Source organism: Phyllobates terribilis, unplaced genomic scaffold (genome assembly GCF_046119375.1).
Source record: "Phyllobates terribilis strain yellow unplaced genomic scaffold, ASM4611937v1 Scaffold_1__5_contigs__length_1240528914, whole genome shotgun sequence".
In the NCBI taxonomy this organism is placed as follows: domain Eukaryota; kingdom Metazoa; phylum Chordata; class Amphibia; order Anura; family Dendrobatidae; genus Phyllobates; species Phyllobates terribilis.
In genome coordinates this window covers 759,725,141-759,849,748 of record NW_027362761.1, presented here as the reverse complement: position 1 = coordinate 759,849,748, position 124,608 = coordinate 759,725,141, and the positions used below count along the sequence as shown (strand labels likewise).

Here is a 124,608-nt window from a genome sequence, read left to right as displayed (position 1 = left end):
CTTCCCTTCTTTCCCATTGCCCCCCACCCCACCCTCCCCTCCATTATTTCAGTTGTATCATGCATCTAGTTGCACATACATTATGTTGTGGTTTTTGACAAGGTCAAAATGTGACAACCATTGACTTATCTAAAATATGAACAAGGATGAACTGTGGTGTTGAAATGAGTAAGCAGTATTGCAAAGTGTCACCAAACCAGGTTCAGAAGAGTTTTTCTGCCACTTTAAATTAGAAAGTGCCTACAATTCTGCAGTGAAAGCTTGTTTGTACCCAGTAAGTAGATGCATTAATCTATGTAGCACACATGTTTAAACAAACTTTTATAGATAACAAGGTCTTTTTCAAAGGAAAACATGTTTTGCTTTAGAGGTTGTCCACTACTTTTACATTGATGTCCTATTCTTTAGGATAGGTCATCAATGTCTGACCAACTGGGGCATGCTATCCCCCGCCACATTGTATCTTGCTCACGTTCTGATTTCGAACCAGTCACGGAAGATGAAGTGATCAGGCTCCTTGCATCTTTTTGCCCTACCACCTTCACCAGTGACCCTATTCCCTCACATCTCCTTCAGTCCCTTGCTCCAGCTGTCACCACTCGCCTAACTAGAATTTTCAACCTCTCCCTCTCATCTGGTATCTTTCCCTCTTCTTTTAAACATGCCAGCATACATCCATTACTTAAAAAAACATCCCTTGACCAGAACTGCCCTGCCAACTACAGACCTGTTTCCAATCTTCCCTTTATCTCTAAACTCCTGGAACGCCTGGTCCATTCCCGTCTAATCCGCTACCTCTCTATTCTTCTTGTCCCTTTACAATCTGGTTTCCGCATTCTACTGAAACTGCCCTCACTAAAGTCTCTAATGATCGACTAACAGCTAAATCTAATGGTCACTATTCCCTGCTGATTCTCCTGGATCTCTCTGCAGCATTAGACACTGTGGATCACCAGCTCCTCCTCACTATGCTCCGCACTATTGGCCTCAAGGACACTGTTCTCTCCTGGTTTTCCTCCTATCTCTCTGACCCCTCCTTCTCTGTGTCTTTCGCCGACTCCTCCTCCTCCTCTCTCCTTCCCCTTACTGTTGGGGTTCCTCAAGGATAAGTCCTAGGTCCCCTTCTTTTCTCCTTATATACCGCTCCCATTGGACAAACAATCAGCAGATTCGGTTTTCAGTACCATCTCTATGCTGATGACACCCAATTATACACCTCTGCTCCAGACATCACCCCTGCATTACTACAGAAGACCAGTGATTGTCTTTCTGCTGTTTCTAATATTATGTCCTCCCTCTGTCTAAAACTGAACTACTCATATTTCCTCCCTTCACTAACCTACCTGTGCCCGATATTGCCATTTCCGTTTGTGGCTCAACCATTACTCCCCAGCAACAAGCCTGCTGTCTTGGGGTAATTTTTGACTCTGATCTTTCCTTCACTCCTCACATCAAATCACTCGCTCGTTCATGTCATCTACACCTCAAAAACATCTCAAGGATCAGGGCTCTTCTCACCTTTGACTCGGCAAAAACTCTTACTGTAGCTCTTATTCATTCCCGTCTGGACTACTGCAACTCTCTATCGGTCTTCCTCTTACTAAACTCTCCCCTCTCCAATCCGTCCTTAATGCAGCAGCCAGGATCAGATTCCTTGCCAACCGCTACACCGGTGCCTCTTCCCTGTGCCAGTCATTGCATTGGTTACCCATCCAATATAGAGTTCAATTTAAACTTATCACGCTTACCCACAAAGCGCTCCATGCTTCAGTACCCCCAGCTATTGATTTGAATACAAGACAGATGTGTAATAACAAACCCTGGCCACTACAAGTAGACGGCCAGCTGAGCAAGTAACTACTTTCGGCCGCCAATAACAGCTAATCGGAAGGGCGGGTGCCAGGCATCAGACCCTGGCCGGTCAGACGTTCATGGACTATTCTTAGTCTATTCTAATTTTTTTGTATCCACTTATGAGAGGCTGCGAGAACCACATCACTTGTAGCGCTTAACAATAATCTAGCTACTGGAGTAGGTAAACTTCAGAAAAGTGTGGGTGTGGGTGTGGGTGTGTTGTGCTGCTGGTGAGAGTCCAGGGTGCTGATGTAAGGCTATGTGCCCATGCTTAAGCAATGGCAGCGCTTTGGATGCAGCATATTTTCGCTGCGTCCCATCATGCAGGTACATCAGCATGTGTTTTGCACATAGCGCAGGTGAGCTGCGTCCAAAACGCTGCTATTACGGATCATGGGCACGTACCCTAAGAGAATCAGTTGCAGTTTAATTTCAATGCGTTTCCAGGTCCAACTGACCTCTTGTAGATATTGGCACCCACAAATTTAAACTTTTTTTAATGGCATGGCTTAGATAATGGAGTGTTGATGGGGAAACACTGAGGCTAAGTTCACATGCCCTGTAACCGCTTGTTTTGAAATGAATCCCACAGCAATCCGTTATCTTAACAGGGCAAAAAGTTGTGCAGACAGAACTTTATTTTTCTTACATTTTTCTTTAGCCAGGTTAAAAAAAAAAATCAATTGCATGTTTGTGTTTTTCTTAAACATTGAAGTCTATGGAAAATGAATATATTAAATGGCTGCCTTGTTTCTCTTCCATTTGAAACTGATATATATATATATATTTTTTTTTTGATTACTGGACATGTGAACGTGGCCTAAGGTGAGCCCTAATATATTTTCGGTCTATATAAGGCTGGATTCACACATCTGTTTCGTGATTTGAGAACAGACTGCAATGCATGGACTGGCCAGGTGTCATTACCCAAATGGGACGACCTCATATATGCCTAATTGGCTGGACTGTGGCCCACGGATGGGTGAATGCAACCTAATACTGACTCCCCTAAATCAAAACAAAAATGTAACAATTATTTCCATTAAATAAAAAATAATTGCAGAATTCATGATTCTATCCATTCCTTAAATTATTCCACCCAAAAAAAAGAACTATACCTAAATAGCGCCAATAAAAATCACTAGCACTAAAAGTAAAGATTATGGTTCCCATTCATCAAGACTGGCATAAAAAAATGCCAGGAAACTTGCCTCTTAGAGAGTAGTTCACACAGGCAAAGTCTGCTTCTGTGTGGGAATGGAAAATCCTGCTGCAATTAAAACCGCCTGTTGCCTAAAGGGGGAGTGCTCAGTCAAAGCCTATACTTATAAATAGAAAAAACTGACCTGACACTTCCAAAACAAGAAATAGGTGCTTACTAGGAGCAGCTACCTCCATATACAACTAACAAACAAAGTATCACTCTGCAATGCTAAGTATGCAAACATGAGGCTTTGACTGAGCACTTCGCCTCCAGGCCACAGGCAGTTTTAATTGCAGCAGAATCTTGCATTCCCACACACAAGCAGACAGATGTCTCTTAAAGAGTTCACACAGGCATGTTACTGGTAGGGAGAGATGCTGCTGAGCTAGAGATAGATTGGCGGTGTAAGGCTGTGTGCCCACGATGCGTTTTTTTTAGGGTTTTTTTTTAAAGCGTTTCCGCAGCGGCAATTCCACTGCAGAAATGCTTAAATGCTTGTTAGTAGGTCTGCTATGTTCCCCAATGATAATCCACATGTGCTGTGCTCATGCTGCGGAAATTTCCGCTGCGGATTATCATTGCGAAAAAATCCACAGCACTACCAATTATTTTGCGGACACACAGGTTAATTGCCGCCATTGACTTGCATTGAATCGCTTAATATCCGCATGACTACATGTGCACATGCGGATATTAAGCGTTTCAATGTGCGGATGGTACCCGGGTCTGGAGAAGAGGAGACTCTCCTCCAGACCCGGGTACCATAGTACCTGTTAATTTTTTTTTAAATAAAAACACATTATACTCACCTTCTGATGGCCCGCGGTCTTCTATCCAGTATGTCTTGGCTCGCGATGGAGTAAAAGGACCTTCCATGATGTCATTCAGTCATGTGACAGGTCACATGACTGCTGACGTTGGCGGTCGCATGACCTGTCACATGACTAAATGACGTCATGGAAGGTCCTTCTTTTACACCACTGGGGAGACCGGACACATCGGAGAAGGAGACCGGGGGCCATCGGAAGGTTAGGTATGTTTTCATTTTTTAGCCCTTTATTTTTTTTTTTTTTTTTATAACTAACTTGGTCACACAATATAAAATTCCATGCCGGGTGCATGGATTTATATAGTGTGTCCAAGTTGTCAAGCACTTTCCAAGTGATGCTAAAATCGCTTGGAAAGCGCTTGACAACCCGCATGCGAAATCGCATGTGACAAACGCTTGTCCCTGGCTGAAAAAACGCATGTAAAATCCGCATGCGTTTTTTCTGCCAGGGAGATGCAGAAACGCTCAGAAAATATACGGAGCTTTTCTGCATTGTGGGCAAATAGCCTTTTAGTTATACAGGTTCTTCTCACAAAATTAGAATATCATCATAAAATTAATTTATTTTAGTTCTTCAATACAAAAAGTGAAACTCTTACATCACTCTGTTTGTAATGACTCTATATAATATATTTCAAGTGTTTATTTCTGTTAATGTTGATGATTATGGCTTACAGCCACTGAAAACACAAAAGTCATTATCTCAGTAAATTAGAATAATTAAAAAACACCTTCAAAAGCTTCCTAAGCGTTTAAAAAGGTCCCTTAGTCTGTTTCAGTAAGCTCCACAATCATGGCTAAGAATTCTGACTTGACAGATGTCCAGTAGGCAGTCATTGACACACTCCACAAGGAGGGTAAGCCACAAAAGGTCATTGCTAAAGAAGCTGGCTGTTCACACAGTGCTGTATCTAAGCATATTAATGGAAAGTTGAGTGGAAGGAAAAAGTGTGGTAGAAAAAGGTGCACAAGCCACCGGGATAACCGCAGCCTTGAAAGGATTGTTAAGAAAAGGCCATTCAAAAATTTGGGGAAGATTCACAAGGAGTGGAACTGCTGCTGGAGTCATTGCTTTAAGAGCCACCACACACAGACCTATCCAGGACATGGGCTACAAGTGTCGCATTCCTTGTGTCAAGCCACTCATGACCAATAGCCAATGCTAGAAGCGTCTTACCTGGGCCAAGGAGAAAAAGACCTGGACTGTTGCTCAGTGCTCCAACGTGCTGTTTTCAGCTGAAAGTAGATTTTGCATTTCATTTGGAAATCAAGGTCCCAGAGTCTGGAGGAAGAGTGGAGAGGCACACAATCCAAGCTGCTTGAGGTCTAGTGTGAAGTTTCCACAATCAGTGATGGTTTGGGGAGCCATGTCATCTGCTGGTGTAGGTCCACTGTGTTTTATCAAGACCAAAGTCAGCGTAGCCGTCTACCAGGACATTTTAGAGCACTTCATGCTTCCCTCTGCCGACAAGCTTTTTGGAGAAGGAAATCTCATTCTCCAGCAGGATTTGGCACCTGTCCACACTGCCAAAAGTACCAATACCTGGTTTAAAAACAACAGTATCACTATGTTTGATTGACCAGCAAACTCGCCTGACCTTAACCCCATAGAGAATCTATGGGGTATTGTCAGGAGGAAGATGAGAGACACCAGACCCAACAATGCAGACGAGCTGAAGGCTGCTATCAAAGCAACCTGGGCTTCCATAACACCTCAGCAGTGCCACAGGCTGATCTCCTCCATGCTACAACGCATTGATGCAGTAGTTGATGCAAAAGGAGCCCCGACCAAGTATTGAGTGCATTTACTCAACATACATTTCAGTAGGCCAACATTTCAGATTTTAAAATCATTTTTTAAGCTGCTGTTCTAAAGTATTCTAATTTACTGAGATAATGACTTTTGTGTTTTCATTGGCTGTAAGCCATAATCCTCCACATTAACAGAAATAAACACTTGAAATAGATCACTCTGTTTGTAATGACTCTATATAATATCTGAGTTTCACTTTTTGTATTGAAGAACTGAAATAAATTAACTTTGTGATGATATTCTAATTTTGTGAGAAGCACCTATATATACACACTATATATACACTGCTCAAAAAAAATAAAGGGAACACTTAAACAACAGAATATAACTCCAAGTAAATCAAACTTCTGTGAAATCAAACTGTCCACTTAGGAAGCAACACTGACAATCAATTTCTCCTGCTGTTGTGCAAATTGAATAGACAATAGATGAAAATTATTGGCAATTAGCAAGATACCCCCTATAAAGGAGTGGTTCTGCAGGTGGGGACCACAGACCACATCTCAGTACCAATGCTTTCTGGCTGATGTTTTGGTCACTTTTTCATTTTGCCATTGCTCTCACCCCTAGAGGTACAGTAGCATGAGATGGTGTCTGCAGTACAACCCACAGAAGTTGCTCAGGTAGTGCAGTTCATCCAGGATGGCACATCAGTGCGAGCTGTGGCAAGAAGGGTAGCTGTGTCTGTCAGCACAGTGTCCAGAGCATGGAGCAGATACCAGGAGATGTGGAGGGAGCCATAGGAGGGCAACAACCCAGCAGCAGGACCGTTACCTCCTCCTTTGTGCAAGGAGGAGCACTGCCAGAGCCCTGCAAAATGACCTCCAGCAGGCCACAAATGTGCATGTGTCTGCACAAACGGTTAGAAACTGACTCCATGAGGGTGGTATGAGGGCCCGACGTCCACAGATGGGGGTTGTGCTCACAGCCCAACACCGTGCAGGATGCTTGGCATTTGCCACAGAACACCAGGATTGGCGAAGTCGCCACTGGCGCCCTGTGCTCTTTACAGATGAAAGCAGGTTCACACTGAGCACATGTGACAGACGTGACAGAGTTTGGAGATGCCGTGGAGAGCGATCTGCTGCCTGCAACATCCTTCAGCATGACCGGTTTGGCAGTGGGTCAGTAATGGTGTGGGGTGGCATTTCTTTGGAGGGCCGCACAGCCCTCCATGTGCTCTCCAGAGGTAGCCTGACTGCCATTAGGTACCCAGATGAGATCCTCAGACCCCTTGTGAGACCATATGCTGGTGCGGTTGGCCCTGGGTTCCTCCTAATGCAGGACAATGCCAGACCTCATGTGGCTGGAGTGTGTCAGCAGTTCCTGCAAGATGAAGGCATTGAAGCTATGGACTGGCCCTCCCGTTCCCCAGACCTGAATCCGATTGAGCACATCTGGGACATCATGTCTCGCTCCATCCACCAACGTCACGTTGCATCACAGACTGTCCAGGAGTTGGCGGATGCTTTAGTCCAGGTCTGGGAGGAGATCCCACAGGAGACCATCCGCAACCTCATCAGGAGCATGCCCAGGCATTGTAGGGTCATACAGGCACGTGGAGGCCATACACAATACTGAGCCTCATTTTGACTTGTTTTAAGGACATTACATCAAAGTTGGATCAGCCTGTAGTGTGTTTTTCCACTTTAATTTTGGGGGTGACTCCAAATCCAGGCCTCCATTGGTTAATACATTTGATTTCCATTGATGATTTTTGTGTGATTTTGTTGTCAGCACATTCAACTTTGTACAGAACAAAGTATTCAATGAGAATATTTCATTCATTCAGATCTAGGATGTGTTATTTGAGTGTTCCCTTTATTTTTTTGAGCAGTATATATATACAGTGCTGGCCAAAAGTATTGGCACCCCTGCAATTCTGTCAGATAATACTCAGTTTCTTCCTGAAAATGATTGCAATCACAAAATCTTTGGTATTATTCTCTTCATTTAATTTGTCTTCAATGAAAAAAACACAAAAAGAATTGTCCTAAAGCCAAATTGGATATAATTCCACACCAAACCTAAAAAAAGTATTGGCACCCTTTGAAAAATCCTGTGATGCTTCTCTAATTCGTGTAATTAACAGCACCTGTAACTTACCTGTGGCACATAACAGGTGTTGGCAATAACTAAATCACACTTGCAGCCTGTTAACATGGATTAAAGTTGACTCAACCTCTGTCCTGTGTCCTTGTGTGTACCACATTGAGCATGGAGAAAAGAAAGAAGACCAAAGAACTGTCTGAGGACTTGAGAAACCAAATTGTGAGGAAGCATGAGCAATCTCAAGGCTACAAGTCCATCTCCAAAGACCTGAATGTTCCTGTGTCTTCCGTGTGCAGTGTCATCAAGAAGTTTAAAGCCCATGGCACTGTGGCTAACCTCCCTAGATGTGGACGGAAAAGAAAAATTGACGAGAGATTTCAACGCAAGATTGTGCGGATGGTGGATAAAGAACCTCGACTAACATCCAAACAAGTTCAAGCTGTCCTGCAGTCCGAGGGTACAACAGTGTCAACCCGTACTATCCGTCAGCGTCTGAATGAAAAGGACTGTATGGTAGGATACCCAGGAAGACCCCACTTCTTACCCCGAGACATAAAAAAGCCAGGCTGGAGTTTGCCAAAACTTACCTGAGAAAGCCTAAAACGTTTTGGAAGAATGTTCTCTGGTCAGATGAGACAAAAATAGAGCTTTTTGGGAAAAAGCATCAACATAGAGTGTACAGGAAAATAAAAGAGGCATTCAAAGAAAAGAACACTGTCCCTACAGTCAAACATGGCGGAGGTTCCCTGATGTTTTGTGGTTGCTTTGCTGCCTCTGGCACTGGACTGCTTGACCGTGTGCATGGCATTATGAAGTCTGAAGACTACCAACAAATTTTGCAGCATAATGTAGGGCCCAGTGTGAGAAAGCTGGGACTCCCTCAGAGGTCATGGGTCTTCCAGCAGGACAATGACCCAAAACACACTTCCAAAAGCACTATAAAACGGTTTGAGAGAAAGCACTGGAGACTTCTAAGGTGGCCAGCAATGAGTCCAGACCTGAATCCCATAGAACACTTGTGGAGAGATCTCAAAATGGCAGTTTGGAGAAGGCACCCATCAAATATCAGGGACCTGGAGCAGTTTGCCAAAGAAAAATGGTCTACAATTCCAGCAGAGCATTGTAAGAAACTCATTGATGGTTACCGGAAGCGGTTGTTCGCAGTTATTTTGGCTAAAGGTTGTGCAACCAAGTATTAGGCTGAGGGTGCCAATACTTTTGTCCGGCCCTTCTTTGGAGTTTTGTGTGAAATGATCAATGATTTGATTTTTGCTTCATTCTCTTTTGTGTTTTTTCCTTGCAAGCAAATTAAATGAAGAGAATAATGCCAAAGAATTGGTGATTGCAATCATTTTCAGGAAGAAACTGAGTATTATCTGACAGAATTGCAGGGGTGCCAATACTTTTGGCCAGCACTGTATATATATATATATATATACATGTATATATATATATATATATACATGTATATATATATATATCCATCTGAACTAACAGTCCTTCTGAAGACTAATCCAGTTAAGCAGACTGGCTTTGTGGCAGTGTATACAGCACAAGAGGGTCCATTGCACGTACTGTCTGCTCCTGCTGTTACAGATATCTGTATACATAGCATGGTTGTGTGTGACAATGGCCGTTCCGGTGGTGGAGAAATGACAGCCGAAGTAGATACGGTTTCCCTGTATGCCAGTCCTTTCATCCGACCTAAAGAATATGGCTGTGGTGAAATAAAACTTTCTCCGAGCAGCAGCCCTGGCCAAGGAAAGTGTGTGTAAAGGTTCCTGGATTCTCTATAGCTGCTTTTTTTTTCACTGTGGCTGGCTCCAGCAATCTATAAGATCCCTTCACTGGCTCCCAATTGCCCAGCGTATACAGTTCAAACTACTAACACTGACCTACAAAGAAATCCATAACCTTTCTCCTACTTACATCTCTGAACTAATCTCTCCCAATATATTCCCTTCCGTAATCTCCGGTCTAACATGCTGGAGAAACTTGCACCTACTCCCACTCAGTATCTTCAGCTCCTTTGGGAGAAACTAATGTATTTGGCCAGCCACTCAGTCTACCAAATAAAATTCCTGAGAAGGAAATTGTGGATGGATTTGCTACTGGTACTGGGTGCACTGCTAATACCATGGTGTGCCAAAATTCACTGAAAGTATTCTAGGCTGGTTAGAGCCAAGCTGATTCCCACAGCAAAGAACCAGCAGCAAGCTAAGGAGATGGTGTCCTCTATCATCATGAATAATTTGCTCATTGACTAGGAGACCAACTACTGTTGCTGTCTACCTTGTGAATATTGTGTTGAAGCTTGATTGACCCATCGGGAAGATGTGTTGCGAAAAGCTTCCGCCTCCACGAGCCTAAAAGGCAAAGTTTCTAGTGCAAGCAGTCGAGAAATATGGCAGTTTAGTGGTGTGGCCTGTGGGTGATTGGGTGCGTATTTGTGCTTGCGTTCAAAGGACTGGGGTAGGGACAACTGAACGCGCTGGGACTAGGATGTGGACGTGCTTACTGATGATGATGGCTGCAAGTGTGCATCGACAGGTGCAGGGTGGGAGGCATTTTCGCCTGCATCATGAACAGAGGCTTGGTGTGCATGTACAACAGGGGAAGAGGCAGTGGTGTCACCCGCAGACACTGTTTCTGGACCCTGGTGTTCGGCCCCTCAACTTGATCGCCCACCCCCTTGTCTTACACTTCCGCACCCTGGTCCTCCTCCTGACTTTCTGTCCATTGTGTCTCATCATAATCCACCTCTTGCGACAGTAATTGCACTTTCCCGCCGTCACCTTTGGGTGACCATGGCTGCTGAAATATTTGGGCATCGCTACATGCGATCTTCTGTTGCCCTGCTTGAATCAGGCCAGGCAAGAGGCCCGAATCTATAAATGGAAAAGTGAACAGCTCTTGGGGTAACCCTGGACTCTAATCTCTCCTTCAAACCACATATCCAAGCTCTTTCAACTTCCGAGCGGACCGAGCGAGAGGCCAGAATCTATAAATGGAAAGATGAACAAAACAGCTCTTTGTAGTGTCCCAAGTGTGGGATCCGTTGTCTCAGGGCACTCGGAATAGTGGGAGGAAGGAGGATTAAGGTGAGGAATATGCCGACTCCAAGTAAAAAATATCTCCCGGATCCGCACATTCCTCAACCACAAATCTGCAAAAACACTAGTGCACGCCCTCATCATCTCCCGCCTCGATGACTGCAACCTCCTGCTCTGTGGCCTCCCTTCCAACACTCTCGCACCTTCCAACACTCTCGCACCCCTCCAATCTATCCTAAACGCTGCTGCCCGACTAAAACACCTGTCCCCCTGCTATTCCCTCGCCTCTCCTCTGTGAATCCCTTCACTGGCTCCCCATTTCCCAGAGACCCTAACCATGGCACACAAAGCCATCCACAACCTGTCTCCTCCATATATCTGTGACCTTGTCTCCTGGTAGATACCTGCACGCAACCTCCGATCCTCACAAGATCTCCTTCTCTACTCCCCTCTTCTCTTCCCACAATCGCATACAAGATTTCTCCTCCTCACTCTGAAACTCTCTACCCCAACATATCAGACTCTCGCCTACTGTTGAAACCTTTAAAAGAAAGCTGGAGACCCACCTCTTTCGGCAAGCCTACAACCTGCAGCAACCCTTGCTCCACCATACTGTTGCACAACCAGCTCTACCCTCACCTACTGTATACTCACACATCCCTTATAGACTGCTTGTGCGCCATGGAATAAATGGCCCTATAATAATAATTATAGTACTTGTACTATGGGTCAATTGATGGCAATTTCCTGGTGTCTGCCCCTAAATTGATGTGTTTTGGCAGCTTTTGGTCCCATTTGAAGGTGTGTATGCGTTTGGTTTTGGCTTCCATTGAATCCAATGGCGTTCGGCAATGTTCGGCGAATATTCGACAAATACATCGGCGAATATTGCAAAAGCAGCAATCATAATCCGAAACGAATATTGAAATATTCGCTCATCTCTAATCAGAAACACCCTGAACATCCTTAAAAAAATTATGTGGGCATGGCATGATGGTCAACCTGGTGATATGGTGGTGGAGGATGAGGAGAAGGAGAAGGGTGACATAAAATAAAAGAAATCCTGAGGCGTATATATCACCCGTGTCTGGGTGTGAAGGGGTGCATGGGAATAGACCCCCAAAAAAATAACCACTGGATTTGCGTTTATGTTAGATGCTATCATCTAGTGGTTTTGAGAAGTCTGCCCAATCCAGCCCTTGTTCATTTTGATAAGTCAGCCTGTCAGCATTTTCAGTTGACAGACGGATGCGCCTATCAGTTATAATTCCTCCAGCGGCACTAAAAACCATCTCTGACAAAACGCTAGCGGCCATGACCTCCAAGGCGTGGAGAGACAGTTCATACCTCAAGTTCAGCTTGGATACCCAACAGTTGTAAGGCACAAAGAGGAATCATGGAGGACGCTGGTACGGTTGCCAAGGTAGTCATTCAGAATCTTCCAAAACTGTTCCCTCCTTGTCAGAGTACCCCGTGTATCAGGGCCTGGGCGATGGGAGGGTCTGAGAAAAAAACTGTCCCAGACCTTTGACAGCGTTCCCCTGCCTCTGCCGCATCTGGTTTGTGTCTCCCTCGCCTGTACTCCTTGTCCAATGAATTGCCTCTAACGCCAGTGTTGTCAGATGGGATTTTTTATTTATTTATTTATTTATTTTTTTTATATAATTCTTCAACAAGGGCCTGAACTGAATATCTCCAAAAATTAACTTCTTCGATTTCCTCCCTCTACTAACCTATCTATATCTGACTGTTACTAACCTACCTTTACCTGACTTTTACTAACCTACCTATATCTGACTTTTACTAACCTACCTATACCTGACTTTGCAATTTCCTTTAGGTGTTACCACCATAACTCCCACTCAGCACGCCTGCTGTCTTGGAGTCATATTTGACACACAACTTTCCTTTATTCAACGTGGAAAATCACTCGCTTATGTCGCCTGCACCATAAAAACATCTCCAGAATTCAACCTTTTCTCATCTTTGATACTGCAAAAACTCTTACTGTCGCTCTTATTCACTACTGCAACTTTCTTCTAATTGGTCTCCCTCTAAACAAACTGTCTCCTCTCCAATCCTGTCTGAGTGCAGCAGCCAGGGTCGTATTTGTATCAAGCCGCTTCATTGACGCCTCTACCCTGCGCCAGTCATTGCACTGGTTAGGTTAAATAATCACTACAGAATACAATACAAACTAATCTTTCTCATCCACCAAGCTCTCCACAGTTCTGCACTGCCCTATATCTCATCCCTCATTTCTGTCTATCACCCCTCCCCTGCCCGCCGTTCCACAAATGGTCTAAGACTAACATCCTCCTTAATCAGAACCTCACACCTCCGTCTCCAAGAATTCTATTGTGCCGCGCCAGTTTTCTGTAATGCCCAGAATGCATACAACGCGAGGGTCACGGTAAAGGAAGCGGAACATAAAGTCGGCCATGTGTGCCAGATGTCCAACAACCAAGACTTCCCTGTTCTCATCAAGAGGATGACTGTCCATGTTCTCTTCCTCCTCATTATCACCCAATCTGCGTTGAGATGAGATGAGGCTGGGCTGAGTAGCATCACTCTGTATAGTTCCTTGCTCCGCATGCAATTCCTCCTCTTTAATTGTGAGCAGCGAGCATTTCAGTAGACAGAGAAGCGGGATGGTAACTCTAATTATGACATCATTGCCGCTCACCATCTTGGTGGAGTCCTCAAGTTTTGGAGGATGGCACAGATGTCAGACATCCATGCCAACTTATCAGCTCTTATGTGCGGAGCCTGACCTGAATGCCGACGGGCGTGTTGAAGCTGGTACTCAACAACTGCTCTCTGCTGCTCAAAATCATTCCAAACATCTGCAACATTGATTTCCAATGCGTGGTCACACCGCACACCAGTCGGTGAGCTGGAAGCTGCAAACGCTGCTGAAGCCATGCCAGGGCTGCGAAAGCTGTAGCTGACTTTCTGAAATAGGCACTCATTCACAAGCTGCTCTGGCAGATCTAGGTAGGTTTTGAGAAACCGCTGAACCACTAAGTTGAGCACATGGGCCAGGCATGGTACGTGTGCGAGTTTGCCTAGTTTCAGAGCCACCACCAGGTTCCGGCCATTGACACACACGACCAAGACTGGCTGTATGTTCAGCGGTGAGAGCCACAGATCTGCCTTCTCTGATACAGCTTTCAACAACTCTGCAACGGTGTGTGGTTTGTCACTTAAGCATACAGTCCTGCTTATTGTTATTGGTACCCATGAAGTTTAAGTACATCATCTGGAATATCTCCCGAAAAAAATGAATCAAGTGACGGAGATGGAGGCTAAAGAAGAGGAGGAGCAGGAGCTGTAGAATGTAGGGGAAACCCTGATTGACCCAGGACCCACAATCCTATGCGTTGGGAAGAAGTGTTCCGTCCTAGGGTCCCACGGGGTCCCGGCTTCCAGAATATTAACCCAGTGAATACGTCAGTGAGATGTACCGTCCCTGGCCACATTCACTTGTCCACGTGTTTGTGGTTAGGCAGTCATTCCCACTAACTGTGCTGGTGAGGGTACGGATAATGTTCTGGGACCCATGCTTGCATAAGGTGGGGACGACAATGGGAGAAATAGTGGCGGCTAGGGACTGAGTACCAGGGCCAGCTGCCTCCATGAAGTTGTGGAAAGCTTCCACCTCCACGAGCCTAAAAGGCAAAATTTCTAGTGCAAGCAGTCCAGAAATGAGGCAGTTTAGTATTGCGGCCTGTGGGTGGGTCAGGCATGGTAGGTGTGTGAGTTTGCCTAGCTTCAGAGCCACCACCAGGTTCCGGCCATTGACACACATGACCAAGACTGGCTGTATGTTCAGCGGTAAGAGCCACAGATCTGCCTTCTCTGATACAGCTTTCAACAACTCTGCAACGGTGTGTGGTTTGTCACTTAAGCATACAGTCCTGCTTATTGTTATTGGTACCCATGAAGTTTAAGTACATCATCTGGAATATCTCCCGAAAAAAATAAATCAAGTGACGGAGATGGAGGCTAAAGAAGAGGAGGAGCAGGAGCTGTAGAATGTAGGGGAAACCCTGATTGACCCAGGACCCACAATCCTATGTGTTGGGAAGAAGTGTTCCGTCCTAGGGTCCCACTGGGTCCTGGCTTCCAGAATATTAACCCAGTGAATACGTCAGTGAGATGTACCGTCCCTGGCCACATTCACTTGTCCACGTGTGTGTGGTTAGGCAGTCATTCCCACTAACTGTGCTGGTGAGGGTACGGATAATGTTCTGGGACCCGTGCTTGCATAAGGTGGGGACGACAATGGGAGAAATAGTGGCGGCTAGGGACTGAGTACCAAGGGCCAGCTGCCGCCATGAAGTTGTGGAAAGCTTCCGCCTCCACGAGCCTAAAAGGCAAAATTTCTAGTGCAAGCAGTCCAGAAATGTGGCAGTTTAGTATTGCAGCCTGTGGGTGGGTGGCTGCCTGCATATTTGCACTTGCATTCCAAGGACTGGGGTAGGGGCAGCTGAACACTGCACTAGGACAAGGATGTGGACGGTGATGGTTGCAAGTCTTCAATGACAGGTGCAGGGCGGGAGGCATTTCACATGCGCCTTGGTCAGGGGATTGGCATGCATGCACAACAGCGGAAGAGGCAGTGGTGTCATCCGCAGACATGGTTTCTGGACCTTGGCGTTAAGCCCAGCTAGTCAGGTGCTTTGCTGTCATGTGCCTGTGTGTTGGTCAGGCTGGTAGTTTTGGTGCTCTTCTGATGCTGGCCTGGCAGATGTTGCAAATGGCGTTTTTGGGGTTATCTAAACAGTCTTTAAAAAAGAACCAGACTCGGGAAGACCTAACCGTTGTACTGGCAACTTCTGTTGTGTTGTTGTTGTGTTGCCCGCCTTGTGTCTGTGGCCACCACACTGCTTGTTCCTGCCTGTTGTGGTGCTATGCCTCCCTAACCCTGTGTGCTGCTGTCCTCGCTCTGCATGTCCCTTTGCCAGGTTGGGTCAGTGACTTCATCGTCCACCACTTATCTTCCACTTCCGCACCCTGGTCCTCCTCCTGACTTTCTGTCCATTGTGTCTCATCATCATCCACCTCTTGCGACAGTAATTGCACTTTCCCACTGTCACCTTCGGGTGACCATGGCTGCTGAAATATTTGGGCATCGCTACATGCGATCTTCTGTTGCCCTGCTTGAAGCAGGCTGGGCGAGAGGCCCGAATCTATAAATGGAAAAGTGAACAGCTCTTGAATAACCCTGAACTCTAATCTCTCCTTCAAACCACATATCCAAGCTCTTTCCACTTCCGAGCGGACCAAGCGAAAGATGAAGAATGAAATGGAAAGATGAACAAAACAGCTCATGGTAGTGTCCAAGTGTGGGATCCGTTGTCTCAGGGCACTGAGAATGGTGGGAGGAAGGAGGATCAGGGTGAGGAATATGGCGACTCCAAGTAAAAAAAATCTCACGAATCTACACATTCCTCAACCACGAATCTACAAAACTAGTACACGCCCTCATGATCTCCCGCCTCGACGACTGCAACCTCCTGCTCTGTGGCCTCCCTTCTAACACTCTCGCACCCCTCGAATCTATCATAAACTCTGTTGCCCGACTAATCCACCTGTTACCCCACTATTTCCTGGCCTCTCCTCTCTGTCACTCCCTTCACTGGCTCCCCATTGCCCAGAGACACCAGTTCAAAACCCTAACCTTGGCATACAAAGCCATCCACAACCTGTCTTCTCCATACATCTGTGAGCTAGTCTCCCGATACTTACTTGCACGCAACCTCCGATCCTCACAAGATCTCCTTCTCTACTCCCCCCTTATCTCCTCTTCCCACAATCGCATACAAGATTTCTCCCGTGCATCCCCCCTACTCTGGAACTCTACCCCAACATTTCTGACTCTCACCTACTGTTGAAACCTTCAAAAGGCACCTGAAGACCCACCTCTTCTGACAAGCATACAACCTGCAGTAACCCTCGCTCCACCATACCACTGCACAACCAGCTCTATCCCCACCTACTGTATCCTCACCCATCCCTTGTAGACTGTGAGCCCTCACGGGCAGGGTCTCCTGTACCAGTCGCTGTCACATTTTTGTTCAAGATTATTGTAATTGTTTTTGCGATGTATTTGTATATCCCTTTTTCACATGTAAAGCGCCATGGAATAAATGGCGCTAAAGTAATAATAATAATGTGGTCCAGACTCACGGCTACTGAGACTAGACCATGTGGAAGATAGGGAGGTGGTGGTGGCAAACTGACTGGAAGCATTATCTGCTATCCAACCAGCAACCTTTGCACACCGCTCTGGCTTCAATAGCGGTTTTCCGCGGCTCCCTAAAAATTGGGACAGGAAGGTAGTTCGACATGATGTGGGTGTTTGTTGCACTCCCTCAGCAGGCACAATAAAAGAAGCAGAAGGAGGGCCCCATTAATCTAATAAGGCATTGCTCAACCCGTCACATACCCAAATCAGAACAAGTAACATACAAAACAGAAGGTGGTATGCATAGAAAGACAGGGAGCGCTAACTGTATATCACCATAATTTTATTCATACAAAAAGACCGGACAAACATGAAAAAAGTTAAAAACATTTAAAAAGCATTATGCTTCAATACATCAATAGTACCACATTTCAATATAACAGTGGTCAAAAATAACCCCCTATATGTATGAAAACATTACCAATAGGTGTATAACATCACTATTTACACCCAGCTTATTTGTACAGGCCCATGCGGGTCCCTACAACCAAACAAATAAATGGATAAATAGATAAATCCTTCTCCTATTTTAAGCACCAGACAATTTTGATATCAATAGCAGCACAACTATATTATATACAAAATAGAGACAATGTCGAAAAAATTCATAATGGTGAATAGTCCCAATTTTACCCAAAGAGAGGGAAAAAGTATGAGGGGGAACAAACGTCCCTATGTCAATATTCGGAGACTCCTAAGATACGACCTGTAAGCTGGGGATGGAGATATATCCATATAAATCAATCAAGGGGGTCAAAGAGACCGCAACCCCTCAGTAGGCACAGTTTCATCTTGCCCACGGCCTCGGCTCCTACGTGCACCATCAGCATCACCATTACGTCCACTTCCCCGTCCCTTGCCACACACCTTGCCCATTTTAAATGGAGTTTAATATTTGTCACATTGCCAAAAATGTCTGTATTATTACTGCAGCAATATAGGATCACGTCTGATGACCACAGTGTTAGGGTCGAGCACTCGAGTATTGCAATTTGTTCGATTCGAGCAACGAGTACCCGAGCATTTTAGTGCTCACTCATCACTAATACCACGTGCTGCATGATTTAACCTATTTTCCTCTTTTATCTGCAATTCTTTTTAAAGTTGATATAATATTTCAAAATTGCACCAATAAAAACTATAGCTTGTTCTGCAAAAAAAAGTTATTATACAATTTTGTTAATGGTAAACATGAAAAATGCAGCAATTTTTAAATAAAGTCTCATAATAGGGTCTGACTGACAATAGGAATAGTAAAAGGCACCGACAACATGCAATAACATTGATATATACACCGATGAGCCATAACCATAAAGCCAACTACCTAATCTTACATTAATCCCACTTGTGCCCCCAAAACATTTTTGACCAATTGATTTATGGACTCTATAAGACTTCTAAAGGTGTCCTATGGAATGTAGACCAAGAGGTTAGTAACTGACCCTTTAAATACCTGTAACTTGTGAGTGAAGTATTAAATAACCATCACATAAACACCAGACATGGATGAACATACCACATGTTCAGCTGCAAAAAGACCCATATGGGAGAGGGCACAGGCACTTAAATGGGAATGTTCACCAAATTTTTTGTGTTGAACTGGACACATGATGTAACAGTGGCTGCAGAGCAGAATACAACTTTTTTCTATTTTCATCTCAGTTGCAGAAATGGCAATCAAAGAATTTGGCATGAAAAAAAAAAAGTTATCAGACAGTTTTCACTGGGGGCCTGTACTTCTTCCTTCTGTATGATGCTAACTAATAATAAACAGACAGCAACACTACAAAAAAGAACACACCTCCACCATAGCTTACAGCACTTTTATCAGATGTAATGATACAGCGCTGATCTCCTGGTCTAACATCCTGCATGATTAGGAAGCACAGATGACTAAAAGTTTTCAAACCACGTCCCTGTGTGTGACATTAAAACCATGGTATCACTAACCTCCTCTCATAGCAGGGTCACCTCTGTTTTGTACAGTACCTGTCTGGAGTTGTGTCAGTAATCACACTCGTATCTGTTGTGCTCAATTTGTAATTGATCTGCAGTGAGATCAAAGCAATGGTCTTTTTCTTCTGTCATGTTACTTAGTTGAAAATTGACCCTCCAACTGTTTTTCATTAATACCACTTACTTTTCCAGCATTTTGTTAATCCTGTCTCAACGTTTCTGAGATGTTTTGCCATCAATTTCTAAATTGGCTAATATTTTTTTCAGATGAAATAGAAAAATGTCTAATTTTCTTTTTCTGATCTGTGTTCTATATTCTGTTGTGAATAAAATATGGCTAAAAGAGATTTCAAATTTTTTTAAACCTTGTTTTTATTGAAAATAAAGTTTTCATACATTAATTAATGCGAATATGACATTTAGCTAGTGGATTCTAGGTTGTTGAGGTATAGATTGATGTTAGCTTTATACAATTTAGCTGGATGTCTCGTCACTTGCACTCCAAGGTATTTTAGTGAGTTAGTAGTCCATTGACAGGGAAACCCCGATGTCCACGATGGCTTGGAGGGACCGCGTAGCATCATCACTTCTGTTTTGTCCCAGTTAACATTATAGCCCAACAGGCCTCCCACGTCCTCTAACTTGTTTGGGGTTAGTTATTACCAGGAGGATATCATCGAATGCGGCGACCTTAAGTTCCCCAGAACCCACCACAAGTCCCCTAAAGGTAGGGGTCTGCAATAAATGACGCAGTAAGGGGTCAATAGGAAGATTAAATAGAAGGGGTGATAGAGGGCATCCCTGTTTGATTCCTCAGAAGAGGTCTATTGTTGGTGCACTGCATCCATTGATCGCCACTAGTGATGAACGAGTATGTTCTGTTAACCCTTTTGTCGAGTATGCTCGGGCCGAGCACCGAGTAGTTACAGCTGCTCGGCGTTATGTTTGAACCACTCCCATGTGCATGATTTGCGACTGTTTGACAGCTTTAGTACATGTAAGGAATGTCTATTTCTTACACATTCCTCACATGTAATAAAGTTGTCAAACAGTCGCAAATCATGCACATGGGAGTGATTCAAACATAACACCGAGCAGCTGTAACTACTCGGTGCTCGACCCGAGCATACTCGCTGAAAGGGTTAACAGAACATACTCGCTCATCACTAATCGCCACACAGGTATTAGCATTCATATGAAGGTATTGGGTATATTGCAGAAACCTTGGGCCAAAATTCCCCCTGCCCAGAACTTCATACAAGAAAGGCCATGCCACTTTGACAAAGGCCTTTTCGGCATCTAGACTCATCAGCATTGAGGGTGGTGTCGATGTGTCTTGGGCCAAGACCGTAGCAGTGACCGCCAGGCTTATGTTTGCCACACTACTCCACCCCTGAGTAAAGCCCGTTTGAGCCTCACACAGAAGACCGGGAAATAGCAGTTGTCAGACGGCTTGCTAAGATCTTTGCCAAGAGTTTGTAGTCATGGTTGAGGAGTGAGATTGGGCAGTATGATTGTGGTAGTAATGGGTCTCTATTAGGTTTAGGGATAACTATGGTGCGTGAGTCAGTGAATCGATCGATGGGGACCCCCTGAAGGAAAGCTGAGTTGAAAAGGTTAGTCAGAATAGGTATCAAATCAGGGGATAAAATCTTATAATATTCAGCAGAGAAACCATCAGGGCCCGGGGTCTTACCACTGGATGCGCCTGCTATAGCTTGTCTCACTTCATCTTCTGTTATCCAGCGCAACTTGTTGTTCAGTGGTCAGGGATGGGAGATTAATTAGGTTTAAGAAGGAATTAATCGTTGGGAGGTTACTAAAAGTTAGAGATTTCAAATTTATTGTATTCTTTACACAGCGTCCCAACTATTTTGGAAATTAGGTTGTGAAGGACTCAAAACAGTATACAACATAAGCTTGTTTTATATCCCTATAATTGTAATATCCTGTTTTAATAAACTGAACACTTGTAGTATTTAGCATCATTTTTGCACCACATGCTACAAAATGGCACACATGATTCATGAATTTTGCGCAAGTTAAATTGCTCTTTTTATTGACTTTTTTACGTTTAGTGCAAAAAGTTGCATGTTCTGCTAAAAAAAAAAGTTGCAAAACTTTCAGATGTGCATCGAATCAGTCTATGGGGGTACTGGGGTACATTTGCGCAAAAATTTTGCAACTTCTTAAGTTGCAATTGCTGAATCAGTCAAAAAAAATCTGGGAGCCCCATTGTAGGCAGGTTACAATGATGTGTAAAACAGGAGAAAAATATCAAAAACTAGACAAAGTGCAAATGCAATACTGAATCGGACCCTTTAATCTTTGGTGATTGGCATAAATAAAAATGTCACAATTGTTTTGATCTGCATTTAACATGATTCATCTGGACAAGCCACCTTTTGTCATTGCTCAATCATCCAGTTCACATACTCACATGCCCATCCTAAGAACTTTCTTTGATGTAGAAGCGTCACTTAGTATTTTTGTTAATTACAACATGTACATAGCAAGTTGTTATGCACTCTGTTTCCTGACAGCCTTCAATCATAACCAGTAGAGATGAGCAGATCACACAACCCTGTTCCATGGTCCAGGTCAGTGCTGTCTGGCTGTGGACAGGAGCTGCGTGAATTACATTTGGTGACATAATTTGTGCGACGTGCAGCTAATCGTAAGTCATGCACAGTAACTAACCTGAACCATAGACCGGGGTTTCACTAAGTGATCCATTCATCTCTAATGACCAACATCACCTTTTTCAGCACGTAGTGCTACAGTAGCTCTTCTGCATAATCAAACCAGACAGGATAGCCTTAGTTCCAATAAACTGGTTTACCTATTGTCATTCTTTGCAATCACTTTTGATAGAAGTCCACTACAAGATCAGCTTTTTTTTTTCTTTTTTTTTTTTTTTACAGATGCTCTCACCCATTTTTCAAGCCATCACAATTTTGCTCAATCCCATACAAATTAGATCAATGTTATCTTAATCTACCAATGTTGCTAATTCTGGTTGGGTCAATCAACTAATAAGTATGGAGGTATCCCAATCCTCCCGCAGTGGCCGATGTTGGAGAGGAAATAGGGTTGGGGGGTTGAAAGAAATAGGTATCGCTGACAGCTATCTAGGATGTACAGTCACCTTTTATGCTTGCCAAACACCATAACCTCAACAATTAACTATTCACTTGCTGTCTAATAAATCCCACCCCATTGACTGGTATTGATTTTACCTGTCAGTCACGGTAATGTTATTAGAATATGTGGACATACCCCTATTTTTTTTTTTCTTGTTTTGTATTGCCTGGTCTAAATCTAACACTCAGAGTAGTGGTGTGTTATTTTATTTCATTTCCTAGTTAAATAGGGCCCAGTCTTCTTGTAGCCGTCATGGCTTCCTCAGTAACCTTATGCACACTGTGACACTAGTGTCTGAGATTTTCTTATCGACTCTCAGGGTCACAGCATACTTACAAAGTGCTGAGAATTTTCCCCTATCTTCCAGTATTCAGTGTTGGTTCCTCTTTCAGTGTTTTTCCTCTGGAACAAATGTGAACTTGGTCACAAATTTTAATAGATGCAATTAAAACCTAGAAGCCAATGGAGAGAACATATTACTATTCCATATGATCAGATTTTCTGAAGCGTTTAAAAGATCAAGAACAGACTATAATTTCATGCAGCTTGTAAGTAGTCTTATCAGTATTATAATGTACATTTTTCTGCTAACGTAATGGGTTCATGTGAGACTAATGCTTGAATAGAAAAGGGGAGTGAACTATGAGCTCTGGACTTTGTTCTAGCTGCTGATACTGGGAATCAGACGGACAGAAAGAGTGGTGTATAATCAAATGGGGAAAAGTATAAGTTTCAACAAATAAAAGGATACAGGTACAAGTAAGCATATGAAAATTTACAGCGAAGAATAGAAGCTCAAGAAGCAAGTAAAGAAGCCTCCATGGACACTCCACTAGAACCACTGGACAAGAATTTGCCGTCTGCTTCAGCTGAGTAAGTGGCTATGTATATTGTCCTGTCCATGCATTGCTAGTAATGTTTCTGACGTTAGATATGTTTTCATCGTGAAACAAAAATAACTAATTTCTGCCACTCAGTCCATTAAATCTTTTCTACGTTCTATAAACAAACAGAATGTATAAACAAACAGAATGTACTAATTAATAATTGAAAACTGCTAATAAGTGTAATGTGGAACTTGCACATGTAAAAAGAATAGTATTGCTAGCCGTTTTATGGCCTGAATGATGTTTAAGCAAAAAAAATTAACATGTAGTTCATATGAACATGTTACATTTCTACATAAGAAAAGTACTGTACTCTTTGCTAATGCCCAGCTTGAACAGGAAGAAAATGCCAATGAATTTCACCACACCAAATTCTTGCCAAGCTATGCGTATGTTGCATAAACTGCCACTGTACAATTCTTTTCGGTGAACAAAGTCCAAAACTGACCAGTGACTAAAGTGGGTGTTATTTAAAGGAACTTTACATCACACACTATAAACTAAAGTCACCTGTAAACATGAGTCTCACATAGGGGCGGATACAGTCAGAAGAGGCCCCTGTGCAAGAATAATATATGGGCCCTTTGCAGTACAATAAATTATCATAAGGCTGTGTGTCCACTATGCGTTTTTTAAGCGTTTCCGCAGCTGCAATTCCGCTGCAGAAATGCTTAAAAAACGCTTGGTAGAAGGTCTGCCATGTTCCCCAATGATAATCCACATGTGCTGTGCACATGCTGCGGAAAAATTCGCTGCGGATTATCATAGCGGAAAAAAACGCAGCACTACCAATTACTTTGCGTAATCGCGGCGTTTTCTCCGCCATTGACTTGCATTGAATCGCTTAATATCCGCATGACTACATGTGCACATGTGGATATTAAGCGATTCAATGTACGGATGGTACCCAGGTCTGGAGAAGAGGAGACTGTCCTCCAGACTCAGGTACCATGGTACCTGTAAAAAAAAAAGAAAAACCTTCTGATAGCCCCCGGTCTTTTCTCCGCTGCGTCCGGTCTCTTGTACAGCTCGTGATGGTCTAAAAGGACCTTCCATGACATCATTTAGTCATGTGAGGGGTCACGCGACCACTGACGTTGGCGGTCGCGTGACCTGTCACATGACTAAATGATGTCATGAAATGTCCTTTTACACCACCGCTAGCCGTACAAGAGACCGGACACAGCGGAGAAAAGACCGGGGGCCATCAGAAGGTAAGTATAATGTTTTTTTTTTATTTTTTACCATTTTTAATCTTTTTTTCAACTATTAACTTGGTCACACTATATAAATCCATGCCGGTTGCATGGATTATATATAGTGTGACCAAGTTGTCAAGCACTTTCCAAGTGATGCTAAAATCGCTTGACAACCCGCATGCGGAAATGCATGTGAAGAACGCTTCACTTATGCTTGTCTCTGGCAGGAAAAACGCATGTAAAATCCGCATGTGTTTTTTCTGCCAGGGAGATGCAGAAACGCACAGGAAAAATCCAGAGCATTTCTGCATCGTGGGCACTTAGCGATTTTAGCATCACTTGGAAAGTGCTTGACAACTTGGTCACAGTATATAAATCCATGCAAACGGCATGGATTTATATACTGTGACCGAAAGAATGGTAAAAAATAACAAATAAATATTATACTTACCTTCTGATGGTCCTTGTCTCGGCTTGCCGGCAGCTCGCGGTAGATTTAAGGACCTGCCGATGTCAGCGGTCGCGTGACCCGTCACATGACTAAATGACGTCACCGCAGGTCCTTTAATCTACCACGAGCTGCCGGCAAGCAGAGACAAGGACTCCAGGGGCGATCAGAAGGTGAGTATAATATTTATTTTTTATTTTATTCTTTTTTTTACAGCTTCTATGGTACCCGGGTCCGGAGGAGAGTCTCCTCTTTTCCAAACCCGGGTACCATCCGCACATTGAAACGCATGTAATCCGCATGTACAGATCCAGTAATGCGGAATCCATGCATTCCAATGCAAGTCAAAGGCGGCGAAAACGCCGTGTTTACGCAAAATAATTGGTAATGCTGTGGAAATTTCCGCAGCATGCGCATAGCACATGTGGATTATCATTTGGGAACATGGCAGACCTTCTACCAAGCGTTTTTTAAGCGTTTCTGCAGCGGAATTGCCACTGCGGAAGCGCTTAAAAAACGCATAGTGGGCACACAGCCTAATACACAATTCCAACCAGCTTTGGAGGTAGAACTGGGCTCCATTAACTCTTGGGCCCCTGTGCAGCTGCACAAGTTGCACCAATGGTATGTCAACCTCTGGACTCATAAATAGTAAAAAACTTCATCTTAAACTACTATGTTATTATTTTCTTCTTAAAACATTGTAAGCAATACTTTTTAAGTACCACTCCAGCTGTTTTTTATTGCAGAGCTGGAGTGGTACTACTAATCTAAGTGCTGCCACTAGTATTACACTTACCAGCCGTCGTCTACAGCTGTTCCCGTGCCGCCATCTTGTGACCCCAACTTCTGACTGACCCGGAAGTCAAAGGTAACGGTCTCAAACTCTCAATGTAAGTCTATGAGAGCGTCGTCCTGTCCTCGTTCTGGCTCTTAAAGACTTTTATATTGACTTTTATATTGAGTTGTGACTTCTGGATCACTCCAGCAAACACTGGAGTGAGTCGGAAGGACACAACCTGCAGAATATGACTGGAGCGACACCGATAAAAGATGAACAGAGCGGCTGGTAAGTATAAGACTAGGGGCAGAGAATTAAGATTAGTAGCGCCACTCCAGTGCTGCAATAAGAAATGCTGCAGTGGTGCTTTAAATAAAAAAAAATAAAAAAAAAGGCTAGAAGAATTTTATTAATATGACAATTCCATATGAAAGTTTGGTTTACAAAAATAGAGGATATCTCAGGTCCCACCTGCCTTCTGACCGTGGAAGAATGATCTGAGCCGATATGTTTTCAAAGTTCTGATCCCTGATGCTGGAGAGAAGTTAGGTGCAAGGCTGGCGATATATGGATATTACAGTATTGATTTTGTAATTTATGAAGATGTTGTTTATGTTAATTATGGTTTTCTATTGAATACAGATATCCTGTATATGTTGAATTTACAAGAATGTACACCATGTATCCATAATGTACCTTTCTGTTTTTCATTTGTTGTATAATTTTGCGCTAACAATTGAAAAAAACGAGTTTAAATAAAAAAGGCTACCTTAGAATTATAGTATAGTTTCAGCAAATTTCCTCAAGCCCAGATAGGTCATTCAATATCTCTGTTAAAGAGTTTTGGCAGATGGAAAGAAGTGAGAAAGATACCAACTTGGAAATAGGTTTTTGGTTGAAAGTGATACTGCTTTGATACTTGATGAAAAGCTTATAAAGGATCCAATAACTATCGAGTCTGGTCAGGGCCGGCTCCTGGTTTTCTGGGCCCCTGGCGAAAGAGTCTCAGTGGACCCCTTTAACACATACCACAATTCATGATGCACAGATACGGCAGAGAAATATATATATAGTACAATGCCAAAGATTTCACTTCTTACATTACATGAGTGAATCCTCGCAGCGCACAGTGAAGATCAGACAGTATAGTCCTCCATACAGTATTAAGGGCCACATATAATGCTCCATACAGAATACTGGCCCCCATATAATGCTCCATACATGATACTGGCCCCCATATAATGCTCCATGCAGAATACTGGCCCCCATATAATGATCCATGCTGTATGGGCCCCATATAATGCTGCATGCTGTATGGGCCCCCATATAATGCTGCAGTCTGTATGGGCCCCATATAATGCTGCATGCTGTATGGCTCCCATATATTGCTGTATGGCCTCCATATAATGCTGCGAGCTGTATGGGCCCCCATATAATGCTGCAGGCTTTATGGCCCCCATATGCTGTATGACCTCCATATAATGCTACAGGCTGCTCTGCTCCAAACTCCTCAGCGTTGCCGTCTTCCCACTGTCTGCGATGTGACTGCTCAGCAGGGGGCGCGCTGGAAAGACGTCACAGTCAGGAGACGCAAAAGAGGCCAGAGCTGCGGGGAATGGGGAGAGATAAGTATTGTGCAGGCCGGGGCCCAGAGCAAGTGGAGGGGGCCCACTCGTGGGCGCTGGCACCGACTTCTCTGCTCACAGGCCCCATAGCACGCCGGGGTACCCAACGGCGAGTGGGCCCCCAGCCTGCTCAGGGCCCCGGCACTTGCTTGGGTGCTGACAGCGGGCCTGAGTCTGGTGACAGATTTCCATTAGCAAATAGGCTATGGAGAGCTATTTGAGATATTAGCTTATAGCTTCTATTTAGGCTTCCTGCAGGGTCGCATCTCTCCTCAGACAGCTGGTAGAAGGATCAGAAGGCAAGCACAGGCATCAGTAAACCCTTACATTATTTTTCCCCTATCTTCAGTTCACACCATGTGGATTCACTTGTTTTTGTTTTTTTTATGCAATGTAGGAAAATTGCTGCATATTACTTTGATATTGGAAAAACACAGCAAAAATGCATTGTGATGGCATTTTGTGAATCCATATGGTGGCTGGGAAGTTGTACTTCAGACCACAACAGCAGGGGTGTCCCTCTCTGAGATTTGTAACTCAGGCAGCTAAAGCCCAAGCAAATTGTTGCTGCTACACATGGCATCTATAGCATTTGAGTAGTTGCCTCCACCAGCCTTCACCACAGCCCAAATCCCTGTTACAACCTGATAGTCATCACCAGTTTACTTCTCAAACTGAACTAGTGGTAGGTTCTTTTTCTTAAATCTTGCCCATTTACATGTCACTAAATATGTCAAAACTTAAAGAGTTATCCCCTTTCAGTACAGATCTGCCCTTAGGCTCAATTATATATAAAAAGCTAACTGAGCTTTACTTAATCTTTCCAGGTCCAGCGCTGTTTCTGGCACTGCTACCATCTCTGTTGTTTTGCTGCAGCGATGACGTCATATCGACATGGCTTCAGACAATCAATGAACTCAGCAGTTCTGTCAATGTAGACAAAAGGAACCACTGTGCTCAGTGATTGGCTGCAGCATGCAACACTGTTGATGTAAAATCACCTCTGCAGCCGATCAAGACCAATGTGAAGACAAAGCTCTGGGCTAAGGAGGTTAAATAAGCTCAGTTTGCTTTTTTCACACGCAACTGAGCCTGTAAGTACAAGTTTGTTGAAAGGGGACAGCCCCTTTAACTACTTGGCACAATGGATGTTAATGTATGTCTACTTTTGTTTACTGAACATGGAGAGTATATGATTATATTAGCAATCGGCCTCCAAGAGGTTCCTTTTGTGGGACTTAAAGAAAAAAAATATATATATTACAAATTGTTTTAAACTATAAAAAAAATGCACTCAAAACATTTTCCACCATATAAATGTTTTTCACTGCATCTGTAATGACCCATACTTAATGATAATATTATAACTCCCAAAATATAAAAATAAAAGAGGTGCAAAAAAAAATCTTACATATCGTTTCACAAGAAAACAGGCTCTCACAACAGAATACAATTACCGTATATACTCGAGTATAAGCCGAGTTTTTAAGCACATTTTTTGTGCTGAAAAAGCCCCCTCTCGAATTATACTCGGGTATATACTCGAGTATATAGAAATTCCCTTGGTGGATAGTGTGGGGGGGGGGGGGGTTGCGGCGGCGGAGGAGGCGGGCAGACGCAGTAGCCAGCTGCTGCAGCTACCACGTGTGCCAGCTGCTAAAGGGAAATTAATATTCCCTCTTCTCCACTCCCATGGGCGTGGAGAAGAATGAATATTCATTCTCTTTAGTAGTGTTATGATCTGCAACAAGTACTAAGGAAAGAAGGGGAAAGCTTTCCCTACAGTAAGACTAAGCTGAATGCCTACGATGTAGCGGGCTGCCTGTTCCTAGTGAACGGACCCGCCTTAGTCCTAGGCTAGTCTGAACGAAGCCCTATAGAATAAAGGGAAGGGGTCCCTAAAAGAACTAAGCACTGGAACAAAAATGGGACACCTCCTGAACAGAGAAAGTTGTTGCAGAACGCAAAAAGATAAACTGACAAAAAGGTACTAGAGGTCCCAGAAGGACCAAGCGAACTGACAGAGATAGGCACAGAAGCACCTGGCTAGCAAAACAGTCAAACAACACTGAAGTCCAGCACAGCCAAAAACGCGGAGCTGGAATATACACTGTGTTCCAAATTATTATGTAAATAATATTTTCTCAGATTTTCCCAAATTACCTATATGAATTGCAGTCATTGTAATTTTCCAGTCAAATAACGATTAGAGTACAATTGAAAGGTTTTTGTACAAACTGCCTATGATAACAGTATATTTTTTAAAAAATAAAAAACTCAAACTGCACTCAAAATGCATGTTCCAAATTATTATGCACAGCAGAGTTTTCAACCTTTTCATTTTAATAAAGAACAAAAAAATGGTCATTTTTGAAATTATAAGCATTAGCAGGTTATTACAAACTGAAATCAAACAGTTTTCAACTCAAAACTTTATTCTAGGTGATGTTACATTTGCACATAGGACTGCTTGTTCGAAAGGAGCTTCTGAACTCTCTCGTCCATTGAATTTGTCAGGTTTTGGATGGTTTCTGCTTTAATTGTTTTGCATGAGGACAGAATACCCTCCCAGAGCTGTTGCTTAGATGTGAACTGCCTCCCGCCATCATAGACACTCGTTTTGATGATGCTCCAGAGGTTCTCAATGGGGTTGAGGTCAGGGGAGCATGGGTGCCACTCCATAAGTTTGTCCCCTTTTATGCCCATAGCAGCCAGAGATGCAGGTGTGTTATGTGCAGCATGAGACGGGGCATTATCATGCATGAAATGATCTCGATGGTCCAGATGGATGGAGTGGAGGATGGCTGGTTGATGGACACCCCATGCAAACACGGCTATGGCGCCTAACAAGGAGGAGGTGGAGTAATGTTTTGGGCTGGAATCATGGGGAGAGAGATTGTCGGCCCTTTTAGGATCCCTGAAGGGGTAAAGATGAACTCCATAATGTATGTTGAGTTTCTCAAACAGCACTTCCTGCCATGGTTCAAGAAGAAGAACCGTGTATTCCGCAGCAAGATCATTTTCATGCATGATAATGCACCGTCTCATGCTGCACATAACACATCTGCATCTCTTGCTGCTATGGGCATAAAAGGGGACAAACTTATGGTGTGGCACCCATGCTCCCCTGACCTCAACCCCATTGAGAACCTCTGGAGCATCATCAAAAGGAGTGTCTATGATGGCTGGAGGCAGTTCACATCTAAGCAACAGCTCTGGGAGGGTATTCTGTCCTCATGCAAAACAATTGAAGCAGAAACCATCCAAAACCTGACAAATTCAATGGACGAGAGAGTTCAGAAGCTTCTTTCGAACAAGGGGTCCTATGTGCAAATGTAACATCACCTAGAATAAAGTTTTGAGTTGAAAACTGTTTGATTTCAGTTTGTAATAACCTGCTAATGCTCATAATTTCAAAAATGACCATTTTTTTGTTCTTTATTAAAATGAAAAGGTTGAAAACTCTGCTGTGCATAATAATTTGGAGCATGCATTTTGAGTGCAGTTTGAGTTTTTTATTTTTTTAAAAATATACTGTTATCATAGGCAGTTTGTACAAAAACCTTTCAATTGTACTCTAATATTTATTTGACTGGAAAATTACAATGACTGCAATTCATATAGGTAATTTGGGAAAATCTGAGAAAATATTATTTGCATAATAATTTGAAACACAGTGCAAAGGCAGATGGTCACGTGACCGCAAAACACAAGATGGAAAAAAACAAACAGGAGGGTTCTAACAAGTAGCGGGCACGGAGGAGCGCTGAGCCGCAACTCCTGCTAACAGTGACGACTACTAATGAGAATGCATATTCACTCTTCTCCACGCACATAGTCCCGGCGTGGTGAGGAGTGAATATGCTGGCAGCTCTCATCAGCGTCTGAGAGCGCTGCTCAGATGCTGACATGAGCTGCTGCAGCTGAACAGGATGCAGCGCTGGAGCAGAGGTGAGGAGGGAATGTGAGTATAAGTGTTTATTTTTATATGTGTGCAGTGATGGGGCCATACATACCAGGATTGGGGGATGAGAGGCCACACATACCAGGATTGGGGATGAGGGGGTCATGCATAGCAAGATTAGAGGATGAGGAGGTCATGCATACCAGGATTGGGGGATGAGGGGGCCATGCATACCAGGATTGGTGATGAGTGGGCAATACTTACCAGGATGGGAAAATGTACAAGTAGCTACTGCATTTCCCATCCTAGGCTTATACTCGAGTCAATAAATTTTCCCAGTTTTTCGTGGTAAAATTAGGTACCTCGGCTTATATTCGGGTGGGCTTATACTCGAGTATATAGGGTAACAAAAATGTAATGGGTCTTGAAAAGTAATGACAAGGGCCTCGCTTCATTAAAACTTGCATTTTGCATGTCAGTCTTAATGAAAGGTGAGCTGGAGTAAGATGCATCAAATTCATTAAGGGGCTGGCGTACATTTCTTGCATAATTTGTCACTTTTGTGGGGTGCACATTATAACGAATTTGCAGGCCATAAAAACACAAAGTTTCAAAAGTTTAGCTCAACTAACTTGATGAATTGGGGCCAAAATGTATCTTTTAAACTGTTTATATTCTGCAAAAGTAGCAAATCATAAAAAAATACTATATAAATTTGGTATCACCATAATAGTACTGGTCTCGGATAAATCTGCTAACAAGTTGGAGCTTAGCTTTTAGGACAGGTTGTGTGTGTGTGCAAATGGAGAAAAATGGTGTGTGACAGCAGGATTAGCCTGGCAGCAATGTACAGAGCCCATAGTTTAGTTCTGGTCAGGCGCAGGTATGGTTCAGAGCAGTGTTTTGGATGTGATGCTACCTGTAACGATTAGATTGTACAAGATGAGGACTTGCACCTGTGAGCAGCGAGCGTGGCAGATGTGTGGGGCTATGTGTGTGTAATGTATATGTGTAGATTGTAAGCTCCTAGGGAAAGCACTTATTGCTCAGCATTAGCCTAAACTAGGATATGTATCACTGCACATGAGACTTCTTCAGCACTCTGGGTTAGACTAGCCCAGGGGGTAGTTGCTACTTTTCCAGTACATCTCTAAAGCCATTGGGTTTGTTGGTTAAAAAAAAAATAATCTCCACACGTAGTAGCAATGTCAGCCTTTTTTGTTTCTTTAGATGTGAGCACCATTTAGATTTTTGTCTCAGGCAGCAGAAAAGCTAACATTGGCAGAACAAAGCCATGTGTTTGGCACCTAAAGCTGACTATATACATGAGATAGCTGTTGGCCAAGCATTTGATCCACAGACATCTGTCTATACCACCCTATGCATATGAGTGCTTTTCTCAGCCGAGACACCTGCCCGTGGCTTTTTCCCCCTGAAAATAAGGGTTTAGGAGTTGAAATTCCAACTGCTTGATCCTTCTCTCCCTTGACGTGATCTGTCAGGTGAGTCAGGAGGCCCCCCAAGCATATCACCTGGTTGGCCACTCCCACGAAAAAGGCAGGTTTAGACAACTTTCATGTAATGGGTAAGGGGGCCATAAAGGATAAATTCCAAAATCATAATGTGGTCTTAGTATTCCACACATATAATAAATAAATTACACTAGAAATGTACACCATCCTGTGGCTGGAGTAATATTGCTGGTGGAGTAGTTCACCTAATTCAATAAGATGCCTTCGCCTTTTATGGGGTTGCTCCACTACTTTTACTGTTAGGCCACGGCCCGACTATTAGTGTTTGGTCAGTGTTCAGCCAGTATTTTTTCTCAGGAGTGGGAGCCAAAACCAGGAGTGGGTGATAAATGCAGAATTGGTGACTTGTTTCTATTATACCTTTTCTCTGATTGTTCCTCACCTGGTTTTGGCTCCCACTCCTGAGATAAAATACTGACCGAATACTGACCAAATACTGATAGTGGGGCCATGGCCTTATCAGATTGCTGGCGTTCCGACCCCTAGCACACCCACCAATCAGCTGTTCTCAGTGCCGGCGGCCGGATGTTAGCAGTTGTGGAGCAGTACTGGATCTAAATGAGCAACTGGCAACACTGAGATCCATTGACAATATGGAAAGGAGTCTGCTGCTCACTGAGCAGCAGCTCACTGGGGTAGATGTGGGGGAGGGTGGTAGTGGGGAGCTGCAGGACAGTGAGGCCGTTAGTTGGGTGACAGTTAGAAGGGGGGGTAGAGGGAAGAGTGCCAGGGAGGCTAGTCCTGATCTGGCACACCCCAATAAGTTTGCAAAGTTGGCAGATGAGGGGAGTGATGGTACAGGGGTAGCACTGCTGCAGCAAGGCATATCCCCTGAAAGCTGGAGGAGTGTCAGCTCCAGTAAAGAGGGAAATAGGAGAGCAGGGCAGGCCAGGCAGGTGCTGGTAGTGGGGGACTCAATTATTAGGGGAACAGATAGGGCAATCTGTCACAAAGACAGGGATCGTCGAACAGTGTGCTGCCTACCTGGCGCTCGTGTCCGGCACATCGCTGATCGGGTTAACAAATTACTGGGAGGGGCTGGTGAGGACCCAGCGGTCATGGTGCACATTGGCACAAATGACAAAGTTAGAGGTAGGTGGAAGGTCCTTAAAGATGATTTCAGGGATTTAGGCTGCAAGCTGAAAGCAAGGACCTCCAAGGTGGTATTCTCTGAAATACTACCGGTACCATGTGCCACGCCAGAGAGGCAACGGGAGATTAGGGAGATAAATAAGTGGCTCAAGTACTGGTGTAGGAAGGAGGGATTTGGCTTCCTGGAGAACTGGGCCGACTTCTCAGTTGGCTACAGACTCTACGCTAGGGACCGGCTGCACCTCAATGGGGAGGGTGCAGCTGTGCTGGGGGAGAAAATGGCTAGAAGGTTGGAGGAGTGGTTAAACTAGGGATTGGGGGGGAGGGTATTCATTTTATAGGTGGGGAAGATAGTGCAGATAGTGACCTGGGCACAAATAAAGAAATTGGGGGTGGGGTTAGAACAGTCAATAAAGTAAGAAGGAATAGAGGTACAGAGAGATACATAAAATGCATGTACACTAATGCCAGAAGCCTCACCAACAAAATGGAGGAATTAGAATTAATTTTGATGGAAAATAATTATGACATGGTAGGGATATCTGAGACGTGGCTGGACGAGAGCCATGACTGGGCAGTTAATTTACAGGGCTATAGTCTGTTCAGAAATGACCGTACAAACAAGCGAGGGGGGGGTGTGTTTATATGTAAAATCATCCTTAAAACCCGTCTTGCGGGAGGATATAGGTGAATCTTATGAAAATGTAGAGTCCCTGTGGGTGGAGATAAGAGGAGGGGGGAAAAATAATAAATTACTGATAGGGGTTTGTTATAAGTCTCCAAAAATAATGGAAGTAGCGGAGAATATCCTCGTAAATAGATGAAGCAGCGACTCAAGGAGAAGTCATTATTATGGGAGACTTCAACTACCCTGAAATACATTGGGGGACAGAAACATGTAGTTCAAGCAAAGGTAATAGGTTTTTGACAACTATGTGTCACGCTGTCTCTGTGTACTGGAGGTAGGGGGCCTAAGCTGACCCTAAGCTGGGGCCCTGACTAATCCCTCAACCTGAAGGTACTGTTAAAGGTACAGAGGTCCAGGCCGCCAGCGTAACCCCTACCTCCTGAGGATCCCTGCACCTAAGTAATCTAGTCCTGAGAAGGACCCCGATCACAACAAAAGGGGACAAGTAATAATATGCCCACACACAGTACTTAGACGAACGAGACAGTACAAGGGAAAAACCAAAACCACCTTGCATACAAAAACTACACAACTACAACAGAGGGAACACCAACGGGAAAGGAGATAAATGATAAAGCGAGGAAGGGAAAAAACACTCCAAATACACTTATCTCTGAAACTCCAAATACCACGATCCGCTCTGTTAGTCTGCATGAAATGCTTTCACCGACACTTCCCTAACCGACCGGCAGGCATTTGAAGGAGTCTCACTACAGCAGCATTGATTGCAGCTGGGCGAGGCTGGACCTCGTCTAGCACAGAGAGAGAGAGAATTAACTCCCTCACTGCCGAAAAACACAAAGCACCAAAAACTCAGCTGCGAGAAGTCAGGCTGTGTAATCGTGACGATCTTCGTGGTGACACACCCGTGACACTATGAGAGACAATTACCTTTCACAACTGGTTCAGGACCCAACAAGAAGGGGTGCACTGCTAGACCTAATATTAACCAATAGGCCAGACCGAATATCAAATATACGAGTTGGGGGTCACTTGGGTAATAGTGATCACAAAATAATACGTTTTCATGTAACCTTTAATAAGATGTGTAGTAGAGGGGTTACAAGGACACTAAACTTCAGGAAGGCAAATTTCCAACAGTTGAGAGATGATCTTAGTGCAATAAACTGGGACGATATCCTGAGACATAAAGCTACACAAAGCAAATCGGAGACATTTATTAACATCCTGAATAGGACCTGTGCACAATATATACCCTTTGGGAATAAACATGCTAGAAATAGGAGGAAACCACTATGGCTAAATAGAGCTGTAAGGGGCGCAATAGGTGACAAAAAGAAAGCATTTAGAGAACTAAAGCAAGTAGGTAGTGATGAGGCATTAAATAAATATATAAAATTAAATAAATTCTGTAAAAACCAAATCAAGGCAGCAAAGATTGAGGCAGAGAGAATCATTGCCAGAGAAAGTAAAAATAATCCCAAAATATTCTTTAACTACATAAATAGTAAAAAACTAAAAAATGATAGTGTTGGTCCCCTTAAAAATAGTCTGGGTGAAATGGTGGATGAGGATGAGGAAAAAGCCAATATGGTAAATAATTTTTTTCAACCATATTTACACAAGAAAATCGCATGACAGAAAACATGATTAGTGATAACAAAAATTCTCCATTAAATGTCACTTGCTTAACCCAGCAGGAAGTACGGCGGCGTCTAAAAACCACTAAAGTTGACAAATCCCTGGGTCCGGATGGGATACACCCGCGAGTACTGCAGGAGTTAAGTAACATCATAGATAGACCATCATTTTTAATCTTTAAAGATTCCATAATAACAGGGTCTGTACCACACGACTGGCGTATAGCAAATGTGGTGCCAATATTCAAAAAGGGGACAAAAACTGAACTTGGAAATTATAGGCCAGTAAGCTTAACCTCTACTGTGGGTAAAATCCTGGAGGGTTTCCTAAGAGATGCTATAATATCTGAAGAAGAATAACCTCATGACCCAATATCAACATGGGTTTACGAGGGACCGTTCCTGTCAAACTAATCTGATCAGTTTTTATGAGGAGGCAAGTCCTGGACTGGACCAAGCAAATGCAGTGGATGTTGTGTATATGGACTTTTCAAAAGCTTTTGATACGGTTCCACACAAAAGGTTGATACATAAAATGAGAACAATGGGGATAGGGGAAAATATATGTATGTGGGTTAAGAATTGGCTCAGTGATAGGAAACAAAGGGTGGTTATTAATGGAAAACACTCAAACTGGGTCTCAGTTAACAGTAGGGCACCACAGGGGTCAGTATTGGGCCCCTTCTTTTTAACATATTTATTAATGACCTTGTAGGGGGCATACAGAGTAATATTTCAATATTTGCAGATGACACTAAACTCTGCAGGGTAATCAATACAGAGGAGGACAATTTTATATTACAGGAGGATCTATGTAAACTAGAAGCTTGGGCTGATAAATGGCAAATGAGCTTTAATGGGGATAAATGTAAGGTAATGCACTTGGGCAGAGGAAATTAAATGTATAATTATATGCTTAATTGTAAAACACTGGGCAAAACTGTAACTGAAAAAGACCTGGGTGTGTTGGTGGACGACAAGCTCCCGTTTAGTGGCCATTGTCAGGCAGCTGCTGCAAAGGCAAATAAAATAATGGGATGCATTAAAAGAGGCATAGATACTCATGAGGAGTACATAATTTTACCTCTATACAAGTCATTAGTGCGACCACACTTAGAATACTGTGTACAGTTTTGGTCTCCGGTGTATAAGAAAGACATAGCTGAACTAGAGAGGGTGCAGAGAAGAGCGACCAAGGTTATTAGAGGACTGGGGGATCTGCAATACCAAGACAGGTTATTACACTTGGGGTTATTTAGTGTCGAAAAAAGAAGGCTTAGGGGTGATCTTATTACTATGTACAAGTATATGAGGGGACAGTACAAAGACCTTTCTACTGATCTTTTTACTCTGAGGCCTGAGACAGGGACAAGGGGGCATCTTCTACGTCTGGAGGAAAGAAGGTTTAATCATAATCACAGATGGGGATTCTTTACTGTAAGAGCAGTGAGACTATGAAACTCTCTGCCGCATGATGTTGTAATGAGTGATTCACTATTAAAATTTAAGAAGAGCATGGATGCCTTTCTTGAAAAGTATAATATTACAGGTTATATATACTAGATTCCTTGATAGGGCGTTGATCCAGGGAACTAGTCTGATTGTCGTATGGAGTCGGGAAGGAATTTTTTTCCCCAATGTGGAGCTTAGTGTTTGCCACATGTTTTTTTTTTGCCTTCCTCTGGATCAACATGTTAGGATATGGGTTGAACTAGATGGACTTAGTCTTCCTTTAACCTTAAAAACTATGTTACTATGTTACTATGTTAGAACAGAACAGCCTCATCAACTCTGTACTTACTGCTGCCGGGTACTGCAGATCCACTCCTGTTCAAACAGATCGGAGTGAATCTGCAGTACTCGGTCATGGTTGCTATAAACTTGATGAAGTTGTGCTCAGTCTTACGCTCCAAAACTGTAAACATCTGGTCGCCGGCACTGAGAAAAGCTGATCAGTGGGGGTGCTAGAGGCCGGAACCCCAGCGATCTAATATTGATGACCTATCATTTGGATATATTATCAATGTAAAAGTTTTAAGCAACATTTTAATGAAATAGGGGCATCATACTCCAGTGTTTTCTTCATTAAGATTGGCATAACAAAATGTACAAAATGCACGTCTCAATGAATAGGGGTCTATAAATAAAAAATAGGAGCCTATATGTGAAGAAAGCTTCAATCAAATTAGGATATAAAACACACGCAGGTGTCTTGGGCATAATAATTAAAAAAACATTGGAGTAGGGGGCATCAAATTTTGCACATGGTCCCATTCTAAGGCCGGCCGTGCTAAAGGTTTCTTATTTTTGCTTATACTATTGATTTATGTAAAGTCTAATGAAACTACAGTGACCATTTGAAGTCGCTGTGAATGGCTGACCATCCACTGTGTATAGGGAACCCCTTACTCTCCACCAACAGATTATGTTGCAGAGAGAACGACATAGAGTTGATTAAATAGTATAACAACTCATAATGACTAGACAGAAGCTAAAAGTACATGGTGAATGAGAACCTATGAAAAAAGTGCACTTCGTCTTATTTTTTCTGCACATACTCGTAGGTTAACTGAGTTCTAATGCTGTGTTTATATGACGCTCAGAGAAGACATTTACAAGTTTAGTGCGTGCTGGTAGCACAAAGGTCACCTGCCCTACAACCTACTTTTTCATAGTCTTCCATGTGTGTTACCTCTCATGTTACTTAGAGTTACAGGAGGAGAGCAAAGTTGAATCAAGTTTACACTGTTCCAGGTGCATTGTGATTGTGCTCAACCCTTATACATGTAAGTCTCATTTGTCAAAGAAGACAATCACTAGAAGAAATTTGTTGTTACTGCAGACATTAAAGTCAGCATTACAGGCATGCTTTATATAAAGAAATATATATATAATATATATATATATTTAACAAAAAAAATTAACTGGAGTATAAGTTGGTATGCATGCAAAATAGGAGCATGTTCACACTGGCCATTAAACAGACAAAACCCAAGACAGAAACAGACTATACATATATCCTGCTGTAAGTAAATAAGTAAAAGCAAAAATGCATATAAATAATGTACGGTACTTAGTAAACACCGTTTCTGATTGAAAAAAAGAAAAACAGTGTAAAAGCCCTCCCACTAGCATCCAGGTGTACCACAACTGGGATGGTCATAACCTTATTAAAACCTTACCGTGTGTCAAAGTGACGTCATTGTGAATAAGGGCAGAGCAGGACCGGGTCCCGAATGGATAGCCAGCAAATGGGAAGCTACTGTATATACACTGCTCAAAAAAATAAAGGGAACCCTCAAATAACACATCCTAGATGTGAATGAATGAAATATTCTCATTGAATACTTTGGTCTGTGCAAAATTGAATGTGCTGACAACAAAATCACACAAAAATCATAGAATCATAGAATAGAATCATAGAATGGTAGAGTTGGAGGGGACCTCCTGGGTCATCTGGTCCAACCTCCAGCTCAAAGCAGGATTCACTAAATCATCTCAGACAGATGTCTGTCCAGCCTCTGTTTGAAGACGTCCATTGAAGGGGAACTCACCACCTCTCGTGGCAGCCTGTTCCACTCATTAATCACCCTGTCAAAAAGTTTTTTCTAATATCTAATCTGTGTTTCCTCCCATTTAGTTTCATCCCATTGCTTCTAGTCTTTCCTTGTGCAAATGAGAATAAAGATGATCCTTCTACAATGTGACAGCCCTTGACATATTTGTAGACAGCTATTAAGTCTCCTCTCAGTCTTCTTTTTTGCAAGCTAAACATTCCCAAATCCAGTAACGTTCCTCATAGCACATGGTTTGCAGACCGGTCACCATTCTGGTCGCTCTTCTCTGAACTTGCTCCAGTTTGTCGATGTCTTTTTTAAAATGTGGTGCCCAAAACTGGACGCAGTATTCCAGATGAGGTCTGACCAAAGAGGAGTAAAGACCGATAATGACTTCACGTGATCTAGACTGTATGCTTCTGTTAATACATCCCAGAATTGTATTTGCCTTTCCTGCTGCTGCATCACACTGTTGACTCATGTTCAGTCTATGATCTATTAGTATACCTAAGTCTTTTTCACATGTACTGTTGCTTAGCTCTATTCCTCCCATTTTGTATATGCTTTTTTCATTTTTATTGCCCAGATGTAGTACTTTGCATTTTTCCCTGTTAAAAACCATTCTGTTAGTTACTGCCCACTGCTCCAGTTTATTTAGGTCTTTTTGAATCCTCTCTCTCTCTTTTCTAGCATTAGCTATCCCTCCTAGCTTTGTGTCATCAGCAAATTTAATCAGTTTACCCTCAATTCCTTCATCTAAATCATTGATAAAGATGTTGAACAATACAGATCCCAGGACAGAGCCCTGTGGTACCCCACTTGAGACATTCATCCAACTGGATGTGAAGCCATTTACGACCACTCTTTGAGTCCGATTGTAACGGGTCTGGGAGGCGGAACCTCTGAGCTACTATACAAGGGGGCGGTCCTTGTAAGGGAGCGGGTGGCGACCAGGGAAGACGGGCAGGCAGTCACAGCAGGTGACCGGGACAGTCTCTGAGTGAACGGGCTGGAGGTCACGGCAAGTGACCGGGGCAGTCTCTGGATGAACGGGCAGGAGGTCACGGCAAGTGACCGGGGCAGTCTCTGGATGAACGGGCAGGAGGTCACGGCAAGTGACCGGGGCAGTCTCTGGATGAACGGGCAGGAGGTCACGGCAAGTGACCGGGGCAGTCTCTGGATGAACGGGCAGGAGGTCACGGCAAGTGACCGGGGCTGTCTCTGGGTAAAGGGTTGGTACGAACTGTGGCGGCTGATGGTAGACGTGAGCTCCCAGGTGAGCAGGCGAGAGTCTCTGGATAAACGGGTGGTCACAGCATGTGACGGCGGAGCCTCCAGGAAGACCAACAGACAGGCGGCAGATGAGCGCTCCCAGGTGAGCGGGCAGAAGTCACTGGACAGGCGGGTGGTCACAGCACGTGACGGCAGAGCCTCCAGGTAGGCTAGCAGACAGGCAGCAGATGAGCGCTCCCAGGTGAGCGGGCAGGAGTCACTGGACAGGCAGGTGGTCACTGCACGTGACGGCGGAGCCTCCAGGTAGGCTAGCAGGCAGGTAGCAGATGTGCGCTCCCAGGTGAGCGGGCAAGCTGGTCCATAGACAGACTGTCAGGAGTTGGAAGGCAGACCGTCGGACCTCAGGCAAGCAGGCAGGTAGCTGATGTGCGCTCCCAGGTGAGCGGGCAAGCTGGTCCTTAGACAGACTGACAGGAGTTGTAAGGCAGACCGTCGGACCTCAGGCTAGCAGGCAGGTAGCAGAATATCAGGCAGGAATAAGACAGCAAGCTGGCAGGAATCTGGCAGGTATCTGGCAGGTAACTGGCAACGGGACCTGAGGGCTGAAGCAGAGTAGTGAACAGTGCAACAACATTGCTCGGGCACCTCCATTTTGGAGGAGGTGCCTTATATATGGTGAAGTCCTCCGGCCATTGGCCGGGGACTCCTTAGGACGGCGCGCGCGGCCCCTTTAAGAGGGAGGGAGAGCGCGCGCGCCCTAAGCACAGTGGCCGGGAAGGAGCGCGCGCTGCCAGCAGAGCGGGAGGAGGACGCCGGGCACGGAGCAGAGAGGTGAGGGGAACAGCGTCCCTGCCTAGCAGAGGGCAGGGACGCTGGCGCTACACCGATCACTAAGCCAGTTATGAATCCACCTAACAGTTGCCTTATCCATTGCATACTTGGTAATTTTTTCAATAAGGATGGTGTGAGATACTTTGTCAAATGCTTTGCTGATGTCAAGATATACTATATCTACAGCATTTCCATGATCCACCCAGCCAGTGATTCCATCATCAATGGAAATCAAATTTATTAACCAATGGAGGCCTGGATTTGGAGTCACCCCCAAAATTAAAGTGGAAAAACACACCACAGGCTGATCCAACTTTGATGTAATGTTCTTAAAACAAGTCAAAATTAGTCTCAGTATTGTGTGTGGCCTCCACGTGCCTGTGTGACCTCCCTACAATGCCTTGGCATGCTCCTGATGAGGTTGTGGATGGTCTCCTAGGGGATCTCCTTCCAGACCAGGACTAAAGCATCCGCCAACTCCTGGACAGTCTGTGGTGCAACGTGACGTTGGTGGATAGAGAGAGACATGATGTCCCAGATGTGCTCAATCGGATTCAGGTCTGGGGAACAGGCAGGCCAATCCATAGCTTCAATGCCTTCATCTTGCAGGAACTGCTGACACACTCCAGCCACATGAGGTCTGTCATTGTCCTGCATTAGGAGGAACCCAGGGCCAACCGCACCAGCATATGGTCTCACAAGTGGTCTAAGGATCTCATCTCGGTACGTAATGGCGGTCAGGCTACCTCTGGCGAGCACATGGAGGGCTGTGCGGCCCTCCAAAGAAATGCCACCCCACACCATTACTGACCCACTGCCAAACCGGTCATGCTGAAGGACGTTGCACGCAGCAGATCGCTCTCCACGGCGTCTCCAGACTCTGTCACATCTGTCACATGTGCTCAGTGTGAACCTGCTTTCATCTGTGAAGAGCACAGGGCGCAAGTGGCGACTTTGCCAATCCTGGTGTTCTGTGGCAAATGCCAAGCATCCTGCACGGTGTTGGGCTGTGAGCACAACCCCCATCTGTGGACGTTGGGCCCTTATGCCACCCTCATGGAGTCGGTTTATAACCATTTGTGCAGACACATGCACATTTGTGGCCTGCTGGAAATCATTTTGCAGGGCTCTGGCAGTGCTCCTCCTGTTCCTCCTTGCACAAAGGCGGAGGTAGCAGTCCTGCTGCTGGGTTGTTGCCCTCCTACAGCCCCCTCCACGTCTCCTGGTGTACTGGCCTGTCTCCTGGTAGCGCCTCCAGCCTCTGGACACTACACTGACAGATACAGCAAACCTTCTTGCCACAGCTCGCATTGATGTGCCATCCTGGATGAGCTGCACTACCTGAGCAACTTCTGTGGGTTGTAGAGTCCGTCTCATGCTACCACGAGTGTGAAAGCACAACCAACATTCAAAAGTGACCAAAACATCAGCCAGAAAGCATTGGTACTGAGATGTGGTCTGTGGTCCCCACCTGCAGAACCACTCCTTTATTGAGGGTGTCTTGATAATTGCCAATAATTTCCATCTATTGTCTATTCCATTTGCACAACAGCATGTGAAATTGATTGTCAATCAGTGTTGCTTCCTAAGTGGACCGTTTGATTTCACAGAAGTTTGATTCACTTGGAGTTATATTCTGTTGTTTAAGTGTTCCCTTTATTTTTTTTGAGCAGTGTATATGTTATGCTCAGCAGTGGGTAGGACTATCCTGATTATGGTACACCTTTACGCTAGTGGGATGACTTTTACGCTTTTTTTTAATCAAAAACAGTGTTTACTAAGTACACTATGTTATTTATATGCATTATTGATTTTACTTATTTACTTACAGCAGAGTATATGTTTATTTTGTTTCTGTGTTGTTGTTTTTTTTAAATCTATATATATTGTTAAGTATATTGATTAATAATGTATTATGTGCATTTTGGCACTCATTCTTAGACTGGAAACTATTTGGTGCTTTCAAATATGTCACGTATAATACTGAGTAAAAAAAAAAAAAATCTCCCCCAATATGACTAAGGCCTTAGTGATTAAAGCCTATTACAAGATGAAGAAATGAGGCCATTTATCTGGATTACTACTAAGCATCTCCTTGACATGTACTTTACACAGAGATGTCATTTGAAATGTTACATTAATGATACATAAACTACTATATTGTGTGCACCAATTTATCTAGCTATCTCTTTATCTATCTATCTGCCTATCATAAAAATATTTTTAGAACAACTTTGAGTATTTTTAGAACAACTTTGAGTATTAAAGACTAAGTTTATTTTTGGACCCTATACATGAACAGTAATTCCATGATATATACAGGCAGTAATATCAGGATTTTTTACAGACCCAGTGTATCCATAAAAGCATAGACAAACAAACTTGAATTTTGCAAGAAAACATTTGCATTCCATTACAGCCCTTCAAACATTTTACATAATATACTATAGATGATATAAGGGTTGATAGATATACTTTATAGTATATAAGTTTTTTTTTCTGTAAAATGGGAGGCGGATCTGCAATACACCGCGGCGGCCACTACCACTTGACGGCAGAGCCCCGCAGGTGAGCACTTCCGGCCAGCGGCGGCCGCCGGCACATATAACAGCTGATCGGCGGGGGTGCCGCGTGCGGATAGGGCATCAATGTAAAAGCAGTGGACAACCCCTTTAAGGTTCGGCCCTTTCCCACCATTCCTGATCAGGCACACAGCTCTAAAAAATATTCTCATTTGGATATTCAAATTAGCTTTGCATCTTTTTTTCGTAATACAGGGGGCTTAATTCTTATGTCATCTTTACATATTTTTTTTATTTTTCTGATCTCATGGGAAATATAATCAAAAATAGAAAATGTGTCTTTTTTTTTCTATTTTTCATGTGTTTTTTTTTTTAGAAACAGTAATTTGACTGGTAGTGTCTCCTTTTTTCTAGTTTTTTTTTTCCATTTATTTCACACACTCTGCCCTCTCATAAGGTTTTAAAAGACATTTAGGAGACATTTTAAAATATGAATATGTTCTTTTCATTTCTGCTATGTTTCCTCTCCATCGGGAAGGGAAACATGGCATTAAACCATGTTTGTCTTCTCTATGAAGTGTCTGGCTGTGTCTAACAGATGGCTTCCTACCCCCACAGCTGGACAATCTCTTGCAATGACATTTTAGAACCTCAGTGCAGAGAAAAGTGTTGCCCACCCAGACGTTTGTAGTAGACTATGGATGTGGTGCACGGATTAGTGGCCAGTTTCTCGACTCTAATTTGACAGTCTTATATGCCTATGAGGCTCTTGAGTTTGGGTAGAGAAATCTGTGGCAAGTCTGAATCAAGGACCTTGACAGACAGATGTGTAAATGCAGCATTACTCTGACTGCAGCTGGTATTGCTTTCACATTGGGACTGAACACACATGTGTAATCCCTGATACCTGATTGAGAGCCATTAGTGAAAGCTTGACACATAAATACAGAATCAATTTACCACATAGATACAGTAACAGACCCAAGTTTACTGCATTTGTCATGTAACACAACCAATATTACTGCATAGATGGTACAAAACTAGGCTCACTCGATATTTGCATAAAACCAGGCTTACCACATAAATTTGACAACAAAACCAAGATTACTATATAAATACGGTAACAGAACAAAACTTATTATTTAGATACGATAACCAAGCCAAGCTTACTATGTAGATTTGGTAAGCTTACTATGTACATATGCCAACAAAACAAAACTAAGCTTACTACATAGATAAGGTAACAGAATAACGCTTACTACATACATCAGCATCTGTCATTTTGCTGTCATGGATCAATGACAACAAATACAGTACTGTATTCATCAAACAGCTAGAGTTTTGCATTGACAAAAACTATCAACATTACATAAAAGTTACATAGTAGAACCTCTTGCACACCAACACTTATTAACACACCTAAGGGTGCTTTCACACTGTGTTCTGGCACCTGTTCGGTGGCCTGGTCGGGGCTGACGTCCGAACCCCCCGCTAAACAGAATTCAGGCGTATGCACCGAGACCAAAGATTATAATGGTGCCAACAGAGCAAACATGCGCTCTGTCGTGCATCATTTTTTAGCATGTACGCTTACTGGAGGTGGACATGCAGAAGTAGTAGACTGTGTCTGGGTGTCTGTCTCCAGTAGGCGTATACGCCCGAAAATGATGCACGGCAGACAGCATGTTCACTCTGTCAGCACCATTATAGTCTATGGCCCCGTTGGCACTTATGCCCGAAACCTGTTTTGCAGTGGGTTCAGATGTAAGCCCCGATGGGGCCACCAAACGGGTGCCAGAACACAGTGTGAAAGCACCCTAACTTGATATATAGCTATATTAAAGGGAACCTGTCATGTCCTAGCTGTTACGCTCGCGCCCGGACTGACTGGCGTGAGCGTGGTTAGTGATCCCACTGGACCATGGACCGAGGAGTGCCTGGAGGGGCGTGACTAAGTATCAATCCAGTCCAACCAAGGTCGCACGGCAGCTCAGTCGACTCCGTGAACCAGGGAGGAACCGAGCAGAAGGACCAGGTGCTACTCCAGGTCAGACCCCGGTCACAGCTATTGACCCACACCAGGGAATGCAGGAACAAGCAGGTTAGACTGGCATATAGACAGGTGGGTACTGGCAGGCACGGCTGGTATGCAGACAGGTGGGTATTGACAGGCACGACTGGTATGCATACAGGTGGGCACTGGCAGGCACGGCTGGCATGCAGACAGGTGGGCACTGGCAGGCACGGCTGGCATGCAGACAGGCGGGTACTGGCAGGTAGGAACGCAGGCAGGATAGGGACCAGTACAGACTGGGATACAGGAACGGAGCCGCCGGTGCGGTAGACAAGCAGAGCAGAGCAAAACCATGCAGATACAGTAGACAAGCAGAGCAGAGCAAAACCCGCAGGTGCGGTAGACAAGCAGAGCAGAGCAAAACCCGCAGGTACGGTAGACAAGCAGAGCAGAGCAAAACCCGCAGGTGCGGTAGACAAGCAGAGCAGAGCAAAACACGCAGGTGCGGTAGACAAGCAGAGCAGAGCAAAACCCGCAGGTCCGGTAGACAAGCAGAGCAGAGCAAAACCCGCAGGTGCGGTAGACAAGCAGAGCAGAGCAAAACCCGCAGGTGTGATAGACAAGCAGAGCAGAGCAAAACTCGCAGGTGGGATAGACAAGCAGAGCAAAACCCGCAGATGCGTTAGACAAGCAGAGCAAAACCTGCAGGTGCGGTAGACAAGCAGAGCAGAGCAAAACCCGCAGGTGCGGTAAACAAGCAGAGCAGAGCAAAACACGCAGGTGCGATGAACAAGCAGAGCAGAGCGAAACCGCAGGTGCGGTGAACAAGCAGAGCAGAGCGAAACCGCCGGTGCGGTGGACAAGCAGAGCATAGCGAAACCGCCGGTGCGGTGGACAAGCAGAGCAGAGCAAAACCGCAGGTGCGGTGAACAAGCAGAGCAGAGCAAAACCGCAGGGTGCGGTGAACAAGCAGAACCAGATACACACAAGGTACTTACAATTAAGTAGCGAGTGTACACAAAACTCACAAACAGAAGTTCAGAGACAACGAGTTGGAGTTAGGTGCAGGTTCAGACACTGCAGGAAAAAGGAAGGTTCGGACACAGAGACAAACAGGTAACGGGCTAGGACACAGTTCAGACAGGAACTGAATCAGGAACAAGATACAGGAACGAGCCTGGGAACTCAGCTCCCAGGGTGGCGGAGACAGACTAGAAGTCACAGATACAGGTAACGGGCCTGGGTATAAAGCCCCCAGGGTGGCGGGACAGACTAGAAGTCACAGATACAGGTAACAGGTCTGGGTATACAGCCCCCAGGGGCAGAAACAGACAAGATACAGGACAGGACCTGGCAACTCAGTTGCACAGAACACACTGAATGAAAGTGTTGCTCAGGCACCCGCTACTGGGTGGAGGGGGTTTAAGTATCCAATGACTCACAGCAATAGGCTGGGGATGCATTAGGAGTGCGCACACAGTAACTATAAGAATCAGGCAGTAACCGGGCCGCCGCCCTAAGCAATTAGACAAGAGACACAGTAGGTACTGGAGCAAAGTGTGCAGCCAGGATTGATAGGTAAGATGGCGGTCTTGCATGGTGGGAGGTGGTAAACCATGCCAGCACGACGCCAAGGATGTTACACTAGCTACTATCTACACTGCCCCCATAGTGTTGTTAGTGATGCAATGTGCATCACTAACAAGCTTTTTTCATTAAAATTAGTTGTAGCATAATGATTTTATAACCTTTGATATACTTTCTCCTACCTGCTCGTTTTCAGTCATAGGGGTGCGATTCTCACATTCAGTCAGGAGCGGGCGCTGCATTCAGTCGCTGCTGGTGCCGCCTATGTACTTGAATATTGCTCCTCGCAAGCGCTATTATTGTGGGGCGCATGCGCATTTGTACATGTCCGGCCGCTGGTCCCGCACCTGCGCAGTGAGGCTGTATGGTTACCAGCTTCACTGTGCATGCGCTATGACCCTGTTTCCCGCGCATGCGCAGTGAAGCTGCTAATCACACAGCCTCACTGCGCATGCGCGGGGAATAGAGGGTCATAGCGCATGTGCAGTGAAGCTGCGAACTACACAGCTTCACTGCGCAGGCGCGGGGAACATAGCACGTGCACAGTAAAGCTGGTAATCACACAGCCTCACTGCGCAGGCGGCCAGACATGTACAAATGCGCATGCGTCCCACAATAATAGCGCTTGCCGGGAGCAATATTCAAATATGTGAGCGATGCCAGCAGTGACTGAATGCTGCTCCAGCCCGTGACTGAATGTGAGAATCACACCCCTATGACTGAAAATGAGCAGGTAGGAAGGTAGGACAAAGTATATATAATGTTAGAAAATCATTATAATACCAACAATTTTCATGAAAAAAGCTTGTTAGTGATGCACATTGCATCACTAATAACGCTATGGGGGCAGTGTAGATAGTAGCTAGGACGTGACAGGTTCCCTTTAAGTTAGACCTCTTGAGCTTCCACAAGGCTTTGCAATCCCCCTGTAATATGATCACAACAAATTTTAAAACGGTGTTACAAAGCCATAGTGGCTACTGTGTATGAACTAACACTTTGTCTGTTGACAGGATCTGTTTAAATTAGTTCCAAGTTGGTCTTTATGCTGTACGTAAAGTCATAAAGTCATGATGGAACCTAATAGCAGGGATATACAGTACAGACCAAAAGTTTGGACACACCTTCTCATTTAAAGATTTTTCTGTATTTTCATGACTTTGAAAATTGTACATTCACACTGAAGGCATGAAAACTATGAATTAACACATGTGGAATTATATACTTAACAAAAAAGTGTGAAACAACTGAAAATATGTCTTATATTCTAGGTTCTTCAAAGTAGCCACCTTTTGCTTTGATGACTGCTTTGCACACTCTTGGCATTCTCTTGATGAGCTTCAAGAGGTAGTCACCGGAATTGGTTTTCACTTCACAGATGTGCCCTGTCAGGTTTAATAAGTGGGATTTCTTGCCTTATAAATGGGGTTGGGACCATCAGTTGTGTTGTGCAGAAGTCAGGTGAATACACAGCTGATAGTCCTACTGAATAGACTGTTAGAATTTGTATTATGGCAAGAAAAAAGCAGCTAAGTAAAGAAAAACAAGTGGCCATCATTACTTTAAGAAATGAAGGTCAGTCAGTGCGAAAAATTGGGAAAACTTTGAAAGTGCAATTGCAAAAACCATCAAGCGCTACAAAGAAACTGGCTCACGTGAGGACTGCCCCAGGAAAGGAAGACCAAGAGTCACCTCTGCTTCTGAGGATAAGTTTATCCGAGTCACCAGCCTCAGAAATCGCAGGTTAACAGCAGCTCAGATTAGAGACCAGGTCAATGCCACACAGCAGCAGACACATCTCTTCAACAACTGTTAAGATGAGACTCTGTGCAGCAGGCCTTCATGGTAAAATAGCTGCTAGGAAACCACTGCTAAGGACAGGCAACAAGCAGAAGAGACTTGTTTGGGCTAAAGAACACAAGGAATGGACATTAGACCAGTGGAAATCTGTGCTTTGGTCTGACGAGTCCAAATTTGAGATCTTTGGTTCCAACCACCGTGTCTTTGTGCGACGCAGAAAAGGTGAACGGATGGACTCTACATGCCTGGTTCCCACCGTGAAGCACGTAGGAGGAGGTGTGATGGTGTGGGGGTGCTTTGCTGGTGACACTGTTGGGGATTTATTCAAAATTGAAGGCATACTGAACCAGCATGGCTACCACAGCATCTTTCAACGGCATGCTATTCCATCCGGTTTGCGTTTAGTTGGACCATCATTTATTTTTCAACAGGACAATGACCCCAAACACACCTCCAGGCTGTTTAAAGGCTATTTTACCAAGAAGGAGAGTGATGGGGTGCTACGTCAGATGACCTGGCCTCCACAGTCACCAGACCTGAACCCAATCGAGATGGTTTGGGGTGAGCTGGACCGCAGAGTGAAGGCAAAAGGGCCAACAAGTGCTAAGCATCTCTGGAAACTCCTTCAAGATTGTTTGAAGACCATTTCCGGTGACTACCTCTTGAAGCTCATCAAGAGAATGCCAAGAGTGTGCAAAGCAATCAGCAAAGCAAAAGGTGGCTACTTTGAAGAACCTAGAATATAAGACATATTTTCAGTTGTTTCACACTTTTTTGTTAAGTATATAATTCCACATGTGTTAATTCATAGTTTTGATGCCTTCAGTGTGAATGTACAATTTTCATAGTCATGAAAATACAGAAAAATCTTTAAATGAGAAGGTGTGTCCAAACTTTTGGTCTGTACTGTGTAAGGCTGCGTTCACACATTGCGTATTTTCGCGCGCTTTTTCAAAATACGCAATGTGCCTTGTGTCTGCCAGCAAAGTGAATGGGAAATTCACTTTGCCGTTCAGACACTGTGTGATTTTACGCAGAATTGACATGTCAATTCTTTACGCAGCTGCGTCCCGCGCTTTCTCCTATTGTGCCCATTATAAGCGATAGAATTACGCAGCGGTGTTCACACACTGAGTAATTCCAGCGCTTTTTTATGGAGGCGCAGGAGAAACTATGGATACTCACCTATCCGATGGATGGGAGAGGCGTCCGGTCCGGTCCTGCGCTTCCAGCATCTGCCGGTGAAGTGATCAGCTGTAAGCTAACCGGCTTGTAACCGGCTTCCGGTCAGCTGATTTACAAGCCGGTCAGCTGACAGTCAGCTGATCGCTTCACGGCAGATGCTGGAAGCCACGGGACCGAAGTGGACGCCTCTCCCATCCATCGGATAGATGAGTATCCATCGTTTATTTCTTTTAAAGCAGTGTATGTACTGCAGCCAGAAGCTGTCTGTACATACACTGCTAGGGGGACACTCACACACACGACACATAGACGCACAGGACACACAGACACACAGACACATACATTACACATGTCACACTTCATTTCACACTGCGTTTTTTGCTGCGCTTTTTTACGCAGTGTGTGAATGGAGGTGCTTTTTTTACCTGCGTAAAAAAACGCAGGTAAAAAAAGCAGGAAAATATGCAGCGTAAAAAAACGCAGGGAAATACGCAATGTGTGAACAGTAAGGGATCATGTTGCACAAGCTATGCTTGCTTTTAAAAGAAGAAATATATCCATCTCCAATGTAAAAAAACAAAACAAAAAACAAAACATGTATCAAAAACACCATACCATTGACATACTGTACAGCAGCTTTAGGGGCTTTTCACATTACGTACGATCTTGGCATGTGTTGTGCGACTACTGTGAATTTGAAAACCACAAAAGAGGTTAAAAGTTAGTGCTCATTGGAACTATATACAATAATGTTCAGGCGTAGTACAACTTTTGCTTATTTTTTGACCAACTTTACACAGAGGTATACTTTTTTTTTTAGAAGTATTGAAAAGCACAGTATACAATTCTATTCTATAGTTATAAAAAATGTATACCTAGAGTACATGTGGTGAAATATCAGCACAATTCGTACCATGGCTAACCAGTAGCATCAGCAGCAGTCTCTTAACAGATGCCGAGATCATGATGTGAACTAACTACAGATTTAGTACATATGCAGAAAACATCTGAATGTTTAGCACACAAGAACACTTTTACCTACAAACACATGTTTTGCGTTCAACCACCCTGTCACCAGGCCTGCAAGGGCCTTAAAGAGTACCTGTCATGTAAAAAAATGCTAGTACTCTGCATATATAAGGTTAATCTGCAGGTTAATAGCGTTTTTAAGCTGTGCGTCCGACACACTGGAAGCCCGGCAACTGGGAGGAAATAAACTTTATTCTTGCCAGCAGCGGCTTTCAGTCATATATGCGCAGCCGGTGATTGCGCTGTATATAGTGATTGTTGGCTGTAACCGCCCCCCGGCATAGCTAACAGCCGGCTCTATAGTGCATCAGTGTTAAGTCGGCGGTCAGTCAGTGTCAGGGCATCGTTACAGCTCACCATATACTGAGCGGTGACTGAAACCGTGCCAGCCATGACTGAAAGCTGGAAACTATCGAGAGGAATAAAGTTAATTTCCTCCAAGTAGTTGGGCTTCCAGTGAGGAGGCCGCATAACTTTAGAATGCTATTAACCTGCAGATTAACCCCATATCTCCAGGTTAATAGCATTTTTTTCACATGACAGGTTCCCTTTAATGACCAGTCTATTTTTTTTTTGTTTTTGCCTCTCTGCATTTAATCAGCCATAACTTGTAAGTATTTTTTTCACTAATTTAGCCGCAGGAGGCTTTGTTTGATGTGCCCCTTCAGCGTCTCCTAAAAAGTAATTATGCCTCCTAAAAAGTAATAATGGCCCTCAATACAGGAGAAAGTGGTGTTCACCCATGGATCGGGATTGGGGCCGTCCATGCAAGTGGGGCTAAGACCACCGCTTGTGTAAACAGATATACTGCTGACAACATACATTCTGTATAGATAAAAAATGATCAAATAAAATATCTATATAAGTTTGGTAATGTGAAAACAAATGGCAAACAACAAGAATGGCGGAACTGCATTTTTTTCACCATTTCATCCCATTTGTAATTTTTTTGCCTGTTTTTCAATACATGTACGGTGTAATTTATTCAACAAAAAACAAGTCCTCATACGCTTTGTAGACAGAAAAATAAAAATGTTTTGCCTCTTGGAATAAGGGGGAAAAATACAAAAGAACAAGAAAGAAAAATTGCCCAGTCCTTAAGGTGTTAAACTATCCTCGATCGAGTTGTATATATTTGAGCAGCCTCTCATTTATGGGCAAATATCTGTCCATCTAAAGGGAGCTTTAGGGTATATGCCCACGTAGCGTTTTACAAGCATATATGCTGCGGAATTTCCGCAGCGTAAGCGCTTGTGAAACGCTTGTTAATCCGTCCCCCATGGTCCCCAATGAGAATCCGCAATTTCAATGTCCACGCAGCGTTTTTGATGCGCTCAAAGATCCGCAGCATGTCCATTATTTCTGCATTTCTGCATGCGGATTTGAGGTCCCAATGCACTAGAAAAATGCATGGCAAATCCGCATGTAAAAACGCTGCAAAAACGCGTCAAAAATGCTCGTAAAATCCGCAAGCATTTTTGACTGCCAAGAACATGCAGAAACGCTGCAGAAATTTTCTGCTTCATTTCTGCATCGTGGGCACATAGCCTTAGACCGTGTTCACTTACCGAGAATAAAGTGTTTTTTTTCTGCTGCTTATTATCCGCATGTTTGCTGCTGATGTCTGCATCAAAATACATGATGACAGTCTCTGGTTATTATGTATTTGCTGAATTATTTTGCAGCATTTTCATCCTTTATTTGATGCATTTTTGGTGCAGGTTTGAGCAGCGCTTTTTAGTGCTTTTTTAGAACAGAAATGCTTTGATTCGGTTCTTAAAAACGCAACTGCGTTTTTTTGTGCATTTTTTCAGATTTCTCACAGAAGCCTATGGAGAAAGAACACACCAAAAAACCTGCATAGTTCATTAGCGTTTGTTTTTAAACGCACAGTGGGCACGAGTTTTCATGAAATCACATCCACCTTGCTTGAACTTGTTGATCGCAATAGATGTTCTACGCAAAAAAAAAGCAGTGTTTTTGCTACATTGCTTAACAGTTTACATGGGTTAGTACTTCTTGCACTCATTGGCTGTAGAATTTAATTGATACTATTCATACTTTTTTTCCTGCTCATTTGTTTAGATGAAAACTATAAATGTTTAGGAGTATAATGAGTTACAAGTAATAGATTAAGGTGACATTCTCCTTTATTGAATCCCCCAGTTAGTATACCTCTCCTTACATGAAGTTTTTTTTTTTTTTGCATTCAAATTAGGACAGATAAACAGGGATTATCTGTTTGGCCTCACCCGGTCTTCCATGGCAGTGGCTTCTGTTTGTATGCCTCAGCTAGCCGGAGAAAGAAGCTAGTCTAAACCGGAGAGAACTTGTCCTGTAGTCAGGTTCTTCAACTTAAGTCTACATTGACTATCAGGTTTATCCCCGAGGACAGGATGTAGAAAAAGAAAAAGGTATGAACAGAATAGGATATCAGTGCCTTTTAGCAAAATACAATTACTTTGGCATAAAGATTTGGCGGCTTATGCCAATCTTTATTGAAAAACTTAGTAGATTCTGTTCTAATCCACTTTTGCTGGCCCTTAAAAATCCTGGCCTTAAAATGAATCCTTCCCTAACTTCAACCACCCATATGTCACCGTCACCACTAGACTTCTCCTCCCAGGTGAACCATAGTGCTGTCCCTTCTAGTCTACCTGGCACTGTGGGCAATGTGATTAGCACCTTCTTATTTCCCATAACTCATGCCATTTCAGCTTATAGCCCACATTACTCCCACTTTGCCTATGTCTGCTCTGACCCCTTATGTCTCTTCCTTGCTACACCCCCACTCGTCACATTTCTTCAAATATTCAAATATACATTGTGCTCTACTAGTATCCCTAGGTAAAGAGGAATGCAACATACCTTCACCCTTCCATTTCCAGATTCGTAGCAAATGCCGTCTGGTTCATGCTGGCTTAATGTAAGCTCTGTTCTAAAAATCCTTCATACAAAAGGTTAGATTCATCAAGACTGGCGTGAACAACACTGGTCTTGATGAGGGGGCATCCTGGAGTCCGATGCCTCTGATTCGTGATGAGGTGCTACACCAGAAATCTCACTCCAGTCAGGTACTGGAGTGAGATTTCTGGCCAAGGGAACGCCACAGCTAATCATTAATAAAACAGGCTGTGGTGTCACGCCCGCTCTGCGCCCAAGCTTTGCCCATTTAGGCGGAGTTGGCAGAAACTGGTGAGAAAACACCAAAAGTCGCAAAATTTAGTTGCAAATCCAAGTTGTGCCTAAATTTTGCAGCTTTTTCAGAATTCTCGTGTGAAAGCTTTGTTGAATTGGTCCCAAAGCCTTTATTAAGAAAGTACATAGACAGAGTACAATACTCCGAACCAGTCATAGAATGTAAAAATAGGAATTATTCATACTTATAAAAAGTATAAAAAGGTTGAATGTAATAGTCAATAGAATCCATATAAAATCAAGGTTCTTGATGTTTTCATTTTTGGCAAAACAGTCGTCGGGTGGTTTAATGCTTTGGATTCCATGTGGACTACATAAAAACTGTTTATATGAGTTACTGAGCATTCAGAGTTTAAGTTGTTAAGCAGAATTCTGTTGATACTCTAAAACTGGTCGACAGTGCTATACTATGTCGGCTTGTGTATTTTTTTAATGAATAATGGAGGCTTTGCCTGAACTATTTTTTGGAACAGAGAGTACTTGTAGCCAGCATCAACCAGCTGGGATTGGCAACTGTTCCTGGAATAAGGGGAAAGTCTGCTGCATTCTTCTTGTTAGAGGACGGCAATTATTTATTTTATATATGGAGAATATTTTATTTATATATTTTAGTCTTTGATATATGGATTCAAAAAGAAAAGACCTATGGGTTTGACATAGTAGATAGTGTGAAGACATAACATGATGCCAACTTGTCAGATTTTGATTCATGACAATCTGTGTAATAAAAAGGCAGAGAAAAACGGCTGTTTTGCTACAGAATTGGATGGGATATGACAAGCTGGTAGAAAGTAATATGAAATGGCAATCTGCTTAATAGACTTTTAAACTAATTATGAAATATGAATTTTTAATTTAAAATCATTTCTAAAAAGTAAAAGACTCGATGAATTGCTACCTGTCCTATGTGATAACCTTTAGCAGAAAATGATGAGGTGAGATCTGTGTGTAAATTAAGCCATATGTTTTTTCTCTATGTTCAACATCATTGCAAAGGACATTTTGCAATTCATACATTTCATAGGAATCATATTTGCATGAGATATTCATATTATTCTATGTGGAAATTAAAATGTTAATTATTTTTTTAATTGTGCCAAAAAAAGAATCTTGTTACATATAAAATGGGCATATGACCATTTTCACATAGGCTATATGGACATCATGAAGTCGGCACTGGACAGCCCTTTTATTAGATAAGTGCCCAGCACAACCATGTTTTCCATGAACACCTAAAATGCTAAAGTCCATATCTAATGTGCAGCAAATTACATTACTGAAAGTCCATAGTAAAATAGATTTTATTTCCTAGGCTATTTTATACACTAATGTGTATTAGCTAATAGCTACAAGTTATGACCCCTCTGAGGTAATCCAGATTACAAAACGTCAGGTTCTTATCTGTCTAGACAAGCTGAGGACCATTCTGTCGTTGATAGGATCGATTTTTGACCATAGAATATTATGATATTGGCAGCACATCTGTTTATCTGGGGCAGTGTGCTTCCAATAACATTGAATTTTTAGCTTGCTTATCCGGATGACCCATAGACTATACATGTCTGTATTCTACTCTGCAGTGACATTCTAAAAGGTAACTGCATAGTATAGCAGCTGCACAAGATCATGCAGCTGCGGGAGCAGTGAGCCGGATATCAGATACAGCAGAGCTCCCCATAAAGAAGGCAGAGATGGTTTATTACATTCTCTGCCTTCCTGATTGCTGTATACACAGTGCTGAATAAGAGCTGTGTATACAGTATAGGAAGTGCTGATAGTGCTTCCATTTGTGGACACATGTGATCACTGGGTGTACGCAAAGAGCAGGAGTTGATGGCTCCTAGGAGTCCCAGTAAACTGTGATATGCGCTCAGGAGGCTGAATTTTCCCTGTAACTGTGTCAATATACCAGCCCCAGATATATGAGAAATCAAATAAAAAAAAAGTATTTAAATGTTGAAATCCTTCCCAGCATCCGGTCTTTTATGACCTTATGTTGGGCACTGTGGTGACATAGCGTCAATCTGGTCACTGTGGCGGGGGTGAATTATTCTTAATTATGCCAGACGTACTGTTCCTTTGTTCAGTAGGTCAAGGGACATGAACTATTGTTTCATGTGAGTCTGTCCGTTGACCCTTGTTGTATGATAATTTGTGGAATGCCTGCTGATTACGTATCAGCCCCCTGCAGTGTACTAGTCTGCCCAATTTGGAGGAAAAATATGGAGGCTAATTGAACAATCGAACAATGAGGGATTACCTCCTTCACCTTCTCCCAGTCATGTGGGAGAATGCCCTGAATGAGAGCTGTGGAATATAAAAGGGGGCTGCCTCTATTACCAGAGAATCTCTACAGGACATCAGCGGAGGAACCATGGCTCCAGCTGGTGGAATACAGATCTGCTCCACTGCTCATCACTGAACTCTCAAAGACATTTGGAGAACCCAGGTTCAGGCAATCAGGTCACCTGGCCACATACCTCACTGTGCTCGGTCAGCTTCCTAAGCTAATGTGGCACTCCAGGAGTCCGGTTGCCACATTGGCATTGCCTACTTCACAGGGGGTGATGCCATGCCTGGAAGCAAGGAGGGGTCTCCTTATCAGGTAACACCAGCATCCAACACTTTTCCTGGCTCCAGACCAGAAAGGGGAGCTTCCCCTTTAAATTGGGGCCCGGAGGCGGGGGTTAGGAGAGTCAGTTGGAGACGGAGGAGAGTCAGTTGGAGACGGAGGAGAGTCAGTTGGGGACGGAAGAGAGTCAGTTGGGGACGGAGGAGAGTGAGTGAAAGACGAGGGAGAACCTGGGGAGGGGAGCTGTGACCAAGCTCGCCCCAGAGAAAAGCGCCAGAAACCGGACACCGTGGTTGCTCGGGTACAGAAGTCCCGGCAGCTAAATCCGGAGGGCAGGAGACTGCAGGTCTCCTGGCCCCACCAAACACCCGGTGGCTCAGCAGCATACTAGAGCCTGGAGCCGCCACGAAGGAGCGACACCTGTTAAAGGCTCGAGCTGCCTGCCATACTGGCTAGGATTTAACGATCACTCAGGAAAGAGGGCCGCAGCATAGCTTTAGGCAGCAGGGCCAAAGAGGACAGCGCAGAAGGAAGGCCTACAACTCCACCTGGCGAGGTGGATCCCAAATTGCTTCTAGACTGCCCGGATCTCCATTACCTTCTATAACCAGTGCCCCGGTCTGCACCATCAAACATCAAGTAAAGGTACAGGAAACCACCATCCCTGTGTCGTCTGGTCATTATCTGCACCCTCAGTCCTCCCCAACATCCACAATCCCCTACATAAACCGTAACGGTAGCCCTGGGGCCCCACTCTGCCCGTGGGGAGCAAATCCATCCCAGCTGCGTCACCAACGGCCCCAGCGGTCTCTTTCAGCAGCGGCGGCCACCTATAGCTGCATACCACTGGTGGCGTCACAAAACGTTTCCCCTAAATAAACTGTCCTTTTTTATTGACTGCCCAGGACCCCGGACCGGGTCATGCCCCCGTGACTATCCCAAGGAACCGAAAGACCCGGTGGCGAGTACCTCACGGTCCTAGAGGGCGTGTCATTTTTGGCATCACGAACAGGATTGTCGTAGCCCGGTATAACCGGGTACTGTGTGCCATAGACTTTGTTGAACTCTATAATCGCGTCATTTGACGTCAGCGGGGGAGGAAGCAGGAGGCCCCGATCCGGAACTGCCGGGTAAGCAATCCCTCTCGCCTGCAGAGCAGCAGACTGGTAGGCCAGCAGAAACCCAGGACCTGGCCGAGGTTCACTAGGGGGAGGGGAAGATGCCCAACCTAGAAGAGGATCCAGCTGCGGGCATGGCCGCAGCAACTGTAATGCCTTTATCCATGCCATATATCCCAGGGGCGGCGTGGTTGCCTTAGTACTCAGGGGAGTCGCATACCCTGAGCGAATTTGAGGAGAGACTGCATAGTTTGTTCGAAGTGTACCCCCTTATAGACGAGCTAATCGGTACAGCCCAGAGGGAGGTGAAGTCCTGGCCGGGCAGGGACAAAAGAACTGCTAAGCAAATTCTGGCCAGGTTGAAGGATACCTTTGACACCCGCACAGCAGCGGAGATTAAAATGAAGTTCTACGGGTGCAAACAAAGGATGCAGGACAGTGTACGGGACTATGCTCTAAACCTGCTGGAGGCACTGCGGGCCATTAAACAGGTAGACCCTGACAGTGTGTGAGACGAGGACAGATTGCTAACCAAACAGTTTATTGAGGGGCTCCTGTCTAACCCTCACTGGACACAGCTGTGCATTGTGGCTCTGCAAAACCCTGATCTAGACTTTGCGCAATTTAAAGACCGGACCATCCGGGTGCTTCGAGAATCAACCCCAAGTGGCACTGCACCCTTCCGGCGCCCAGCTATCACATACCACCAGGAGGCGGCGTCCTTTTCCCCGGCACCTGTGGAGGCTGACGCGCAGACCCTAGATAATGACCCCTCTGCAGACCTACGCCTTCAGGTCCAGGACCTGACCAAAAGTGTGGCTACACTAACCAAAACCGTGCAGGCCATGCAAGTGTCTCCAAAGGAAAGGATCCAGCTGGCTTCCAGTCCAGATGACGTCCCGTGGCGACGGCAGAGAAGAATTCCACCGACCAGAGGGAGAGCCAGCGATCGCTACGACCAGAAAGGACAACCCATCTGCCGCCGCTGTCAAAAGGCGGGACACATCGCAAGATTCTGCGATTTAAACGAGAAACCCCTGGGGCAGAGGGTCAACCCCCAGGAGTAAGATGACCAGGCCCACAAAGCTGACGAGACAAGTACGTGGGAGGACGACCGGTCCTGCCTGTCGTGCTTGATGGCATCCCGGTGAACGCGTTACTGGACACCGGTTCCCAGGTGACAATGATGCCATATATCCTTTTTAAATGGTACTGGGCTGATTCAGACATTACCCGCAGTCCAGATGAACACTTTAACATCTTTGCCAGCAATGGTCAGCCCTTGACTCAGGTGGGGTATAAAGAGGTGACCATAAAGGTTGGCCGAGTAGAATTGCCATCAGAAGGGTTGATTATTGCAGATATTGATCGCCAAGAAAGCCATCCTATGATAACCTTAGGCACCAATGTGATAGAGAGAAATTATTGTTTTGTTGCAACAGGTTGCAGAGACTGCCAGTTCTGGTCAGCAGCGAGTTCTGCAGAAGGAGATCAAAGCCCTGATGCAGAGACAACAGGTAGAGATGTCTGGTGGAGAAGTCGGCAGTGTCAGAGTGAGTGATCCATTCCCCATTGCAATACCCCCTAGGAGTGAAATGTTAATATGGTGTCGGGCAGCAATAGGTCTCAGGGGTCAAGATTATCAGGCCCTGGTAGAACCCGTATACTCTGATAGTAGGCCCACCATCTTGACAGCCAGGGGGGTAGTCAATGTCCGCAAGGGGAGAGTACCAATACGCATCCTGAATTGTGGGGAGAAAGAGGTCCATATACCCCGGTATGCCACCCTTGCTAAGCTGTTCACTGTCAGTAACAACGCAATAAAGTCAGTGGAACCCTTGCCTCTGCCCGAACAGGCGGAGGACGATGGCTCCAAGGGGCAGATGGAGGATTGGTGTCAGAAGCTACAAGTAGGCACTGACTCCACCCCTTTGCACCAAAAGCATGGGGTGTACCGGGTGGTCCAAGAATATGAGCGAGTCTTTAGCAAACACCCACTAGACTTTGGGCAGGTAAAAGGAGTCCAACATTATATCCCCACAGGAGATCATCCGCCCATTATAGAGAGGTGCCGGCCTGTACCCCCAGCTAACTATCAATGTGCCAAGGGAATGTTACGGGAGATGGAGGCTGGGGTGTTCAGAGATAGTTGTAGCCCCTGGGCAGCTCGATTAGTCTTCGCTAGAAAGAAAGATGGTACAATGAGGATGTGTGTTGATTATAGGCAGATTAACCGCATTACATATAAGGACGCCTACCCATTACCCAGAATTGAGGAATCATTAGCTGCACTGAGATCCGCTAACTATTTCTCCACTTTAGATCTCACCAGTGGGTATTGGCAGGTTCCCATGGCAGAGGCGAACAGAGAGAAGACCGTGTTTACGACACCAATGGGCCTCTACGAGTTCAACTGCATGCCATTTGGGCTCTGCAGCGTCCCGGGAACATTCCAGCGGTTAATGGAGTGTTGCCTAGGACACAAAAACTTCGAAAAAGTTCTGCTGTACCTGGATGACTTAATCGTCTACTCAAAGACGTACGAAGACCACCTGGAGCACCTGGCCGAGGTGTTTGAGGCCTTATCCGGTTTTGGCCTGAAAGTAAAGCCGTCCAAGTGCCACCTGTTGAAGCCCAAGGTGCAGTACCTAGGTCATGAGGTAAGTGCCGAAGGTGTAGCACCAGACCCTGAAAAAGTCACCGTGATGAAGGACTGGCCAAGACCCTTCACTATCAAGGAAGTGCGGCAGTTCCTCGGGCTGGTAGGCTACTACAGGAGATTCATTAAGGGTTTCACCAAGATAGCGGCACCCATGCAGGACCTCTTAGTGGGCCAGTCCAAGAAGGCCAAGAACCCAAATCCTCCGTTCGAGTGGGGTAAAAAAGAAGAAGAATCCTTCACTCGGCTGAAGGTGGCTCTTACGGGACACGAAGTCCTGGCCTACCCCAACTATGGACAACCCTTTATACCCTATACGGATGCCATCAACATGGGATTGGGAGCGGTGCTGTCCCAGGAACAGCAAGGCAGAGAGAGTGATTGCCTACGCCAGCAGGAAGCTCCGTCCCACGGAAAGGAACCCCGACAGCTATAGTTCCTTTAAGTTGGAGTTTCTAGCCATAGTCTGGGCTGTAACAAAGCGCTTCAAACACTACCTGGCTTCAGTGAAGTTTACCATTTTCACAGACAATAATCTGCTGACCCACCTTGAAACGGCGAAGCTAGGTGCGCTGGAGCAGCGATCAAGTATCGGGCGGGGCATAAAAACGCTAATGCTGATGCACTGTCCAGGATGCCCGACTTGCTAGATGGGGGAGAAGACCCGGAGGAGCTGGAGGAGATAGAGCTACCGGCTTTCCATCGTCACGGGGTGACTCAGTGCTCCACCAACAGAGAGGCCACGATTAACCCATTGCCCCACTATGGATGGGCAGAGACGGAGGATAGTGACCCGGCTGTCCGCCTAGTAAAGGAGTTGCTGACACAAGCTGACTCGCACCCTGGTCCAGATGATCCACAGGAGACCCAACAGTTGTGGAAGGAGAAGGGCAAGCTGTTCATCTACGAGGGAAAGCTGTTTCGGAGAAGCATCAACTCCCGGACAAACGAACTGGTCTGGCAGGTGGTAGTCCCGAAGCGGGATGCGCCAATGGTCTTAGAGGCGTACCACGATGGAGCAGGACACTTCGGGTGGAAGAAGATGAAGTCCTGCTACGTGAGCGATTCTACTGGGTTGGCATGAGGAAAGCAATTCGTGTCAAGAATGTGGTCCATGCCACCTGAGACGGAAAGACCGTGATAGCCAGAGGGCTCCCCTGCAGCCCATAGTCACCAAACAACCACTTGAACTGGTAGCCTTGGACCACGTGAAGCTAGCCCCAAGCCGGTCAGGCCATGTCTACGCTCTCACCATAGTAGACCACTACTCCCGGTTCCTGGTAGTAGTGCCAGTGAAGGATCAGACGGCTAAGACGGCAGCCAAAGCGTTTCAACAACACTTTTGTCGCCCACACGGTTACCCTGAACGAGCGTTTACCGACCAAGGCACAGCCTTTGAAGCAGAAGTGTTTCAGGAGTTCTGTAACTTGTATGGCTGCAAGAAAATAAGGAAGACGCTGTATCATCCCCAGACCAACTGGTTATGTGAGAAAATGAACCAGGTAGTAATAGACCTGTTGAAGACGCTGCCCCTTGAAGAGCGTAGCCTGTGGCCAGAGAAGTTACCGGATTTGGTAGACCTATATAACCACATCCCCGTGAACTCCACCAACTGTACACCCGCCTACCTGATGAGGGCAAGACCTAGCAAGTTACTCATTGACTTACACATGGGAGTTTAATACCTGAGACGACATCACCAGATGCAGACTGGGATATGGAGCGGCAGGAACAGTACCGCAAGGTGCAAGAATGTGTAGAGAGAAGTTTATCCCAGGCAAGACAGAGGGAGGAAAGAACTTATAATCAGCACGCACCTGCAGTTCCCTTGTCACCTGGAGAACAGGTACTCAAAAGGAAGAGACGAGTTCACAAATTAGATGATCAGTGGGAGGTTGAGCCATACACCGTCTTACCTTCAAATTTCGACAACACCAAGGTATGCCTCATCAGTAAAGATGGAGGAGAGACTTCGGCGGCAGTCTCAAGAGACCACCTAAAGATATGCCCTGATCAACTGAGACACCAAGAGGAAGACCAAAACACAGAAAAGGTGGAAGAGGCGGTCCAAACCATTCTTGGAGAATTTCCCCGGTCTTGGATGCAGGTGAACCAAGCAATCGTGGTACCTGTCCTGACCTTTCCCCAAGTAGCCTTACCAGAAGCCACAGAGACTCTGTAACGAGTGAATCTACCCCCTGCTAGCGGTGAATCTGTCAGTTCCATGGTGTTAGGAGTTCGCAGAAGGCAATCTAGTAAACCAGTACTATGTAGGTCCACAAGTAGCGTAGTGAATAGTGCACCCACCACACCAGCACCCACCTACACTAGAGACCCGGGTAGGTCAGTAGCAATAACTGTACTGCGTAGATCAACCCGTAGTACCAGAGGTCAGCTCCCTGCCCATTATAGGGACTAAGGTGTAATAAGATAATAGTGTATAGTATGTAATTGCAACCATTAAGCATGAGAGCCTACAGAGACTTCCTGTAAGAACTTTTAAGCAATCGTGAGTGCATATACAGTACAGACCAAAAGTTTGGACACACCTTCTCATTTAAAGATTTTTCTGTATTTTCATGACTATGAAAATTGTACATTCACACTGAAGGCATCAAAACTATGAATTAACACATGTGGAATTATATACTTAACAAAAAAGTGTGAACAACTGAAAATATGTCTTGTATTCTAGGTTCTTCAAAGTAGCCACCTTTTGCTTTGATGACTGCTTTGCACACTCTTGGCATTCTCTTGATGAGCTTCAAGAGGTAGTAACCTAGAATATAAGACATATTTTCATTTGTTTCACACTTTTTTGTTAAGTATATAATTCCACATGTGTTAATTCATAGTTTTGATGCCTTCAGTGTGAATGTACAATTTTCATAGTCATGAAAATACAGAAAAATCTTTAAATGAGAAGGTGTGTCCAAACTTTTGGTCTGTACTGTAGTTATTATATTTATGGACAAATGGACCACAGGACTAGATGTGGTCAGAACAATGTTGAGTAAAGTTAATTTTTAGCCTCAAAAATAAACCGCAGGCGTGGCCAAAAACCAGGCCCACCGACAGAGTGCCCTGAAGCCACGCCCAGGAACGATACACAAAGTGGGTTAAGGCGGTTCCCACCAACCAACCTTCAGGTACCCGGAAAAAGACAATTCCCGGATAGCGGCGTAAAGAATAAGCGCCGCAATGACAGCTCTCAATTTTTGTTTGTTTGTTTTTTTTTCTGTAATTTTTGCCTTTTTGAGACTTTGTAAATTTTTGATAATATAAATCGCTATTGTTGTTAATTGTTTAACTCTAAAGGTGTCCTCAGTCCGGGAGTACTGAATTTAACTAGGGGGGAATGTGGCACCCCAGGAGTTCAGTTGCCACATTGGCATTGCCTACCTCACAGGGGGTGATGCCATGCCTGGAAGCAAGGAGGGGTCCCCTTATCAGGTAACACCAGCATCCAACACTTTTCCTGGCTCCAGATCAGAAAGGGGAGCTTCCCCTTTAAATTGGGGCCCGGAGACGGGGGTTAGGAGAGTTAGTTGGAGACGGAGGAGAGTCAGTTGGGGACGGAGGAGAGTGAGTGAAAGACGAGGGAGAACCTGGGGAGGGGAGCTGTGACCAAGCTTGCTCCAGAGAAAAGCGCCAGAAACTGGACACCGGAGTCCGTGGTTGCTCGGGTACTGAAGTCCCGGCAGCTAAATCCGGAGGGCAGGAGACTGCAGGTCTCCTGGCCCCACCAAACACCCGGCGGCTCAGCAGCATACTAGAGCCCGAAGCCACCACGAAGGAGCGACACCTGTAAAAGGCTCGAGCTGCCTGCCATACGGGCTAGGATTTAACGATCACTCAGGAAGGAGGGCCACAGCATAGCTTTAGGCAGCAGGGCCAAAGAGGACAGCGCAAAAGGAAGGCCTACAACCCCACCTGGCGAGGTGGATCCCAAAATGCTTCTAGGCTACCCGGATCTCCATTACCTTCTGTTACCAGTGCCCCGGTCTGTACCATCAAACATCAAGTAAAGGTAGAGGAAACCACCATTCCTGTGTCGTCTGGTCATTATCTGCACCCCAACATCCACAATCCCCTACATAAACCGTACCAGTAGCCCTGGGGCCCCACTCTACCCGTGGGGAGCAAATCCATCCCAGCTGCGTCACCAACGGCACCAGCGGTCTCTTTCAGCAGCGGCGGCCACCTATAGCCGCATACCACTGGTGGCGTCACAAAACTTTTCCCCTAAATAAACTGTCCTTTTTATTGACCGCCCAGGGCCCCAGACCGGGTCACGCCCCCGTGACTATCCCAAGGAACCGACCGACCTGGTGGCGAGTACCCCACGGTCCTAGGGGGCACGTCACTTGCCATTACCTCCTCTCTGTGGGTGCCGCCAAAAGCGGGGTGCTACTAGTTGGGGTATTTGGCCCTGGATGCCCCGAAGTCGCAGAGGAAGGGTGAGATTGTTATTTGCACCATCTTGTGTACTTGCTGGGAATGTACTAGATGTGGTTGACTGTTGGTGATCCAATAAAGTTATACCGGAGTGTAATACCCTCACCCTGTGTTGTCTGAGTAGTATTCTTCCCACGGGGACAGAGTAGGGAGGTTTAGTGGGATGAGTAGTGGCGTACCGCCAATGGTGGCAGGCCACGTGACTGCTATGGGACCCGTGAGCTGGGGGGCCCGGTGTCAGCGCCAGCACCAGTCCCTCCCTCCGTCGAGACAGCGCCGCCGCCCCGGTAGATGCCGATACAGTTGAAATCAATGATGGAGGAGGGAACATCATGTAACACTCCTTCTCCCATCATTCCACGTCTACGTCTGACGCAGCGGGCGCGATGACGTCACTTCACGCTGTGTCAGAGATGTCAGACAGTCTAGCTGCTGAAGTGGCGAGACGAGCTGCAGAGACCAAAGTAGCGGGGGAACGAGGAGTGGTGAGTATTGTATTTATTTTTGTAATCAGTGAGTACGCAGTGCCCATAATACTGGAGGACTGTGGGCTGCATTTTACCCTATTGGGGGTGCATTTTACCCTATGGGGGTGAATTTTACCCTATAGGGCTGTAAATTTTACATTATGGAGCTGTGCATTTTACCCCATGGGGGGATGAATTTTAACCTATGGGGGACCAAGGGGAGTGTATTATACTCTGTGAAGGACTATGGGAAGTATATTACACTCTGTGGAGGACCATAGGGAGAGTACTATACTCTGTGGAGGACCATGGGTAGTGTATTATACTGTGTGGAGGACTATGGGTAGTGTATTATACTCTGTGGAGGACCATGGGGAGCGTATTATACTCTGAGGAGTACCATTGGGAGCGTTTTATACTGTATGCAAGCAATTATACAATGTGAAGGTTTGGGTGGAAACCATCATACTGTTTGGAGGGCTAGTGTGGGGCCATTATACTGCATGTACAGCTGTGTGAGGGTCACAGTTGAGGGATCATACTGTGTTTGGGTCTCTATACTTTGCCTTGGGAGTTGAAGTGGGGTACAGTAGGGTCATTATACTGTGCATGCAGAGGAATTCACCGTGGGGGTATCATACTGTGTTTGGGAGGCACCTTTGATGGCATCATACTTTTATGAGGGCAATGAAAGAGGAATCTAGGACTTCAGTAGGAGGAAATTGTAAATGTAAAGGCTGGAAAGTTGTGAGATCTGCTCTTCTGTGACCCCCAAAAATATTGGAGCCTAATAAGAACTTCTGTATGGGGTCCCATGATTTCTATGTACGCCCCTGGGGATGAGCCCTGGTCCGTGTGGTCTTTCTAAAGACAGCCAGGCCAGCAGATGAGAGTACCCGCTGACCCTCATGTCTCCACAGGCACAATACGTGAAATAAATAAAAAATTAAATCACTGATATTAATCCTGTCACCGTCGAAAAAAAAGAAAAAGCATGTGTCCAATATATAAAGATAATTATTATGGAAGTGGAACAAATGTAAAATATATTTTAGTCATAAATAATGTGAAAATCGCTATATAAATAAATAATAAAAAACAAAAGTGTATTTCCTTTATTTTGGCCCCAGTATCAGAAGAAAATAAGAGAATATTAAAATTACCCTACATTTACGCCCCATGTTAACGCACAAAAATTATTCAAATAACCGAACGAGAAAAGAAAATTCCAGCTCTTTCCACCACATGTACAAAATAACCCCGAAAATGTGCCTGGTGGAAAATGGGGGAATCATGGCCCGATGAATGAGCGTTGGGTAAAAAGCCCCATTTTCCACATTAAAGACCTCACCCAACACTGGATGGCTTTATGGACTGTGTCATGAAGGGCTTTGGAGGACCCCAGACACAAAAGGTATTTGCCCTCTGCACTGTTCTTGTCCAGTGTTACACCCAGTCTCCCCCATTTTCTCCTGCCTCCAGTAGTTGTTCCATTCTCCCTCACAAAATTGGGCGGGAATACTAAAGTTCTCCATCACCACCTAGAACTCCTTTCACTTTTTCGCTGGTATTTTAATCATTGCCTCCAGAAAGCAGTCATATGACATTCCAGCTGGTACAGTGTACACACCCACAGTAAAGCAGGCCTGGCAGAGGGCCACCCATCCCCGGCTTCCTGTACCGTGTGTGTACATGGCAGGGACTGCCTCTATGGCGTCAGTGTGGTGTGTGAAGGCGGGACTGGCGCTATGAGCTGAGGGGGATGGACGGCAGAACACAAGCGTCCTGTGTGGGAATATGACGGGCTCCTGGATTTGCCCACAGACTTGGTGAAGTTATCAGGACTGGTAGGCGTCCGATCTCACTGTGCCAAGCATGAAGCTGATCGGCAGGGCTGGTCGGGAGAGTGCCACGTTGCCCATCAGGTAGGCTGCTACTTGTGTGGCGAGGAGGGTCTGCAGTGTGCTCAGTACTTCTCAGCAGGTGACCGGCTTATGTGCCCACGTCGTGATGAGCTTCTGCCATGTAACTACAGCTCAGTATAATCTGCTGCCACCTGTGCCAGGGTGATATAGCGTGCCAGCTGCTCTACTTTCATTGCCCACACAAAAGAACAGGAAATGGTTGCTAAATAGCTGACCTGACTACTGTCCTGTACGGAGTACTGGCTGTGCTCAAGTCCGCCTCACCTGTGCGGAGCGCTGGCTGTAGTGCGGCGTGCCCGCCTCACCTGTGCGGAGCGCTTGCTGTAGTGCGGCGTGCCTGCCTCACCTGCGCGGAGCGCTGGCTGTAGTGCGGCGCGCCTGCCTCACCTGCGCGGAGCGCTGGCTGTAGTGCGGCGCGCCTGCCTCACCTGCGCGGAGCGCTGGCTGTAGTGCGGCGTGCATGCCTCACCTGCGCGGAGCGCTGGCTGTAGTGCGGCGTGGCCGCCTCACCTGCGCGGAGCGCTGGCTGTAGTGCGGCGTGGCCGCCTCACCTGCGCGGAGCGCTGGCTGTAGTGCGGCGTGGCCGCCTCACCTGCGCGGAGCGCTGGCTGTAGTGCGGCGTGGCCGCCTCACCTGCGCGGAGCGCTGGCTGTAGTGCGGCGTGGCCGCCTCACCTGCGCGGAGCGCTGGCTGTAGTGCGGCGTGGCCGCCTCACCTGCGCGGAGCGCTGGCTGTAGTGCGGCGCGCCTGCCTCACCTGCGCGGAGCGCTGGCTGTAGTGCGGCGCGCCCGCCTCACCTGCGCGGAGCGCTGGCTGTAGTGCGGCGCGCCCGCCTCACCTGCGCGGAGCGCTGGCTGTAGTGCGGCGCGCCCGCCTCACCTGCGCGGAGCGCTGGCTGTAGTGCGGCGCGCCCGCCTCACCTGCGCGGAGCGCTGGCTGTAGTGCGGCGCGCCCGCCTCACCTGCGCGGAGCGCTGGCTGTAGTGCGGCGCGCCCGCCTCACCTGCGCGGAGCGCTGGCTGTAGTGCGGCGTGCCCGCCTCACCTGCGCGGAGCGCTGGCTGTAGTGCGGCGTGCCCGCCTCATCTGCGTGGAGCGCTGGCTGTAGTGCGGTGCGCTGGCTGTAGTGCGGCGTGCCCGCCTCACCTGCGTGGAGCGCTGGCTGTAGTGCGGCGTGCCCGCCTCACCTGCGCGGAGCGCTGGCTGTAGTGCGGCGTGCCCGCCTCACCTGCGCGGAGCGCTGGCTGTAGTGCGGCGCGCCCGCCTCACCTGCGCGGAGCGCTGGCTGTAGTGCAGCGCGCCCGCCTCACCTGTGTGGAGCGCTGGCTGTAGTGCGGCGTGCCTGCCTCACCTGTGCGGAGCGCTGGCTGTAGTGAGGCGCGCCCGCCTCACCTGCGCGGAGCGGTGACTGTAGTGCGGCGCGCCCTCCTCATCTGTGTGGAGCGCTGGCTGTAGTGCGGCGTGCCCGCCTCACCTGCGCGGAGCGGTGACTGTAGTTCGGCGCGTGCTCCTCACCTGCGCGGAGTTCTGGCTGTAGTGCGGCGCGTGCTCCTCACCTGCGCGGAGTTCTGGCTGTAGTGCGGCGCGACCGCCTCACCTGCGCGGAGCGCTGGCTGTAGTGCGGCGCGCCCTCCTCACCTGTGTGGAGCGCTGGCTGTAGTGCGGCGTGCCCGCCTCACCTGTGCGGAGCGCTGGCTGTAGTGCGGCGTGCCCGCCTCACCTGCGCGGAGCGGTGACTGTAGTGCGGCGCGCCCTCCTCATCTGTGTGGAGCGCTGGCTGTAGTGCGGCGTGCCCGCCTCACCTGCGCGGAGCGGTGACTGTAGTTCGGCGCGTGCTCCTCACCTGCGCGGAGCGCTGGCTGTAGTGCGGCGCGCCCGCCTCACCTGCGCGGAGCGCTGGCTGTAGTGCGGTGCGCCCTCCTCATCTGTGTGGAGCGCTGGCTGTAGTGTGGCGCGCCCGTGTCACCAGCCAGTAGTCATGAGACTCCAGTGTTACCTGTGGCTATCACCTTGCGTTGTTTGCTACGCCTACAGCTGAATGATAAGTCGTGTCTTGTGTATTGCTTTGAGCCCCATGAAGGCCGGTTACGAATTTTGCAACCTGACCTATAACAGACAATATGGCTACGTTCACACCAGCGTATTTTCGATCTGAGCGCTGCACGTGGAAAAAAAATTGACAGCACTCGGACCAATATTATTCAATTGGACTGTTCAAGCGAGACTTTACAAATGTACAACTAGCACTCATTATTATTGGTAAGAACCTGAGACAGCAATATGTACAGCAGAGACCCCATCCTCTCAAAACTGCTCCCAAAAACCATCCAAATGGCCTTGTGAAAAAAATCTCAGCATGAACTTAGTGTCTTCTGTATTTTGGCTGAGACTCAACCATTCAAGTCTATGGGAGCGCAAAAAACATCACATCCACCGCATAGCATTTGACTTTTAGAGATACATTGCAAACTGTATTTGGTCTTGTAAATTTTAATAACTACAGATGTATAAAAACGGATGTAAAATCGTCCATTGTTTCTCAATGAAAATTGGACAATTGTTAGTTACACAGTTTAAAAGGACAGTAAAGGCTATTTCAATCGTATGAACGTATTTATTTATTTTACTCATTTAACCACTGAGCCACCGTGCTGCAATGTATAACACTGCAGCCTTGCAGCGCTGTGGTCCTGGGTTCAAATCCCACAAAGGACAACCTTTGTAACCACTGAGCCACCATGCTGCCCATATAATATGATCTTGTGCTGTCTGAGTAAAAATCAGACATCACACTCGCCAATGCAAATCAGTTCAGATGATGTTTTATCAAACAGACCAAGTGTCCAAGTGAAAAAAATGGCAGCATGCACTCTCCTTGTCTGTGAAATGGATGAGACTCTCCTATACAAGTCTATAGGTGCATAAAAAAAAAAATCTGATCCCATATGGGACATCCATGTTGCATCCGATTTTTATAGATACATTGCCATTAGTAACTGAAGAAACTGTATTTGATCATGTACATTTTAAACTGTGCATGTATATAAACGGATGGCACACGGATGTAAAATAAGTATGGTAAGTAATTACGTATGGTAAGTAGTGATGAGCGAGTATGTTCGGTTAACCCTTTCGCCGAGTATGCTCGGCCGAGCACCGAGTATTTATAGCGTGCTTGGGCTTTAAGTTTTCGTCGCTCCGTGAACATGATTTGCAACTGTTTGACAGATTTAATACATGTGAGGAATACTGGAAAAACAGGCATTCCTCACATGTATTAAATCTGTCAAACAGTTGCAAATCATGTTCACAGAGCTACGAAAACTTAAAGCCCGAGCATTCTACAAATACTCTGTGCTCGGCCGAGTATACTCGGCGAAAGGGTTAACCGAACATACTCGCTCAACATTAATGGTAAGTAATTATTGTTTATTTATGAAGGGGTGAGATCATAAAGGTATGATGTGTTTACAGGGTGGTGAAATAGTATACTGTATATTGTTTGGAATTTCAAATTCAGTATTCCTATGATTAAGACCTTTTAGGGGTCCGAAATTGTAAATTGTAAGGAGGTAGTCGCATGTGTTTTATATTACCCTCAGTTGGAAAAACAAGATAATCTTGCAGTTATGATACCTTTTTAATGGCTAACAAAAATAAAATAAATGATGTTACAAGGCAAGCTTTCGAGACAACTTGGGTCTCTTCATCAGGCATGGTATAACATGATATATGAAGTAACACAAATATATGCACACAAAGGAAAAAAAATAAAAGCAGATGCATGGCATAATAAATTGACATTTAAATAAACAAACTGATCTCAGAGAGGGAATCCTTAAGTGGATTAGATTAGTGGTATGAAAGTTTTATGGTCCCAATATCCATGTAAGATCATAGGCCTGGTGCCCTCACTGTCTCTGGAGCAGATTCCTCAGATTTTGTAGTGACACATAAATCCTCCTGACAGATTTATTCCTGTGTGGAGGGTGTCAAAGACCCTAACCAGTTTGCATTCCCAAACTCATCTGTGTTTTTGTGATTTAAAGTTGCCTTTTAATATGACCACTTTCATATTGTTGATGTTGTGTCCTGGACCACAGAGCTGTGTGTTGGGAATCTGTATCCTGTATTTGGTCTCTACATGGGTGCAGGTTTTGCAGCTCTTCACATTGCAAGGAAAAGTTCCTCTTGGTGTATCTGAGAGCATTGAACTTCGGATCATGATGTTTATTAAATTTGGAGGTTGCCTGTAGCACAGCAACTGTAGAGCTGCAAAACCTGCACCCATGTAGAGACCAAAGACAGGATACAGATTCCCAAAACACAGCAGGATTATAAGATTCCTAGGACATTCACATGTTCCTCTTCCAATGTGGTGTACTTAATTCTGTGAACTATATGTCCTATTGGGGGTCTCTATGTGGGAGAAACAGGACAGGAACTGAGAGCAAGGATGAGGTCTCATCGCCACACGATTGCGGATAAAAAAAACATGTACTGGTGGCCAAACATTTCTGTGGTCCAGGACACATCAACAATATGAAAGTTGTCATATTAAAAGGCAACTTTAAATCACAAAAACACAGACGAGTTTGGGAATGCAAACTGGTAGGGTCTTTGACACCCTCCACACAGGAATAAATCTGTCAGGAGGATTTATGTGTCACTACAAAATCTGAGGAATCTGCTCCAGAGACAGTGAGGGCACCAGGCCTATGATCCTACATGGATATTGGGACCATAAAACGTTCACACCACAAATCTAATCCACTTAAGGATTCCCTCTCTGAGCTCAGTTTTTGTTTATTTAAATGTCAATTTATTATGCCATGCATCTGCTTTCTCTCTTTTTTTTCTTTGTGTGCATATATTTGTGTTTCTTCATATACCATGCCATAATATGCCTGATGAAGAGACCCAAGTTGTCTCGAAAGCTTGCCTTGTAATATCATTTATAGCATTTATTTTATTATTGTTAGCCATTAAAAGGTATCATAACTTCAAGATTATCTTGTTTTTTTTTCCCACGAAGAGCAATCTTTTTTTTAACTGGCTAGCACAGTACCAAATCCCTTTTTTATATAACCCACACATTTTTTATAGTAATTTTATTAAAGATGAGAATCCATAAAGTATAATGTTTTTATCTTTGTCTGAGATGCCGTATTGCAACTTTTTTACTTTTTTGATTCGGATGATTATGCAGGTGAAAACTGAGTTTTCTGGATGAAAATCTGACAATTTTTCATATGCCTCTGACCCCAGCCTTAGGGCTGTCTCATACCACCGAATAAATCGGAGAAGTGTTATCTGATTTTTTTTTTATCGGATAGCACACTGACCCATGTTATTTAGTGTGGCAGTGCTGATGACCATTTTTTTTTCACTGTCCCATTCAAGTGATTGGTTATATCATATAATATATGCCATTTTTCATAAGGACATTGGAATGTCACATAAATAGTTGCATTGAACTCAAGTGATCTTTATAATATGTATATTACTACACAACATGCAGCTCCTATCATAGTACCTGCCCTCACAGTCGAACAGTATGCAGCTTAATTATTGTCACACATCATAGACTGTTTTACACAAATGACACCAAAGCCAATTCTGTATATGAAGCACGTCAGATTATGAAATATTATCAATATTAGACCAGTATCATAAGCCCCATGTACTCCACATAGAGAGTGACATTGTTACCCAATAAAATCCTCAGGAGAGAGTATGATTGTTATGGATACAAAAATTGATTCCCAATAAAATACACCCCATCTGGTAATGGGAACAATTTTGGATTCACACTTTTCAAATACATGTTGTAAAATCTTTACTACTGAAGCCTGATACTTGCTGACTCTCAAACCTACAGGAAACGGCACGTGGAAGGAATAAGAGTGTCAGTACTATTGATTAAGTGATGTAGGGTCTTTACTTTTTTGTGTTTTATTTTTTTGAGAAGCAAAAGCGATTCTAACTACCCTGGTCCGGCGTCCAGCTCCTCCGTCCGTGCCTACTGGACCTGGGCAGTGTTCATTTCTGCATTGGCAATCCTTTGCCCGGCATCCTGGGCACTTGTGCTTCTTAGGGTAAGTGCACACATGTTGTGTTTTGCTGCGTATTTGCAGCAGATTTTTATGTAGATTTTCAGCTGTGTCTGGCGGTACCAGCAAAGTGTATGAAAAACCAGAATTCACTGTTCCCACATGTTGCTTTTTTGTTTGCTGCGTATTTTCAGCGATGTGCTGAAAGAAGTGACATGTCACTTCTTTCAGCATTTTTTTCAGCAGAAACGCTCTTATTTGCGGCATATTTTGCTGCGTTTTTCACCCATAGGAAGTAATGGGTGGTCAAAAATACGCAGCGCTTTTTTTACACAACTTTTCTCTGGCAGGAAACAGCTATCATCAGGTTTCGTGCAGAAAATGTGCAGAAAAAACAACGTGTGTGCACATTCCCTTACTAGGCTCCCACAATGTACATCATGTCGTCGCAGGGACTTTTTAGGTGGCAGTGGTGCCCAGAGAGTTGCCAACATAACAACTGTTTTAGTCCATCTGCCACAAAGTATTAAACTGGACCCCATAACAGGGTAGTTCAAATTATTTTGCTCATCTCTAATTGATGACACATGTAAATATAGTTCCCTGTAATTACCGCTTTGAGAAGACCTCCTTTCAAGACCATTTTAGATGCTCATCTCGAAGAAGTTTCACAGTATCAGGAATAGCTTTTACTGGGCTTGATGCTCATCAGAATATAATTTCTTTTCGCTTATAATGATATAATAAATAAACTTGCTATTATATTTGTCCATTGATTGATATGATTGGGTGTATTCTAAGTATGTATGCATATACACACACACACACACACACACACACACACACACACACACACACACACACACACACACACACACACACACACACACACACACACACACACACAGAAATAATTATTTGATCCCTTGCTGTTTTTGTAAGTTTGCCCACTGACAAAGACATGAACAGTCTATAATTTTAAGGGTAGGTTAATTTTAACATTGAGAGATAGAATATCAAGAAAATCACATATAGATTACATAATTATTTTTGCATTTTGCAGTGAGAAATAAGTATTTGATCCCTCTGGCAAACAACACTTAATACTTGGTGGCAAAACCCTTGTTGGCAGTCAGACAATTTTTGCAGTTGATGATGAGGTTTGCGCACATGTCAGGAGGAATTTTGGTCCACTCCTCTTTGCAGATAACAGCCTCAAAATCTTAATGATTTAGAGATTTCTTGGCAACTCGGAGCTTCAGCTCCCTCCATAAGTTTTCTATGGGATTAAGGTCTGGAGACTGGCTAGGCCACTCCATGACCTTACTGTGCTTCTTTTTGAGCCACTCCTTTGTTGCCTTGGCAGTATGTTTTGGGTCATCTTGATGGAAGACCCAGCCACGACCCATCTTCAATGCTCTTACTGAGGGAAGGAGGTTGTTGGCCAAAATCTCGTGATACATGACCTCATCCATCTTACCTTCAGTATGGTGCAGTCGTCATGTCCTCTTTGCAGAAAAGCACCCCCAAAATATGTTTCCCCCACCATGCTTCACCGTTGGGACAATGTTCTTAGGGTTGTACTCATCCTTTTTCTTCCTCCAAACACGGCGAGTTGAGTTAATGCCAAAGAGCTAAATTTTTGTCTCATCTGACAACAGCACCTTCTCCCAATAACTCACAAAATCATCCAGGTGTTCATTGGCAAACTTCAGACGGGCCTGCACATGTGCCTTCTTGAGCAGGGGGACCTTGCGGTCACTGCAGGATTTTAAACCTTTAAGTTGTAATGTGTTACCAATGGTTTTCTTGGTGACTTGTGTCCCAGCTGCCTTGAGATCATTACCAAGTTCCCCCCGTGTAGTTTTAGGCTGATCTCTCACCTTCCTCATGATCAAGGATACCCCACGAGGTGAGATTTTGCATGGTGCCCCAGATCGATGTCGACTGACAGTCATTTTGTATTTCTTCCATTTTCTTACTATTGCACCAACAGTTGTCTCCTTCTCACCCAGCAACTTACTTATGGTTTTGTAGCCCATTCCAGCTTTGTGCAAGTCTATGATCTTGCCCCTGACATCCTTACAAAGCTCTTTGGTCTTGCCCATGTTGTAGAGGTCTGACTGATTAATTGAGTCTCTGGACAGGAGTCTTTTATACATGTGACTATGTAAGACAGTTGTCTTTAATGCAGGTAACGAGTTGATTAGGAGCGTCTAACTGGTCTGTAGGAGCCAGAACTCATAATGGTTTGTAGAGGATCAAATACTTATTTCTCACAGCAAAATGCAAAAAAATGTATCTAATTTATACTATCTGATTTTCTTTGATTTTTTTTTTTTTTTTGGGGGGATATTCTATCTTTCAATGTTAATTTTAACCTACCCTTAAAATTATAGACTGTTCATGTCTTTGTCAGTGGGCAAACTTAGCAAAACAGCAAGGGATCAAATACTTATTTCCCCCACTGTATATACATATATACACATATATTATTATTATAGCGCCATTTATTCCATGGTGCTTTACATGTGAAAAAGGGGTATACATACAAGAACAATTACAATAATCTTGAACAAAGCGTGACGGCGACTGGTACAGGAGGAGCGAGGACCCTGCCCGCGAGAGTTCACAGTCTACAAGGAAGGATACAGTAGGTGAGGGCAGGGCTGGTCGTGGAGCTGGAGCGAGGGTTACTGCAGGTTGCACGCTTGTCGGAAGAGGTGGGTCTTCAGGTTCCTTTTTGAAGGTTTCCACGGTAGTCGAAAGTCTGATATGTTGGGGTAGAGTGTCCAGAGTAGGGGGGATGTACGGGAGAAATCTTGTATGCGATTGAGGGAAGAGTAGATAAGAGGGGAGTAGAGCAGGAGATCTTGTGAGGATCGGAGGTTGCGTGCAGGTATGTATCGGGAGACTAGGTCACAGATGTATAGAGGAGAGAGGTTGTGGATGGCTTTGTATGCCATGGTTAAGGTTTTGAACTGGAGTCTCTGGGCATTGAGGAGCCAGTGAAGGGATTGACAAAGTGGAGAGGCCGGGGAATAGCGGGGGGACAGGTGGATTAGTTGGACAGCTGAGTTTAGGATAGATTGGAGGGGTGCAAGAGTGTTGGAAGGGAGGCCACAGAGACCGAGGTTGCAGTAGTCGAGGCGGGAGATGATGAGGGCATGCACTAGTGTTTTTGCAGATTCGTGGTTGAGGAATGTGCGGATCCGGGAGATATTTTTGAGTTGGAGTCCGCAGGACCTGGAATGGGCTTGGATATGTGGTTTGAAGGAGAGATCAGATTCCAGGGTTACCCCAAGGCAGCGAGCTTGAGGGACTGGGGAGAGTGGACAGCCATTGACGTTGATAGATAGGTCGGGTGGGGAGGATGAATGAGATGGCGGAAAGATGATGAATTCTGTTTTGTCCAAGTTAAGTTTTAGAAATCTAGCAGAGAAGGATGAAATAGCGGACAGACATTGTGGGATTTTGGTTAGTAGGGAGGAGATGTCGGGTCCGGAGAGGTAGATCTGTGTGTCATCAGCATAGAGGTGATACTGAAAGCCTTGAGACTCTATGAGCTGTCCCAAGCCAAAAGGTGTAGATGGAGAAGAGGAGGGGTCCTAGGACTAAACCTTGGGGGACACCAACAGATAGGAGGCGAGATGAGGAGGTGGTGCGTTAGTGGGAGACACTGAATGTCCTGTCTGTTAGGTATGAAGAGATCATGTGTGTGTGTGTGTATAATATATATATATATATATATATATATATATATATATATATATATATATATATATATATATATATATAATACATATACACACACAATGGACAAGCTCTTGACACTTTTCATTCTCTCCTCAATCTCTGACCTCAGCGCTGATGATCTGGCCAATTATTTCAAAGACAAAATTGACTATATCTGATAGGAAATTTTCTCCCAATCCCCTAATACCAGGCATGGTCCTCCCTTCCCCATAGCATCTAGCTCACTTTCTGTCTTTGGACCGGTCACGGAAGGCGTGACTAGGCTCCTTCATCTTCTTACCCTACTACCTGCACCAGTGACCCTATTCCCTCACAATCTTCTTCAGCCCCTTTCCCCGGCTGTCATCACATACCTAACTAAAATATTTACTCTCTCTCTCATCTGATATCTTTTCCTCCTCATTTAAACACGCCAGCATACACCCATTACTAAAAAACCCCCATCCCTCGACCAGAACTGCACTGCTAACTACAGACCGGTCTCTAATCTTCCCTTCATCTCTAAACTCCTGGAACGCACTCCATTCTAATCCGATATCGCTCTCTTCTTGACCCTTTGCAATCTGATTTCCGTTCCTTAAGGCCCCGTCACACTTAGCGATGCTACAGCGATCCCGACAACGATACGACCTGTCAGGGATTGTTGCTGCGTCGCTATGTGGTCGCTGGTGAGCTGTCAAACAGGCAGGCTCACCAGCGATCAGGGGAGTAGCGACATCGTGGAAAGAATCTTTCCACGATGTCCTGCTCCTGGTTACCAGCCTGCTGAAGCAGGAGCAGGCTGGTAACCATGATAAACAGCGGGTTATTAGGGGCACACGCGCACCTAGTAACCCGCTGTTTATCATGGTTACCACTCTGCTATGGTGAGCGGGAGGTTACCGCTCACCGTAGCAGAGTGGTAACCATGATAAACAGCGGGTTACTAAGTGCGCATGTGCACCTAGTAACCCGCTGTTTATCATGGTTACCAGCCTGATCGCTGCTCCCGCTGGTCACACACACCCATATGTGCTGACCATCGGGAGGGCAAAGACCAAAAAATGGTCCCTGACATTTTGCAGCGATCAGCGACCTCACAGCAGGGGCCTGATCGCTGCAAAGTGTCACACATAGCGACATCGCTGGTGAGGTCGCTGTTGCGTCACCAAAACCGTGACACAGCAGCGATCTCGCTATGTGAGACGGGGGGGCTTATCATTTTCCTGAAATTGCCCTCACTAAAGTCTCTAATGATCTACTAACAGCTAAATCTAATGGTCAATACTCCCTGCTGAGTCTCCTGGATCTTTCTGCTGCATTTGACACTGTGGATCACCATCTCTGACCATCTCCTCCTTACTGTGCTGTGTTCTATCGGCCTCAAAGATACCACTGTCTTTCCTCCTACCTCTCTGACCGCTCCTTCACTGTGTCTTTTGCTTGCTTCTCTTCCCCTTACTGTCGGGTTCCTCAGGGCTCAGTCCTAGGCCCCCTCATCTCCTTTTACACTGACTCTATTGAACTAACAATCAGGAGATTCGGTTTTCAGTACCATCTGTATGCTGATGACACCCCATTATACACATCGTCTCCTGACATCACCCCTGCTTTGCTACAAAATGCCAGTGATAGCCTTAGAGACAGTGGAAAGACAATGTGCCCACGATGCAGAAATGTTGCATATTTTTTCCGCTTCTCCCTGGCAGGAAAAACGCATGCGGATTTTACATGCGTTTTTCCCGCCAGGTAGAAGCATTTGTCAAGAGTTTTTGCATGCATTTCTGCATGCGGGTTATCAAGCGCTTTTCCAAGCGATTTTAGCATCACTTGGAAAAGTGCTTGACAACTTGGTCACACTATATAAATTCATGCAACCGGCATGGATTTATATAGTGTGACCAAGAAATAGTTTAAAAAAAAAAAATAAAAATGGTAAAAAATAAAAAATAAAGATTATACTTGCCTTCCGATGGCCCCCGGTCTCCTTCTCCGCTCCGTCCGGTGTGTTGGGCGGCTCGCGGTTGTGTAAAAGGACCTGCCATGACGTCATTGAGTCATGTGACAGGTCGCGTGACCTGTCACATGACTAAATGACGTCATATCAGGTCCTCACACCACCACGATCCTCCCAACACACCGCACGCATCGCTGAGGAGGCCGGGGGCCATCGGAAGGTAAGTATAATCTTTATTTTTTATTTTAAATTCTATTTTTTACAGGTACTTATGGTACCCAGGTCTGGATGAGAGTCTCATCTTCTCCAGACCTGGGTACCATCCGCACATTGAATCGGTTCATATCCGCATGTGCACATGTAGGGATGCGGATATCAATCGTTTCAATGCAAGTCAATTCGCGGAAATTACGCTGCGTGTCCACAAAATTAATGGACATGCTGCAATGATAATCCGCAGCAGAAATTTCCGCAGCATGTGCACAGCACAAGCGGATTATCATTCGGGACCATGGGGCACATATTACCAAGCGTTTTTTAAGCGTTTTCGCTGCAGAAATTGCGTGGCAAAAACGCTTGAAAAACGCATAGTGGCCATGCAGCCTAGCACTATGTCCTCCCTCTATCTAAAACTGAATCTGTCAAAAACTAAACTCCTTGTGTTTCCCCCTCCATTAACCTACCTATGCCCGATATTGCCATTTCCTTGTGTGGTTCCACCATTACTCCCCAACAACATGCCCACTGTCTTGGAGTCATATTTCACTCAGATTTTTCCTTCACTCCCCATATCTAATCACTCGCTCACTCATGTCACCTACACCTCAAAAACATCTCTAGAATGCGGCCTTTTCTTTCCTTTGATTCTGCAAAAATCTGTTGCTCTTCTTCATTCTCGTCTGCACTATTGCAACTCTCTACTAATCAGTCTCCTTGCTAAACTCTCCCCTCTCTAATCCATCCTGAATGCAGCAGCCAGAATCCTACTCCTTTCCAACCGTTACACCGATGCCTCTACCCTGTGCCAGTCGTTGCACTTGTTGCCGATCCGCTACAGAGTTCAATATAAACTTATCACTTTCACCCACAAAGCGCTCTACGCTTCAGCACCATATATATCCTCCCTCATCTCAGTCTACCACCCTATCCGCGCACTGTGATCTGCTAATGACCTAAAACTAACATCCAATAATCCTAACCTCCCACTCCCGTCTCCAAGACTTCTCGTGTGCTGCGCCAATTCTCTGGAATGTACTACCCTGGACAATTCGATTAATTCCCAATACCCACAGTTTTAAGCATGGCCTAAAAACGCATTTCTTTAGACTGGCCTATTACCTTACCTCACTTGTCTAACTATCCCCATTATGCCAATGCAAAATTTTCTTCAAAATCAGGACCCTCATATTATCTGTTTACACACCCTCCATAGCCCTTTGTGTCTGTACTGTACACATACTGGCTGGTGACCAGTTCATACAGCGTTATGTGAATACCCTATTTATTACATTGATGGCTGGACCATACAATACAAGCACATTTTACCTTTTGTGTCCCCCCCTATTTCCTCAGATTGTAAGCTTGTGAACAGGGTCCTCATTCCTCTTGGTATCTGAGTTGTGTTATTCTGTAAAGTCTTTAGTGCCTGTACAAGTCCCCTCTAATATGTAAAGTGATGCAGAATATGTTGGTGCTATAGAAATAAAAAATATTATTACTAACAGCCACACACATTTTTTTTTCTTCAACATTAAAATTGAAGCACCAAGAGAGAAAAGTTGTGGAATTATAGAAATTGCAAAATGGATAGCCATGTTCTTGACATGCAAATTATGAAAACAGGATATCTTCAAAGCATCTTGATTTATTCAGTATCAAGTATGAGCGCCACTTACACGCCTTGGCATTCTATCAATGAGGTCATGGAACCAGTGGTACGGTTACGTATCATTAACATGTCTATCTATCCTGTGATTTCCATAATTCCACGACTTTTCCTTTTTGGGTGTTGAAATTTCAATGTTGAGGCAATCAAGTATACTTGAAATCTTTCTTACTATGTTTTTGCTTTAATTTCTTCATTTTCTGTTTAGTATTTCTCCAGATTCTTCAGTGGGCACTGTGAAGGTAAAGAAGAGCAAAAAACGACTTGCAGAGATTAAGTCCTTCAGTCTTGATGAACCTCTCCTAGGGGATGTTGGTGAGAAAGCTGAGAGAGTTGGAGGTTTGACCAGGTGTGAGCATTTACAAATAATAAGAAAGGAATTTTATACTGATCAAGTAAAATATGATATCAACCATCCTGCTGAATTGCCTGCAATTTACGTTCACCAGTAGTTGGCGTTTCAGACTACAGACTGCTGTACAGTCAGTCAAGCCTGGAGTTAAAGGTGAATAGCAGCACACATTGTGAAAGTGTTCCCAAATATATTCCTAGGACACTTATTTCACCAACTACAATTCCTTTTTTGAAGGGTTTGTGCCAAAGAATGGCTAAAAAAAAAAAGTCCTTAGAAAGTACTTGAAAACTCTTCCTATTAATTTTTGTTGAAAAATGGCTTTGCGGTTATACGTTCAGGCTTTTGAGCATCTTTTAACCACTTCACTACTGCTTGGCATTTTGCAAACCTGATGTCCATTCTTCAGACGTTTTCTGCTATGAAGCCCCTCCATAATTTACAATATATGTCAATGGGAAGGTGAAAAAAATGCCCAAAAGAAGACTGTGCGTCTTTTGTGAGCATTTTGTGAGATTTTTCAGTTTAAAAAAAATGCTAGCATTTTATTCATTGCTTTAAAAATCATCTGAAAATTACCTCTGAATATGATGAAGAAGAAAAAATTACAGAAAACACTCACTAAACACGTTAGGAAACATTAACAAAAACGCTCACGTTTAAAAAAGGTAAGCATTTCCTGAAGTGTTTTTCGCTTTAAAAATGCTTAGTTTTTGACTGCCTGACAAAAACGTCATGTGAACATACCCTAGGGGTGACAGAAAAAGAACAGGTGGTTTGATGCAAAGGTGTGCCTATAGATATCACAATGGAACTTGTTTGCAGGCACAAAGACCTAATGTGGTTCGGCTCCGTATTCAATTTGCCATTCGGCACAGAATTTATCCCAATGTCACCCTAGTTACAATATTTAACAATGCAAATTCTTGGCACGATAGGGGCAAAACAAACTTTATGATTGATTTTATTGTGTACTGGACCTTTTCCACCTGTACAATGGCTGATAAAAAGAAGAGTATTGCGGAAGGTACAAGATAAATCTGCAAGCTTTCTTTATCTTTTGTGGCCAATAAAACACATTTTTAGCAGATGCAGTCACTTGAAAATTAAAAACAACGGTTACTCTTTATTTCATAAATCATAAACAGTACACATGAAAATAAGCAACTTTCTAATATATCTTGTCAGAGAAATCCGCTTCCTTCTGGAGTATCATTTATTCTCAATTTTTAGGTAAAACCCGTATTCAGTGAAGACATACTTTCACATTACTGAGATAGGAGATGGCAGCTACTACTGATAATGTCGACAGGATGAGGTAGGAGCTCTGCCTCTAGCTTCTCCATCCTCCTCTTCTCGTCATTCTTCATAGAATCTTATCAGCACCAACTGTCATCTCATATCTTAGTAATGGTAAAATATGTCTTCATTGAATACAGATTTTACCCGTGAGTTGAAAATTTTGAGAATGAATGATCATTCCTGGTGGAGAAAAAAAGTAGATTTCTCTCATAAAATAAATTACAAAATTTCTTATTTCCATGTGTGCTATTTATTTATGAAAAGGACTTCTGATCATCGGCTGTTTTTTCTCCCTGAGATAAGCTGTCACTAGACTTCTCTGACGACGGCTTTCTCATAGAAAACACGAGCAGCCAACCGATCTAGCGCTTTTGGGTACAGGAGAGGCGGCTGACATGACTGCTGATGACAGCTATCTAAAAGTGCATGGTCGATTTTACATATAACAATAATCTTTACCAATCAATATCTACAGTTAATGCACATATATGACTCTGCTTACAACTAAATAACATTATAAAGGCCACTTTACTCAGGCCGAAAATCTTAATGCTTATTCCTGATTATTGGCCCTTGTAAACATGACAGTGATCAACAGACAAATGAGTAGAGCAACAGTTTGCTGGCTGATTGGATCTATAAGCGGATCTAAAAATCATTGTTGTCAGCAGAATATCTCCTCTTGTAAAGGGGGATGTACTGCTGACAATATACAAAGTACATGGGGACCGAAGTATCACATTACCAATCATTGGTCTGTTTAAAATGCCCTTAAACACGCTCTGATTGACTGCTTTATTGTCAATTAGTGCCAGTTATGGCCACAATTCTGGCCTCTGCGATCTCTCACCTCTAATGAAAACTAGTACAACAAAAAACACAACTTAAAAACCAGAGGACTGCTTCCAGGTCAGAGGGTGTAGAATGAATCCAAATACAGACATTTGCATGAGGTCTCAGAGACCCTGATATTTGTAATCTGACGTGACAAAAGAAGCAAAAATTACCGATATTATTTGTGCATTTCCTAATTATACAAGGCGAGAAGTGTAAAGTCCCTCACTTCAGTGATCTGTCTACCTTTTATTTCACATTGTATACAATGGCATCCATTTTCTTTGTAGGTCCAGAACTTACGACCATACTTCATCTCTGAGGATAACCGAGAATGATCCTTCAGCAGACAGGCGCCGTTCTATCACAAGCAATGTAAGGATATAAATTGGAAAATTTAAGAAAACAATTCTATATTTTTCACTCTTATAAATATTGAATTTGTTTAGCTATTTTTTCACTTTCCCCTTTTTCAAATGTTTTCCATAAGATTTTTAATTCTTTCATTATATTTACTTTGAAAATTACAGCTACCAAAGCATAATCTCTCATTCCACAAGCTATTTCGGGAAGTTCCTGAAGATGAAGAGTTAATAGATAGTAAGTTTTACATACCTTTTTTTTTCAATACTTGCTTCTTTACCTTGTTCACATGCTAAAATGGATGTTGTTGAAAGGTGTTTTAATTGGTTACAGATATGGGAATATCCATAATTGTATACCATCACTGACTTCCAAAATTAAGACTGTTTAACTATTTGCTCAGATTTATTTTATGACTAAAAATCTGACCCCATATTCTAAACTGACTACCATTAAAATGGCAGTGTGCATAGCATATTGGATTGCTGTGCTCTAACGGGGTTTGAAGAGCGTCTGCCAACAGATTTTGGTTATGTATTCTGCTCTCAGATTGTAGGGGCAGAAAACCTGATTCCAGCGATGTATCATTACTGGGCTGCATGTAGTTTCAATAAAATCAATGTTTTATCAGTAGGAGATTATCACTAGAGGACTGATTGCCTTGTACCATGTAGTCCTCCTATTCTGTGTAACCCCTCCTCCCCCACCACTGATTAGCAGCTTTCTGCCAGTATACACTGTACACAGAAAGCGTCAATCAGTGATGTGAGCGGGGTTATAAAGAGCTCAGCATTCAGAGATCTGGTTGATCTGTAGCAGAGAAAACAGGGATTTAATAAAACTGCACCAAGTAGACCAGTAAGTGGCACTGCTAAAATCAAAATCTCTGCACCAATATTATGCTGCTCTCAGATTATGTAACAAAAACCTGGTGACAGATTCCATTTAACAGTGCATTCCCCCAAGTGATGAAGGTCTGAAAGAAAGGCATCTAGCCATATTTAAAGGGGATCTGTCACTTTCTACATGCCGTCCGACAGATAGCATGGAATAGAGAAGAAGCTGAGCAGAATGGCAGGTTTGTTCAGATAACTTGCATTTTATTCACTGAAATCCCTGGTGGTTGTACACACTTGAGTCCAGTCCCACTCACTGATTGACAGTTATCGCTGCATGCCATCTTACAGGGAAGACTGTCAATAACCAAATAGGACCTCCCACTGGACTGATATGTGAACAAACACCAGGAATTTCACCGAATAAAATACAAGTTTTACTGAAACATTTCCAACAAAAATGTGCATCACCAACATCTGTCACAAAATGAATATAGTCACTCCAAACAATTCATATAATAACACACATAATCCCTTAAGGCCAAAAACAGGGATTAACTGGAGACACGACACAATTGAAAGTAAAAAGGCATATTTTTATTATTAAATTCATTAAAATTATTTTGTACTCACACACATATATATTTAAAATTAAGCAGGAAAATATTATTATCAGCAAAGCAGGGACAGATATGTGGGTCTCAAACCAAAGGCTAACTATATAAGCTAGGCAGACTAGAGACATATATTCAAAGATATTGTAAGATATTATTCTACAGCCCAAATGATGGACCAGTATGTATAAAGTGCTAGTACTCAGTATATATGTGGATCTCAAGTCAAAGGCTAATTATATAAAACAGGCAGACTAAAAATATATATTCAGAGATATTGTAAGATATTATTCTACAGCCCAAAGTAATGGACCAGTATACATAAAGTGCTAGTGCTCAGTATTATTCATCAAAACTTACAGTATTGCACATAAAGTTACCACATATGCCTGCTGACCAGTCAATATGAATAGAACTACCTATTGGTATAGTCCACCCTCTTTGTAAATATACTGCCAACATTAAGGTCCTAATTGATAGAAAGCCCACAATCATGTGGATTCAAAAACGGCAAAACACCGGGACCACAGTAAGGCATAGAAAGCAAGGGGACATTACCTATCGCCAAGTGGAGAGAGAAAATGTAGCCCACAGTTCCTGCTGCTGCACCCCTAGGGTAGGAACTGTGGGCTACATTTTCTCTCTCCACTTGGCGATAGGTAATGTCCCCTTGCTTTCTATGCCTTACTGTGGTCCCGGTGTTTTGCCGTTTTTGAATCCACATGATTGTGGGCTTTCTATCAATTAGGACCTTAATGTTGGCAGTATATTTACAAAGAGGGTGGACTATACCAATAGGTAGTTCTATTCATATTGACTGGTCAGCAGGCATATGTGGTAACTTTATGTGCAATACTGTAAGTTTTGATGAATAATACTGAGCACTAGCACTTTATGTATACTGGTCCATTACTTTGGGCTGTAGAATAATATCTTACAATATCTCTGAATATATATTTTTAGTCTGCCTGTTTTATATAATTAGCCTTTGACTTGAGATCCACATATATACTGAGTACTAGCACTTTATACATACTGGTCCATCATTTGGGCTGTAGAATAATATCTTACAATATCTTTGAATATATGTCTCTAGTCTGCCTAGCTTATATAGTTAGCCTTTGGTTTGAGACCCACATATCTGTCCCTGCTTTGCTGATAATAATATTTTCCTGCTTAATTTTTAATATATATGTGTGTGAGTACAAAATAATTTTAATGAATTTAATAATAAAAATATGCCTTTTTACTTTCAATTGTGTCGTGTCTCCAGTTAATCCCTGTTTTTGGCCTTAAGGGATTATGTGTGTTATTATAAAAATGTGCATCAATCTGATCCCTCGGCCTTATAACATCCTGCCTGCAGAGCAGATTCCATTTTCAATATGACTGGTTCCTTGTAAAGCCCTTTGATCGGAGAAATCATTGGCACTTCTTGATGACAGATTTCAATCAGTTAGTTTGACTTTGCCTTTAAAGTTTCAGTAATAAAAGTTCCTTACTGTACATTCTCAGGTTTTACTTGTGCCCTCCAAAGAGAGGTCTTGTACCAAGGACGACTTTATATCTCCCGCAGCCACTTAGGATTTTTTTGTCTAATGCTTCGCAAGGAAATCAAGGTGGGTTTCTATACAGCAGAGATCATTTGTACAGATGAATGTATTAGAATGCCTCCAGTGTTTATCTTGTGTCTAGTTTTAGGTTTAACCCCAGGAGCTGAGCCCGCAGTATACAGATGTTGTCTGTTATATATTTAGCATCCACCTCTAACAGCAGCAATCGGAGATGAGTTCTGATCGCTGCTGATAACCTCTTAAATGCTAAAGTCAATCTTTTGCTGTTCTGTGCTCCAATTGACTTCTGCTCCACAATGTGACCACTTAGTGGCTTTATTTTCAAAATTGTCAATTCCCAGGTAAAATCTGTAATCAGTGAAGATGAAGGAGGTTGTTCAGGATTTTTGTGACTGTTTTCTTGCTTTTTTTTTGGTACATTTTTTCAGCGTTTTTCTCACTGTCCTTTGGTCTCTGTCATGCATGTACATAAAATTCAGTGAAAAAAAAATCTCATTCTCGTTTAGGCACAAAAAACATTGAAAAAAAACATGATGTAAGTTCAGCTTTGCTTCCACCACAGAAGCATGAACACAGGTCACCAATGCAAGACACGTGAAACCATATTAACCAGAATTTCAAATGTACAGTGGGGGGGGGTGAATTGTTCAGGAATAGTTTGGCAGTGCATTGAGTTTGTTTGACACTATTTACTTTCACACTATGGAGTCTGCCATGGAGTTGCACAGGGCATTGTTTAATTTCACACCTGCCTGGGCCACAAGTATTGTTCAATCTTGCAGGTAGCTCAGCCAATGTTTACACTGTACACATCCCTAATTTAATTATACTGTACTAATACAAACAACTTCTCAGTGACCAAGATAAGATGGTAAAATCACAAAAATAAATGAGTTTCACATATTGCTGTACTTGCTTATTTTCACTAAAAACGCAGCAAAACCTGATAGCTATGTTCACACATCTTGGTTTTTCACTACCCATTACTTCCAATGGGTGAAAAACGCTGAAAAAACTCTGAAAGAAGTGACATGCTCTATTTTCCAAAAAAACATGCAAGGCACAAAATCCTGAACAAAAAAAAACCATGATGTGTGAACAGAGAATTCTGGTTTCTCATAGACTTTGCTGGTACTGCAAAAGGCAGCTGAAAATTTGCATAAAAAACTGCATAAAAAAAACATGATGTGTGAACATAGCCTAACAGTTATTGCACAACAATTTGGTTAATAAGTTGCTTTGTACAAATTCAGCATTTGTTGCAATAAAGTTTCCGTTGTTCTACATTTATCTACAATATATACTATGTCTCACAGCTCCATTTATAACTGTTTTTTATTCATTTATTATTTATTATTCACATTCATATATTTTTATCAGATAAGTTTATTCATTTTTTAGACAGTTACAAGTAATAAAAAAAGAATAATTCATATTTATTTTAAAAGTACCAATAATTATATGGTGCAATATCTATCTATCGAGATATATACCTCCCTTAATATCTATCTATATACACACACACACACACACACACACACACAATATTACGGTTAACAAACAAACATTGATAACATTGACAGACTGGTATAGAGGGGGAGAGGACCCTAAGGGGCTTACATTCTACAGGACAATGGGGGGCGTTGGAGCAGCTCCAGTGGTAGTGAGCTGGCAGCGGGGACGTTGCAGGCTGTAGGCTTTCCTGAAGACCAGAGTTTTTCAGGTTACATTTGAAGATTTCAATTCTTGGAAACAATCGAACATGTCGAGGCACTGAATTCCTGAAGATGGGGGATGCTCAAAAAAAATCTTAGGGATGCTTGTGTGAGGAAGGTGGGACGAGGGAAGGAGGTGTTGTAAGGACTGGAGATTACATGTGGGAAAGTATCAGCAGATTATTCTGGAGATGTATGGAGGAGAGAGGTTATGGAGCCTTGTAAGACATTGTTAGTAATTTGCTGAATTTGCTGGGGAATTGGAAGCCAATGAAGTGATTGGCAGGGAAGTAGCAAGGGCAGAGATGGATTAATTGAGCAGCAGCGTTAAGGACGGACTAGATGGGTGTCAAAGCGTTGGGAGGCCACAGAGGAGCATATTGCAATAATCTAGGCAGGAAATAATGAGGGCATGTACTAGCATTTTAGTTGATTCATGGTTGAGGAAAGTATGAATTGTGGAAATCTTGGAGGCGATATGAAGTGGTAAGGGCTTGGATGTGTGGTTGGAAGGACATTAGAGTCAAGAGTTACACCGAGGCAGTGAACTTGTGATACAGAGGAAAGCGTGATGTCGTGAGATGGAGGAAAGTTGATGAGTTCGGTTCTGTTCCCATTGAGCCTTAGGAAGTGTGATGAGAAAAGGATATGGCTCATAGACATTCTTGACCTCAGAGAGGTGACTTCTGCGCCAGAGAAGTAGATTATATTGTAATGTTGTCAGCAAACAGGTGTTACTGGAAGCTGTGTGAATACATCCTTTACGACAACCACACACATCAGTGGCAAATAATTCACACTATAGTAGTATAGATGTACAGCATATTACAAAACCACAACATAGTACTTGAAAGGTTTCTTTATTATGCCTTGTTTATGCATTGCCACCTGTGTTGCCCAAAAAATGTATTTCCTGACAGCTATTAGCATAGGATCTACCTTTCTGCAAAACCCGTCCTACTGCTTTCCTTCATCATGGTACATCTGACAGAAGAGCCTATGTTTTCCAGCCAGCATGCATTCACAAAGTAATGTAGGGTGTCAAAGAGATTGTTGAACTTTTCATTACAGTGTGAACCCTGTTTTAGTCTCTTCTTTTACTGATTGCTTTTTTTACTTTTCTGTTGTATATACATTAATTAAAGAGTACATATCACCATTCTGGGTATGCCCTTTTAATTAAGCAAGGAGTAGGCAGCCTCAGAATCTCACCTATTAACTAAAGTGGTCACAAAAATCAACTTCTGAGCCGTGGGATCCTGGCATGCAGAGCGGAATATCACAACCCTCCCCTGCTCTGCTCACTGTGTTTCAGCGAGATCCCATGTGTTTGTGATCTCTCATATGTTGCACTATCCCAATGCTGCCTGCCGTATAACTTAATAAGCTGTTAACGAGTGGTAATATCACTAATGATGTTACAGTCTGTTAACTGCTCAGTAAAGTAGGGGCAGCGCTGTACTAGTGCAAAGAGTATGATCTCGCTCTTTCATAGCGAGAAGGGCCGCGTAGGGTACTTGACCTGACTTTTGCCAGAATTTTTTTTTTTTTTTTTTTATGAGGACATCCTGGGCACTCTTGTTAACGGTTATTAAGAAAATTCACTACTTTGAGGTTGCTCACTCCCTTTTTAAAGGGAACCTGACAGTTGATGCATGCTGCCCAATCTACTGGCAACATATATTAAACGCTGGCTGCATGATTTCAGCTATGTATATTTTGATTTTTAAACACTTTCAGAGAAAACCATAGTTTAATAGCTGGGGACCGAGCTTTATAGGAGACTAGTTGGACAGATGGGTTTCCAGAGGCTTCTCTCTGCCCACTGCCCTAGAATAACAGGTCTCTTCCCATACACGCACTGATAGATTCAAGGGAAACTGGTGGGGAGAAGCTTCCTGAGATCAGCCCGGACTATCTAGTTTCCCATGTGGCTCAGTCTCTGCTCTCAGCACTTCTGAGTTAGGCTATGTGCCCACGATGTAGAAATGCTCCGGATTTTTCCTGAGCGTTTCTGCATCTCCCTGGCGGAAAAAACACATGCGGATTTTACATGCGTTTTTTCTGCCAGGTAGAAGCGTTTGGGAAGCGTTTTTAACATGCGATTTCGCATGCGGGTTCTAAGCGATTTTAGCATCACTTGAAAAGTGCTCGACAACTTAGTCACACTATATAAATCCATGCAACCAGCATGGATTTATATAGTGTGACCAAGTTACGATGCTGCAAATGCAGCATCAATAGTAAAAAAAAAAACAAAACCCATTATACTCAACTTCCGATAGCCCCAGGTCTCCTGTACGGTGCGTCCGGTGTCTTCGGCAGCTCGCGGTGGTGTAAAAGGACCTTCCATGACATAATTTAGTCATGTGACAGGTCACGCGACCGCCGACGTCAGCGGTCGCGTGACTTGTCACATGACTAAATGACGTCATGGAAGGTCCTTTTACCACCGCGAGCAGCCGAAGACACCGGAGAAGGAGACCGGGGGCCATCAGAAGGTGAGTATATGTTTATTTTTTATTTTAATTCTTTTTTAACTACAGGTATTATGGTACCCGGGTCTGGAGGAGAGTCTCCTCTTCTCCAGACCCCAGGTACCATCCGCGCATTGAATCGCTTAATATCCGCATGTGCACGTGTAGTCATGTGGATGTTATGTGGTCCAATGCAAGTCAATGGCGGGGAAAACGCCGCGATTACGCAAAATTAATGGTTGGGCTGCAGATTTTTCCGCAATGATAATCCGCAGCGGAAATTTCCGCAGCATGTGCACAGCACATGCGGATTATCATTGGGAAACATTGCAGACCTTCTACCAAGCGTTTTTTTTAAGCGTTTCTGCGGCGAAATTGCCACTGCGGAAACGCTTAAAAAAACAGATCATGGGCACACAGCCTTGGATATATTTTCCTTAAATCGTACAGCCAGTGTCTGATGCATGCTGCCTGTGGATCTGGAAGCAAATATCTGCTGTCAGGTTCCCTTTAAATAAATAGGGCAGCCTCAGACTGGTACTAGGTATTTTTTTAAGTTATTGTGGTGTAGAATAATGAATCCCTGTGAGAGATTTGGATTTCCAATGCTTCTGTCTATATATTGGCTGCCGATGGAGGAACGTGTGACCAGTGTCCAAGAGCCTTCTCCAATTATTAAAGACCTCACGTGGGAAAACCACTTTCCTAAAAGTGGGAGGCTAACAGACTGGTCTGGTCACGTGCTTCTCCATAGAACGCCCGCTGATGGACAAAAGTACTGCTTTAATTTTTAATGTTTAAGGTTTTTATTGTTGCAATTTTATAATTTTTACCAATGTGATGTGAGAAATGCTTTGCTCAGGTGATGGATATTTCAGAAATAATTTGCCTTTTAAACAGCAGTGTTTGTCTCCAGGAGTTCTGACATTCATGTGATTTATGCCTAAGTTTACATCCGTCTTGTAGGGTTGCATATGTGTACTCATAACTGAGTAAAGATACACTTTCTACTGTATGAAGCCCGTGGCATTTTCATTTTATTCACAAACTTGTATTTATTTAATGTCCAGGTCTTGATTCCTGTCAGTTCAGTGGTTATTGTTAAAAAAGCAAATACAGCTTTACTGGTGCCTAATGCATTGAGTGTCCGAACCACTGATGGGGACAAGGTGAGTGTGGCTATAATTGGAAATGATGTTTATTAAAGTGACTATGTACTGAAGGTGACTGCTTTATTGTCTATGTAAATAATCTTATTGGTTGGGGACAAACATTTTAATGTCTACCTATAGTAAATAAATGTTTTAAACTGGTAAGAAATTGCATCTACAGCATTAGGCTACCCCAGCCTGTTTCCCCTACATATATCCTATCAAATAAATGTATTCATAGGGTGCTAATACACCAGTGGAGACCAAAAGAGGGATGTTTTTGGCTCCATTGTGATGGCATATCTCCCCGGATACCTTTTCTTCTCTGTGTGGACTAGCGCAGCAGACTACACTAATCAGTTTAAATACATTTCATTATGTGTGTTTATTTTATGTAACATAGGAGCCAGGTATACATCTGAATTTTTTTTAGAATGCACTGTAAAAAGAACCTTATCAAAATTAACCTAGCCTCACTTTTTGTTAAAAAGGCAAAAGAAGCTAGTGTGAATAAAACTCCCTTTGGTTGCTGTCATTTTCATCCCTGTTTTTAAGGTTTGTTTTTTTTAATAGAATATGTTTACATACCCAATTTTTGTTGCTCTTTCCGCTAATTTTAGAACATTATAATACGCACCCTAACTTTCCAGTGTCACTGCAGTTTCCTAAGCACAGAAGAAATTAACTTTCTCATAGTGGCTTGCTGTAAAAGCAAAGTTATTAATTATAGAATAAAATGGAGCAGCATAGTGTATGAGAGTCTGGGTGGGTGTTAGTTACAAAAATCCAAAGAAAAAGCAGCTTTCCATAGAAATTTCAAATACTGTATTTTTCAGACTCAAGGATGCACCTTACTCTGAGATTCACCAAAGGTTTATGCAGCAGAAAATAGGAAAACATATTTTCTACTAACTTCCCTGGTGGTGTAAAGAATTGGGGGTGGTCAATATCACTAATCTAAAAGTACTAAGGTAGAATAGGTAGCTAATATGCCTGTTTATTGTTAGCGTGTCTCTGCAACGAGTATTATACACACTTAGCTTTACACCATGCACATTATATGCACAACTCTGCTGCATCCACACAGCTCTGTTTATACACAGTTCTGCTACATACACTCAGCACTGCTACATTCAAACAAAAACACAGCTCTGCTACATACTCACACACACACACATCCCGGCTTCATTCACACGCACGGCTCTGCTACATAGTAACATGCGCACGGCTCTGCTACATAGTAACATGCGCACGGCTCTGCTACATACTCACACGCGCACGGCTCTGCTACATACTCACACGCGCACGGCTCTGCTACATACTCACACGCGCACGGCTCTGCTACATACTCACACACGCACGGCTCTGCTACATACTCACACGCGCACGGCTCTGCTACATACTCACACGCGCACGGCTCTGCTACATACTCACACGCGCACGGCTCTGCTACATACTCACACGCGCACGGCTCTGCTACATACTCACACATGCACGGCTCTGCTACATACTCACTCAGATCTGCTGTATATACAATACCAAATTTTGAAATTCATTCCAAACATTTGACTAACAATATGACCAGAAAGGTCTTTCAGCTGGTCAGAACCAGTAGCATCCGTTTTTTTTTTTTTTGCTAAAAAGTGTGTTTTATAATCTAACAAATGCGGTAAGTGGGGACTTTATTAGAGAATGAGGCATTTTAGCCCTGGAAGCTAGGGCCTCTTTCAGGCAAATATGGTGTGTACAAATCAAATAGAATCAATACAGTAAACAGCTTAGAGAGGCAGGATACAATCACATAGTGAATACATATATACATCCTCTTATGTGCTACAATGAAATCCATTATATTGTGTAAAATACAATCCCATAGGAAGTGCAATATCCACAAAAGGTCCATACATGGTTAATTAATAATAGGATGTGAGGGATATTATAAGCAGCTCATCTATTGATAGATACAGCCTACCACTCAACTCCTTAATCTTATGTTATAACATCGTTCACATTTTATTAATAATTAACCCTGTATGCACTTAATATGGATATTTCTCAGCATATGATTTTGTATTGTACTGATTTTACACATAATGGATATCCGTGCAACATATGTCAAACTTTTCAAATATTTTAATGTTTAAAGGGATTTCCATTTTTCCCCTCAGTATCTATTTGGGTCTCTGCGGAACAGAGAGATGTGTTACCATGCTGTTCGCTCTGTGTGCGCTAATCTTCAAGTAAGTGTTGTCACATGCAGCAGGATGGAAAAATAAAAGTGCTGATGCTTGGGGTTCACACAAGCTTACCTTATGGTTTGTTTGTGGACAGCAATGCCTGGTTCGACCGTGAGTCACCTGACCCCAGCTGATCATATTACTGTACATACAATTGTCATATTGTTATTGTGATGACCCAAAATGTCCTGTTCACCGTACTGATTTTACATGGGTTTTGTGTGTTTTGTATTATCCCCGCTTCTCCTGCGTAGTCTTTTTTGCATTATATATGCTTTGCTACAAGTCCACACCTTTTGTCTGACCAACCCCATTCCTATCTGCTAATGTGTTCACTAAACATTTTTTGTATACAAGTGCTTGGCAATAATATTTTCAGATTTTTCAGGGTTCTCTGTTAACAATTACAACGCAGACTTATGATGTGCTATCTGCAATTAGATCTGCAGAATACCATTCCCCCATTCCTATGTTGTCTCACTCTGTTATAGTTTACTGGAAATATCACCAGTCCTTTGTTTACAGCAGATCTATATGCCATAAATTTTATCTAGGGAGCGAGGCATACTTGGGACTAAAATAAATATGTGTGGTCTATACAAGTGTCACATGTTTAAGAAAGTACAAATGTTTGGAATCACAAACAAAAGGGTAATTTATTTTGGTAATTGTGCATTGTTGCTTTTGCCCATATTCTTTTAAAAGGGAATCTTGTCACCAGGTTTTTGCAGCCTCATCTCAGAGCAGCATGATTTAGAGACAGAGATCCTAATTCCTGTAAGGTATCCATGGGCTGTTTGCTGTAGTTTTGGTAAAACAGCTGTATTGTCTGCTTCTGATCTACCGGTTCTCTGAATGCTGAGCTCTGTATAACCCCCTGATTTAACAGCTTTCTGTGTACTCTGTACATAGGCAGAAAGCTACCAGTCAGTGCTGGGGTGGGGTTATACAGAACTCATGACTTTGTAAGACTACTTGGCATCAGGATTATTAGTCCTCTAGTGATAATCTCCTGCCGATATAACAGTGATTTTATCAAAACTACAACCAGGGCTGTGGAGTCGGTAAGCTATACCTCCTACTCCTCAATTTCTATGCCACCGACTCAGACTCTACGACTCCGACTCCCTCATACACGGCTCATGTTTAAGTTCTAAATTTACTATAGCACAGATTCATCTCAGCTAAAAGTCTAGACCCTTAGATCAGGAATAGGACAGACATTTATAGGACATTTCAGAACTTTCCCAAATTCTTATGAAAACAATATTCCCCACAAACTGCATTGAACTACTGTACCCAATTTATTATATATTTTAGGAGTCTGAGTTGGTCCATTTTATACAGACTCCGACTCCACCAAAATGGGCTTCGACTCTGACTCCGACTCCACAGCCCTGACTACGACAAGCAGGGCAGTAAGTATGGAATCGGAGTCTCTGTCTCTACATTATGCTATTCAGAGTAGGTGGCGAAAACCTGGTGCCAGGTTCCCTTTAAATACTTAAAAGGAATCTGTTTTGCTGAGAGCATCATGATGTGGGGGCAGAGACACCGATTCCAGCAATGTATCACTTACTGGGCTGCTTGCTGTAATTTTGATAAAGTCGTTGTTTTTTTCTGCTGCAGGTGTAGCAGTTCTCTAAATGTTGAGCTCTGTGTAACTCCACCCACACCACTCATTGGCAGCCCATGTACAGTGTAGACATAAAGTGGCCACTCAGTGGTGAAACCGGGTTTATACACAGCTCATGAACATGCTTGACTACCTGGCATCAGGTTTACTAGGCTTCTACTCTCCTGCTGATAAAACAGTGATTTTATCAAAACTACATTAAGCAGCTAGTAAGTGACACATCACTGGACTCTGGGTCTCTGCCTAAATATTATGCTGCTCTCAGATTAGATAGCAAAAATCTGGTGATAGATACCCTTTAACAATATTACTTTATAGCAGAATAACTCTTCTCAAATATACCATCTAACAATATATATATTTTGTTTATTTAGAAGATTGTATATTATTATGCATTAAAACTGGAAATACAAAGAGAAGCTGGTGATAACATCATTTTGGCAATGGACATTTTTACTGTGTTTACATATTCTCATTTTCTTTTTACTATATGCATTTTTATAGATATTTAGTTTGTTTTTAATATTAAAAATTGGTTTAGCTATATAATAGGATTATCTTACAGTTCAGTAACTGTTAATAAGATGTATCACATGTTCATTCATAACACAATTGGTGTATGTTGGTCCATAATTTGCCATCTTTCTGCTTATTTTTTTGGTGAAGGGTGGAAGTGCTTGCAACACTCCATCATCAACTTCGGCAGAGCCAAGTTCAGAACAATGCAGTAAAATTCTGGTAAGGATTTCATAGCAAGTGGAAGATAACTACAGTAGTTTGGAGATCAATAGCATGAGACATCCTAAAGATTCTGGCATAGGTGAAGTTTGTGCTAACACCGTGTATGTGGTATCTTCTGCTTTACTTGCAGAATTCCAGTCATTCTGACCTAGAACAAACACCACATGAATCAGACAGTACAGAGAACGGTGCCAAAGAAGCGGGTGAGTAAAAGAGAGTGGAGTGGACAGAAAATAGTTATCACTGATAACTTTGCACCTCTTGTAAGATGCACTTAAAATGAGTTCACTAAATTTTTGGATAGTAAATTGATAACCTAATCTTCTGTGTTGTCTCCAATGACAAACACATTAGGATAGATCTATAAGTATATTGTAAAGGGAAAGAACTCAAGAAGGTCCTGAAAAAATGTTGTAGGTGGCGTGCAAACATGTTTAACAGTTCACCTTTTTTTTTTTAATCCTTTGACACTGCAAATATGGGTGGTTACAGGAAAACAGCTCGTCAGCCACAGCTCTGTGGCATACTTCTCATTGTCTAAGTGTTATGTCCTAATGGAGCAAACAGGTCAGACCTGACTTAGAGCTCTGCCTGTTCATATCTGTTACTATTACATACATATATCATACATTTTGTAACATTTAAAAAATGATGCTGACAGACCTCAAAGTAGTGACAGTTTTCCTACAGTCTCAGTAGCGGTATTATATAATATTGGTTTATATCATGTACTGCTATTTTATTTGTACAAATGCTTTCCCTTTAACACACTTAAGGCATTTACTGCATTATTTATTAGATAGCAGTCGTGATTCATGACATCCATTTTTAGGAATTAGGATCGGCTTTGCATGTAATACAAGAATATAGTTCTCAGTTCTGGTTTGCAGGGAAACTTCACTGTATAATATCCACTATAGGGTTTGTCTTGATAAGACAACTTCTTTAGACTTGACAGACTCACTGGCTTGTCTTGTCTAGGCTAACACTGTACCTCCATGTGCCTTTGGATTGCGTTATCCAGCAGCTGCTTACAGTCTCTTCTCTACTGAAATTGTTATGGGAAAATAGTTGTCAGCCCAATTATCATATATCTTAGCATTGTATTTTGTGTATGATCAGCTTTGATGTGTATATAATTAGTACATATAAGTCTATGGAAACTATTAACTCATTTGATAGTTTTTAATCATTATTGGGGAGCAACATAGCTGACACTTGACAGTACACCCTTATAATTTATTTAAAGGGACTCTCCAGTTCACAATAAATAGCAGGTGTCTTTATTAAAGGGGTTCTCCGGTCAAAATCAATAAGTCTGCAGTCACTGTGTGACTGCAGACTTATGAATCCCCCCAGCACACGCACTGTCGGTCAGTGGGCTCGGCCTCGCTCCATACACTTATATGGAGTGAGCCCAAGCCCACTAGATGGGCTCTGGCTTGGAGTATGTACAACTCATACATACCCTCCGGTCCTAGGTCAGGAACCGGCGAATCCCCGCAGCGCACAGTGCGTGCACTGGTGGAAATTCATAAGTCTGCAGTCACACAGAGTGACTGCACACTTATCGATTTGGAATAGACACCCCCTTTAATCTTTCTGGTGTGGTTCCTCCAATTGCCATATTCCATCCAGTTTGTAATCTGGGACACTTTTCACTGATGTGGACTGATCAGTTCAAGAGTGTAGGGAGGAACTTTGCCAGTATGATTAAAAAGGAAGGCACTAGGTATTTTAACCCCTTCCTGCTACAATATGTACCATCATATGTACGTCATGCCGCGGATTCAGTTCAATACCTGGCAGATTCCAGCTATATTACACAAACACTTGGTGCTGGGAGGCACGCCAGACCAGGAACCATGAAAGTTTTACTCCGCAATTCATTCATGGGGTGCTGATATGTTATGATATCATTATTATTATTTACATATTTATATAGCACCATTGATTCTGAGAAGGGATTTCATACAAAATACAGATATCACTTACAGTAAATAAATGAACAATGATAGACTGGTACAGAGGGAAGAGGACCCTGCCATTGCGGGCTTACATTCTACAGGAACGGGGAAGTAGACGGTTGGGGTGAGGCGGCAGCGGGATCATTGCATGCTGTAAGCTTTCTTGAAGAGGTGGGTTTTCAAGTTCTGTCTAAAGAATGCGAATGTGGTGGATAATCTGTCAGTAGGGATGTTGAAGTCACCCATGAGGATGGTGGGAATGTCAGCAGAGAGAAAGTGAAGAAGCCAGGTGGAGAATTGGTCAATAAAAGCAGTGGCCGGGCCGGGAGGTCTGTATATGACGGCCGGTTAGAGGTAGAGTAGATGTGGACAGAGTGGACTTCATAAGAAGGGAGGATAAAGGAGGGTAGGGGTGAGATTGGGTTGAAGGTGCAGTTGGTAAAAAGGAGAAGACCCACTCCGCCATCATGTTTGTTACCAGGGTGAGGAGTGTGGGTGAAGTGGAGGCCACTGTAACACAGCACAGCAGGGAAGGCTGTGTCAGAGGGTGTCAGCCATGTTTCTGTGAGGCCCAGGAAGGAAAGATTGCGAGAGATAGAGGTCATCGATCACATAGAGCTTATTGTAGACTGAGCAGGCATTCCAGAGTGCTCCAGAAAGAGGGAGCAGGAGGACACATGTTTTACATAGGAGAGATTGTGGTAATTCAAATTAGGTTGTGAGCGACAGGAGGGGGGATTATTGGGAGGTATCAGCTGTGGGGGTCCAGGATTGGGAGATATGTCGCCAGTAGTGAGGAGAAGGAGGGGAGAGCAGGTGGGAGAAACAGAGAGGCCGGCCTGTTTTATGTTTTAGTAGGAGAGATCTGAGGTTGAGGAGCAGGTTGGCAGTTGAGGTCAGGTGGGAAGGAGAGAATTATTTGGTTAGAGGGTGCTGGGGTTTGGGGATAACGAAGGAGAATGAGTATTAGTTGAGCAAAAACTGTGAGGGCTTATGTAAGTAGGGTGAAGGAGTAAGAGTGTTTAAAGAAAAGCTACGTACATGTAATAAGCAGTGCTTACTGTTCCCTTTTAGTCTCTTCTGCTTTATGATAGCAGCCAGACATCTGCAGAAGGCCCCTGTGGCTGCTTGTCGATACTCCTGTGAAGCCCGGCCTCAGGCTGGGCCTCATAGAAGGCTGTGATGTTACTTATGCTATATATTGCAATACAACTGTATTGTATTGTATTGTATTATAAAAGTGATTTAAACGGGATAAAAAATCAAATCACAGAGCTTTTCCCCCATTTCAAAGAAATGTATTAAAAATAACATGTTCAGTTCAGTATGGCTGCACCGAGAATGGTCTGATGTAGCAAAATATCAAGTTATTTGACATGTATGGTAAATGCTGTAAAGGAAAAAAAATTGGAAACGCCAAAATTGCTGTTTTTTGGTTGCAGCATCTACCACAATAAAATGCAATAAAAATCTATCAATGCGTTGTTTATACCCCAAAATTGTATCAATAAACATGACAGGTTGCACCCCAAACACAAGTAGTCTCTTGCTGAAGCTCTGGGTACATAAACCCTCTGGGTACTCTTGTGCATAAATTCCTTAGATGGGGAGGTATTATCTTCACTGACACTTATGCATACCTTGAAGGTTCACCCATTGTCATCCTAACTATATACACTGCTCAAAAAAAATAAAGGGAACACTTAAACAACAGAATATAACTCCAAGTAAGTCAAACTTCTGTGAAATCAAACTGTCCACTTAGGAAGCAACACTGATTGACAATCAATTTCACATGCTGTTGTGCAAATGGAATAGACAATAGATGGAAATTATTGGCAATTATCAAGACACCCTCAATAAAGGAGTGGTTCTGCAGGTGGGGACAACACACCACATCTCAGTACCGATGCTTTCTGGCTGATGTTTTGGTCTGTGCTCTTCACAGATGAAAGCAGGTTCACACTGAGCACATGTGACAGACGTGACACAGTCTGGAGACGCCGTGGAGAGCGATCTGCTGCCTGCAACATCCTTCAGCATGACCGGTTTGGCAGTGGGTCAGTAATGGTGTGGGGTGGCATTTCTTTGGAGGGCCGCACAGCCCTCCATGTGCTCTCCAGAGGTAGCCTGACTGCCATTAGGTACCAAGATGAGATCCTCAGACCCCTTGTGAGACCATATGCTGGTGTGGTTTGCCCTGGGTTCCTCCTAATGCAGGACAATGCCAGACCTCATGTGGCTGGAGTGTCAGCAGTTCCTGCAAGATGAAGGCATTGAAGCTATGGACTGGCCCATCCGTTCCCCAGACCTGAATCCGATTGAGCACATCTGGGACATCATGTCTCGCTCTATCCACCAACGTCACGTTGCACCACAGACTGTCCAGGAGTTGGCGGATGCTTTAGTCCAGGTCTGGGAGGAGATCCCACAGGAGACCATCCGCAACCTCATCAGGAGCATGCCCAGGCGTTGTAGGGAGGTCATACAGGCACGTGGAGGCCACACACAACACTGAGCCTCATTTTGACTTGTTTTAAGGACATTACATCAAAGTTGGATCAGCCTGTAGTGTGTTTTTCCACTTTAATTTTGGGGGTGACTCCAAATCCAGGCCTCCATTGGTTAATAAATTTGATTTCCATTGATGATTTTTGTGTGATTTTGTTGTCAGCACATTCAACTTTGTACAGAACAAAGTATTCAATGAGAATATTTCATTCATTCAGATCTAGGTTGTTATCTGAGTGTTCCCTTTATTTTTTTGAGCAGTGTACAATCCCCCTCTGGCTAATCTGGATGTATTAAAAAATGCTAAATTTGCAGTCACATATTCCTCTACTCTAACATTTTGTTTAGGGGGCTTTACCTTATTAATGGACCCTCAAAAAGATAAACTGTTGGTTAACATTATGCGAGATGGTGCTCAGGGGCCTTTGTGTTTACAGGCTTTAGTGGATGAGCTGGGGTGACTGGACCTCTGGAGGGTAAAGCCCCCGTCTCACATAGCGAGATCGCTGCTGTGTCACGGTTTTGGTGACGCAACAGCGACCTCACCAGCGATGTCGCTATGTGTGACACTTTGCAGCGATCAGGCCCCTGCTGTGAGGTCGCTGATCGCTGCAAAGTGTCCTGGACCATTTTTTGGTTGTTGCTCTCCCGCTGGTCAGCACACATCGCTGTATGTGACCAGCGGGAGCAGCGATCAGGCTGGTAACTATGGTAAACATCGGGTTAATAGGGGCACACGCGCACCTAGTAACCCGTTGTTTATCATGGTTACGAGCCTGCTAAAGTGAGCGGTAACCTCCCGCTCACTGTAGCAGAGTGGTAACCATGATAAACAACGGGTTACTAGGTGCGCGTGTGCCCCTATTAACCCGATGTTTACCATAGTTACCAGCCTGCTCCTGCTTCAGCAGGCTCGTAACAAGGAGCAGGGCCTTTAGAAATAGTGATTCCAGAGTGTACTCTTGTTACACTTTCCCTAGAAACACGTCCAGAATTGACTGTGTTCTGAAGTGAGGAGACACTTCAGTTGGTGTCACACCTGGAATATCTACCTAGGGGCATTTCTGATTATTCCCCAATATTACTAGAGCTGATCTCTCCCCCCCCCCCCCCAAATGTGTAGTTAAAGTTAAAGAAAACGCTAAGGTTGCAACGCTAAGAAAACAAGCCATCTGACAGCTACGTCTACTAACCTTTTTTATTTTATTTTTTATACAAATGTGACTTTTTCTCCACTAAAATAAAAAAAAAAACTACACAAGCTTGGTTTTGCCATAATCGTACTAGCCTTAGGAATCATATTGCCTGTTCATTTTTACTGCAAATTAAAAGCCATAACAAAAACAAAGCCCGAAAAACAATGTCAGAATTGCCTTATTTTATTTTTTTTGTAATTTCATCATTCAAAACTACAACTTGTCCTACGAAAAAACTTGATCTCATTCAGCTCTTCACAGAAAAAAAAGAAGTTATGGCACAAGAGAGAAGGAGAAGAAAGCACAAAATCACTAAAACGGAAATTGGCCAAAGCATGAAGGGGTTAATTATGAATTATGCATTTATTTATGCATTTAATGTGGTCCAAAGGGTCATTTAAACTACAGTAGAATATATTATATGCAGTTGTTATCAGTATAAAACTCATCACAACACTACTGTAGCAGCTAGTGGAGTGGCCACTGTAATTCTAGTAATGTGACTCAATGCAGAACATAATAGTTCAATACCAGGTATATGCAGACTATTTACAGAAATATTGGTTTACATACAGGTGCATCTCACTAAATTAGAATATCATCAAAAAGTAAATTTATTTCAGTTCCTCAATATAAAAAGTGAAACTTATATATTATAAAGCAGAGGTCTCAAACACGCGGGCCGCATGCGGCCCCTGAGGAGGCTGCTTTATGCGGCCCCTGAGGCACAGACCCCTTGACGATCCGACTTGGTCTAGGAGGAGCCGCCGACAGCAGCGCTGCATTGCCGCGCACTGCGCAGAGACCGGCTCTCTGCACAGCATTTCCAATGCCAGCCGCCGGCCAAATCAGAAGCCAGTAGCTGACATCTGCATCCCACCGCAGCGGCGTATGACGACACTGCCATGCGCAGATGTCAGATGTTGGCCTCTGATTTGGCCGGCGGCTGGCATTGGAAATGCTGTGCAGAGAGCCGGTCTTTGCGCGTCAATGCAGCGCTGCTGTCGGCGGCTCCTCCTGGACCAGGTTGGGATCGTCAAGGGGTCTGAGCCTGCGGGCCGCATGTGCACAAAGGACGCCGAGGAAATGGAGGACCGGTGAGAAGAATCTTTTTTCTTTTCTTTTTTTTTTGTGTGTGAAGAACAGCACAGGGGACAATTCTACAATATGGGGACCACCAGGATGTGGTATTGCTACGGGATGGGGGACATTACTCCAAGACGAGGACCAGGATGGGGCATATTGCTACAAGATGGGGACCACCAGAATGGGGCACATTACTGCAAGATGGGGACCACCAGAATGGGGCATATTACTACAAGATGGGGACCACCAGGATGGGGCATATTACTACAAGGTGGGGACCAGGATGGGGCACATTACTACTACAAGATTGGGACCACCAGGATGGGGCATATTACTAGATGTTTGCCAGAATTACTATATGGTGCTAATTGTAAAACAATATTACTGTATGTGGCCAATTGGAGAAAACAAAATTGTAAAAATTAAAAAAAATAAAAAAAAATAAAAGTAAAGCATGAAAAAATATTTTGCCACTAAAAATGCTGTTTTATATATAAACTAAAGTAAACACAAAAAAGTGCACGTTTATTATCGCCACATCCGTAACGACCCAAGCTATAAAAAAATAAACACAGCAAAAATGTTCAGACAGTGTATACTAAAAAAATGGTATCACTAAAAATGTCATTTTGACCTGCAAAGAATGCGGCCCTCCAAATTCAATTTTTTTTTCCATGTGCGGCCCATATACCCAGCCGAGTTTGAGACCCCTGTTATAGAGAGTCATTACAAACAGAGTGATCTATTTCAAGTGTTTATTTCTGTTAATGTTGATTATGGCTTACAGCCAGTGAAAACACAAAAGTCATTATCTTAGTAAATTAAAATAATTAACAAAAAACACCTGCAAAGGCTTCCTAAGCATTTAAAAGGGTCCCTTAGTCTGTTTCAGTAGGCTCTACAATCATGGGGTAGACTGCTGACTTGACAGATGTCCAGAAGGCAGTCATTGACACACTCCACAAGGTCTCAGAGTTCCAATTTTCATTTGGCAATCAAGGTCCCAGAGTCTGGAGGAAGAGTGGAGAGGCACACAATCCAAGCTGCTTGAGGTCTAGTGTGAAGTTTCCACAATCAGTGATGGTTTGGGGAGCCATGTCATCTGCTGGTGTAGGTCCACTGTGTTTTATCAAGACCAAAGTCAGCGCAGCCGTCTACCAGAAAATTTTAGAGCACTTCATGCTTCCCTCTGCCGACAAGCTTTTTGGAGATGGAAATTTCATTCTCCAGCAGGACTCTGCACCTGTCCATACTGCCAAAAGTACCAATACTTGGTTTAAAAACAACAGTATCACTGTGCTTGATTGGCCAGCAAACTCGCCTGACCTTAACCCCATAGAGAATCTATGGAGTATTGTCAAGAAGAAGATGAGACACCAGACCCAACAATGCAGACGAGCTGAAGGCTGATATCAAAGCAACCTGGGCTTCCATAACACCTCAGCAGTGCCACAGGCTGATCGCCTCCATGCCACGCCGCATTGATGCAGTAATTGATGCAAAAGGAGCCCTGACCAAGTATTGAGTGCATTCATGTACTGAACATACATTTCAGTAGGCCAACATTTCGGATTTTAAAAACATTTTTCAAACTGTTGTTATGAAGTATTCTAATTTACTGAAATAATGACTTTTGTGTTTCCATTGGCTGTAAGCCATAATCATCAACATTAACCCTAGAGCGCATACCTGGGGCCACGCAGGCCCGCCCTGTTAATTGTTTTCTATTTTCTGCAAGATTACTTTAGTTAGAATTTTGAAACTCTAGGTATTCCTCAGGTATATAGTTATTTGTCATTTATTTATTATTTGCACACGGGCGTAAAAGGCCCCAGGTATGTGAAAGTGTAGATTTTTATGGTCATGCGTTGTAGGGTTAACAGAAATAAACACTTGAAATCGATCACTCTGTTTGTAATGACTCTATATAATATATGAGTTTCACTTTTTGTATTGAAGAAATGAAATAAATTAACTTTTTGATGATATTCTAATTTAGTGAGATGCACCTGTAGCTATTTGGTAAAAACTAACTGCTATTCCACCTCTCCTACAGATGTTGCATTTTTGGTACAGAACCGTTTAAGATCCAGTAACAGTGAGGTGGATGGTCAAGCTCGAGATACTTTTATAAATGGTAAGTGCATATTAGCAGAAGAAAAAACTAGCTTGTGAATGTGCCTGGTCTATCAGCAACATCCTATCAGATGTTATGTTATCCTAATAAAGTTCAAGATGGCAAAATTATCTCTTTTTAGAGCAGCATTGATTCCATGGTGCTGTACATATGAAGAGATTTACATACAAAATACAAGTATAAACTACAATGTATAAACTAACAATGACAGACTGGAACAGAGGGGTAGAGGGCTCTGCCCTTGTGAGCTTACAGTTTAGAGGATAATGGGGAAGGACAGATTAGAGGTCTTGAGGGGGGTTGCAGCAAGTCCATGGTGGTGAGGTGACAGGGTGGTCATTGCAGGCTGTAAGCTTTCTTGAAGAGATGGGTTTTGAAGTTCCATCTGAAAGTTCCAAATGTGTTGAGATCGGACGTGTTGAGACACGGAATTCCAGAGGATGGGAGATACACGGGAGCAGTCCTGGAGACTATTGGATTAGGAACGTACAAGTGTGGAAGAGAGAAGAAGGTCATGGGAGGACCGGAGATTGTGTGTGGGAAGATATTGAGAAATTAGTGTAGAGATGTATGGGGAGACAGATTATGGACGGCTTGTGTTGGAAGTTTAAACTGGAGACGTTGGGGAATTGGGAGCCAATCAAGGGAATTGCAGAGAGAAGTGGAGGAGTAGTGAAGATTAGGTGGATTAGTTTAGGCAGCCAAGTTAAGAACTGACTGGAGAGGTGTGAGAGTGTTAACAGGGAGGCTACAGAAGAGGATATTGCAGTAGTTGATGCGGGAGACTAACATTTTAGTACATGGAAGAAGCCATTAAGACAATAACAAGAGGCAGCAATGGTTTACAGAAAAGACCCTTAAGATTATCGCAGAAAGACAAATGGCAAAGGCAAAATGTAACAAGCAGGACGCAAACAACATCCGTAAAAGACTAAAGTGCACCATTTGAGCCGACAAAGAACTTTATTACCAAAAGATATGTACACAGATAGAAAGAGAACATCTGAAAGGCAAGACCAGGAAGGCATGCATAAAGATCAAAGAGATACGACACAAGTTTCAACCAAGAGTGGGCATGTTGAAGAAGGCCAACAGGAACTAATGGAAATGGCCAACAAATACAACAAGGAGATCTATTTTTGCTTCATCGACTACAGCAAAGCCTTTGACTGTTTTGATTGCCAAAAACTTTGGAATACCATGAAGGATATGGGTATGCTGAACCATCTCATCAGTCACATTAGGAACCTTTACATCAACCAAGAAGCAACAATCCGAACAGAACACGGCGACACGGCATGGTTCATAGTAGAGCGAGGCATCAGACAAAGCTGCATCCTGTCACCATTTCTCTTCAATTTATATGCAGACTTTCCAAAAATTAAGAAATCAAAATTGATGAACGAAACATCAGCAATCTTAAATAAGCACTCCTATCAAAGTTTTTATCTTTTTAATATACCGCAGTCATCATATTATATAGTACTGTGTACTTACAATTGCTCAGTTTGGCTTTCTTCCCAGCTACATTTTTTCTGCTCTGTAGAAACATGAAGTCTCTTTTCCTTGCACTTATCATTTCCCTTTTCAACTTCTGACCCAGCCGCTCCACTCCTCCCCCCTGACTTTTGCAGTGACTAATTACTCATGCAGGGAAAAGTGACCTTCTGTTTCTACATAGAGCTTAGAAGGATTCAGCTAGTCAGTTTTTAATCACTTGATGTCATAGACCCAATGGAAAAGAGAAGAAAGGCACAATGAGCAATTGGAAGTACACAGTGCAGACTGCAACATAATAAGAGAATAAAAATGTTGATAGGAGTGCCTCTTTAAATACGCAGACGATACAGCATTGATAGCAATAAGCCTAGATGGAATGAAGGACTTATTACGAAGTGTCAAGATGGAAAGCTTGAACATGAGACTGCTGCTCAACACAGAGAAGACAAAGATATCCACTACTGCCAAGTACAACCTGGACACGTTTGAGATGGACAGCGGCAAACTGGAAATTGTAGACGACTTCAATCCTCTTGGATCGATGATAAGATGCAGCAATGACATCAGAAGTCAAAAACAGAATAGCTATAGGCAAATCAACAATAGTCACAAGATCTTCAAATCGAGGAACATTTCACACGGCTTGTACATAGTTTGGTCTATTTTTGTGGTACGGATGTGAAACCTGGGCGATAAAGAAACAAGACAGAAGAAAAATCGATGCCTCCGAAATGTGCTGGAGAAGGCGGTTATCAATATCATGAATAGCCAGAAGAACAAACAAAATCAATTTTGGAACAAATCAAGCGAGACATGTCACTCTAAGCAAGGATCACCGAGCTACAACTTGCCTACTTTCGACACATCATACCAAGAGAGGAATCACTGGAGAAGGACATTATGGTCAGAAAAATAGAAGGAACAAGGAGAAGAGGAAGACCAGCAACCCAATGGCTTGATACTATCAAGATAACGGCGAAGAAGACCCTGGTGGACCTTTGTAGGCTTACACAAGATCAGTTTTGCTACAGAGCTTTTATCCATCAAGTTATCATGGCTCAAGATTGAGCCGAAGGACATTAAAAATAAATAAATAGCAAGGATTAATGAAGGGACAGATTCTGGAAATATTTTTGAGTTGAAGGCAGTAGGAGGTGGTGAGGGCTTGAATATGGGGTTTGAAGGGCAGGGACTTCTGGTACAGGGGAAATGCTACTTCATACCTTAATGTTACTATCAGAAAGTCAGCACATTGGTGTTAGCACAGTATTGCCAGCTGCTTCTGTGCAAATCATTCTTGTATACTTTAAATCTAAAAAAAAATTCAGAAATCCTATTGAATAATAACTGGGACATTTCATTAAAGTTATGAATGTGGACAAAACAGTTTCCAAAATGTATGTTTTATTTTCTCTTTTTAGGGGTTGTTTGTCAAGAAAAGATAACTTCTGACAGCAGCCACACACAATGGACAGATCCAAGGGCTGTGAACTCTCTCCTTGTTATCTATATGCTGCTGTGAGTCTTTTTTTTAAAGTACTGCTTGATATTAGTGGGTCTGGTTTGGTCTGAACATGATGCTTCGCTTTTATTCACAGTCTAGGGAATGACCTCTTTCTTTGTTTTTTTGTCAGGGTTTTACTGCTTCTCTTCTCATCAGGATATATTGGGTTGCGTATTATGGAACTGGAGAACCAGCTGAATATAATGGGAGCTTGGCCTAGAGGAGATGAAAATCATGGGTTAGTATATGTGCATACCTGTAGTCTTTTGTTTATAATTCAGCATTAGGTAAAATTACTGTTTTACTAGGTAATTATGAAAATATGTATGTATAAAGTCATTTTCCAACATTTATTCTTTATTTTTATTTGACCTTTTAAAGGTAATCTGTCACCTTTTTTGCCATCTAATTTGAGAGCAACAAAATGTAGAGACATAGTTTTGATAATCACCTGCTAATACTACTGTGATTTTATTAGAGGACTAGTAATCCTGCTGCCATATAGTCCTCCATATTCATGAACTCTGTATAACTCCGCCCCACCACTGATTGGCATTGTACTCTGTGCATAGGCAGAAAGCTCAGCATGCAGAGATCTGCTAGATCTACAGCAAATAAAATGGTGAGAATGATTCATTTATGTGGTCATTACACAAAGAGTTTGGAATCCTTTCCATGCCAGTAGCCAGCATAAGACATAACATACAACCTACTGCTCACATTGGTAAAAAAAAAGTATCATACATACCCCCTATAAATACAGTTAGGTCCAGAAATGTTTCGGCAGTGACCCAAGTTTTGTCATTTTAGCAGATTACCAAAACATATTCAAGATACAGTTATATAATCAATTTTGGCTTAAAGTGCAGACTCTCAGCTTTAGTTTGAGGATATTCACATCTTAATGAGAGTAAAGGTTTAGGAATTATAGCTCTTTAATATGTAGCTGCCTCTTTTTAAAGAGACCAAAAGAAATTATCTCAAAAGCTCTTTAATGGGCTGCATGGGCTATTCCCTTGTTAATCCATCATCAATTAAGTAGGTAAAAAGTCTGGAGCGGATTCCATGTGTGGCAATTGCATTTGGACCCACAACATGTGGTCAAGGAAGTTCTCAATGAAACAGAAATAGACCACCATTAGGATGAAAAAAATAAAAAATCCATCACAGAGAGAGCAGAAATGTTAGGAGTTACCAAATCAACAGTTTGGTATTTTCTGCAAAAAAAAGCACACTGGTGAGCTTGGGAACTCAAAAAGGCCTGGATGTACATATACACTGAAGACAACAGTGGTGGATGATCGCAGAATCCTTCCCATGGTGAAGAAAAACCCCTTCATAACATCCATCCAAATGAAGGACACTCTCCAGAAAGTAGGTGTTTCAGTATCTAAGTCTGCCATAAAGAGAAGGAAAAGAAAATCCCGGCACTCACGTGTTGATAATCCGTTGATTTATTCCACAACTCACACAAGACGTTTCAGCCTGTCCAAGGCTTTTTTCAATTGTGGTTAAATACATTCAGTCAAGATATTTATAAACAAATCCACGGAAATGACATAATTCTCATTAACATAAAAAAAGAGTAGACCAATAAAAAAAATTATATATAACAGAATTTACAACAACATACAAAAAATTAAGCAATAATAAACTCAGGTTGCACAATGAAAAAGAACAATTGAATTCATATATTTAAACAATCCCCGACTACACATAAAACCATATACATCGCAGATTGTAAAATTTATTGCATGCATATACCACATTATATCTTTATTTCTCCATATTCTTTTAGCTAAAAATATGTAACATTTCATAGTTTTTCCAGAAAAAATCCTTAATGTTTTTAAGATTTTTTAATATTTCCCATGGAATCAAATGTATCAATGACAAGTAAATTCATATATATAAATAATCTCCAACCAAATATGAGAATATAAATCCTAAAATATGGATTCCATTTCATAAATGTATCAAAAATATTCCCATCTAAATTTCTCAATGTTCTTTTTATTAAACACATTCAACATTATATAATTTTCCTGGAAAAAATTCCTTGATATTTTTAGATTTTTTCAAAAAGATTTTTATTAGAACAATGCTGTTTATTACATTTGTATATACAACTGATTCCTCATGAACAGCCTGCAACAAGTGACTATAAATAAATAAGGTCTAATTTAGGGAATAGAGGATAACAAAGGATAAATTTAAAAAGTCACTCTTATCTCAGACAACGATCTGGGGGAGGTGAGAATTACTTAGGACATAGATGTTCTCTATTCCCGTATGTCTGTGATTATTCCTTCAGTAGTAGCTTTATATGTAGTTACAATTTATAATGTGATATAAAGTGATATAGAAATAATATGATGAATTTTTTCTACTATGTGAATTGGGATCTATGGGAATATGGCAGTATACTGATCTCTTTATAAGGTATTTACTAATAGAATTATAAAGGGCAAGAGAATAAAAGATAGATTTAGTCACTTGTTGCAGGCTGTTCATGAGGAATCAGTTGTATATACAAATGTAATAAACAGTATTGTTCTAATAAAAATCTTTTTGAAAAAATCTAAAAATATCAAGGAATTTTTTTCCAGGAAAATTATATAATGTTGAATGTGTTTAATAAAAAGAACATTGAGAAATTTAGATGGGAATATTTTTGATACATTTATGAAATGGAATCCATATTTTAGGATTTATATTCTCATATTTGGTTGGAGATTATTTATATATATGAATTTACTTGTCATTGATACATTTGATTCCATGGGAAATATTAAAAAATCTTAAAAACATTAAGGATTTTTTCTGGAAAAACTATGAAATGTTACATATTTTTAGCTAAAAGAATATGGAGAAATAAAGATATAATGTGGTATATGCATGCAATAAATTTTACAATCTGCGATGTATATGGTTTTATGTGTAGTCGGGGATTATTTAAATATATGAATTCACTTGTTCTTTTTCATTGTGCAACCTGAGTTTATTATTGCTTAATTTTTTGTATGTTGTTGTAAATTCTGTTATATATAATTTTTTTATTGGTCTACTCTTTTTTTTTTATGTTAATGAGAATTATGTCATTTCCGTGGATTTGTTTATAAATATCTTGACTGAATGTATTTAACCACAATTGAAAAAAGCCTTGGACAGGCTGAAACGTCTTGTGTGAGTTGTGGAATAAATCAACTGATTATCAACACGTGAGTGCCGGGATTTTCTTTTCCTACAGACATTGTTTTCCACGTGCACCACTCTAGCTATACGGAGTGCCGACTATTCCTTCTTGATACTGCCATAAAGAGAAGACTTTATGAGAGCAAATACAGAAGGTTCGGTTCACCACAAGGTGCAAACCATTAATCAGCCTTAAAAATAGAAAGGCCAGATTAGACTTTGCCAAAAAAAAACATGAAAAGAAGCCAGTCCAGTTCTGGAAAAGCTTTCTTTGGACAGATAAACCTAAGATCAACCTGTACCAGAATGATGGGGAAGGGGGTGATTATGGAGAAGGCTTAGAATGGCTTGTCATCCAAAGCACACCATATCCTCTGTAAAACATGGTGGAGGCAGTGTGAGGCATGGGCATGCATGGCTGCCAGTGGCACTGGGTCACTAGTGTTTATTGATGATGTGACTGAAGACAGAAGCAGCTGGATGAATTCTGACGTGTATAGGGCTTTACTTTCTGCTCAGACTCAACCATGTGCAGCAAGGTTAATTGGACGGCGCTTTACGGTACAGATGGACAAGACCTAAAACATACAGCGAAAGCAACCCAGGAGTTTTCTAAGGTAATGAAGTGGAATATTCTGCAATGGCTGAGTCAATCACAAGATCTTAACCCCATTGAAAATGCTTAATACAAAACTTAAGGCAGAAAGACCCACAATTAAGAAACATGTCAGCTGTAGTAAAGGCCTGGCAAGGCATCTCAAAAGATTAAATGTCAATGGCTTACAGACTTCAGGCAGTCATTCTTTACAAAGTATTAAAAATGAACATTATATTTATGGTCATGTTAATTTGTCCAATTACTTTTGAGACCCTGAAATGAGGAGCGTTTGTGGAAAAATGGCTGCAATTCCTAATTGTTTCACAGGAATTTTTTTGTTCAACCCCTTTAATTAAACCAGAAAGTCTACACTTCAATTGCATCTTAGTTTTTTCATTTTAAATCCAAAATAGTGTCATGCAGAGCCCAAATCATGAAGATACAGTCAATGTCCAAATATTTCTGGACCTAACTACATTTTTATTTGTGTGCGTGTGCCATGCTAAGATATGTCTCAACTGGAAAAGAAGAGGTGGTAAATGCAGTCAGTGTATCATATTTTAATCCTTGTAAATTTTGTAAAGTGTATAAAGAGGTTGTCCACTACTTTAACATTGATGGGCTATCCTTACTATTGGTCATCAATGTCAGATCGGTGGGGGAGTGACACCCGGCACCCCCGCCAATCATCTCTTTTTTTTTTTGTGTTGGCAGCAGCCAGAATTAACGAGTTACGAAGCTGCACAGTGCATCTGTTTACTGCATAGAGGCCGCGGCCAGGTACTGCACATCCACCCCCTATTGATTTGAATAGGCAGTACCCGGCCATGGCCACTGTACAGTAGATGGAGCAGCGCTGTGCAGCTCTGTAACTGGTCAGTTGCGCCCGACACCGAGAACAGCTGATCGGTGGGGGTGCCGGGTGTCGTACCCCCATAGATCAGACATTGATGACTTATTCTAAGGATAGTCCATCAATGTTAAAGTAGCGGACAAGGTAATTTCCATTGTATTGTACCATAGCTCATTTGGAAGCTTCTGGAAGCCTGCTGCTTATTCATGTGGTACTAAATTGTCTAACCCAATTGTTTTCTATGTTATATGTGGACTGTTAATTTCATATACTTTAATAAAAATTACAGTTTTAAAAAAAAAAAAAGTAGTGAGCAACCTCATTGTTATATTGTTTATTTCATCTGCAGATCTCAGGATACTTGAGGTGACAACATTATCAAGATTGTTTGTTCCATTTATTTCTCAAATCTGTTTGAATGACGAGACTTGTGGATCAGACCCAGATGAGTCCTGCAGTAAAGCCTGAAAATCTTTGTTGAATTGAAGGGCATGGGATATAAGAATAAAGAAAGAAGATCATGCCTTCCAAACTACGATTTTAAATAAATGCACTTTTTATGCCAAGCTATGGCAAGATTTACAGGGATCCTCAACAAATCCTAGTGGAGAGATGGCTATGAAGTAGCATATTTAACCTGTCATGAACAGATTGGCTTTCAGCTGGACAGTGGAGTTGCAGACCAAGACACTATTAACAGATTTACTGTTTTCCCTCTACAGATGAATGAGAACCCATTTAGTATTTCATTCTCAGGTATTTCATAGCTTGTGTCTGTACTGTAGTGGAAGGCAAATTATGTGAGTGAATTCTGAATGTCTGTAAATATTTTTATGTTTTCTCACAATGAGAAATTCCTACAATTACAAACAGTGTGTATGTTTTTCCTCTGTACAAATGTCATTCTCTTAAATGAAATACTGGCCTGTGGACTAAAAATTACCTTGATAGTATACCGGATCAGGTGTTAAATTCAAAGACCTGAGGGCCCCTGCAGCAAAAAATAAAGGCTATAAATATAGATGAAATCACCAGGGCAGTATTGATTACTATGAATGAATTCTCTTCATGTAAGTATTAAGCACAAATTTTACCTTTTCTTCAAGATGTTTAAGGTGGTTAGGGGCTTTGATGATCTGTAAATTAGGACAACTGAATCGATTCCCACTTTATAATTTCAGTACAACTGAATCTGAACATATCAGTGTCACACTATATATGAACTGTCCGTATTTACATTCTTGTGGTATTTATTTGGGCTGAAGGCTCAGCATCGTTGCCTCCAGAACGCTATTTTCTTGTAGATATTGTGGTAGTCTGCAGGTAAAGAGCGTTTAAATCATGTCTGGCATGTTTACTGGAACAGAGACTACAGGAAGAAAATGAAGTTTTATTCTTCCAGGAGCCGCTCGCTTCCAGTCATCAGGGCGGTGCAGGGGACTGTTACAGTCACCGCTTACTACACAGTGAGTGCGCTGTAATCACTCCCCGGGACATTGATTGACAGCCTGCTCTACACACACATGCTGCAGAGTGAGCTGTCAATCAAAGTCTGGCTGGAAGTAAGCGGCTGCAGGGAGAATAGAACTTCATTTTTTCCCTGTAGCCACTGCTCCAGTAGGGCAACCAGACATTATTTAAGTGCTATTTACCTGCAGTTTATCCCTAAATCTGCATGGCTGATTTATTGATGAACTAAATGGCATTTCTGGTGGTGACAAGTTCTACTAGGTATGTAAAAAAATGGTATTTGATACACACATTGCACTTTCCTTACAGATAAGTGCTTTTGTAATACATCTGCAATTAGTCACCTTTTATTAAATAAAGCTTAAGACACATTCACACTTGTAGATGGCAACCCAGAGGAATAAAGTGTAATTTAGGAAAACCATCTCCTGCTGTAGGGACTGGCTGTCATTCCATGTTGTATAATGGAGAAGAAGGTCCTGGTGACGCATGTGCTACCAGCATATCTAACAAATGAGGTCACCTGCAAATCCAGAATGGTCACCTCTCCAAATTTTTGGGCAACTGCCAAATTCTTTTCAGGTGCGGCTTTGCAGATTCCACACTTGCAGAAAGTATTCATTAGAAAGCCTACAGGATTCACTAATGAATACCTACAATGGAAATTTGTGTGCTTTCCTGTAGTATGAAACCAGGCAACTTCAAAACGGCACTTTCCACCTCTAGGATTACAGGATGTAGCATATTTCTGTTAATGTGATATCTGCTTCTAAAGTCTTGGATTTCACTGAAATACCCTTGTTTCCCAGTGGATATCTAAAGCTATGTATTGGTGCACTATGGAGATATACTATCGTTCATTAAGTGTTTGAGAACTAATGTGAATGCTGTGGAACATCTTTATAATCTTTTTATTACCTCATTCTTATGCAAATACAGTTTAGTAAATTGCATTTCCTAGATTTGTATTTATATGAGCTGTTATTTCATTGACCAATTTTGTAATATAATGCCCCAAAAATGTTTGTATTTATGGAATATGTTATTTTGTCAACAGATTTTGTAATATAATTGGAAATTATCTATAATGCCAGATTTTTACATAGATTATTTATAAAGATTGCACTCTTGTGTTCTTTTTTTTTTTAACTAGATTAACATTCAATCTTTGGGAATAAATTTTGTCTATTTCATTAAAATTTTGCATTGCTGATAAAGCTTTTAAATAGAACTATGCGGACCACTTAATTTTAGGGTGGCTATGAAACAGCCTGAACGGTTACTTCTGTATATAAAGAGAAGTATTTGAGCTCTCCCTGATTGTAGGCTCACTTGAGTATATAAAAAATTGTTTGAGTTTCATCCAAGAAAATTGGGATGAGTTTTTATTCACTGGTGATTTGTGTGCAGTCCATATACAATCCGTTTTTTACAGCAGCAGTGATCATTTACAAGACCGTTTACAGTTACCTATGCTACAGAATTGCAATGTATCTGTAAAAATCGGATGTCATACTGTGTCAACATATGGTATCCATTTTTTTTTTCATGCACACAGACTTGAATGAGCAAGTCTCATCCGATTAAGGCTGTGTGCACACGATGCGGTTTTAATGCGTTTCCGTGGCGGTTATTTTGCTCTGTGCCCATAATTCAGACGTAGCACCGCTTTGGACGCAATTTTTTTTCTGCGTCCAAAGCGTTTCATTCTGTTGAATGCAGGTAAATCCACGTGTTCACTGAACCATGCGGATTTACCGCATTCAATACTTTCTAGTGGTAAAATTTCTGTTGTGGAGACTAGCGACTCCACAAGAGAATTTGACATGCAGCCTCTGATGCACGCATAGTGGACTTGGGATTTCTAGAGATCCCATCCACCATGCTGTAACATCTGGACGCTGCGGGTTTGACGCATAAACGCGCAGCGTCAAACCTGCAGCAGCTCCTGATCGTGGTCTTGTACCCAAACTCACCCGCAGCATGTCAACCTCTGTAGCGGACATGCCAGTCTCCACTGCAGATTTTGACCGATTGAACTGTCATTATATGTGGTGGATTCACATTTACCGACAACAAAAGTGAGGCATTAGAACACTGCGTTTTGGATGCAGCATAAATACGTTGTGTCCAAAGCGCTGCTGAGTGCTGATCGGGGGATGTAGTGGCTAACGAACCAGCTGGAGATGTTAATTATGGCCAGGGAAAATGTTTGCCTAATGGCACCTTCCCAGACCAAAAAAATCAGCTCACAGCAGTGGCATAAATTACATGAATAGAAATGCTAATGAAGAGTGGGTGTATGGGATCAGCTGACACCCAGCTCTTTTGTTTAGTGATGTCATGGTGTTAATCAGACCTTTTCATGACCAAACGAAGTAAAGAAACACACAGACACAGTGTAAACACTTTATTTGAAATACAACAGACCCATTATTTGATCATTTAAATGAACCAATAATCTCATCTCAGTTCTATGGTAATCCAAGGGCTTAAGCAATGTCCCACCAAATTACTTTATTTAGCTCCAAAAATCATTCATTGATGCTCAAAACCTCTTCAAAAAACGCATGTAAAAACCCAGGCAAACCCGCATGCGTTTTTTTTCTGCCAGGGAGAGGCAAAAACGCTCAGGAAATTTCTGTTTCAAATCTGCATCGTGTGCACATGCCCTTACAGAAGGAACTAGTGCATGCTCCTATTTTTTTTTCACATAGATTTGGTCAGTAAAAAGAATGTCATCTGCACTACCCCATTGAATAACTGGCCCTAGTGTGTTTTTTTTTTTTTTTTTACGGACAGTAGTCGAACCGAAAAGACGGCCATGTACACGAACCCTGACAGTCATAAGAATTGAGGCGTTGACTGCTCTGAAATCAGGTTTTGTGGATGCTTTCTAAAATTTTGTAATAGTAGATGGTCAAAGGTAAATATATGATGCATACATGCCTACAGTTCAGTGTGCTCCTGGTTGACAATAACAATTATTAAGTCCGCTTTTTATGAGAAAGACTTCTCTATTTTTGGAATGTAGAGGGCAACACACTTTGTTTCCATTGAGAATGAAGACATCCGTGCAATAAATAATCCATTAGGTGGTAGAAGTGAGTTTTTAAAGTGGTTGTACTATAAATGTAATTAATCATGTATCCACAGAATACATGATGAATGTTTGATCTCTGGGATCAAGGCTGTAAAGTTCCCTATTTGAATGGAATGACTGTCCCACCGCTATGGGATAATCAATAATGAATGGAGCAAAGGTTCATATTGAGATTGGAGGAGATCCCAGCACTGGAATTAAGTTGGCTTTGAAACTATGCTGAAATCTCCATACCTCAGTTGTTAATTTAGAGATGGGGACAGGAGTCTAATTTTGGGGCCCTAAGCCAGGGAGAATGACTTGCTCCAGCAAGCGGGCCCCGGAGCTGCACTGAGCAGTGAGTGACTGGACGCCGCTTGCTGAGTCCAGCTCCGGGGCCCTCTTGCTGGAGCGAGTCATTTTTCCCGGCTCCTCGGCGGGAGCGGTGGCATGAATTACAGCAGGGGACACTTAGGACAGGTCAGTATAAGGATTTTTTATTTTATTCTTATTTTTACAGTTGGAGACAGCGGGAGCAGACTACAACTCTCATCATGGTCCCCTGCTGGTGCTGATCACAGCGCAAGCAGGGGACAATGATGAGGGCAGCTCTGTTCCCAAGCTCCGGGTGCTGAACCCTAACTGTACTGCTGATTCCCAGGCGCCGGTATGTGTGCTCCTGATTCAGCACATGGGTGGCAAACGGTTGTCACACGTATGCCACACAGGTGCACACGGATATCTCTGGTGCTGTTTTTTCCGGTACCGGAAATATCAAGACGTGTGAAAGAGCCCTTAGGGGAAAATTCCCAGTAGCATGTATGACAATTAGAAAAAAATCCCTGGATCAACAATTCCTCTCCAGAAATCTATTTTGAACCGTAGAGGAAAGAAACGCCAGTGATTGTTAGGCGTGATTGTTAGGCGTGATTTTTAGGTGTGATTTTTAGGCATGCTTTTAAATTTGCAACACTACAAATCTGGAGTTCATACCTTTATTGATCTTAATCTTAGGGATATTTTTTATGATCCTATGCCACAGAACCTCAGCAAAAGCAATATGGTGGTTGAAAACAGAGTCATCCGTAGGCTAAAATGGCCATCCTTTGTTCTAAGCCAAGAGCCCAGTATGAAAAAAGCACGTTTAGTATCATTCTACACATGAAAGAAATTTTGTTTCAGTGATCATGTGATCACCGGGTTCCGGTAGGGAGCGAAAGCTTCTGGCTCTTAGCTGACACAAATCAGCTCTGCTATGCAGGCAGGAGGCGTAATTTGCCCTGTTGTGGCTAATATGCAACCAGTCCCAGTTAGACTGTGTGCCCATGATGCGTTTTTTAAGCATTTCCGCAGCGGCAGAAACGCTGAAAAAACTCTTGGTAGAAGGTCTGCCATGTTCCCCAATGATAATCCGCATGTGCTTTGCACATGCTGGGGAAATTTCCGCTGCGGATTATCATTGCGGAAAAAAACACAGCACTACCAATTATTTTGCGGAAGCGCTGCGTTTCCGCCGCCATTGACTTTCATTGGAACGCATGGATTCCGCATCACTGTATATGTACATGCGGATTACATGCGTTCCAATGTGCGGATGGTACCCAGGTCTGGAGGAGAGGAGACTCTCCTCCAGACCCGGGTACCATAGAACCTGTAAAAATAAAATAAAAAATTAAATATTATATTTACCTTCTGATGGCCCGCGGTGCACTCGTCCTCTCATGCCGGCAGATCGCGGTGGACTGAAGGACCTGCGCTGACGTCATAGTCATGTGACGGCAGGTCCTTCAGTGTACCGCGAGCTGCCGGCAAACCAGGACGGAGCGAAGCAAGACTGCGGGGGCCATCAGAAGGTAAGTATAGATTTATTTTTTATTTTTTACCATTCTTTCGGTCACACTATATAAAATCCATGCCGGTTGTATGGATTTATATAATGTGACCAAGTTGTCAAGCACTTTCCAAGTGATGCTAAAAGCGCTTGACAACCCGCATGCGGAAATGCATGTGAAGAACGCTTCACATCCGCATGTCCCTGGCAGGAAATCCGCATGTACAATCCGCTTGCGTTTTTTTCTGCCAGGGAGATGCAGAAACACTCAGGAAAAAATCCTGAACATTTCTGCATCGTGGGCACATGGCCTTACACGGGCACTTAGCAATAAACAAACATGTATTTGAATTGCTGCACAAAGGTCTTTCTAACTTTATTGGGGGCACAATGTTTGTAAAAAATGTAAAAAAAAAAAAAAAAAAAATAGGTTAAAAAGCAGGGAAATTTTTTTTGCTAAAAGAAGGAAAAAAAGACTAAGTCCAAATAGCTGTTTATAGCCCTGACTCCTTAAAAACAAAAAAAAGATGTCTAATAAGTAAAAATAGTTGCTATGGGAAAAGATCCCCAGTTTAAAATGTATTGTAGTGTTCCACACGAATTGTGAAAAAAGCAAAAATGACTTGGATATCCGAATCACAGGAAACTTTTTATGTTGAATTGAAGAAAACTTTTTTTTACTGCATTTTTTGCCCTTTTGTAATGTTTATGGAAAAAATATAAAAGAATCCCTATGTAAAATATATGCCTTAGCATGTCTTGTGTCTATTTGTAATTGAAATACTACCACCATGTGGTTGAATGATAACATGACATGTTAAGGCATTTATATATGTGAACAATAGAGAGGGACTCAACATCTAATTATTTATATGAACGATGCTGTGGCTCCTGCTACACTCAGTCAGTGCCCACAATGAATCGCTGTGGGCACTGACTGAGCACAGGAATGTACAGCGTGATGTGGAGAGGGTGATGTACCCTGCACGCAGCAGTGTAGCGGAGAGTGGCTCCCATAACACTAACCCGCGCATTTAGCTCAGCTGTTCCTGTGAAACTCAGGTACTTTAGATGCAGTGACACAGAAGCACAGAGCAGCCAATACAGGGTTAATAAACAGGGAAAGTTTATGATAACAAGATGAATCTCCACGCAGGGAGTAACAGGGGAAATTATGGGGAAATAGCATGTGTTAGTCTTTAACTGACAGTTTACAGTTTAACTAGATGTTGCAGAGTCAAACCGGTAACAAACGACAGTTTTTTCACTTAGCTGACTTGTATCCTCTACAAGGCAGTTGCCAGCTGGTGCTGGTGACGCTGTCTTCATGCTTCCCTGCCCAAACAATGTTCCGTCTTCTGGCGGCAGTAGGCGGCCTCCGGTTTTACCTGCTGAGCCCCTAGTCCATAATAGTGCACCTCACGTGCTCAGCTCCACGGACCCTGCGTCTCTTTTCCCTACAGTCAGCTTGACTCCTCCGGTCCACTGCACTCGGATCCCTTGCTCCAAGTCCTGTAGCCAGGAGCCTGGACCCTCTCACACTGCTCTGCTCCGCAGGACCCAGCTGCGCTTTCCCGCGCAGACATCCTCGTCTCTCCCTCTCTCTTGTCACACCAGGAGTCCCTCTGTCCCCTGACCTCCCAGCTCTCTCTCTCGACACACCCCCTGCTTCCCTGTCACATGACTCTTCTGCCTGCAGTCTGTCTTCCCCCTGCAACAAGCGGTACGGCCCCGGCAGTTCCGGATCCCTTGCTCTGAAAGTACTTACACCCCGGTCTTCCCCCTTACACCTGCTTCACCAATCTGGGGTCGGCCACTTCTGCTGCATTCACTGCCCACATCGAAGTGCTTTACCAGGAATGTACAGCATGATGTGGATGGGAAGGGGTTCCCACAAAATGACCTAAATGTACATCATGGCTATCATGCCTGCACCACTCCGGGCCATTTAACCCACTAAATGCCATAATCAATACCAGCATTTAGAAGGCTGGGAAAGGGAGAGAGCTGACTCTTCCATCTGATCGTCGCCCCCATAATGTCATCCCGAGGCCCCAATCGTCTTCATGGCAACCAGAGCTCATCATGACAACTTCTGGGTCTGCCAGCCACAGAAGTCTGTTTAGACCATGCCTGGAGGTCTAAACACAGCAATAGGATTACTCCGTCCTAGTTGCATCACTCTACATTTATCTACATTAAACCTCATTTAGACTGGGAATTTACTCTTAATCCCATTCACAAGGTCATTAAAAAAGAGATTAAAAAGAATCGGTCCTAGCACAGATCCCTGTGGTACCCCACTGATGAATATGTCCCATTTAGAGAATGTACTATTTACAACAACTCTTTTTACCAGTTCCTTACCCATCTGCATATAGTTTCCCCTAGTCACTGTTTATGGAGCTTCAGTATAAGGCTGGCACGTGGTACAGTATCAAATGCCTTTGCGAAGTTTGCACTTACCTCTCTAGCCGCTTCCCGACCGTCCACTGTACATAAACGTCGGCGCTGCCTGGGCTCTGTGCAGCGCCGACGTTTATGAGCGTTCGGTGGTCCCGCAGCCCTCAGGACCCCCAGGGTCCTGCAAGTGCTGCGGTTGCGGTTCAGAGCGACAGCTTTGACGGGGGACATCATCGGGACCTGATTGGATCAGGTCCCAATGATGTTAACCCTTTGCTATTTTCTATATGCCGTGATCTATAGTGATCGCGGCATATAGAAGATAGTGAGAGGAGAGGGGGTCGTCCACTTACCTCTCTGACGGCCCCCTGATGCCTTCCAGGACCTGCCGTTGTTATGGCAGCTGGAGGTCACATGACCGCCTCCAGATCTGCCATATATGGTGTCCTGCTGAGCTCAGCCTGCAGCTGAAGTCTAGCAGGAGACCGTGTGAAACTGTCAGGAAAGTTCTCATGCAATGTAATACATGTCTATTACATTGCATGAGAACAGTGATTAGAAAAATAAAAATTAATGTCCCATACAGGGACTAAGTAAAAATGTAAAAAAAAAATGTCTAAAAAATGTTTTCAAACTGTTAAAAAAAAATCACAAAATAAATAAAAATAAATAAATAAAATATTAAACCAATAAATCCGTATATTTATGCAAAAACAAAGAGTACACATATTTGGTAGCGCCGCGTCCGAAACAACCCGATCTATAAAACTGTCACACTAATTAACTCCTTCTGTGCACACCGTAATAAAAATAAACAAAAAACGGAGCAAAAAAGTATGCTTTTTCATCATATCGCCAAACAAAAAGTGGAAAAAAATGCGATCAAAAAGCAAAATGGAAATAAAAATGGTACCGCTAAAAACGTCATCTTGTTCCGCAAAAAAAATCCGCCATACAGCTCCATCAGCCGAAAAATAAAAAAGTTATAGCTCTCAGAATAAAGCGATGCAAAAAAATTATTTTTTCTATAAAATTGTTTTGTGTAAAAGCGCCAAAACATAAAAAAAATATACAGTAAGTGTAGTATCGCTGTAAACGTACTGACATGAAGAATAATGCTGCCTTATCACTTTTAACACAAGCAGAACGGCATAAAAAAAACCTCAAAAAACAATTCCTGAATTGTTGGTTTTTGTTAATTTTTATTTTTTTTTTTTTATAACTGTTATTTTTATTAAAATTTTTCACCTATTTTTAGGAAACATAGAACACAGAGAAGTCAATCACATTTTCATATCAGAGAAAACACTTAGGCCTCCAACAGGCCGGCCCATTAGAGATCACTTTAAAGCTTTCAAATTCAAATATCTGATATGACATCCATTTTACATAACAGTCCATAAAACACAGAGAAAGAGAAAAAAAACAAAAAACTAAGACAACACGGAGAGAAGGAAGGGAAAGGAAGAATGATATAGACAAAAGATCAAGAAACAGTTGGTTATTCACTACTCTGCGCCCAATAGTAGTCCCATGGGGCCCATACTGCCTCGAACAGGTCCATGTTTGCATTAAGACTTGTGGTCAAGGACTCCATCCGCCTCACATCACAGACCCTAGCGTAGTACTCTTGTCTAGAGGGTGGTGAGTCCCTTTTCCAGCAAAGAGCAATCCTGCATCTCGCTGCTGTCAACAAGTGGAGGAGCAATTTGGAAGAATGTCTACCCATTCCCCCAGGGGTCACA

General features: G+C 43.2%; 1 protein-coding gene across 2 annotated transcripts; it reads left to right on the top strand.

Moving 5' to 3' along the window:
* Window positions 1–22,673: 22,673 nt before the first annotated feature.
* LOC141149867 (GRAM domain-containing protein 2B-like) lies at window positions 22,674–116,746 on the top strand. 2 transcript variants are annotated; one of them, XM_073636926.1, is made up of 13 exons: window positions 22,674–23,031; window positions 81,907–82,047; window positions 84,477–84,561; window positions 84,717–84,786; window positions 87,515–87,618; window positions 92,836–92,934; window positions 95,085–95,156; window positions 97,456–97,527; window positions 97,661–97,733; window positions 106,347–106,427; window positions 109,349–109,445; window positions 109,562–109,669; window positions 114,427–116,746. In XM_073636926.1, the coding sequence occupies exons 1-13, from the start codon at window positions 22,979–22,981 to the stop codon at window positions 114,440–114,442; spliced, it is 1,071 nt and encodes a 356-aa protein (XP_073493027.1). In that variant the 5' UTR covers window positions 22,674–22,978; the 3' UTR covers window positions 114,443–116,746. The 2 variants fall into 2 exon arrangements, with proteins under 2 accessions (XP_073493027.1, XP_073493028.1); XM_073636927.1 differs by lacking the exon at window positions 22,674–23,031 and adding an exon at window positions 67,822–68,070.
* The last annotated feature ends 7,862 nt before the right edge of the window (window positions 116,747–124,608 follow it).

What these genes read in the sequence shown, in the direction of transcription:
- LOC141149867 (XM_073636926.1), top strand. Translation starts at nt 22,979, where the DNA reads ATGGACACTCCACTAGAACCACTGGACAAGAATTTGCCGTCTGCTTCA. An exon ending in GCCGTTCTATCACAAGCAAT is followed by an intron (nt 84,562 to 84,716) that starts GTAAGGATATAA and finishes TGAAAATTACAG; the next exon opens with CTACCAAAGCATAATCTCTC. An exon ending in AACAATGCAGTAAAATTCTG is followed by an intron (nt 97,528 to 97,660) that starts GTAAGGATTTCA and finishes CTTTACTTGCAG; the next exon opens with AATTCCAGTCATTCTGACCT.